Source organism: Macrosteles quadrilineatus, unplaced genomic scaffold (genome assembly GCF_028750875.1).
Source record: "Macrosteles quadrilineatus isolate MER2022 unplaced genomic scaffold, UCM_ALF_1.0 Scaffold_9__3_contigs__length_116548681, whole genome shotgun sequence".
Classification (NCBI taxonomy): domain Eukaryota; kingdom Metazoa; phylum Arthropoda; class Insecta; order Hemiptera; family Cicadellidae; genus Macrosteles; species Macrosteles quadrilineatus.
Window position 1 is genome coordinate 113,338,389 of NW_026542602.1, and position 128,459 is coordinate 113,466,847.

The window sequence follows — 128,459 nt, forward strand, 5'->3', positions numbered from 1 at the left end:
GGTTCACTTACTCTACAGATCATTGTGCCAATGAACTGTAGAGTAAGTGAGCCGTCTTCTATTTGTGTAATAGTTATCATGAAATAGGCTCGTATAGTATACGAGCCTACTCCTGTAATTTATTTAAATTCAGTATTTTGGCTCGTATACTATACGAGCTTATTCCTGAATTATTCAAGAATTCATACGCTTGGCTCATAGGCACTATGATCTGTAGAGTAAGTGAACCCTCTTAATTTATTTGATATTTTTGATCGGCTCGTATAGTATACGAGCCTGTAGTGCAAGTGAACCTTCAATATTATTTACGAAGCTCGTATAGACTATGATTTGTAGAGTAAGTGAGCCATGTGTTTTAAGAATTACATATTTGGAGGCTCATTGTGTCAATGATTCGTAGAGTAAGTGAACCCTAACCGCCGGGACCTCTTGGACCGAAGTGTCCCGCGCTCTGCTCTAAACACTAGACCATGCTGGTGGAGAATATGGACAAAAGGGAGAAATGATGAATGTGAAAGAAGAATTACATATATATATCTAGCAACAAGAAACAATGAAAGCAACTTCATGCTAGGCCTATAGAGATGAGTTTAGTTCCAGCCTTATCACTTTAGATAAAATCCATTTGTGATTGCAGTATTTGAACCCGGGACTTCCACTCCCACTAGACCAGGTTAATCATCCCCTATGATACTACTAGTACAGTATAACATATGCCCCTGGTCAAAGTACATGTCAAAGTAAATACTAAAGAGTACTGTGTTGTGTATTGTAAGTTTATATACTGTATTGAAATAAATAGTTAAATAAGTGTAAGTTTAAAAAAATGAGCCTTATTTTGTCACTAGTTTATTTACATTAATTGAATCACATTTAAAAAAATAACAGATGATTAAATTATTAAATGCATAGCATTTGAAACATAGAGATACAACAAGTACCTACCATCCTATGGTACACAAATCAATTCCTCTACTAGATCACTATTCACTGTGTGCCTGTTACCATAGTAACCAAGTTATTCAAACTTCACATGTGTTTTACCTTTCATTGGTGATAAGACTCAAATGTCAAAATGCCTATAGTTCTCAAGAATTTTTCTTGGAATCAAAGTGATAGTCTAGTTTTCATCCATGTACCATTAAAAGGAGTAGGTCTCAAAAATATTGATATATTTACTGCTGATAGATATCTAAAGGTAAGTTATAAGGCAAGTTATGAAAATTTGTACTAGTTTTAGTTACATTCAGTGAAGGAAAATATGCAAATTTGAAATGTTGACCCACCCAACTATTCAATACTTAGCAGAGTACCTGGGGGTTGGCTTGGCTTTGCGTTTGCAATGGGAGAGGAATTAAACCATGGTTTAAGACAATTTGGTTTTTTTTTATTTACGCTATGCTAGTAAAGCACATCTACCCATAGCCATAACGTTCTACCACTTGTACCTAGACAATATTAAAATACCCTCGTCGCAGCAAACCTGCAGACTAAGCGAATTTCAACTTGTCTGATTACATATTTATTAAAATATTTCCATAAATAAGACATATTTATTACCAACTTAAATAACATTAGATTTTACAAGTTTTTAGGTTTGCTGCTACGGGGAAGGTAAACAGTGTTTTTTGACCAAACGTCAATAGTATAGGATGAAATAAATAAATTTGCAAAATTTGATCAACATATCAAGTAAACTACAACAGTTTTTATTTTCTCCATAAGAATAACATGGGAATTTTAAATTTGCACTTTTTTGAATATTCTCTGTAACCACTAGGCACATATACCCAGCATAACCCAGACACATTGACATTACCCATATAAAGAATTAGGCATATAAAGAACTCGACATATAAAGAATTAGGCACATAGTCTCTCAATATCGCTCCCAGTTACCACAATGGAAAATATTGTTTAACTACACACGCCCCTATAAGAGTTAAATACTCATTAAACTACTCTGTATAAAACTTATTTAATGTATAGTGTTGTATTCAGCTCTAAATGTAAAATATGTTTCATAACCACTAGATACACTCTCCTCCTCATTTGTTTGAAATCTGCCTATGGAAACCCATTGTGGAGGCTGAATCCAGTTGCAGCATTACTAATGGGGAAGCAATATTTAGTCTTGTTAAGCAAACAGCAGAAACATGGCCATGTATTGCTGCAGACATATCACGGCAAGAAGCAGTCAAAGTTAAACAAGAAGCAATAGAAGTGGCGCAGGCTAGGGCTGAGGAACGCCGCAAAGAGATTGCAGGTAGGCTAAAAATGTTTTCTTTATCTTTTTAAATGAGGATAGTCACAAAACGAAACACATTTTTTTCAGTTAGTTTATATTTTGTAAATTGGAGATTATATGAGGTTTATATGACATACAAAATAAAATACAACTTCTTTAAACCTTTAAATTTGTATCATAATAGTAGCACACATTTTAATTAATATACTGTATAATAAATTGTGTATAGAAAATAACAGGATAGTTTAAATTTTCAAATGGATGAAAAACAAAATACCGTACTACATTTCTAACTAGTAACTATAGACAGCAATGATATTTTATCCAAATTTCATGAAAATGGGACAACAATTACTCAAGTTATCACATTCACAGATTTGTATACAGTATATAAATTTGAACGAATAGTGTTTTTGGCTTCTAGGGACATCAAAATGAAAATGTAAATCAATCCCAGAGGCCTAGGTCTTACCATGCCACCTACAGTAATACTACTACTAATAGACTGGGACGGGTGGCGTCGTCCTGTAATCCAGCTACTTGGAGGTCACGGATTGTGGATATTTATAGGCATGCACTGTGGATGGGATACTCCCTGGTGTGGATTAACGTCCGCACTAGTGAGTACTACTACTATCCGCAGTACTATCCTGATAATTAGACCAATTCGTATATACCAAGGAAAAAACGTGGTTCGGATTCCACTATAAACTGTAGGTCCCTTAGTTGCCATTAGCTGTTTGGGCTATTAATTAACAGCTGTGTCTAAGGAATGTCGGCCTTAGTCACTAACAAGACTACAAGATCGCGCCACTCATCATACACTCATCTCCATTCACACTTGGCTTAAAATACCTACATAGTATGGTCGCCATTTCATACATAATAAATTGTTAACTACTTTAAATGTTGCAAAATGTTTTAGCTACAAAGGATAAACGCCAAAAAGAAGCAGTTAAAGAACAAATCCGTTTGAACACTGAAGAACGGGAACTAATAGAGAAAACGAGGGAATATGAGAAAACTTCAGCTTTAGCTCAGATGGGTTGGATAAAAAAAAGTGCAGTTCAAATAACAGAGCTTCCTGAAGAAAAACAAAAACATTTTAAGGCTGGTAAGCTATTAAAAGATCTTATACTCTTCTTCAGCCAATTTAAAATCCTTATTTCGCTTTGTATATATGTCTACAAAACAGAATGAACATTACGCTTACTTGTTTCCTTGACTATTTTTTTTTGTTTTTACAAATTAAGTTACTCCATTTAAAGATACATATAGGTATTTTAGAATTAATACACCTTATACATTTACAAGAAGTGTCAGGACCAGTTTAGTGGTAAGCAAAATAAGCAGTCGCGTAGGGTGCCAAGCAAAAGGCCCGACTGCTATAAAATCTCCCACGATCATGGAACATCATGGTCGTAGCCGGCAATTGTCGAAAATAATTAATTTTTGAAAATAAAAATTCTTTTTTTTCCTTCTGAAAATTGTTTTAGTACGAAACGCTGCATGCAACCCCCTTTTGCTTGGGGCCTTAGTGCCTTGTGGGGAATCCGGCTCTGACTACCATATATACTTTTTTACTGGGGGGGGGGGGGGGGCACGGAAATTATTGTTCGCCTGTAAAGAAATGCAGCGGTTAAGCTACGAATTGGTGATTACTTGTCGATTGATTGACTGTTACGACATATGTGGGAAACGATGGCTGAACCTGTGAATTTAATCAGAGGACACAGCTTACCGCAAATCACAGGCCCAAAAAAGAGCCAGCTTTGATGATTACTAACATGAATTAAACCATTTCTACTATGGAAATAACTGATCAAGTGACTGGACACAACGTGGACTATTTATTAATGAAATATTCATATGAACATGTCGACACTTGGAATTAAATTAGACATTGTTAACAACTGAAACAGCAAAGAATAATTACTGATATTTAGAGTGATTTAACATCTAACCACGGTACCTCACATGGCGTTACCCCTATCCCGTCCCGTAGCAGTATGCCATGTTTCTTGTCAGAAGGCTGCGGCACGACAACGGGTGGTTCACTCGACTCACCTGATGTGGCTGCTGCGCACGCACGACCACATTGTCCTACGTTTTACAATGGTCTGGCTTACTCTATTCATCTTCTCGGAAGGACATTTAAGCTGAGCTCTTCACAGGATAAATTTGTTGAACTGGTCCTGTGAAGTGTTTTATTATTTGTATTGTTGGCTGATCATTTAATTGTTAGCCTGATTAAATTATTTAAACACTACAAATGTATAAGTGTATCAACTTGTGTAAAGGTGAAAAAGAAGACAAGAGTATATTCAAAGAGAAGATTTTGCCGGAGCGCAGAACCAGTTATCTCCCAGCACCGAGACAGCCAGCAGAAATTGCTGTTTCATTTACCCCTCGGGTTTTTCCTACACCCTGCCGTGAGTCAAAAATTGCAGAAGAACAAGAGGTAAGTTATGCTAAAATTTTGTTTGTACTTAAACTAATCTATATAAATAATAATAATACCCCCGCCGCAGCAAACCTGCAGACTAAACGAATTTCCATTCGCCTGATTGAATTTACAATAAAATATCTCCTAAACAATATCACATTTATTCCCTATCCATACAAGAACATTCTGTAGATAACCTCTTGAAGTACCACATAAATCAACTGGAAACACTCAATATCAACAGTACCGTGGTGGCCAAGGAAACTCTTAACGATGCTGTTTTGGGTCCAGTGCTACAGGCCTTAAAATCGGGACAATCTGTTGAACAATACGGATTTCACGATAACGAGCTCGCAGTGACGTAGCCAGGGGGGGGGTCCTGGGGGTCCGGACCCCCCCCTTCTGGTCTTAAATATATTATTTTTTGTTAAATTAAATGTAGAATTATATAATCGTACTGTATTGACGTTGGGGTTGATTATTTTCAATGCCAAGAGAGCTAAAAAAGACCGTTTTAGGGTCTATATTTTTTAAAATTTTCCCGGACCCCCCCCCTTCACCCGGACTCCCCGGTCGGTCGACCCCCCCTATTTTGAAATCCTGGCTACGTTACTGCGGAGCTGTCCATTCAAGATGATTGTGTACTGAAGGGCTGGAGAGTCATGATACCTCAATCAATGTGCTTCGAGAACTACATGTAGCTCATTTAATACTTTTTCAATGAAATGGTGACCATACTAATTAGGTATTTTAAGCCAAGTATGAATGGAGTATGGGAGAAGTATGAGTGGCGTGATCTTGTAATCTTGTTAGTGACTAAGGCTGACTTATTCCTTGGACACAGCTGTTAATTAATAGCCCATACAGCTATAATGGCAACTAAGGGACCTACAGTTTATAGTGGAATCCGAACCACATTTTTGCCTTGGTATATACGAATTGGTCTAATTTTCAGGATAGTTCTGTGGATAGTCGTAGTACTCAATCAAGCAGCCGTTAATCCACACCATCGCATCTACAGTGCACGCCTATAAATATCCACAATTCGTAACCTCCTAGTAGCTGGATTACAGGACGACGCCACCCATCCAGTTTTATTTAGGAGAAATAAAAATTAAGGGTTTAGCTCACAGTTTTTGCCGGTGGATAAATATAGACAAGGATATTGAAGAGATGGTACCTGAATGTCAACAATACATTGGAAAATGCAACAACCCGAGAAAAACTATCTATCCATCAGAACAACCTTCTAATCCATGGGAGAGAGTGCACATTGATTTTTTAGGGGCAACAGATGGCCAACAGTACCTGATATTAGTGGATGCCTTTAGTAAGTGGGTGGAGGTGATACATACAAAAACAACTACAAGTCCAAGAATTACGGAAAATCTTCTCGACTCTTGGGTTTCCTCACATCTTAGTTTCAGATAATGGAAGACAGTTAGTTTCTCAAGAGTTCAAAAACTTCATGAATGAATGTGGGATTATTCACAGAACAACGGCACCATACCATCCAAACTCAAACAGCCAGGCTGAAAGAAACGTGCAGACTGTCAAGAAGGCGTTAAAATCCATGGAGGGAGAAAAGGGTACACTGCAAAATTGTGACGCTTGCGTCACAGCGGCGACGCATCAGACGGTAAAGATCAGCTTATCACTGGAGAACTGGGGAGGGGGTAGGAAGCGCAGAGACAGAGTAGTAGTTGTCTCCTGGAGTTTGAGTGTGTAGGCGACCTGGTCAACGCTGGACATGTTATGTTTAATCTACGAACGATAAGTTATCTTAGGTTTAGTTAATTAAATAAGTATGTTCTAATTTTTTTCAGGAAGGCGGGAATCAAGGGGTTTAGGGAACTAGTAACTATTTTAGCTTAATATGTAAATTAAACTTTTGAACACACTCGTACCCAAAAGTATGAGTGGAAGTTTTCATTGTTCTTTTACTTATTAAATTAATTTAAGATCATTATTATTCAACTCAGAATGTCGCTCGCAAGACTAGATTGATTATATTGAGCCTTAACGATCCTATGAGTCCTGTACCGTTACTATAATTTATAGTAAGACGCTTCAAAATAAAATCCAAAGACCTCTAATGCAACTCAGTCAATCCCAAAATTCAACTGGTACATCAGCATATCAAGTGGAAGGAGTGTACAAGCAAACCTCGTGATAATTGTTTCAACATTAGAACCGAACAAATATCAGAAGAAGGTAGTCCAAGTCGGTATAAAAAGGAAATTCAAAGTTGGACATAAAGTGCAAGCGCAGGAATATGTCAATAGTGCGTCCAAGTGGTATCGGGCTATAACTAAAAAGCAAGGACATGTAATGTATGTAGTTCGGCTAGAAGATGGACGAATATTAAGAAGACATGTTGACCAGCTGATTAAATTAGTAAATAAAGGAGGAGGTGTTAACATATGTTTTATTTACATTTTATTTCCAACATGTGTTCAAATTATTATTTTGTTTACTTGTTGAATTGTTTATGTTTACTTACAGATTGTGATTTAATAAAAACTTTCTTTCTATTTTCTTATACAAAATGTGAACTTTTATTAGTAAAATTAGTGGAATCAACAAGTAACAAACATGAATTCACTGGTTAACCTCTACCATAAACAAAAAGAATTAAATATTTACTCTATTTGTCTATGCCTCTACTTACTGTAGTTGACCTATTTATTTTTGTCCAGTGGTTGAGCAAACAAGCAGAGGCTAGACGCAGGACAGGGTTCGTGGCAGAAGATCTGCTACCCGAGGAACGAGATCCACTTTGGCTTTGTGACAAGGCACAGTAAGAAACCAACTTTAAGAGAATAAATGCAATTAAAACATATTTTAACTACAGTAACCTTAAATAGTTTTTGAATTTAAATCTGTGATGAGGGTGTCACAAATAACTTATTATTTTTAATCAGAGCCAACTGCATTTGATTGTTTGTGTTAAATGGTTAGATATTGAAGAGTTTTACATAGTTGCATTATTGTCTACCTATCATTTTTATAAAAACGACTATCATAGTATGAGTAACTTATATATAGGTATCTCATCTTCCTCCACTGCAAGTGCAATAAAAATATTTTTTTTGCATTAGTAAAGTTATAACAATTTTTAAACTTAAATTGCTAAAAATAAAATATAATTTTTTTCAAATTACATTATTTTTTAACTCTATTTACGTTTACTTAGATTGGTGTCAATTGTTTGGGTTAAAAAGTGTATAGAAATTCTGAGAATTGGATTTTTTAGTTTTGCCTCAAAGTTCATCACTAAAGCAATAAAGACTTATCAGATGAAAGTAACAAATCACTTAACTACTGAATAAGTAAATAAATATCATCACACATGGTATTAACGCTTTATCATGGTTTCCACTAGGAGTTTCTACGGTGTAGGCAACTACCTAGGAGCCGTAAGTGCGTACTCTCACGCTCTTACACTCAACAGTCACATGTACGAGATCTACGCTGGACGAGCAAACGCTCAGTTGAAACTTGGCAACTTCAACAAGGCTGTGATAGACTCTTCTAAGGTACTGAGTGTTTAAAAAAAATTTCTGGATAGCTGATAAGTGAAATGTTACGATTCGTTTGGTCTATTGGTCTATTGGTTTTCTCTGGAAACTATGTTGAGCCTTGTTGATTACAATCAAGATTCGATTTGACATGGAACGCAGTGAATGGGTGATCCAGGGCTTATCTCTTCAGAGAACAAATTTTAAAATTCACACAGTTTTAAAAGAAATTTTCTGACATAAACAGATACAGCTTATTGTTTTACTGCTCCTTTTTAGCTAATCACAACAATTGATTGTTAATGATGGTAGGGAAATGGGGGAGTCGTGAGAAATGAGATTCAAAGATTTCTTTCATACCTTAAAGGAGAAACTTTAGTAGGCTGCCAGTAAAAAATGTGTTTTTTTGACATATCAATCATATAGAGCAATATTTCTTATATGACACCAAATGTCTTGTGGGATTTGTCAAAGCATAAGTATACCACATACAAATTGTGCAACATTGTATTAATATGCTGTATATGCCAGTTGCTCGAATTAAAAGACCTTTGGCATTCTACAGATCAGTAGGTTAGTCAACTGGAAACTCTTAACAACAACAAACAGAATTGTGAATTGATTGTGCAGTTTCCACACTTAATGAGCACTTTGCAAATGTAGGCGCTTGAGCTGCTGACTCCCCCAGTGCCAGCCAACGCAGCGTCTAGAGCCAAGTGTCTGCAGTGTCGAGGATCTGCACTCGCAGCGCTCGGTCTGCACTCGGAGGCTGCAGGGGAATTCCATGCTGCACTCAAGCTCACCCCCGACTGTCAGGAGATAAAGCAGGCTTTAGCTGAACTGCAGACTGAAGAGAGCCAAGATGGATGCACGAGGTTTTAATCAAGTGAAAAGTAGTGAACATTATTTTGGTTTCATTGAATGATCAGGTGGATTAAACTGAATTGTTACAAGGTAAATTATATTTCTCAATTATTTTCTTAAAAACTCCTAAGCATATATGTGTATGTGTGTCCATTAGTATGATAACTCGAGCAAAAATGATCTGATTTAGATTAAATTTGGTACAAACGTGTAAACCTAAGTTTATTCAAACAAGTTCATGAACCAGCATAATCAGACTATGGGAACGAGGGTTTATGGTGGGTTTTTTTTTTGGGTAAAAAGCATAAAATTTTACGATTTCTTTCCAAATCATTTTGTAGAGGGAAAAAAGAAATAATTTAGTATATTGAAGCGTATGCCTAACGATTACGAAGATAATTCAAAAATATTTTAATTTTTGTTATTCTTATGGAGAATAAATGAACTGTTTAAGTTTGCTAGTCTATGGATATATTTTTAAATCAAATTTGACAATTTTGTTTATTTCATACTTTATTTCAACATGTCAATAAAAAAAAAAAAAACAAACGTAGCAGCAAACCCAAGCTCACATGTTAGTCACATGTTTTATTTTGACTAATACTTGCTATTAATGATTAATAATTGAAAATGTCATATGGTTAAATAAAATATAATTTTTGTTTACGTTTATCAAAGAGTTATTTTACCATCCAAGAACTTCAACTATTCATTTTGAACATAGGTGCCGAAAACTCTTAGAAATCAAGAAAATGTCAAGTAAAGGAATTGTTACAAGGTCCAAAGCAAAAATATCACTTCTAAAAGCATAAGATGGTGAAGATAGATCCAGTGGCCAGTCAGTTCCTAAGGCTAGCAAAGTCGCGGTGACAATGAATGAAAGTGCGTAGCATTAAACTAAATGGACGCGGCCACACTTAGCGACTCGTGACCACCGGCGACAGAAAAATAAACGCGACCGGGAGCGTTTTTTCATCACAGCGACAAAAACGCTCCCCATGTTATCTTACGGCACCGGCCATACTAGGCGACAAGTCGCTTGCTCACACACCCTTTGCTGCTCTATTTTCATATCTATATTGGACAGTTATGAAATGGCAGTTGTTAAATATGGAAAATATGCTTTTAAAATACCAATATTTTCATCGACAAAATAAGTGTAGACATGTTAACTTGTGTCCTGTATGAGATTTAACTTTTCTGGTTAGGGGTCTGCGGTGCACCGAAAAAGTCGGTACGGTACGGTACAAGCTTAATTACCGTCATCGGTTCGGTACAGCATTTTACACGGTACAAATTCCGGTTCGGTACAGCCTATTATAATAATAAATTACTTTCAGTTTATTATCGTAGTCAACAACGGCAGTTGGTTCCGAGCACATAAAAGTCTTATCAGATGTTTGTTTACGATCTTCATAATTTATTACTAGCGTGATGGTGCAATAAAAAACCCATTAGCAGTCCCAAATCCATTAACATTTTATCACGACAATAATTGTTGTATTGAAGTACTTCCAAGAACTGTTGAGTTTTATCACTTTTATTTCTTTACGACTTTCCCCAATTCTGTTTTATCATAAAAATAATAGTTTTATGATGACTGTTAAATGTTATCTCTAACTTAATCAGTATTTTCGTGAATATTGAATTTGCCGCTGGCCATTGCCTACTGCCATAAAACTGTTTATGGCTACATATTAAACTTGTAACTAATCTACAATCTTATTTTATAAATTAAAATATTTGTTATGGATATTTTATCTTTCTATTGACGACCATGGATATATACAAACTTTTGTCGTGATTTTAATTTCAACATCAAAATACAATATTGCACAATCGTGATATTTTAGGCCATTGACCTTTATTATGCATCCGGTATTGCTGTTTCAGAAGAGAAGCACGTTGATAAATTATAAATTGATATTCCCGTAGTTAAAAAGAATTATTTTATAAACCTATAAAACAAAATATAAAATCTTACATAAAGATAACAATAACGGAAATTGTAAAAAGGGTATAAAGATAACAACGTATTTTATTCTTTCTCTTTGTTCTTCTATTTCTTGGGTTTCCCTTCATCACGCATTCAACAAGTTGCCATGGTTACTAATCACCCATGTCGTTATCAGCTTTTGTGACATAGCTCACAGCAGGGGGTAAAACTTGACGAAAATCGGTAAATTTTTACCTATTATTTAATTACCAATGAATGTACTACTTTATTGGTATTTGGTATTGTATTAATAATCGGTCCAAATGGCAGATTTTTGTCAAATTTTACACCAAATTTATTGAAATTTCAAGGTGAATATTAATAAAACAATTATTACCAAATATTTGTATTCATTTAAAAGATTGATTTGTGGTATTGGGTTCCCCACTGAGTGCAGCCGAGCGGCACTAATGAGGGTCGGACCTTCTTGGGGGTGAACAATAGACGGCTTATCAGACCCTCCCCTCCCCCGTGGTCTGGAGAAAGCATGTAAACAAACTATTGCACAAGCGTGACTTGACATTGAGCTGCTTCAACTATAATTTTGTAAAATGAACTGTGATGTTTCAAAATAAAAAACAATAATTTGGGACCATACTGCTTAACAATAATGGACTGCAATTATTGTTGAACATTCAATCCATTTTTAACAAACTAAGATTATACGATTCAAATACAATTATAAAAATTATCTTGGTATTTTACTTGGGGTAATGAAGTTATGTAGGCTAGTGTAATTCTCGGTTCATCAAGGTTCTACTGAATAATGTTTGGCAGTGAATAAGTGTAGAATGCAATTTATAAATTCAGGGATACACACCTTTTTCACAGTTATAAAGTCTAATTGCCCAACATCAAATCTTACTCTGTGATAATCCAAATTTTAGTTTCAGAAAAAAACTTTGCAAGAATTGTATCCATCTTTATAACTTAACTAGTTTTGAAGCTGATAAAAAAAATGGTCTTTGCCATTACTTCATCATAACCTCCAGTTTTTCATTGTCATCTGCTGTGAACAGCTGTCAAAACTACACTGTCTTCTACTGAATGCTTTTATATGTTTTTAAAATTAAAAACAACTAGACATTGTGTTGGTTGGAAATAATTTACCAGTTTTGTGAAATTATCTTGTCAATAAATGTTTCAAACATGTTTATTCATAAAAACTCTTATCCTATTTTTAAACTGCTTTATCATGGCTATTCAAAGTATCTCAGAGTAAAATAGGTAAAGCCTTTATCTCAACTGTGATTTTTCTTGACACAATCCTCATAGTAGTAAAAGGTTTTGTTTTAATAATATGTGGTACAGTAATTGTTGTTAGAAAACCATGAATGTAGGATACTATCCATTTTCATAGTAATGTCTATACTGTATTAAAGTTCAAAATAATGGTTTAGATACAGTTCTGAGAAGAAAACCGCAAAAATACGGGTAACCGCGTACCGTACCGATTTTGTACCGAGAACCGAGGTACAAAATATTGTACCGTACCGAACCGTACCGACCTTAAATTTTCTGTACCGCAGACCCCTACTTCTGGTACAACAGGAATCCAAAACCTCGTATCTTTTTCAAGTGTCGTGTGTCGTCTTCAATGTCAATAGCTCGCCAAAGCTATGCTCAAACAAACAACAACAAACAACCAAAATCCACTTATTGTAGCTTCGTCAGGTAGACATTTAGTTCACATACACTTGATGAAACATACACGAAGACACATACGGACAAATAAAATACATTTAAGTAGGCCTACCGATTTGTACAACATTGCCGCGACCACGAGCAGGAACAGACTGCGAGGAGGTTCCAGTAGAATTATCTGCTCCTTTGTCTTCCTTATCAGAGTGCGGTGGTCAGCTGATGTAGATATGTTGTTTTTATTTTGGAGCATGGCGTTAAAAATATATCGTAATTTGACTGGAACTGGAGTTTTTTGTTCAGGATTTAATTGTTCAAATCCTGTTTTTTAAGATTTTGGAACTACAGACGAGGTAATAACCTTCACCTTATTCTATTCTAAATAAGTTTCGGGGCTACAACAATGGATTTTAACTACTTTTATATCTAACGTCTTTCATGTGCTGACGAAAGTGGTCTTCATGTGCTGCGGAGTATCAACTGATTGTAAAAACTTAGTTTTCTGTTGACAATTTCATGAGGAGTTCTTTGAATGTTTTTGGTTTTTATTGAGCATAACATTATATTTTTCCATTTACTATTGATTAAATCCACTTTGATGTTTTAATTTAGAAAATATTGTAAGTCAGCAATTTATATCTCATAGTGCCTAACTTATTACAAGGTTATATATAGTAATAAACACATTAAATAATGTAACGCAAAACATATCATCCCAACATTTATTTCTCTGACTGGTTAAAACATAAGTTGATGAAGATGATACATACTTCTACTAGAGTGCAAGTGACCATGTGTACTGTTGTAGCATATTATTCAACTTCTAAGTGATTGTAGAACATTGGTGTAGCTGTAAACAGCACTCAGCACCTGTAAGGAGTAGTAAGTATGTAAAAGTGAGTAGCAAACAATAAACTAAGAACCAGACAAGTACAAACATGCAGTCATAGGCAGCATCCAGGGCAGCTATAATAAATGGGCCCGGTAGACGAGGTTCAGGGGCGCAAGAGGTTTTAGGTTTGTTAGGGGCCATGTAGAGAAAATTTCTCCCTCAAAGTAGGTAGAGAGGGGCGCAACCATCACTCAGGCCAATAGCGCATTACATGCAAACCGTGGTCTGGTCATGTGACAGATTCTTGTAAGTTTAACTATTCAGTATGATTGTGATGATAAAAATTTATTATTTAACTCATATATATAACTAAAAAGAAAATCATAGAAACAAAACAAGAAGGCAGATGGAATATTTAATTTGAAATGGGATCTGTGTTGGGTTAATCTGCTTTCATTTACAATTACAAAATGTTTTCATCACTTTTTTCATTTGGATGAGTTGATTCACATCAATTTACTATCAAACAAATAGTTGAGTATATCAAGCAATAATGCATTTCATAGATCGTACAGTATGCATATAATCTATATGAACCAGCTGTTTCAATGCAGCTTTTCACTCAAAATGAATGTACAGTAATTTAATTACCCTCTTTTAGAGTGTGCTACTATTAAATGTACTGTTCTCTGTTGGTTTTTACTCTGTGATAGTTGATAGGGACTTAACAGATGCTACGGTTTACGATAAGCTTGTGTATAGTATAAGGAATATAAACATATTTTTATTCCAGCACAATCATTTGTCAGTAGTTTGATTAAACTAAGTTAGTAGATAGAAAGAGCTGGTGAGATCACATGACCAGAGCCGTCTTTATAAAATGCGAGGCCTGGGGCAATACATAATTGCGAGGCCTTGTTTAACCAAGCTCACCGGGGGGTCGGGGGGGGGTACGGAGTATCCCCCAGTTGAGGGGGGGTCTGGGGGTCCCCCCCGGAAAATTTTTGTAAAATTAGACTTGTAAAGTCGTCATTTTAAGTACTTTGACGAAAAAAATTAATATTTTACACTCTGAAAATGGGCGTGAATATTATTGCTAATTACACATATTATTGTTCCAATTCCAAAGTGGATATCATAAATAAGAGTGTACACGAAATTCTTTACAATCATTAATAAAAAAAAATTAACACTTCTCCTTTACTGTGGATTATGAATTGAATTAACACTTTGTAAATTAAACAAAGTGGTGGGATGACAATAATTAATAGTAAATGCTTATAGGCTATCTTGTTTATTTATTTTTTTGTCAAGTTAGGTTTATTGTGTTTTCGGCAGTTGGTCTGTGAAGGGTGTTTTAAAGTTAAAAAAAATATTACATAAATAATTGTCAATGAGATACTTGCAAATTTGTCATTTCTTTTACACTCTGTAAATGGCCGTTAATATCATAGCTAATTGCACATATTATTGTTCCAATTCCAAAGTGAATATCATAAATATTGTCCACGAAGTTCTTTACAATAATTAATAAAAAAATTAACACTTCTCTTCACTGTGGATTGTCGTCCCGTCACTTTGTAAATAGTAAATGCTCATAGGCTAACTTGTTTATGTACTTTTTGTCAATATAGGTTTATTGTGTTTTCGTCAGTTGGTCTGTAATGGGGGGTTTAAAGGTAAAAAAATATTACCTATAATTGTCAATGAGTTTTTAATAATAAATTAAAAGAGGTAGTATCATTACAGTGTAATTGATTCACAGTATTACTTTTTACTTTAATGACAAATATTGTTATAGGTTTATGTTTATTGCGAAATGCGAGTAGTTTACAGTCACTCTTATCCACGCTGATTATCCATTCAATCCAATAAACATTTACATCTGTAAATAAATTGAACTTAATTAATCATGCAATAGAACTTTAATGGCACCAGTAAGCGTATGACTCACTCACATTCACCGGGGTGGCTCGGTGGCTGCCGCGAGGCTCGGGTTCCGTCATCTCCGCCGAGCTGTCAAACGTTGTTTGATATTCTTTTGTGTTTTAAATGTCGTTCGTAGGTTTTTAATCGATACAACAATTGATATAGGCTAATTCATAATAAATAAGACATATTTTAGGCACATATATCTGTCTGTCCTTTATTTTTTTTATTTTCATTCCAAAACATTAACTTATTTCTAGCGATAGTAAGGCCTCGCCGGGCAGGCCTCGCTGCGCGAGGCCTTCTCCGGCGCGAGGCCTGGAGCGGCCGCTCCACCCGCTCCACCCTAAGGACGGCGCTGCACATGACCCCAGCAGCTCATGAGATATTTTTGATCTAAAACTCTCAACACAGCTAGTGCAGAAATTGAATATCCATTTCATTGTAATAAGACTCTATCTTTTTTATGAATCACCTTAGTGTATGACTCCAAACTGAGGTTGTAGAGTCTCCCTGAAGTGAGATGGAGAGGTCTGTTTGCAACAGTCTGCATCGTAATGATGGCTCGTTGTATCTCTCGTGGCTGACTCATCCAGTCACACCAGTATAACGTCTCACGCAATCTATCTGACTACAATCAAAAAGAAATCATCAGGTAAATAAAGTAATAATCACTTTCAGTTTTGAATAATTAAGTCACTTTATAGGCCCGTACACACCGGCGCGGGAACGGGAGCGGGAACGATTTTAATTCCAAGAATTTCCCGCGCGGGCAGCGTGTACCATTGCGGGATATGAAACCAATCACACCGGTGCGGTCTGCGGGAAGCGGGCACGAGGCGGGAACGGGAACACTACGGTTTCCCGCGCTTCCCGCAGCATGCAGCGTTTGCAGCGCTTCCCGCGCCAGTATTATTGCGGAAAGAAACTGAACTAATCGGTTTCCACCTGTCTGCTGTGTGGTACAACAACAACAACAACACCATGTCGTGCATAACTGAACATTTGGTTGAAGTTGTATATACGTATCCTGTGTTGTATGACCTCAATCACAAAGACTACAAGAATATTAGGAAGAAGGACAAGATTTGGGAGGACATTGGGAAGACACTAAATACATCTGGTAAGTACAATAGTAGTCGATGTTTTAATGGGTGCTGCATGTATGTGTTCTGTAGTTTATTGAATTTCACCCATATAAACCCATGTTTATACTCAATTTAAAGATTGAATTTATACAAATTGTAAACAAATCAGTTTTAATTAGGCTATCCGTTGTGTCCACAGAATAACCGACATAATCCGACAGATTTCATTTTTTAGCTATCCCTCGCTTTAGGATTAGGTTAGGTTATGTTACGGTAGGCTAGGTAATAGAAGTTTACGCAACGATTGTGTTATTATTTGTGGTATATAAATTGTTTTATAGCACGTGGCAGTACAGTATTTTAAGATAGTGTTAACGACACGAGTAAAAGATTTAAGGTACGAGCCTTGGCGAGTGTCTTTAAAACTTCTACGCGTGTAGTTAACACTATTTACGCGAGTTGCGTACTTAACTTTACCCACGACAGTGTTTTAATTACTGAAATCACTATTCATAATTTTCCAAGAGAGGTTATGTTTTTGTTTATAACCTCTCATTGCCACTGACAGTGATATGCAATGAAACATAGTATCAAATACTAAATGCACCACACAACAATGAAATTGTCATGAACAGCTGATTAGTTACAGTTCGAATCATTACAATTTTACTTCTTCTCTCTCAATTGTAGAACCTCATTGGTCCGTTACCCATGTTGTTAAGTAAAGCTATGGTGTTATGTAAGTTAACGATGCTGTTATGTGAAACTTTTCAAGTCAAAGAACTAAACTGAAACGGCTACTTTCAAAAACGGTCGTAGGTAAAACTAATAACAATAGTTGTAGTTGTGAAAATATTTTATTTTGTATATTTAACTTTAAAAAAGTTATAAACAGACTGCAAAACAAGGTGTTTAACTAAGTCTCCAATCATTCAACTTCAGTCATCCAATCATTCAACTTCACTCCTGCAGTGTTCCTTTATTAAAGAAGTCTACGAACCTCTCGCGTACAATCATTGCATAACGGGAACTGCTCTTGAAATCCGCGCTAAAGCTAGAGAAAGCACCCCCTCGTGGCTCTGGCTCTTCATCGTCTTTTTCAAGGCATGCGAAGAAGTCCTTATCGGAATCCTTTGTTCGTAGAAAGTTGTGTAGCACGCATGTAGCCATCACAACAACCTTAGCAACTTCTACCTTAACCTCCAAAGGCCTGTTGTACAGTCTCCATTTTTGCGACAGAATGCCAAAAGTATTCTCTACTATACCACACGCTCTACAAAGTCTGTAGTTGTACCTCCTCTTTCTTCGATCTTGGCGGGCTTTCCTTTGGGGGAAGGGTTTCATAAGGTTTCGTTTTAAACCGAATGCTTCGTCACCTATTAAACAGTGTGGGGTCCCTTGGCTTTGCCCAGGAAGAGGTTTTTCTCCTGGAATATTTAGTTGGTCTGTTTTAAACTTTTTCCCCATGGCAGATTCGTCAAATATACCTCCATCGCTGTTTTTCCCATATCCTCCCACATCAACGCAGAGGAACTTGTAATCTGGGCCAACTATGCTTAACAGAACAATCGAAAACTTGTATTTGTAACAAAAGTATGTTGAACCAGATTTTCCTGGGCACTTAATAGTCACATGCTTTCCATCTATGCTTCCCACACAATTCGGAAATTGCCAACGATTATAGAAACATGCTGCTGATTGTGCCCATATCTCCTCCGAAGGTTCGGGCAAGTACAGAGGTTGCAATCGCTTTATGATAGCATTGCAAACTTCTTCAATGATGGCGCCTACAGTTGAAAATCCAACTCTGAAACTATGTCCAATAGTTTTGTGCGAATCTCCAGTGGCCAAAAACCTGAAAGAAACATACACATATGTAAACCCACAGTAATATATATAAACGCAGTAAATATTTTAAATACGTTTTAGTTTAGAAACATATTTTGAGGAACCCATAGCGTTTTGGTGTGTAATAAAAGTTATAAAGGGTGTTTCGAAAGTTGACGGCCAAACATAAAAATAAGTTTTTGTTGTTCCAAATAAATAAAAATGTTTCCTCTAACAATTGAAAAGTGTTGAAGACAATGTGTTTACCAATTAAAAAGAAAAACCTTATTTTTAAAGTAGACTTATATGCATATACCAATTTATTTTCTTGAATATAAATTGATAGTAAAACACTTAATTTATCACATACATTGGTAATTTTTACTTGCGTTGTTTCTAAAACTAATAATTTATTTTCAGGTGAACAGTTGAAGAAGAAATGGAGAAATCTTCGAGACTCCTACATGAAACATCTCAAATCCATCAAGCCTACCACTGGTCAGGCCAAGAGGAACTATGTGGCGTGGCCTTGGTCCTCTCAGATGGAGAGATTCAAGCCTTTTCTTGGAATGGCCAAAACTGTCTCAAATATAAGTGCTACTGAAACTCAAGGTACAGATGTAAACAATGAGGTAGTTTTTGAACCTGATGTGGGCAATAACAACCACGACCATATTTCAGCCGATGGTCAATCTCCTGTACGTGAGCCAATTGAAATTAACAGGCCTGATAATGTAGATCTTGCCTCCGAACCCCGTATAAAAAAAAGGAAAACCCAGCCCCCTGGCAACAGCAACAACGTTGACAAAGTGGTACAATATCTAAAGGGGAAAAATAAAATCCAACTTGATGCGACTGACCATTTGATGCTGGGTTATTCCAAAACAATCAAGACTTTCTCGCGCGCAAGACAGGCTCAGATTAAACTACAGATTGCTCAGATAATCAATCTTGGTGAACTGGAGCAATTACGTGAAGAAGATCTTTTAACATCATGTAGCTCTTCAGTAGGAACTCGGCGTGACTTCGATCCAACTTATCCAAATGATGAAGAGCTCGAAGAACAAAGATTCCGTGTTTACAATTCTTTTGGAAATGTTTAACTTCATAAGTACTAACTCTTGTGTTTATAGTTTTCCTTTGTACATGAAAATTTAATTCTTTGGCATATTGGACAGTTACAATGTTAGACCTACTGAATAATTGCAGAATACATTTTTATTTTAAGTATAACATTATCTTGATGTGACAAAATACTGTTTTTATTGTCCCTAACATAAAATTAGTGTTTGCTTTTTGATTTTACTTTGTATTAGAAGTAATTTTGCCTCGAATTTAAAACTTTAATATTTGTAAACAATTACATAACAGTTTACTGGACTGTAAGATTTTTGGTACCATGTAAAGTGCTCGGCAGTTCAGTAGGCAGTTATTCCTTCTATTAAAGTTATCCGGAAGGGGGGGAAACTTTAAACCTATATATAAAAAAGATATTTAAAGAACCTGAAAAAGAAATCAATTTTTATAAAGAAAAATGGGCTGGTGGAGGGGGAAAATGCTAAATATAAGTATAGGTACAAAGACTCCCCAACTTAGCTGCTGACTACTCTACAAAGATAATTAGTAACTGTAGATCTTACCTTAAAGTAATTGCTAGTCGTTCCTCGGCACTAATTGCTTCACGGTTGTTGGTATTTTCTTTTTCAATAAGGTCAACAATCAAACTGAGTAATTCATCAAAACATTCTTGAGTCATTCTAAAATAGATGTAGAACCTTTTAGCATCATTTCTCAATTGGGGCATTAGAGTGTGGTACTCTCCAAATGCTAGCCTTCCTTTATTTATGTCATGCACCCAAAGTTTTTTCGCCTGTTCGTCTTCTAATACAGCAAGCAAAAGTAGGGCTTCTTCTTCATCAGACGATGACATGGTAAGTAAATAAAATAAAAACTAATTACAATATTTCACAAAACTTGACTCGAATCACTGGACTACACACCTTGGCATGGCCACTCACTGCGGTGTACTGGCTCCCGCTTCCCGTCTGGTAGCCGCACCTGTGTGGAAGCACGAGTTCCCGCCACGATCTTCCCGCGCAAAAATCGCATCTAAAATTCCAGGAACTGAACCGTTACCGCTCCCGCGCCGGTGTGTACGGGCCTTAAAGATGAAACGAGTTTGAAGAAGTTTCCTGGCTATGAATCTTACTATCTTATGAGTCTTACTATGATTGTTACAGCACTTGGTAATTGTCTAAAAATTAGGTACAGAGAAAAGGTTAAACACGAGTTAAAAGCGAAATCCATTACTACAAATTTATTTCTTAAACTGAGCAAACTCCTTATGTCAAAGTCATTTCCATATCAAAACTTAAAAAAAACTGTATGGTATAATTTTTAGTTTGATTTTCAAACCATCAAATAGTCATTAAAACCATTAAAAAATGATAAAGGGTGTTGTATAAGCTCAGACTGTTTTCAAAATAAAGTTAGGTACAAAAAAGGAAATGGACTCATTTTTTACAATGTTATGGCAAAGCTAGATTTATTTAAGTCTTTCGTTTTACAGTATCTGATTGCTAAAAACAGTTTTAAAATTACCTCGTTCAGTAGGATTTGGCCACAGAAGTTGTAGAGGGCAGATAAATCAAAGACTCCGGCTATGTGGATACCTCTGTTAACGTACTCTATTGCTGACAAATTTCCGTCCTGCTTAAAATTATAAATTAAAACTGTTGGCCCGAATAATATAATAAGTTACATACCTTTGTCCGTCTTCAGTCTTTAAATAATAGTCTAGAAAAGACTACAGTTTCGGATTAAAGACCCATTTTCAATTCCACATCAAATTAGTCCATAAATCTGATGGAAGTCTTCATCAATACATAAATGCACGGTGACACGTTAAGTTACGGTCTTTGACCCGAAAGTTATTCCTGGACTATAATTTAAAGACGGACAAAGTTATGTAATATATTATATTATTTATAATATAGGCCTATAATAGATAATAACAATAACTTTTTTGCAAAAATGTTTTAAACGTTTAAGTTCTGTCGTGTTTCACTCTCTCTTCATTTTTGTGTGTTATTTTTACATACTTCCAAAATACTTGAAATGGGACCATACAAAATGGCCCTTAAACTTCCAAAGTGAAAAAGTATAATCTTAAAAGGTCGTCTTATGGAGCATAGTAGTGCTGTGAGGAGAGGTGAACTAAAAGGTTTATCGGACGTTTTCAAGTTCAACCATCACCGTGGTCTGGTTCTGCTACCATGTTGGTCTAGTTTAAATTGATTAGAACTTACGGTGTTTGCAATGATAAGCGCTCCAACTGGTACTGCCAGCTGACAGAACATCATCACTAGGAGGTTGAATGTCTGATTGGTCAGTTTTACTAATCTGGATAGTACAGAAAGAGAAATATCAGAAAGGTTTATTTTATCTTGTTGTGAGCAGGTAAACCTAACACCATCTCGGTACAGTAGCATCAAGAATTTTTTTAATATAATGAAAAGACAACTTGAGAAATTTACCTATTTATTGTTTGGATATATTTCAAACATTTATTCATCCATACCAAGTTACTATTTTATATATTTTTTTATAAATGTGATTTTTTCACATTACAAAGTAAAACATAAAACTTGGGAACTACTAAGTACTGGTAATTTGAATGAACTTACTTTATTACTCTGTTGTGACGATCGATAACTTCTTTGAATCTGCTTCTCAGAACAGACAAATACACTCTATCATTTAAAGTCTTTTGGCAGCATTGATTGGAGTCAAAAATCTGATACCGTTCTAAAAATTTGATGTGAAGTTTAGGATTTATTTCGCAAGAATTTTTAGATAGACAAGTTAGACACTGAGGAATTGGGCCAATTGACTCTACCAACTCTTCACCAATCTTCTTCCTACATTGATCCAACAATTGTATATCGATACAGATTATCCTTAGTTTGACTTTCAACTTGAGTACAATAAACACCAGTTGAAGAGACCAGGCAAAAAGCAACAAGGTGTTTAAAACGCACATCATCCCAGAAATAACGGCTGTCACTGTGACTGCCGATACAGTCACAAATGATGCAGGTAGCCAACCAAAGGATAAATGGAAACATTCACCAGATTTCTCTACTTCTTGGATGTCCAGCTTAACCAAATGAGGCAAAGGGAGGCAAGCCCAAATCAAAGAGCCGATAACAATTATGCCGACTGCTATCTGAGAAATACGCTGTACAGTTCTATTGTAATGCCTCAAAACTTTAGCATAGGGAGGTTTTAGCTCAGTTATCTCAACCGGTTCTGATAGGAACTTCAGTAAGGAAAATAGACCTTTTCTATCTTTAACAAGGACTGCGTCCATGAAAATAAACATCAAGGCTGGGAAAAGATCGTGAGATCTAAAAATCATTCGCTGATTGAAACTACTTGAACAGTAAATAGTTGATGACAAAATCAAGATATTTGTTACAAATCTGCAGATGAGTAGTTTAAAATTCAATTTTCCAGTTTTGATATTGATAAAAGTGCCACACTGGAAAATTATGGGAAAAAGCTTGGTGAAAATAGATTGCTCCATCTCAAGTATCTGAAACACCAATGATTGAAGCATAAAATATAAACGTACTCTTTGGGCATTGACAGATTTGTATGTATATTTGTATGTTAAGTGAAAACAAAATCTACATCTAAAACCTCCTACTTGGATATGTAGTATTTAACAGGTTTTTAACGTACTCTATCAAACTTATTCATTAACTTGTTCTTTTAGGAATACTGTATAAACAATTTTTATTGCAGCACAATTTGTCGATGGTTTAATAAAACTAAGTTATATTTTTGATCTAAAACTGTCAACAGCTTTAATGCAGAAATTGAAAATCCATTTCACTTCAGTAGACTTTGTCTTTTTTATGAATCACCTTAGTGTATGACTCCAAACTGAGATTGTAGTCCTCCCTGAAGTGAGGTGGAGAGGTCTGTTTATTACATTATTTTTCTTCCGAAATATGTAGGACCGAATAAAACCAAAAACCGGTATCCTCAAAAAACCATCAGAAGTTTTCTATTACAAAAAAAATTTTTTTTAGTTGTTACTACGCCAAACTGTGGTTAAACGGTTTTCGTTTTACGTTAAAAGTTAGCATAGATAAATTTACTCAGCCAATTAACAGCAGATTTTGACCAAGATAAGCTTATAACAGCAGATAATTCATAGAAAATAAACTTACCATCTCCAAATTTGTCAACGGCAGCTATTGTCACTTTCACATTTTATTTCATGAAAATGTTGTCAGTATATTTTATTAGTTTAAACATGCCACTCTTGTTCAAACAGCAAAATAAATATGTTTTCCACGAACATGGAGTACAGTTTGTAACCAACTACCATATAATAAATGATGCAGTTTTCAATTGTCTTTGTGCAATAATGAGAAAATAGAACGCATCTTAAACTCTTTGAACTTGGTGATTAACTATTTATGTAAGCTTTTCTTCTAAACTGCTGCTTGTTTTAACACATTTATTGAATTTTAAATGAGCAAAAAGTGACGATAGCATCATTCCAACTACAGGTTAGGCCTTATTATCTTGAAAGACGTGTTAAGCATAATGGCTGACCATTATGTTTAGCGATTTTCAATGTTATGGTTTCTTATATCTGTTGTTTTACAAGTTGAATAACTGATCTGCCTAACGATCATGATGATCCCCTTTCTTAGTTATTTATCTCTCCAACTAGCTTCACTGACTTTTTTATCCATAATTCCCAAAATGTTATCAAACATTTGAGAAGTCTGTAAAAAGGCACTAAAACAAGGGTGAAAATAATTAAGAAACCAAACAGTAGGGAAGAGATTTTTTCTTACCTCTATATTTATTTTCACCTCTATACTATTGTTTCTTAATTAAATTCTCCCTTCTTTAGTACCAATGATCTCATCATTGACTAATTGGATACAGAAGTAGACATCCCATTTATATGGACTAGCTGTAGCTAATTTTTCGTAAAAAAAAATGTAGTTGTGTGGGCCAGTCACATAATGCGCTAGTGTCTAAAATTATATTTTCTACCTTATTTTACGTAGTTGACCAAGGTGATGGCTCATAACAGTTGCTCTAGTTCACAATTAGTCATTCCAGTAGTTTCAATTGGTAAAAAAGTTTACGTGTTTTCCTCAGAAATTAGTAATTTCAGGTCAGTGGCTCACATCAACTACAGCAATTTTGAGTAAAAAGCTGGCGACAATATTAACATGGGAATGGTACGTCTACTTATGTACGTATTAAATTTTTGATAACATATTAGATATTATTATTTAGATACAAATTTACTGAGGATGAAGGGTTACTTGGTGGCTAGGCTCTGGGTTTTAATGAAAGTTGCAGTCAAAATACCCAGGACCTAAGGACCCTCTCCATGCCACTGTCTTTTCTTTTTGTACATCTCAACAATTTGATCTCACCACTAGCATTTAGTGGTAAGACTCTCGGTGTTGTCAAAAGTTTTTTTCTTCATCTCTTCCTACACGCTATCCCAATCAACACAAGCTATACCATTCTTTACTAATCCCTTGAAATGAACCTAATAACGTAAGCTTTTACCCTCCCAACTTTTGTAATACTGTACATCACTAACTATAAACATGTATTTTACAAATTGACAATTTAAATGCAACTTGCACATGAAACCAGTAACCAGTTTTCGGATATTACTCTTTATAGTGTTTCATCAATGTTATTCATACAAATGTATTATTTTTTTACTGTATACTCAAGTGTATACTGTCTACTTTGACACATTTATGTTCAAGTTTGTTTGAAAATGATTGAAGTTTGTGGTTTGACACAAAATCGTGAAGTTTAACTTTGTCATATTGTAAATACAGAAAATCTTTAGCACATTTTTTTTTGAAATTTTCAAGCAAAATAATTTTACAAATGTTGTAAAATAAAAATCCTGAACTAAGTTGCTTTCCTCTATAGTGTACCGTACTCAATTTATTTCTAGGTAAAAATAGTAGACTGACTAACAAATTTATAAAATTGTTTATAATAGGCTATTTATAATAATGTTAGGTATGTAATTTCTTATGTTTCATTATCTAGAAAAATTATAGGCTAAATCACAAGTATAATTTGCAAGGTAAAAAATAGCAATGGTGAAGATGAAAAATGTATATTATTAACACATAACAAAACTTAAAATTTTTGAAACTCCAATGTGGTTTTGGGTCTTCTTCTTGTCAACGCCAAATACTTATGGATAGTATGTCACATTGTCCATCTTCTTTTCTTCTTTTTCACTAAACAAATCCAAACTGCATTAGAAATTTAGAAAACCTAAAAAAATTCAACTTATTGAAAAGAAGCCCTTGAAGTATAGGGTGCATCAGAGATTTCTTGGAAGCATTGTCTCCAATGGTAAAATTTTAAAATAAAATAACCTGATGATTCTTGTACTTTTACAAAGACAACTAAACTTCATTTTCTCTATTAGGTAAAATCAAATATTGTACTGGCTTAATACCACACTTTTTAAACCAGTGGTCGTTTAATTACCTGATCTGCTAACTATGTTTAGATTAAAAATAAACTCATCCAGCATACATAATACAAGGTGCGGCAAAAAACCGATCGATTTTCTGCAGCGCTGAGTTGCAATGACTGAATCATTACCTTTAAAAAACGATTTGATCGTAAACGGCTTTCCAATGAGCATACCCCCACCACCCTCAGACGACCTTTCGCTGAACCGTGCGCTGCAGAAAATAGATCGGTTTTTTTGCCACACCATGTACATGACAAATACAACTGACTAAATGGTGGATATAAGCTGAGAGACAAAATTCAAGAAGATGACTAGTGCCATTCATTCAGTGTCAGATTCTGGGTCCCTGTAATAGGGGAAGAGCTTAACAAAGTAGGCTATGGTTAGTGGGAGGGATGGGAGGGTAATCTTAACAGATTATCTACACAACAAATCCACTGATAATTTGTATCGGTTTGCCTATTTTTTGCAAGAAATTGCACACACTCTATTGAAACATATACCTATTATATAATAGTTTTACTACAACAAATAGTTTTATTAAGCATTATTCTTTTATTGACATTTGTATCAGTCGCTGGCAAATATGCAAATTACCAGAGACACTGCGCCACTGGAAATGATAGGCCCTAAATTGACACTAAGTGTAATGCATATTACTTAGATTTAGATTGGTAAAAGTATAAAAGAAAATAGTCCACTACAATGATACACCTATTTGAAGGCAAGTTTACTTTGTAAGTCAGAATGAATACTAATTGCTATTTTGAGTCAGCCACAAAGAGAGTGTTATGAGTTGTAAGGAGGATTAGGAAAGAACATATCCAACCTAAAAAGTCAGGACTCTAGATTAGAAAACTGGTTTGTGTTTATCAAAGAACGTCCCAAGTGTGCATCAGAGGTTCCTTGGAAGCATGAACTCATCAATGATTAGTACAGCATGCAGAGGTTTCATCATTGCACAAAAAGGAGAAACACTTAAAAATTTTCTAGCTATTATTTATAAAAAAACAATCAAAATATTAGTGCGATCATAGCATTTACAGTTTATACCTTTTACTTTTTTCAAGTTATTTCGGTACAGTAAAGATAAGAGAAGTTATTAGACTAAGCATTTTTCTACGATTAATATTTGTTTGCTAAAATCACAACTCACACACAAAACAGATATTACACGTTTCTTAAACCTTGTAGATTAAGTAAAACTTGGTGAAAATAATAGTTTTACAAAACATTAATTTATCATTTTCAGTCACGAGTGAAATTAATTTAGTTCTTTGAAATTATCTAAATTTGGTTCTTAAGATTGACAAGGGAGTAACTTACAACACATTGATTTATCAATTTCAGTCAAGCAAGAAATTATTTTATCATTTAGATAAATTATCTAAACAAATTTGGTTTGTAAGATTAGCTAGGGAACAAATCGTCTAGAGTTTATTCTGTCCAATAAGCTAGGAAGGGTAAGGGTCTAGTACTACAGATCTCCTAACCTCTGCAAAAAAAACTCTGTAAAAAATTGAATTAGCCTATTAAGCTTTTTTGCCCACATAATATTACGGTCAAGTGCCTGGATCTGAGGTGGTCAAAAGGGAATAGGCCTACTACTGAATACCTAATAGACCTAGTTCAATCTGTCTGCATCAGAGGTTCCTTGGAAGCATTGTCTCAACAATGTTTGTTTCAGGATGCCATTTGACATCATCTGCAGAATCAGAAAAAAAATAGGCATAGTATTAAATATATATAGCCTTATATTAATTATGTTATCATGGATAACATGTAATAAGATTATGACCATGATTTTGTGTATCAAGAATTTGTGTATAGGCCTAACAAGGTAGGTTAACCTTACGTGTTTCGTTATGTGATGTTAAGTTGAAGAGATAATATATTCTAGCTAATTTATCGAAGGAATTACTTTGACATCCGTTCTTAAAAACCAACTAATAAAACCATGGTTTAAAAAACCATTCAAACAAAAATATGTTTACCTATGAAGTGAGACTAGTTCTTAAGCCGCATCAGTTAACGTCTCAAAAGGTTGGGTGATAAATAACTAAATCAGAGATGTTACCACTGTGAGATGAAAAAATGCATGCAGAATCCATGGTTTTCATTGGTTTTTGAAGGTATCTAAACCTCTAAAGGTGAGATGTGATCTCAACTTTGGAGGTTAGGATTGACAAGATCATGGCCATGCATCTAACTTCTCCGCTGTGTCTTTGTAAATATTTATGTATAATCAGTGTTTATATTTGTAAAAATTCTATTCAACCGACAATATCTCAAGTAAGAGATGAAACACAAAAAGTTTAGCTTAGCCTAGGACTGACGATAACGCTCCGGCGTAGAAACCTAGGTCTCCACAATAAATCAATTGGATCGTAAGGTAAGCCTTAGATTATAATAATAACATGTTAAGGTTCAATTCTGTAGGCCTACTCATTTAAATATCAAAATCCTAACCAATAGTATATTTAAATAGCCGGTCAATTACTGGTTCACAAATGAAAGTATATAACCAGTGAATGACTGTTTCGGCATTTCGGTCATTAACTGGGTTTGGGTCAATTTTCTTTATTGATATTGATGACTATGTTTTCTGATGGAGTAATCGATTGCTAGTAAACACTAACTCTCATCAGAAATTATGTGGATACACTATAACCAAAGTTTGACTGTGAGTTAAATCTTACGGCCATTTTGTAGATAAAAAGAGATCTTTTACTAGAACCTATATTTTAACAACCCTGATCTGATATAATTATTTTTCACTACAGGGTTTCCAGCTTCGAGAAACTTGAACGGTGAAAAGGAGGTTTAATACAATTTTAAAATTGTTACCTATATAATATGCGGTCATTTACTGGTGCGATGATTTATGTGCAAAAGATGTTATTATTCAAAACTTGTTTTGAACATAGGTTTTACATTAAATTGTATCATCTGGAAGTACAGGGAAATATGGGCGATAGATTTAAACAATTTTGTACAATGTAGCTTAAAAGTAGTACATTTTCCCATGTCATTTACAAGTAAAAAGTCAACTTCAAACCACCATTCACTGGTGCACTCACTCTAGCAGGTAAAAATTGGAAAAATTTTTATAGCCTATGGAGATTTTTTTGTTACAATTACTAGGCCTATGTAGTCTTGGTATATATTAAACTTCATCAGGTAATTTCCTCTTTGTTAATTTAGTAAACATTTGAAAAATCTTCGTAATCCAACCAAGGAAGGGCTTGTGATGATGAACTACAATTAACAGCTGAAGCAAAGGTTGATAGAGCTTTCTCATTATTTTAAGGTTTAGTGTTGCTTTCATTAACACCCGAAGCTGAAACTATCGATAGAATAAAGAAACTAAAAATTGATTACTAATTTCCCTGTCAATCACTTGCAAGCATTCAATAGCTTCTCTTGTCACCGGTAATGTTTAAACGTCGTCTGCATCTAACGATTTTATTTCATCTGACAGTAACCATAGAGTAGCAAATGAAGGAAAAGAGCCAACATTATGGATAACACTCAGATAATAGCCTCCATGTCCACGCAACGTTGTAACAGGTTATGTATGAACCAGCTATATGAAGCTAAGAAAGTAGTTGTTAACATACCCTCCAGGCCTAATTTTCTCGAAAATTTCAGATTGAAAGACAGTAGACTCCCTCTTATCTGGACACCTTTTAACCGGACATCGGTTTACCCGGACTACACTCGGCAGAAATGACATCTCTTTTTAACCGGACTAGATCGGCAGGAAGCGGGCAGTACTGAAACGACTGTTCTCGTGGGAAAGATTTGAGACCAGTGATCACGTGTCTAAATACAATGCTCTCATATATTTAACCCTAGGAGTGGCAGATCGACAGAAAATGTTGATTTCAAAATGTGCCGCTGGAGTGGGGGGCGACAGAATATGTCGATTTATGTAACGTTTTTTTCAGTTGCATGTTAAGCACATTTAAAGTCGGTAAAATGACATAACTCTTATACCAATGGAAAGGATAAGATTCCGAAGTTTCATTTTATTATAAAAATGAACCTTATAACATAAATATATCGATATTATAATGAGTTACATTTAAACGAAAAATACGTGCAAACTCGCGAACACCATGTTTTGTTGCAAAATCGTAAAAGATGAGTCATTTCAAAAATAAATAGCAGACGTCATTTTTGTCTCTAACAAAAGCAAGTGGTACCACTGCAACAATCATGAAGTAAGCTTTTATTCTGTAAAGTATAATGTCATAATACATTCCAACAGCGGATGAAAAATTTTTGTAAATAGCCTATTTTTACGTATTGTTCATGTGGCGGATCGACATAAAATGTCGATTTCAAAATCGCATAAATATAAAATGTGAAAAGTACAAAAACGTTGTTTTATATATGCTCTTGTAGACGAAGGACAGTAGAATTCAATGTTGTTAGGCTGGTCACACAAATAGAAGCTTTTGATTTTTCAACGCTAAAGGAACATTACACTTGTCATCGTCTAACCTAAAATGGCGGCATCGTCGTGAGTTTTTGTCCGATAACAAAGACGAAGTGTGGGTTTTATCCCTAATTTTACAGTGTAATGTTCGTTTTAGTTTATTATTTTGTATTAGGCAAAATATTTATGCATTATTTTGCATAAATATTTATACATGTGTGATCCAAAATAGGATAAAAAGTTAGTGAAGTTTTGTGGGCTATAACAGCTGATCAGTTGTTTTGTTTACATTTTTGCTTTTGTGAAAACCAAATATTCTATTACTTATCTTATTTAGTTATTCTTATATAGAATGATATTACCTATTGGCTTCAAAAAATGTATGGTTTTATCATATTGATTTATTATTAGAGGGCATTTGTGGATCTATCAACGTGTAGGTGTAGAAATTTGACGTTTTCCAATTTTTCCGTATTATTGCTAGTAAATCTATAAAAATAATTCTTTTGTGTATATTATGATACGTCTATGTAGAGGAATAAATTCTGAACAAAATGCATATTTTGAATTGTGCAATAAAAAATTAAGTTACATGTGACACGTGTTTGCTTTTGAAATAAAATTTGAAAAATGTATAAATTTTCTTTTTTTTACTTTTTTCTAAAAATTTACCTCTCTAAAATTGGTTTGTATACCATTTTTGAATTCTACTGACTATTACGAACAAAATGAATATACGGTTCAATAGTTTATCTCTACATACTAAGTTAATTTTATACAGATTTTTAAAGAACTCTCTTACAAATTCACCAAAATGAGCGTGCCACTCCACAAAGCACATATACTGAAAATCGGTCTCGCCACTCCTAGGGTTAAGTTGAATATCACAGTAAACAGTCCGTTTTAGCGAGTTTTTGGGGACGTCGGTTTAACCGGAAAACCAGTTATCCGGACTGGCCTCAGTCCTGAGGAGTCTGGATAAGAGGGAGTCTACTGGAGGTTGTTTCATGTAAGGTTGTGATAAAAATCACTTTCTCAATCAATGTTAATGTAGCGAGAAAGGTGCTTAAATTCCGATATATACAACAAGGCTAGGCCTACCTTAAAAAAAATGTAGTTTCAGTTAACACTACAAACAAAGGGTTATTATATCGATCACGGACATCACACTAAAATTATATTTTTTTCACTATTCTTATGCTAAATAACTTAACATCCTGAATTAAAAAATGATTGTCATTTTCCCAAATGAAGCGAAAAAACTACCTTTTAGCGGAAATGGGTCGTGAGGGTACCGGTACTTAAATTAACCGGTAGAGTGAGCTGAACAAGAAATTCTCAAGATCATGGATAGGCCTATTAACGAAGATACGGCTGGAAAAGCATCATTTTCCCAGGAAAACAATGAAAAATTATATTAGGATACTTCAAAACTCTAATTTTACGCTGATTGGGTTAGGTTATGTTAGCTTAGGTTGGGTTGGGTTAGGTTTAAGTTACCGTAGATTATATTAGGTTAGGTTAGGTTAGGTAAGGTAAGGTTGGGTTATGTGAGAAATGGGTAATTGTTGTAACCTAACCCTATATAACCTAACATAATATAATCTAACCTAACCTTAAGACCTATTTTGGCCATATGGCACTAACTCAATTTCCTGACACTTTTCCGGCTGGCCGTATCTCCGTTAATATCCATCGGATCTTGAAAATAATCTTGTTCAGCTCACGCTACCGGTTAATTTGAGTACCCTCATAACTCAATTTCACAAAAATGTTGTTTTCCGCTTTTCCGGGGAAAATGACAATCATTTTTGAATTCAGGACGTTATTTAGCTTAGGAATAGGTAGGGTAGTAGTGAAAAGAATATAATTTTGGCAAAAGGTCCGTGATCAAAGTAATTACCAAAAAAGTAATGCTCTACTGTAGCATCTCTACATGTAACACGCTTACTTCCCAAGACTGCTGCTAAGTTAGCAAGTCTCAGTATTACCAAAGGGAATGAAGCAGGGGGGAAAACCTAGATGTGACATAAAAAATTACCACAAAAAGGTGTCAAGCAATTTTGAGATTAGGTTCCTTCCACAATGCTACACTACAGTAATTAAGTTAGCCTATAGTTATTCTAAACAATTTCACTGAATTTAAGATAAAACCCCAAAGTACTGGAGTAAGTTTAAGCAAGTTCGCGACTGAATAGAAGTTAAGTTAGATCCCTAATGAGACCCATTTTTGGGTAGTTTCTTAACTGGGCTATGCTAACACCAATTAACTATCAAATTGAAAATATTGATTAACAATGGATATTTTTAAATATATCTACTATAAAATTTAACGGCTGCACTTTACTTTTGGTCCTTCTACACTCATTCGAATGAAAATATCGTTCGATAAATCGATTGTTCGATATATCGGTTGGTTAGTTAGGTAAGGTTAACCTAACATAACTAACCAAACGATAGGATCGAATGAAACAATAAAATAATCGATATTTTCATTCGGTTGTTTGTGTAGGACCTAAAGTAAAGTGCAGCCAATTTAACTATCATAACCTAACCTAACCAACCAAACTTGCTAATGGTGAAAAAATCGCATGAAAGTTTACTAGTCAAATCGATAGTTTCAATTAATATTAGCATAGCCCAGTTAAGAAACTGTACCCCTAGTGGGTAAAATTACAGTAAAGATTAGGCCATATGCAAGAAAATGTACTTACAAAATAAAAAATTATCTTAGTCTTCTGGCTTCACGTTCAGATTCCAATAGGGTTAGGATATCTCCCTCCCTGACTGGACCCTTGACATTCCTAATAATCTGTCGGTTTTGTTCTCCAATAAATTCGACTTTTACTTGCGTACACTGTCCCTGGGAACCTGTACGTCCCAAAACTTTCATTACGCGAGCCAAAACCACGGGTTTATCCATGATAATTGCTTAGAGAAACCACGTGCGAACGAGTTACGTGAGGTCCAGAAAACGGAAAGATGAAGGAAGACGAAAAAGAGGACAACGACAACATTGGCTTTGGCTTGGCGGCAGTGAAGAGAAAACACGTATCGAACATTTTTCCACGATATGAAGCTCGAGACAGACCTCAGAATAAAGCTTGCGTGTAACCATGGATTAAAAATTCTTTACTCAAAGTCACGAATAAAACTAAGACTTTGATTTTTAATACTGAAAGCAGAGTTAGGGTGCTTGGCAGCCCACACCAGCCTCCTTTCACTTCTGAATAGCACCTTTTCGCCTTTGGCTAAAGCATCCACTATCCTCCATCTTTGCAACTCGCCCTTGGAAAGTCGTTTTTCGTTCCTTTCCGGTTTCTGTGAGCTTTTCGTCATCGTCAGATTTCAGTAGACCTTCCTCCTCCATTTGGGTCGGATTGTCTACATTGTTCTCACGAAAACCGGATATCTAAGTCACCTCCCCAGTGACTGGGTTACCCTGGTTCCCAGAAGGCTCCGTTAAGACACTTAATATTAGGCCCCCAGTGGCACAAGCCTCTTGGCACGGATCGCATTACACCTTAGTCTAGGGCCCCACTCACTTGGTTCTGTAGGTGGACCAACATCCAGTGGCAGAAGGTAGCTCTCAGCAGCTAAAAAGTGAGAGTTGGGGTTTAGGTTGTGGCCAATCTGCCGAACCAACCCCGCATGCGAGGTTTGGCCGGAACGGCGCGAAATTTTCACCCACTCACTAAACCCCCATACCTTCCGGTGTCGGTGATGATGTCCCCGTGATTGTAGCCCGCGAAAGACATTCACGATTTAGTCGCGGCCGCGGGTGACAGTGATGTGTCCTCATGATGGAAGCCCGCGGGAGACGTTCAAGAATTAGCTGCTGTTGCGAGTTGTCATTGATGATGTCCCCGTGATTGCGGCCTGTGGGAGACTTTCTTGATTTAGCCGTGGCTGCGGGTGACGGTGATGTATCCTCATGATCGAAGCCCGCGGACGTTCAAGAATTTGCCGCTATCACGAGTGTTGATGATGATGTCCCCGTGATTGCTGCTTCGCGGGAGATGTTCACGGTTTTACTGTGGTCGCGGGGGACGGTGTTGGTGTCATCAAGGTCACAGCTCACGGGATATGATTTCGCCACGGTCGCGAGTGTGTAGGATGATGTCCCTTTGTTGCAGCCCGTGGGGGATTTTTACGATTTTTCCATGGTCATGGATACCTACTGATGGCTTTGACTTGGTTTAGGGGGGATGTCCACGATTTCATCCACGATCACGGGTGTCGATGATGATGTCCCCTTGATGCATAGGAGATATTTGCGATTACTTCCGCGATTGCAATTAAGGAATTTCCACCACAGGAGGAGGGCCGCTCAAGTAATTTGGCCTAGGGCCTCAAGTAACATAAATCCGACACTGTTGCTGCATGGTGTAAACATACGGCTTTATGCTACCAACAGAAGCTGCAGCGGTGTGTCCTATACAGAATCACGGCCGCCTTTGACAGAATACAGCCGCTAAGCTAAGCTCAAATGGACTCAAGAAACATGGACTTTAATTAACCTTTAGAACCAACTACCAATAAAACACAAAAAGCGTTACACGTAAAAATGTTGTTGAAAAAAGTCTGGAGTCTAAATTTAAATGTATGGATTGTCCGGATCTTTATAATATTGGACAAACAGACAGAACCTTTACCCATCGGTACAAAGAACATCGCACCGACCCCAGAGCAGACACACAAAAATCAAAAATCCACCTTTGCCCAACATTAAATTTAACATTAAACATTAAATTATTGGATAAAAATCACACCATATATACAATTGACAAATAACCTGGAAATAATTCGCATTTTTAACAAAGGAAATGAATTGGATTCTTTAGAACAGTTTGAAATCTACAAAAAGCTTCCAAGACAGCCACAATAAAAACCATATTTTAAATGACCAGCTAAATTTCAAATCACACTCTATTTTCAACGTCATAATAACCCTACAACAATAGACAGGAACAGTTTGACCTTTGTAGTCTAATTCGTTAACAGTAGTCATGATTCCAGTAAACCACTCAACACACTAGCTTGTAGCTCTTAAAAACCATTAATCAATACTAACAAATTCGGACAATTTATATTAACACATGGTTTTGCAAGACTTTATCATGGTGTTGTATAAGAATGTAGCAATAATTTTAGGCGTGGAGCTGTTCAGTTTATACCTTAAAATCCTTAAATCCAGCTGATTTTTATCAGATAACTCTAACTTATGGCTAAATTTCTATTTTTGAGTGCAAATAAAAAATCGGTATAAATCAACAACGTCAAACTCAAATAATGTCCTATAATCAATTACTTAATTTTACAAGTACTGTAATGTTGTATTTTTGCTTCTCGTCTGCAGCATAAAACGGCTGTAAGGCCAAAAATTTTGGAGCATGCGCGGAGCCAAAAACGGAGCTGTCAAATGAAGTGTCAAATCGAAATCGCACCAAGATTCATGGTGTCTGTCTGGTGTCAATTTAATTTCCTAATTAGGCTGTAGGCTCTGAGTAGTTCATCTTTAAACCTTTTACTACTGTCCAGAAATATATTTCGATTTGTTATATTGAAATAACATGATATAATTTTAATGGGTGTAATAAGTTCAATCTGGTTTGAATGAATAGTTTTGATATTGAAGCTGACGACAGTAAATACCTCAACTAGGAATGAACGGTCCACGATCGAGGTAAAGAGTTAAATATTATTATTGTTGCAAGACCTTGTGATTTTAGCTTAGACTTTCTTACAGTTTAATTCATTACGACTATAACAATTGCAAAACCAATCATGTATTTTCTTTGGTAATGAAAAGTTGGTTACTTTTGTGTACATTAGCCCCTTCCCTTACTCTAAGAACTAAGAAGAGACTAGGTCTATGTTATTTTATTTCCATGGTAAAATAAGTTACAAAGCTTTTGGAGCTTCACATTAGAGTTTCTTAATATTTGTACTAGGATCATATATATTAGAATATTTTATACTTTATACTTTTCAATGAAATGGCGACCATACAAAGTAGGTATTTTAAGCCAAGTATGAAGTGTAGGATGAGTGGCACGATCTTGTAGTCTTGTTAGTTACTAAGGCCGACATATTCCTTAGACACAGGTGTTAATTAATAGCCCATACAGGTAATGGCAACTAAGGTACCTACAGTTTTTATAGTGGATACCGAACCACGCTTTTGCCTTGGAGTATACAAATTGGTCTAATTATCAGGATAGTACTGCGGATAGTCGTACTACTCACTCGTGCGGATGTTAATCCACACCAGGGAGTATCGCATCCACAGTGCATGCTTATAAATATCCACAATTCTTGACCTCGCAAGTTGCTGGATTACAGGACGACGCCACTGTCCCAGTCTTGTTATCATGTTCCTGCTATCATCCTTCCAGCGTATTAGCTATTACCACTCATGAATAAGAAGGCCAAACATCAGGCAACATCAGCGAATATGCCAATCCCATTATCTTGGGAAACAGCTTACTAATATTTTATGAATTCTGTAGCAAATGTGGTATTTAATAGTTATTTGTGCAACTAGTGAGAAAAGTGAGCAATTGACTCACTCGAGAGAAATCCTTACTCACGAGCCGTAGGTGAGTAAGGAATGGTTTCTCGAGTGAGGCAATTGTACTTTGAACTCGAGTTGCACATTATACTTTTCCTACAGTTACCATAAATCAAATAAATTGGTGAAGAAACATAACCTATTTTTACACAGAAGTGAACTTTTAATATAAAATTTAATGTGAAGTGACAAATACAACAGTACAACAGCTGACCAGCTGATTTACAGCCAGTGCTGCCAACGTATTTCGCGCGCATACGACGTTGCCTGCATGTTACGCGCTCACTATTTCGTGCCTTCACGTTGCAAATCTGGAGTGAGACAAAGTAATTAGAGTGAGACAATGTTAACATTGTCTCACTGATGAGCGAATTGGTCACTTTGCTTTCTCAAATCAGTGAGAGAACATGTACATTGTTAGGTAACTGTAGGAAAAAACATGTTTTAACGTAAACTAGGCCTACTGGTCTACCAAATTTCAAACCTGAGAGATCCCTGTTGAAAATGATACAGGTAACTATTTGAAATTGAATTATAGGGTCAATGAGGCTAATCAATAGACAATAGACAAATAAATTGCCCAGTGTTATACTAGGTTACTTAGTCTCAACTGTCACACTAACATGTGTAACTTATATACTCAGATTAAACTAATAAGTTGTACAAACAGTTAAGTTTTTCTAGTCGTTTATAATTAATCTTAATCACAGTAAAAAAGGGTTATAAAAATAAATTTAAAAAATATTTTATAAAATGTAAAAATAAAAATGGGGATTGTATTCAAAAAATTAATAGGCCTAAGCTTATGCTTAAACTGACCCAGTGGTAAACACCCAACTATAGTTCGGCCGCTTAGAAAGCGACCTCCTCCCGCATTGGTTTAGCATTAGCGCGCAGGTCGTTTTCTAAGCGGCCGAACTATACCATGATTTGAACACAATATCAATCAAACGTGTTTTGTTTGTAAAGCACTTTCTTCAAAGATTAATTTAGTCAGTGCTGCTTGTATTTCAGCATTGTATCTTGTGTGTGTAAGTGAAAAGCAAGGCAAAACATCTGTTAACTGTTAACACAATATGTCGTCAAGGTCATATTTTCCAACAGATGTTTTTCACCTGGGTTTTATGTCTAGATCAAAATTAAATACTTTCTTCTTATTATCCATATATTTTGAGTAAAAAAAGATAATTTTTATGATTTGCTCACAAACTAAACTTAATAGCCTACTTATTCTACATACTATTCATGTGCTTGGTGTAGGCCCTTCTTGCATTTTCCCTACTATAATATCTTCATCTACTCCAATCTTCCTCATATCCATCTCCATCTCCACCCCTTGGCCAACCCCTATTTAATAGCATACATTTCCATTCAGTATCCTTGTCTCAATTACTTCTTCTTTTTTGTAAAATAAATGGTTACTACTAGGTACCTACCTATTTTAATTCTTCACATCTCTACTCAAATTTTACAGGTTAACAACTCACACTCTTCCTGATACATTGGATTCAATATTTGAATATTTAGGGGTTTCCAACAAGTTCTCTAGTTAGCAAACCCTCTTTTTTGTTAGTGTCTACACCAAGCCATTTTGTATGAAAAAATCACAAACACTATTATTTAGATAATGGGAAACATACCAAACCCCTAAGGCCGGTGCCACACTATCCTGTTTTGCCGGTCCGGTCAAACGGGACACGTTTGGCAGGTGGTATGATTCAAATTCATGGGTTTTAATGGGTGCGATCACATTTTTGCGGTTGCGGTGCTTCGACGGGATCCACCCCATGCTGCTGCAGCGTAATGGGATGACCGGACGACGGGAAAAACGGCGAAACATGCAGTTAAATGAGAGCAGTCACATGAGAGCAGTCACACCATCCCGTTTTTCGGCGCGTTTGTCCCTACTGTTGTGGCTATAAACAGTGCATGAGATGCTCGCCCTCTTCACTCGAAGTATGTTGCGGTAGAGCAGGAAGGTGTGTCATGGCAATGGCAATGCGGTAAAAATGCATCCTGCTAAACGGGATAGTGTGGCACCGGCCTAAAACTTTTTCGATGCTATGGGAATCAAACCTGTCCCTCTCGTACCCTCTCTGTCCAAGAGGCTAACCACAAGGCTAGGCTAAGATCTTGCCAACTCCCCTCTTGGAGCAATTTCATGATTAAAACATAAACGCTTTCAACTCCGCTCTACCATTTTTTGACTAGGCCTATGTGTTCATCAAAGACAATACAGTTTTTATGCTGTGTTGCAGATCAGCGGCACATGGAGATCCCTTGGGGAGATGGGCGGATCATCATTCTCACAGACAGAACTCCACTGTAAGCAAGATGCAATATCACTTCTGGGTCACGAAGCAGACTGTGTCGCGTAAGCTGGGCAAGAAGGAAGATGACTGCATTGTGGCCAGCGATGCTGAACTGGACGCCAAACTGGAGTTGTTTCTCAGCATCCAACTCAGCTGTGCTCAGCTGCTCAAGATACTGGATGAATACCAGAAAAAGAGCAACTGTAAGTAAATCTGTTGAACTAGTTACAATAGATTTTGTTCACTAGGCAAAATATTGTTTTAAGGACTTTATTTGAATGTTAGTAGTCTACACTGCACCATTGCATGTTCACAGTACAGAATGGAACTTCCATAGCCACCTATTTAAAATGGAAGTTTGAACAGTAACTCAAGCTGTCCTGAAAGCGCTCATCATGTAGTGTACTTTAATTTTTTTTTTTTTTTTTTTTGCCATACTAACTAACTTTACCAAAGTCAAAATACCAATCTACAAAAAGCTTAAAGTTACAGAAATAAGTAAGAATGTATTTCAGTGTTTACACAAGGGTGGTGAGGGCAGTTGACATAACCCGAATGACAACAAGCCTGATGTTTCCTGTTATGTGGATATCAGAATTAATGTTATCTTATATATTAAACAAACTTGGTTTCTCTTTGCCGAGTTCGTTTGGCTCTTCTACCCGACTGATTTTCATGATTGAGGTCTCAAATTGAAGCTATGCACACACAGATTTGCCATCAAGCATTGGCATATATTTAACTATATTCCCACTCGGTGTATACGTAAACAAAATTTGCTCCCCATGTATTTCTTTTGGGAATTAAATTTGGTTTCTGTTTTTCGAGTTTGTTTGGCTCTTTTACCCCATTTTTATCATTAAGGTCTCAAATTGAAGACATGCACGCCAAGTTTTCACATCAAGTATTGGCAAATATTCACCTACTGTATTACTCGACCATATCACATAGTTTGATTTATTTATAACGCACAATTATTACTTCAATTTAATATGCATTTCACCAGTTATAATTATATATTCCTATATATTTTAGTCTAAGAACCTTCAGTGAAATACCGGATTTCGTTTGTAAAGCTATTAGTTATTCAAATCGGACGATTTTCAAGCAAACGCAAGGTGAACAACCAACATAAAAATTATTTTTCATAAGGTTTTTCTATGATTAAAAATCAATAGCTCCAGTAGCCTATTTTTAATGTTTTTCCATATGTTTTAGACTCAAAATAGTATCGTGTATAGCGGAGTCGGAGAAAAGTTGTCCTTGAGTGTGTTCGCACCTAAAACTCAAGAACCGTTGCACTTATAGCGTTCAAATTTTGCACAAATAGTTATGACACCAGTGTAAAGACACCATTAAAATTCTAGACGATTCCGCTCAGTAGTAATTATAAAATACTTAAAAAAACATTTTTAAATTTGTCGCATAAGAATAACATTAGGAGCCACCTTCTTCTTCTTTTATTTGTTTACGTTTTGCGACCGACAATTTTGTCGTCTTCTTAAGGCAGAGAGAACGACTTTTACTCTAAGCTCTTTCATTCATGAAGTAAACAGTTTGGCGTCTATGAATATATATCATTATAATTTCACAGCTTTCAGAATAATGTTATTTAAGCTAATTAAATTTCACAACTTTTAGAATAATAAATAGAACTTGACAATATTAGTCGGCAGTTATATACCGTTTATGTTCAGTATTAAAATTCACCTTTAAATTAAAAGTATATAGGTATGTATGTATTTAGAACAAAGCAGCTTTTTATATTATTCAATTTAATGTTGGCATTGAATATTAAATATTCAAAGATGTTGGTATATTTTTATACTAAAATGCTATGTGAAGGGGGGCAGGTCCCGACGTCGAGAGTGGTAAAGGAAGCGGAAAGGTGAGCAGTGAAAAGAAAGGAGTACGGAAACCCTTTATGACTGTTAAATTAATGTATCTGTAATACTTAAATGCTATGGAAAGATAGGGAAACAGGTCTACGATGTAGGAAGTAGTGAAGGAAATAGTGAAGGAAGTAGTCAAGGCGAGCGCTGCGGAGTGTGGGGGGCCTTTATGACAGTTCGAATAATGTATCTGCAATTCTAAAAATGCTAAGGGAAGGGAGAGAAACAGGTCCACGACGTAGGAAGCGGTAAAGGAAGTAGTCAAGGCGAGCAGTCCGGAGTGTTGAAACTCTTTGTGGCAGTTATATTAATATACCTGCAATACTAAAATGCTATAGGAAGGGAAGGAAACAGGTCTAGGACGTAGGAACCGGTGATGGAAGTAGTCAAGGCGAGCAGTCCGGAGTGTATAAACTCTTTGCGACAGTTAGATTAATATACCTGCAATACTAAAATGCTATAGGAAGGGAGGGAAACAGGTGTACGACGTAGGAAGTAGTAATGGAAGTAGCCGAGGCGAGCATTCTGGAGTGTAGAAACCCTTTGTGACAGTTAGATTAGTGTAACTGCAATTCTAAAATGCTATGGGGAGGGAGGGAAACAGGCCCATGACGTAGGAAGTTGTAATGGAAGTAGTCGAGGCAAGCATTCTGAAGTGGGTAATTTCTTTGTGACAGTAAGATTAATGTAACTGCGATATTAAAATGCTATAGGAAGGGAGGGTAACAGGTCCACGACGTAGGAAGCGGTAAAGGAAGTAGTCGAGGCGAGCAGTCCGGAGTGTAGAAACCCTTTGTGGCAGTTAGATTAATATACCTGCAATACTAAAATGCTATAGGAAGGGAGGGAAACAGGTCCACGACGTAGGAAGTAGTAATGGAAGTAGCCGAGGCGAGCATTCTGGAGTGTAGAAACCCTTTGTGACAGTTAGATTAGTGTAACTGCAATTCTAAAATGCTATGGGAAGGGAGGGAAACAAGTCCACGGCGTAGGAAGTGGTAATGGAAGTAGTCGAGGCAAGCATTCTGGAGTGTAGAAACCCTTTGTGACGGTTAGATTAATGTAACTGCAATATTAAAATGCTATAGGAAAGGAGGGAAACAGGTCCACAACGTAGGAAGTGGTAATGGAAGTAGACGAGGCGAGCATTCTTGAGTGTAGAAACCCTTTGTGACAGATTAGTGTAACTGCAATTCTAAAATGCTATGGGAAGGGAGGGAAACAGGTCCACGACGTAGGGAGCGGTGATGGAAGTAGTCGAGGCGAGCAGTCCGGAGTGTAGAAACCCTTTGTTACAGTTAGATTAATATACCTGCAATACTAAAATGCTATAGGAAGGGAGGAAAACAGGTCCACGACGTAGGAAGTGGTAGTTGAGGCGAGCATTCTGGAGTGTAAAAACCCTTTGTGACAGTTAGATTAATGTAACTGCAATTCTAAAATGCTATGGGAAGGGAGGGAATCAGGTCCACGACGTAGGAAGCGGTGAAGGATATAGTCAAGGTGAGCAGTCTGGAGTGTGGGAACCCTTTGTGAAAGTTAAATTAATCTATTTGAAATTCTAAAATGTTATAGGAAGGGAGGGAAACAGGTCCACAACGTAGGAAGCGGTGAAGGATGTAGTCAAGGTGAACAGTTCAGAGTGTGGGAACCCTTTGTGAAAGTTAAATTTATCTATTTGAAATTCTAAAATGCTATAGGAAGGGAGGGAAACAGGTCTACGACGTAGGAAGTGGTGAAGGAAGTAGTCGAGGCGAGCATACTGGAGTGTAGAAACCCTTTGTGATAATTAAAATAATGTACAGTATCTGCAATTCTAAAAATGCTATGGGAAGGGAGGGAAACAGGTCCACGACGTAGGAAGTGGTGAAGGGAGTAGTCGAGGTGAGGAGTCTGGAGTATGGGAACCCTTTGAGACAGTTAGATCAATGTATCTGCAATAATAAAATGCTATGAGAAGAGAGGGAAACAGGTCCACGACGTAGGAAGTGGTGAAGGAAGTAGTCAAGGTGAACAGTCCAGAGTGTGGGAACTCTTTGTGATTTACTCTTTGTGATGGGAACTCTTTGACAGTTAGATTAATGTATCTGCAATAATAAAATGCTATGAGAAGAGAGGGAAACAGGAAATACATTACGTATATTACCAATGACTTTGGTTAATTAATAGACGAGAAGTTAGGATTGTTGTTGACTGAGATTTGGTTTTTTTAAGAGGTTGACAGCCTCTTTTAACCTTGCATTAGCCCGTCCACATAGACTAAGCGCCCGTGCGTGGATCGTTTACAGCAAAGCAAGGGGTGAGCCGGTACAGGACAAAAGTGAACTGTACTGATAAAATTTAGTGGCAGTGACCAGGATCCGAACCCACGACTTCGCTGCCTTGGGCCCGAAGTCCGCGACGCTACCGACTGAGCCACCGACTCACCATTATTTGCCCCGACTCATGGGTTGATTTGCCCATACAAATAACATTATTGTGTTTACCAGTGACACCGGTAAGTAGGCTAGGTGTGGGTGGACTCTTTCATTATTGCGCTCATGTTCACTCATCCCGTTACGCGCAGAATAAGCGTACTACTAGTTAGTTAATTATTGGCTTTAAATTGAGCTATTTATAGTTTGAATCAGTTAAGCTCAAGCATAGACTAACCAACACAAGTAGACTTCTCATCCCATTGTAAATTTTGAAGCACGTTTTTTTGTCTAGTTCATTTACGTGACACTGGGCGCTAGTGTCGACGAAACTTTGTTTCTATTATTTTAGGGTTAATTTCTTGATTTGTGCTTTACTGTTTGGTTATATAACTAGGGGACAAGTTATTGTTTATGATTAGATCGTATTATTTGGTTAAACGAGGTTTTAAATGGCTGTAATAACGGGAAACAAATTGTAAACAAAACATACATAAACCGTACAGAACTAACAATAAAATTGTCTTCAGCTGTTCCATAAGGATGAGAAATCTACTAAGGGAGTATGTTTTATCTATGGCTCAAGATACTGTATTGCTCAAGAAAAAACATAAATTTGAATATTTCTCGGATATTATATTTATTTTAACGCTGCGGAGCAGCATGGGTCCTCTAGTTTAAATAGAAAATAAATCTTAAAATTTAAGGGAATATTTTAGTCCTGATAAAGTAAATGGGAATTTTCTTAGTGTGCAGGTTTGAAGGTACATACCCCATGTAATTTGTGAACTTCACATATTGTATTTTTTTAGCCTTAGCCTATGAAGAAAATTCAATGGGTCGGTTTTTAAAAGAATCAGCAAAACTTGATGATAAAACAGAAGCTGGAAAAATGATGGCTGTTGTTGGGAAAACCCTCTCAACAACCGGACAACAACGACTTGCCTTCCAGGACCCTCTGAGAGCTTTGCAAAAGGTAATTTGGTGTAATAAATATTTTTGTGTGTAGGTTGAGATTTAGTGTTTGCTATTATTCATGCCTGTGTTATTTTCTGAAGATTTGAGATGCACAAATAGTTAAAAAAAAGCAAGAGGTGTGAACCTTTCAAAGTAACCTACTTTTCTCGCATCAAAGATTGGGATTCTAAAATATAACGTCTTTCCTAAAATTAAAATTAAAAGAACTACAGTAAAGTATAAAAATTATTATCAAGTGTGCTCATTAAGTTGTAAAATTGTTGTAGCCATAAAAAAGAGAGTAGTGTCTGGTCTGGAATGATGAGTGGTGGTATTAGTATCATGAAAGCGAATGAAATAAGGCCCAGTTTCATGTTGAATGTACCATTCCTGCCTGTGCATATTCGTCAGCTGCAACTATATCCATATATTCATTCATTTAAGTAAGTGTTATAGGTGTGTAACTCATTTAACTAATTCAATTTTATAAATATTTTTGCTTTTGCTTACGGTAGTATAACCAAAGTATTTTTTCATGTAGAAAGTGGAGTCGTTCCAAGCCCATGCCATTGCAGACACGTTCCATACAATCCAGGAGATGGAGAAGACAAGGACCAAGTACCGAGCGGTCCTTAACTGGATGAAGGATGTCTCCAAACAACTTGATCCTGAAAACCTCAGTCTCATGGACAAGCACAGGAAGGTGAAAAACTCATCAGTTTTTTTTCTTTTTTTTCTTATTTTTTTCAGAAAATTGAACCTTTTGAATCTAAAAATGAAAGTTTTAGTTTCTGCATTTAATTTTAACTTCTCTTATACAGAGATTACTTTATGATCCATACACATTGAATGAGACCAACCCCTGGACTGTTGTGAGTAGCATAATCTTTTGGTTCTAAAATGTTGAGACAAAACTGGGTTGCAAATATTGACCATTGCTCTTACCACAGATGTATTCAGTTCCAACCAACAGGAGAGCGTCAGCTTTGCAATGCACTTCATTTCAGAGTTTTTAGACAGGTAAACAGACAATATAACTTTATGTAGCCTTCTGATTTATGTAATTTTATTTAGCTTTTATGATGTTAACAAAATAATATGTTATGTTTCCCAGGTTCAAGATCATGTGAAACAAAGTCGAGCAGAGTTTGAGCGACAAAAACTTGACTGCTTACAAAAGGTATTTTATTTTAAACTCTACAAATTTGGTTAGTAAAATGACAATATGTAGCCTAAATATTGAAAATCAACTAACTAATGTGTATTGCTTTAAATTGAGCGTAATCAAGGTATACTTCTTGTACTACCAGTGGCGGCTAAAGGGGGGGGGGGGCCAAGCCCCCCTTTATATGAAAACAGTAATATTAAATTACCTAAGACAAGTTGAGTCCGCTCTCCGCGTTCCTCTCTCCGCTCTCCACTTCCACGCCTAGGAAAACCCGGCTTTTATCAATAAAATGATTTGAAGTCACTAATAAGACTACAAGATCGCGCCACTCATTCTACACTCATCTCCATTCATACTTGGCTTAAAATACCTACATTCGTATGGTCGCCATTTCAAAGTAAAGTATTAAAATATTAATTAAATTTTTTTTAAAGTGTGGAACTAGGTGACGTGTTTGCCTTTACTGAAACTGTGCTTTATTGTACACAATTTTGGTTAAATGCTCAATTTCATGGTTAACCTGAACTGGACGGGAGTGTTGCACGACGTCCAAGTGCCACGACGTCCAATAATATTTTTCCAGTGCCACGACGTCCAAAACATAACTTTTGAGTTGTTGCATGACGTCCAAGTGCCACGACGTCCAAAAGTACAGTAACTGCCAAAAATATAGTCTTTCTACAAGCTTTGGACGTCGTGGCACTTGGACGTCGTGAAACAGCGCACTATATAATTGTAAAGACGTATCATTTGCACCACGTCCAAAGCCTCTGCCAGTTGCACGACGTCCAAGTGCCACGACGTCCAATCAATATTTGACTGTTGCACGACGTCCAAGTGCCACGACGTCCAAAGTGCCTGCACACTGTGAACACTGTTTGCCGACCTCAGTGCATACAGTTCGCATTGCAATTATTGAAGGCAACTAGTCCTAGTCAACTGTTTGAAAGTTGTCAACCGCTTCGTCTTCGATTAATGTTTAAATTATTCAATATTCAATAGTTCTAATTGAACTAATTATTGCATTAGCTTAATTTTTTTATATGTAAAATAAATACTATGTCACCGTAAAATGTAATGATGCAGTATTTCTGTTGTTATGATTGCATCATTGATTTCTACAAAATATCAATGCTATGTCATAGAAACGAAATAAATAAATGACTACCTACACTATTCACTATATACTATAATACAATAAATTAATCACTAGCCCAAAAGTAAATATGGTTGGTTTAATGTGAGTAGTGGTAGAATTCTAAGTACTGCAGTAGAATAGAATTGTCATACTATATCAATTGGTAGCAAATTTACTCGTAAGATAAAATGGTACTTTCCTGTTAAAGGGAACATTCATTATTATCGATGATTTTCAATCGATATATCGATATTTTTCTTTCCCTTTACGATCCATTACAAATTGACAACTTTCTTGTTTAGGCTAAAATCAAGTCTATTATGGATTAAAACTGTTCTAAGCTAACCTAACATAACCAACCAAACTTGCTGAACTATTTTAAAAATTCCGTTTGATTACAGAAAAGGCATGGTGGGAATATTAAACGGAATTTTTACAGCAAGTTTGGTTAGTTTTATTAGGTTGGTTTGGAATGGTTTCATTTCAATATTTTTTTTATACTGAACAATATTTATTTATCGTAGTTGTCAGCTGATAGGTTTCAAATCGTTAATATCGATATATCGATTGAAAATCATCGATAATAATGAATGTTCCCTTTAACAGGAAAGTACCGATAAAATGTATGCACAGTTTTATAACAGCTGTAAGACTTCCCATTTAAGTACCGGTATCATTGAAATTGTATAACTTCCATTGAACAGAAATGAGATAAGTGGATATTGATACACAGATATATGAATTTTCATACACTTATAATATGACGAATTCAAAAAAGTTTTATCCGTCAAATGTGCTAAATATTATGTAAACTATCAACTTTTTAAGCTATAATGATGTTACTACAATGGTTAAAAATGTTTCCTGTGAAACAGTGGGAATAATTCGTTTTAAAAGAAATCATTCATCATGGATATAGGAAATAATTAAGATTCTATAATCATTGCCCTATCAACCTAGGCCCTTTTCCTGAGTGTTATGAGGTTTATGTTTTGATTTATTTTTGTGTAAACCGTAATATAATCCCCCTGCCACAGCAAATCTGTAGACTGAATTTCCATTTGCCTGATTATATAATTTCACTAAAATATGTTAGAAAATTGCCCTTTTTCCATATTTATTTATATTTTCATTTTCCTATTTTACCTATTTGTCGGTATGGAACTATTGTGATAGCTTTTTGTTTACAGTGCAAACCATGGATGTATGGATGGATGGATGTTTGTGACAAGCAAACGCGAAAAATACTAAACCGACAAGGTTGAAATTTGGTATGATGATAGATGACATCCCCGATTAACATATTCTTACCTCAAAAATTCTTTCAGTCTCCACCCCGGTGGCTCTGGCTCTGGACTTTCTCTAGTTAACCTTATGAGAATTCATATTTAAAAAAATTAAAGAATTTTGTCAGCCGTTTCAACTGTACAAGTTGGTTCTATGATATTAAACAGCATTAAAAAGTTATAAGGCTTGCCAAACAGGGTGCAGCACTATTATGTTGTTTGTTTGCATTAATGACCTCAGCTAATTTGAACCAACTAGCAAAAAAAAGATGTGGTACACAATGAGAACTTTACTTTTTCCATGGTCTAGGTGCAAGAACATCAGGACTATGGTAGATGTGTGCTACACAATAGGATACCGTATAAATTAAGAGACCAGTTTTTTTTTTTTTTTAATCGTGTCCTCTTCCATTACTGCAATAAGCATTTATACTTATATGTCAACCCCGTACGAAGGACGGGTACTCTGCTAGTAACACAATAATACAAATACAGTATACTAATACAATAATACTGTAGGTATCCGTAGTCTGTGACCATAGGTTCATCTGAACTGTCAATCAATTCTGAGAAATTCACAGTTGTAAATTCTTACTAGTCTTTTTCTAGGTTCACGTCGCACTCGCAATTAGTTCGCATGTTTTATGTAGGAAAACAGGTATGCCCTAAGTCATAGCATTTGTAGGTTAAGTATAATAATAACAAACATGCTTATCGTAGGTTTGTAGGCATACTTGTTCAAGAATATGCCGTAGTAGGTTTTGTTTATAAATTTTATGTTTTAATTCTTGTCTAATGACGATATTGATTTGTATTAGTGCGAAAATGTTAATTTATTTGTCAAGGGCATGAGCGGCCCTCTAGTCTATGTATGTTACATGAAGCACAACATGAAAAGGAATAAATTAAAGGAAGGTAAAAAACGGATCAGTTGCTGAAGGTCTAAATCTCGGAAGGTCTAATCAGACCTTCGACACACATTTTGCAGTTTGTACTTGATGCTGAGGATCCCATGAATCCTGTACAAAATAAAACAAATGTTTCATTCAAACTACAATTTTATTACTTTTCCGAGAACCAGCCTTTATCAGGACTTCCGCTCCCACGCTAGTTGGCAACGTCAACTGTGCTATATGAAAACAATAAATCTTGAGTAAATATACTGTAATGTTGAATTTTGAGGTTGTGGTGTTCCTTCGTAAACACATTCAATTATAATCTAGGAATATGTAAATTTATTGTTATACGTTAACTTTATTGATATTCGATTCGCTACAGTACTATTAAACCTATAACATTTTCAATTCATGTGCGTTGTATTTTAGAGTTGGGGAAACAAAAGAACCCTGTGTGCAACTTATTTATATGATACTAGCTGTTGTACCCGTGCTTTGCAATGGGAAGAGGACACAAAATAGAGACATTTTAATCTTTATCTCTTGTATATAATAGTTACACATCCGCCAACGCTTTTAGAAACAAAATTCAACTTTTATGGCCTTAATAGAAACGTTTAAGTTATGAATTTTAAATCTGGTAAGTAGTGGATACCACCATTTTGGTTTTGATTATTAGCGAATTTCCCTATAGGGAAGTAGCTATTACCGTAGGTGGCACGGTAAGACCTAGACCCGGGACCGATTTACTTTTTCATTTTGATGTCCCCAGAGGCCAAAAAAACCATTCGTTCAAATTTTTATTTATGTATATATATATATACTAGCTGACCCGGCGAACTTCGTATCACCTAAGTTATAGGTTTCCCCTAAGACAGACCGATGGAAAGAAAGTACCGTTACGTTTAATTTTCAAGATGATCTCGTTCGCATCGCTCAAACACGTCCTGGTTGAAGTTCGTTCGCTACGCTCACTCACCTTTGGGTTGGAGCTCGTTCGCTACGCTCACTCACCTTTAAGTTGGAGCTCGTTCGCTGCGCTCACTTGCCTTCAGGTTAGCTCGTTCGCTACGCTAACTCGCCTCCAGGTTAAAGTTCGTTCGCTACGCTCACTCACCTTTTGGTTGCAAATTAGCTGTTGTCATAAATGTAAAAGAAATAATAGTGCTGCACCCTGTTGGTAATCCTTGTAACTTTAATGCTATTGAACATCATAGAACAGAACCAACTTGTTTAATTGAAACAGCTGTTAAGATTCATTAATTCCATTTCTCATAAGAATAACATGGGAAACTCCAGAGCCACTGGGGCGGAGCCCTTTTAATAATTTCGAAACGGGAAATAGTTTACGTCCGATTCGCATACCTACAGAATTTACACACCAAATTTCATAACGATCGGTGAAGTCGTTCCGGAGGAGTTTGCAGACAAACACTGTGACACGAGAATTTTATATATTAGATATACGTCCGTGAACGCGATAACTTGAGTAATTTTTGTCCGATTTTGATGAAATTTGGTTAAAATGTGTAAAGCGGGATAAACTTGAATGAGTTCGCGAACCAGCATGATCGGGCCATGGGAACGGGGCTTTACGGGGGGTTTTATGGGGTAAAAATTGGTTTTTTCTCACTTTTGACCCTCAAAACACAAAATTTTCCAATTTCTCTTTAGACCCTTTTAAAGAGCTTAAAAAAACAAATAATTTAGTATATAAAAGTATTTTTGTTCGGTTATAAGTAACGGATAAAATTAAAAAAATTGTAAATTTAAAATTCCTATGTTATTCTTATGGAGAATATTATTGTCAAATGTAGTTTGCTTGTTTATGGATATATTTTGATTAAACTGTGCAAATTTATTTATTTTGTACTAAGCTATCAATATTTTACTAAAAAACACACTTTATTAGTTTCCTTGTAGCAGCAAACCTAGGTACTCGTTAAACCTAATGTTATTAAAATATATTTAATTGAAAATCAATTCATACAAATGGAAATTCGCTTAGTCGGCAGGTTTGCTGCGGCAAGGGTATTTTAAATCTTGTGTAGGCTGATATGAGAAAAACTGACCAAATCTTCGAGTAAAACTTTGAGATAGCCTACATGATTTACCAGATTTACCTTCATCTCCCTTAATTACACATCTTTTAATTTATTATTGACATTTTCAATTTCAATTTTGAAGTTGCAAAAATACTAATTATTAAATTTAAATATCTTTATATTAAACTCTTCTTTATATTAAATCACAAATCCTTTCATCTTCAGTTTTTCACTCACAATAAATAATTAGCAAAACTAAGTCAGCTGTTATAAACTTTACAAATATTGCTGTGCCTTATCAATTCAGTCTTTTGAAATGTTAAAGAAACTACAGTATATCTATATAGGTACTATAAAAATTTAAAAAAAATAATTTAGCATTAAAGACAGCAGACAAAACTAATATGACTATCAAAGCATCAAGGACTAAAAAATGTAATATCAAATACAGTGTTTCATTGCATCTCTGATTCTACTCTACAAAAATATCAACAAACAACTTAATATACAAACCAGTTCTTTTAATCAGTTTCATCGTCCATTGCCTTTACATTTTCACACTTACCATTAAGAAAACATAGTAACAGATATTTCATTGATTTTAGAAACAAAAGAACACTGTGTACTGCTTAGTTTTATGATATTTTCCTTGGTTTAATTTAATCAGTGGTGTGACAAAACACAAATAATAAATGTATCAAATAAAGTAAATGTGAACTGAAAGCTACGTTAAGATAAAATAAGAGTATTTTGTACTACCATTTGATAATTAAATATAGTTACACATATACAACAGATTTTAGAAAACAAAAATCAACGTACAATTTAGTTTTTGATGATATTCTTTAGTTTAATTTAAGCATGGGTTTAGCAAAACACAATAACTTAATTTACCTAAATATACATATAAAAAACCATGTGATGTGCTGATGTGCAAGTTATGTTAAGTTAATCTAACACACGTGAAGCAGTTAAAATTTATTTAAAGTAGGCTAGCCTCTAAATTCATACAAAACATCTATACATTGTAATTTTCATACTGTTTTCATGAAAACATATCAATAACATTATTTTCACTTAAGATTATTAACTTAAGACGCTTTAAAAATTCCAAAGCAGAGTCGGAGTTGATACAGCAACGGTTATAAAATCTTTTTTTTCATCATTGACATAGTCTTAGAATAAATAATTCATGATAAAAGGTTAGATTAAAATAAACCTACCTCATAGTTATGGAAAATATTATATTTAATTTCTTTGTATCAGCTGTCTGAAATTGTGAAATATGCAGTTTAACAGTTCTTCTTGTTTATATTTAAATGTCAAAGCAAATGTAAACAAACATTGTTGGTGTTCTCATCACAGCCATGGAGACCGATCAATATTTACTTTTAAAATGTTCACCTCAGAACTTTTAAAGCCAAAGGGGCAAAGCCTACGGTCAGTATCGAAATGTGAATAGTCCTATAATGGTCCTTGCTATTGTAGCTATATTTTTGTAAAATTTAAGCCCAGTTGATTCAGTAGTTTTTGCACCTATTAGTAATACGCATACAGACAGACACCATTAGATTTTTATATAATAGTATAGACTAGCTATGTGCCCGTTCTACGCACGGGGATCTTAAAGTAGTCAGTTGAAACCTTCTTATATTAAGAAAAGCAGTTGGTTTGCATATTTTCAGATATGCTGGCAAAACTATTATATAGCCTATAAACCTTCGCAAATACAGTATCTGACAGTTTCAAGCCAAAACAAATCTATGAGGCATAGCCCTAAGGCATATAGTTGAAAGTTACTTCCCACAATAGTTAAAGGCATTTAAAGTACTACCTCAACCTTACCATTTAACACTTTATTCGGGTTGACATTTTCATTATCAAGGTGCTCTTGTCCTTTTCGTGACACTGAGAAATAAGGACATAAATGCGTTACCAACAGACATACACACAAAAATACAGAACTTAATTAGGGAATTTGCTACGTTTTAAGCATAACAAAGTACATATAAAATTAGAATTTGAAATCTTTGTCAATGTCATCAAATTTTATCATAACAATTTATATTTGCTTGGACCGAAGATGACCCGAAATGCTGTCGAAATGACGGCTTACTTTATAAAATGAAGTACTATAGACAATTTAGATTGGTAATGGTAATTTAACCTATAATAAAAATTACCAAAATAGGCCACGAACTATTGATACATAAACAACGTAAATCGTAAACAATTCATGATGGTTTGCTAAACAAATGTTTTACTTAAATGAGTTATCATTTTCTTAGCATAAACTAACATTTTGGAAACCAGACAGAAAAAAAAGCAAAACTTATACAGTTAAGACACCAATTAAATTGAATAAGGCTGTAATACCACTGTAAAAATAAGGTGCAACACCAACGATAACTAATTTGTAAATTACAGTGATGTGTTGGTACGTAACAATGATTCTTGCTGCTACCAACGGTTCTAAGGAAAAAAACCAGTACCAAAAACCAACGTTTACAGTTTACAGAATTACGTCCGACAAATTAAATGCGTTAATCAAGTCCCAAGGTTATTGATTTCTTGGTTTTGGATTTTCTCGTGAAAAGTTATCGGCAATCAAAATTATTTCCCATTAATTGCTTTATTCGTAAACAACTTTTAATGTAAACTTATTCAGTTTGAAAAAAAAACAACCTTATAAAAACAACTGTTTGTTATTTAATAGATTACGCAAGCCTATTCTCTAAACAATGATTGGTATATCTTTTAACATTAGAATGAAATGTGACAAAAATCACGCAATGCTGGGTTTTTGGACGTTTGTAATTTTATTTCTTAAGTAGGGAGGCCGTGTATTCTAGGGAAAAGTACCGGTAACAAGGATCGTCGTCGAAAAGGTTGTTATGAATAATTGGGTAGGCGTAAGTACCCAAGAGATGGGCTATGGGCCTATTGGCTGTATGGTCCAGTGATTGCATCATACGGTGAGTAGGAACAGAAAGTGACACATTGGAAAAGCGAGTTTAGCATCATCCATAAACCGTAAACCTCTGTTACAATCACCCACTGCAGTTGTGATTTTTTACTTTATACTTTACACTTTACACTTTACACAACCACCGTTGAAGCGCCGTCAATGAGTTAGTAAGGTATTGGCGACGATCATTAATAAATTCAAGTTTCCCAGCCCTATAAAACACTGATTCGAGGTTATCAAAACTCAAGAACAATTTTATACACAAAGAATCTCTGGTTCCTAACCTGGATGATGTTATTAAATTTCATTTATGGTTACACTATATTATTCCACTTGCGATTAATTAAATCCGTTATGTAAGACAACGATTTTAATCTCACTTGGATAAATGGGCTTTGCCTTCAAAACGTGATCGGAAATGGTTGTGGTATTTGTAAACATATCAGTGACAGCGAGAAAAAATAATCTTGATCCGAACAGCTGTTCGTTATTTCATAGATCATTATGTGATAAAAATTGGACGAAAACTTGACAAAAATCGCACAATACTGCATTTTTTAAAGTCCGTAATATTATTTACTAAGTAGTGAGGCCATATTTTAATGGCTAAAGACACTCTCGCCAATCCAGTGAATACATTAAAATGACTTGGATCTTGATAGGTACTCTTGTTTTCCTGGAGAAGATTGCGTAAAATGCCATCTTGAGTGTTACAGAAAGACAGACAGAAATTTAGATGAGACTTGTTTCGGCTTCTTTAATGTATAAAACGTAAAAATAACTTACAAATGAATGATTCTGAGCAATGTACAGACAAAACTCCAAATTTATTTATATAGATTCTCATTGGTTCCAATTTAATAAGTGGTGTAGCAAAACACAAACACAAAATTTATTGAAATGAAATTAAGTCAATGTTAAGTGAATACTATTAATAAACATATTTGCGACATAAAGACATTTAATTGAAGCCTAAAAAACAGTTTGAAAAAGGCTTTCTATTCTTTATACTAGTAAAAATTAATGAGGGTATAAAAAATAGTTTTCAAAGATCATGTTGATCAATGTACATTCATCTAGTCTTGAAAAAATAAGTATTTAAAAGCTTACTCCAAACATAATGAAGTTGATCGGTTGTTAACAAAATGTTATCATTTTTCAAACCATGTAAACCTTATAGTTTTCCAACTGTTGCCTTGTTTATTTTTTCTTTTTATGTTTTTTTTTACTTTATGATGTTTCAATTAATGGTTCAAATATTCATAGTATATATATTTCTGAACAAGAACATATACCCATGTATATATAACTAATAAACGTTCCATAAGCATTTTACACGAGAGAACACTATTCGGCAAGTAGCCGGTCATTGTAACCGGTCATCATGAAGGAGCTTGAACGTCGTGCAACAGCGCTGAGCTATATTGGACGTCGTGCAACAGTCAAATATTTATTGGACAACGTGGCACTTGGACGTCGTGCAACTGGCAGCGACTTTGGACGTCGTGCAAATGTAACTTTTTTACAATTCTATAGTGCGCTGTTTCACGACGTCCAAGTGTCACGACGTCCAAAGCTTGTAGAAAGACTATACTTTTGGCAGTTACTGTACTTTTGGACGTCGTGGCACTTGGACGTCGTGCAACAACTCAAAAATTATGTTTTGGACGTCGTGGCACTGAATAAATATTATTGGACGTCGTGGCACTTGGACGTCGTGCAATGCATCCAACTGGACTACTAGTTATAGTGTAGGCCTGGGATAAATTGTTGCCATCAAAGGCTTTCAGCTAGGCCTAAGTGAAGATGTGACCTGGTTCATAGCCCATCTCAAGCTGTTGGGATCTATTAATTTATCAGGTAAGGAATTTCCCTCCACATAATAATGTTAACCTTTAAACTGATGTTACAGGTAGACCTACTGGCAGCAGCGAGATGTAACATGTTCTCACGAGAACTCATCCAGTACGAGAACACTCTCAAGACCTTTGCTACCAAATGTGTGACAATGTTTAACAATATCAGTACTACATTCCCTAGTGAGTCAAGTCTCTGTAGTTTATTGATTCAATTAAACCTATGATTAGTTTGTCCCTTACCTAATGAAAAAAACTACAGCTAACATCAAACATACACAAAAACAGCAAACATGATGTTGGTGTATGGTTTAAGGTTTATCTTGACCTAAAAGCTACTGTAGTGCACTTGAAATGCCTACTGGTAAGCCCAACACTTTAACTTAGCAGTTCCATGCTATCCTGCCAGGTTGTAGGACATGTCAGATACAATTTTCATCTGTTTTAGGGTTATGCTCTCTTAAATAGTTGTAATTGAAGATTTGATATATTACTCATGATGGCTGATTTATCAGCCAGGGCATAAAGGGTTGAAAATTTTATAGTAATTGTGAGTATATTAATTAAAATTTTAATTTTATTACACGTTATCTACACAAATTCAATAGATCACTAGAGGACTCTGTGCTGCTCCACATTGTTGAAATATGATTTTTTATTGAGTAATAAATTATCTTTGACTTAACTGATTCAAATGATCAATATCTCAAATAAAAGCCTTTATTTTTTAGAGTATTTGGTTGAGTAATACAGTAGATAAATGAATGATGATTATGACGGCAAATCAGTGGATGCATACCTTTAATTTAAGACCAAAGTTATGAAAATTGGTCGAGTAGAAGAGCCAAACAAACTGGGAAAAGAAAAACCCAAATTTAACTCCCATAAAAAATGTACAAGGAGGAAGTTGCTTTTGTGCATAGCTCAAAATATGCATCAGATAAATGAATGCTTGATGGCAAATCTGTGTTTGCAGCATACCTTCAATTTAAGGCCAACATTAAGAAAATCGGTTGGATCGAAGAGGTAAACCGACTCAGAAAAGAAAAAAATAGGCCTATTTTTAGATATATAGATATTATTATATTCACTACAAAAGGGCATGGGTCTAAACCTGTTTAGCGTTAGTATTTGTAAATATGAGAGGCAGTTCCTTGTTCCCCACTCTTTTATTGAATGATTTTCGCTGCCAATGATTTGTAGTAGCTGTTGTTATTTTGACTTCATTTGCCATTATTTCAACGCCTTTGACAAATATGCTTATTGACAGTACTTGTATCCATCTTTTTCAGGTCATCCCCAGTACAAATTTTCAGACGTTAAAGAACTAGTAGAGGAAGAGAAACCAGCAAAGATAGAGACAGATGAAAATGACGACACGTATGTATTATGCTTTACTTGTTACTTTCTTCATAACAGTAATTACTGTTGACAGTGTTTGTTGAAATAAATCACAAATATAAAGCCGTGTGGTTTTAAATTAAGTATTAAGGTAGCAATATTATGGATTTGATAGTAGGTTATGTACCATTTATACATTTTTATGTCATCTAGTGATGAAATCGGAACTGTTTAGGTTCTCCTGAAATGTCTCCAATCACGTGTTTGTTCTTAAGTTACTTATAATCTCACTCAAATCAAATATAAAAGTTTATAACTAAATTACAGTGGCTTGTAAAATATTTTTTAATGTATGCTAACTGCTGGCCTATAGATGTGAACATAGATTTAGTTAACTGATGGACTGAAGGTAAGGATTTGTTTGGGACAATAAAGAGAGATAAATGTTAAAAATAGACATTACCTTATAATGCCAATGTAAAAAAAGAAAAGACTTAATTATGATAGCTATTAACTACAAATGGTAAAAGTCAATAAAGTGGTGGTATATCCTTTAGATTGAATTTCAGATTAGATAAATACAAATTGTGAACAACATTGGTTTTTTGTAGATTACTATCGTTAGACGAGTCTGAGGCAGACACAGTGGTGAGGAAAGTAGAAGAAGTCGAAGGAAGTAAAGAAGAAGTAAGAAAATCAGAATCAAGTGAAAATGGAGAGGGAGTCCTCTTGGCGGATCTTCTAACAGACGCTCTCCCTGACAACCAGCTTTTGCCGAGTCAGCTGTTAGCCCAACTGTCGACTGAATCTCCATTTTCATCTCAGTTTCCTCCCCCAGGTAACAGCTAGATAACGTTGACTGTAAAGCCTTGTACTCTAAAAGTGTTTTTGCCGACCTATGCCACCGTGGCTAAATGACATGTAGTTTTTTTTTGTTAATGTCACAGGCATTTTCTAGTTACAAAAAAAGCCTGTCTAGCTTTGGGTCACTTGCACAAGCACAAGCTGTTTATATCATAAATGGTAAAGACCAGGAAGGTTGTTAAACCTGTGGGGTCAACTGGTAGGCTCAGCACGTTTTTCTTGGCCTGTCAATTATTGAGCTGGCCCCAGTGTTAGCCAATTAAGATTTTTAAAGCCACTTCAAAACCATAACATATTGCTGGTTCGGCTATGCACTATATTTGTAACTCTCTCGCACCACCCATAGCTGTGAGAAGTGAGTTTGCTAATAAAGAGATGGTTATTCATCATTTGAGAGAACCAGAATGTTAGTAAAAACTAATAAGGGTAAGTCAATAACAAAAACTGTGATGAAAACACTTTTAATGTAGACTTAATACACTAAAAATTTGTGAAAGCTCTTATGTACTGGAGATATTACAGCACCATAATGCCTTTGGATGTAAATAAAATTGTATACATCAAACAGTTTCCTTCAGATGACTTCAACAACACATTTTGTGATATCCTCAAGTATCCATTTGTATTTTTTCAACAATTGATCAATGTTTGTGTGGTGGTCACATCTTGTGTGTTTTACGCAGTGGTGATTGTAGGACCTTGTAAAGGGGGTGTGGCTAACGGGGTGTTTACACACCAACATACCTGGAGGAGGTCTGAAGGTCCTCCGGAACATTAGCTGTTTTAAAGCCGTTTGGGGACTTTTTAAAGCCTTTTTAATGTCTAGAACTGTGTCCAAAAACCTCCTATAGGGGCTATAGGATTTAGCCCCTATAGGCCCCCCCCCCCCCCTTGGAACCGCCACTGTCTTTGAAGCATATCATGACAATTATCTTTTCTGCATATGTACATCTATCTCCAGCTGAAGGGAATGAACTCTGAAAATTTAAAAACTGTTTCTTGTGGGTCAAAAATAACTAACATCCTTTTACACCACACGTTTTTAGAAGAGTTGTCAGCTTCATTGATGTAGGATACTGAAATTACTAAATTATTTTAAAATGTGTATTATATTAAAAGAATAATAGAGGCCAATCGTTAGTTTTGTTGGTAAATAAGTTTAGGCTATCCTAAAACATATCAACGCCAACCCATCAATGGTGAAGCCGCAGTAAAGCTTGTTTGTTTAAATATAAGGTTTTAACTTAAATAATTATGTATTTATTTTGTTAGGGCTACTGACAAGATTGTTGTTTTTACAGCTCCATCAAACCAGCCTCTTCTCATGTCAAGTTTGTCTAACAATAACCAACCTAAGATGCCTATCAGGAGTCTGGATCAAGTAAGCTAATAATGATATGCAATAATATCTATTTTCTAGACATAGTAAAACCTTTAATGTAATCACACATTTTTGTAATTTTTGTAATGTAATCACACATTTATCTCATATGAAAGTATTTGTAAAGAATCTTTAACCTCTGACTACAGATACGCTACAGTAAGCATGCATTATATATATATTCCTATTTTAAAACAAAAGCCTGTTTAAGAAGACTTAGATCAATCAAACTATCGGCAATAAAATTGAGTAAGCAACTACTGTACTTGAAGCTGTGAAATAACATGTTCTTTATTTTACTCCTAAACTTGACATTGACTTAGTCATAGTCATAGTATGCTTAGACTTGAAGCATAGACTGATTACAGTCCTAATTCCTACCCAATCTCTGAGAAAGATTTTGTAACCAGTCTCATCTTAGATTTACCATACTATACATTTATCATCCTTATAGAAGCTTGTTCTACAATGGAAACAAAACTTGGGTTGATATTATGCTATCCACTATCCAGGGATGATTAGATTATTCTCAATTATTTGTGTACAGGCACAGAAAACATACTACTATAACCCAGAATGCCAACCGCATGGTAAAAAGCAAGTGTTTTGAGAGAGCTTTGCCTGTCAATTCGTAGGCAGGGCCACCAGCGTTGCTATGCTGAGCGCTGCCTACGGATTGACAGGCAAAGCTCTCTCAAAACACTTAATGCTTTTTAACAGAAAATCTGTACATAGGTCCACACAACTTTCGATTAACAGGGGAGTGCCCCAGGGCTCAGTCATGGGCCCATTTTTGTTCATCCTTTTCACCAATGATTTACCAGATTTTATTAGGAATGACAATTGTGAAACAATAATGTACGCTGATGACACAACTCTTCTATATTTATGCATGACTTACCACAAGAATTACACTCCAACATCTTATCCTCAACAGACAAAGCACTGCAGTACTGCCTTCAAAATGACCTGGCCATTAATCCATCAAAAACAACCCAGTTAAACTTCAGCCGAAAACATGAACAAATCCAAGAAATTCCTGAAATAACCGTTGAAAAAAACTCAAAACTGCTGGGCCTGACAATTGATGAAGACCTCTCCTGGAACGACCACATACACAACCTGACCAAAAAACTTGCATCTGGTGTCCATGTAATAAAGAGGATGAAATGGATAGGAGGTCTGGAAACAGCTAAGACAGCATACTATGCTGTAATAGAATCGCATATAAGGTATTGCTTAATATCTTGGGGAGGAACATCAGAAGCAAACCTCAACAAAGTGTTGGTACTCCAGAAAAAAGCTGTCAGGGCACTCTCCAGCCTTGAGCGCTTAGACAGCTGCAGGGAAGCATTTAAATCCCTTAAGCTCCTAACAGTGACAGCACTCTACATCCATGGAGTTGTCCTGTACACAAAAAAACTTAACCTTCCCAGAAATGAGAATTTTCACTCCTACCACACCAGAAAAGCAGCCGACTACAACCTTCCGATCCACCACACTACACAATACAGCAGAAAACCCTCTTATATTGGCCGAAAAATCATCAACTCTCTTCCAAACAACCTCAAGAACGCAACAGGAAACCAATTCAAACAGCAACTCTGGGACTGGCTTGTGGACCGACCGGTGTACTCCCTTAAGGAATTTTTTGACCAATTATGAACTTTCAACACAAAAGAAAATGTAAACTGTTAAAACAATCTAAATGTTAAAACAATGTAAATGTTAAACATTCTGAATCTTTCTGACGCCATTGTATTTCTTAAAGAAATCACAAATAAAGAAAATTATCTATTGTCTATTGTCTAACATGCGGTTGGCATTCTGGGTTATAGTAGTATGTTTTCTGTGGTACAGGTTGTGATCTATGTGATAAAATTGTATTGACTCATGATACCAGAGCCATTATGTGAAATGGGATGGAGTCAACAGCGTGAGTGGACAAGCGTGATTTACGTAATCAAGTTTAAATTGAAGCCATGGTTGCAAACCACTCTCACGCCGAGCTTGATCGGACATCCGCCGGACAAAAATTAGCGCCAACGGACATCACGCCAGACAGATCACGCTGGCGTGATCTTGGAAACCCTAGCTACAAGTTCAGTTGAGCTTTGACATCTAAGCATTTCTAGTCTGTGTGCAAGATTTTAAGTACCAAATGTAAAGGAAATCGAAAAGCCAGGAATCACACTTAAATTTTCCCGAGACCTTGAACTATGTGTGTGGTTTTGTATGGGTCCAGGAAATTTGTAATAGTAGATTTTACTTTACATTGTTAATCACAACTATGAAGAGACTAATGGAATCCAGCTAGAACTGTAGTGGTTGAAGTAAAGATCACCCACCGGTCTCAGATTTTAACCAGCCTATGTGACCACGATGGGAGCTCAATGGAGACCTTAATTTACAAAATTCCTTGTAATTAAAGTTATTTGTTCACTTTTCAAACCACTAATAAATCAGTTTCCTTTTTGAAAAGGAAGTGTTGGCCTGAACATTTTGAATGTGGAAAACATGGAGTTGTCCTTGAACTTTATTCTCTGCTTGATTCACACCCAAATAAATTTTTACCAAAACTCATTACTTTGATAGGCTACTCATTTAGTTCAATTATTTACACAAGATATTTGCAGGTCCCCAACAAACCTTGGCTGGATTTGTTTGCTGAGTTGGACCCACTCTCCGACCCAGATGCCATCGACAAGAAGACAGACGCTCAGGACAGAAACTGCTAACCTTACCAAAGTCAAATATTACAATTTATTTCACATTTATATGTCATTGCTTACGGTATTGTATAGAGAAAGTATTAAATTTTGTTTATCGTTTCGCTTTTGTGCTAAAAATGTCTATAATTATACTTGTACTTAACTTTGATTGTGTACAAAAGGTTGATATACAAATCTTGTATACTTTTGGGATGAAAAGTTGTAATTAATGCAAGGGAAATATTTTGAATTGTTAGTATTATAAAATTTTTTTAAATAGAGGTTTCTCTCCTTGAATTTGGTTTTCAAACATTCCATCCAGTGAAATATTGTTTTAAATTTACTTATGACAATAATACTGAGGAGTTAAGTGCAATCAATTGAAATAGTTTTGTCGTTAATAATGGTGTTTATTGTTAGTATGATTTTTAATACACAGAGTGATTGATATAAGTGTGCCAGCTGTTTTATTCTAAAGTTATATAAGATATCAAAAAATGTTAAAATGTAACTGCCTTGGATTTTTTATTTTTTTTTATTTGGTCAAGTTGAAAAAAATAATTTAACATTTTTCCAATATGTCCGATGACTTTGATTTGTCTTATGAAAGACCTATATTTTCTGAATTTTTATGAAGTAAATGCCATTTGCAATTTTAAGACTTATTTACTTTTAGCATTTTCTCTCTAAACTTGCTCGAATAGGAGCTACATGGTGCAGAATGTACTGTACACCGCAAGTCATTTTTCTTAGTTTTAACACACTGTAACTTCTAAATGAGTAGCTTTATAGAACAAATGCCAAGAATAAAAACGTTTTTAAATGGCATTTACTTTCTAAAAAAAATCAAAATTGAAGGCCATGTTGGAAAAATGGCAGCTAAATTTTTTTTCAACTTGACTAACATTAAAAAAATAAAAAACCCAAGGCAGTTACAATTTAATTTTTTTTTATCTCTTATAACGTTTAAATAAAATGGCTGGCACACTTATATCAATCACCCTGAATGTGCAGATCATGCAAATAAACCTTTCCTGCAAGTTATGTTAAGACAGTAAACATAATGGTATGCGAGGTCACCTTATTAATCATTTGTTAGTCATTATTTAATGTATCTATATTTAAAATGTCTGCCACTGCTTACCTAAACACTTTCAAATTCTAGAAGATGTTCTTAATACAAGAATAATTGCTTTTGTTTCATTTGATTAACTCACACTGAAGGTTTGTTTGCATCAATTGTGTTTGTGCTGCACACATGTTGTGTTTTAAACACTGTCTTGTTCAATGTGTTTTTAAATAGTATACAAAATTTAAATCTTAACTTTTCGATGCAAAATTGTAACGAAAACGTATTGGCTAATGTACTTATAGTTTGTTTCATACAATCATTATTTGGGTGTAATATTACAGTGAAGTCCCGCAAACTCGGCACTCGATAACCCGACAGTCTGGATAATGCGGCCATCACCTGGCTCAGAAAATTAGGGATTTTTTGATTCCGAGTTAAACATAGACTCAAGCCAGCTCAAGTCAAATCATTCGCAACTCGTACCAAGGATTTGTTGTAGGCATATCTGATGAATTAATACTGACTTGTAATATAAATATAAATAAAAAAGGCGGTTAAAAAGCCTATACATTTTTTTCTTATTTTTAACCCTATTTTCCGATAACCCGGCATTTCACAAACTCGGCACCCTTCCAGTCCACATTATGCCGAGTTTGCGGGATTCTACTGTAAATGAATTGTAATATATTATTACATAGCTGGAGTAATATGGAAGATATCTGTAGAGCAGATTTACTACTTTAATAATTACTTCATTCCAAAGACATTAACCATAAGAGAGTTATTATATCATTGAGTATATAACGTTATTGTAGGTGTAAGATATGTTTTCTTTACTGTGGACAGAAAGGCCTAAATATGAAGGATCCTATTCTAATTTGTGGTCATAGTAAACAATTCCTCGAAGCCCTATGTATTCTCTAAATTAGAGATTGAAATATTTGCTGGATTAATAAATGTGGTAAATTTCAAAGCATTGTTCAATAAGGTGGGAGATGATACATAAATCTAGATAGACTAAAAAGGTAAAGGCTGTTTCACTCACAACTTTTCCTATTACCTTTTCCCCTTTTAAGGTAAAAACAATTCAATTAATAAAACAATTCTCCTATACTTTTTTTCTGTTATTGAAGAGATTACTGCAGACATTCCTCGCTCTTAAAAACACTATTCCACAATCATATCATTAACATAAATCATTCTTTATCTCCAAATATGAACTTACCCCAGGAACAAAACAACTTCTATACGGAACTGACTTCCATGTTAGTGTATGTACTTATATTGCAGACACCCAATACTCAAACTTTAAATTGTTCTTCTGTTCTCTTTACCTTGTAAAACCACTAACATACTCAAGAAATCATCCAAGTTCACTAAGTCGGTACTGAAGTATATCATTAAGAAAAGCCTGTGTGGCCTTTTTAAGTCTATCTAGAAGCATTCAACGTGTTAAGGCAAAAACTTGTTTGTCTGGAGTTTCATTTCATCGATACAGTTTTTAATTAAAACTGATATTAATAATATCTGTGTAACAATTTTGGTCATTGTCTCCAGTTTGACATGTAAATATCCTTATAAGTATCTACTTAAGGGTAACTATTTAATTCTCTAGTAATATTTTTGATTTTTAGTAATATGGTAGGTTAGTATTTGTTTATAGCAAATATATATTAAGGTGCGTTTCCTTTTAAGCTAGGTAATTTAATTGCTGAATCGGTTGTTTACACTAGCTATTGTATTTTCTTAAAAAAATGTAAATCGAAAACAAAGAACATATAAAGTTATGGATCTGATAATTATTCTAGACCAATTTAAGCACTAGGAATTTCAAATATGATTTAGTATGATCAAAAAGCATTAAACCTAAAGAAATTATAAGACCTAAAAACTTGTGTGTTTCATGACTACGTATGGTGTTCATTTAACTTTTTTCAAAGTTAAGCACTTGCTATTTAGTACTTTTGGGGGATTTCCTTCGCATCACTTTTAGTGTAAATTCTTGGTTACTTTTAAACTTAATTACCTCAAAGATACTCTCAAACCAAAAATCACCACACCAGATTGCCTTTTGATTAGGTAGCCTCTACCAAATTAAATCCAAAATATATTTATTACCTTTTAATTTATATTAGTTTTTATTTTGAATAGTATTTATATTGTCACAAATTGTAAATGAATAAAGTATTTCATTAATTTATTATATGTAATGATTTCCTGTTAAATACTTACTTCTTGCTTATCTACAAGTTTGAATGAATTTCATTTTTAAGATTTTAATGTTGGCGAATTTAAATTGACAGCAGAGTTTTTCCAAAAATGTTTTATCAGGGATACCCCCTTCCTTTGTAACTTTGTGTCTGTCATCTTCGTATTAGGTGAAACAATATCTTAAACCTAACAAGGGAAAATTAGTACACGCAACTCAGGGTAAAACGGGTCGATGTCTACTTGTACCGGCGTCTAGTTGTACCTGCTGCATTTTGGTGACAGGCGTCTAGTTGTACCTGCTGCATTTTGGTGACAGGCGTCTAGTTGTACCTCGTCCAAAGCTGTAGGTACAACTTGATGATGGTGCGGACGTCTAGTTGTACCTCTTAAAAATCTGCAGGTACAACTAGTCGGGTACACCACCGTCTACTTGTACCTCATACGTCTGCGTCTATGTATACCAACGACTAGTTGTACCTACGACTACTTGTACCTACGACTAGTTGTACCTACGCCTACTTGTACCTACGACTAGTTGTACCTACGCCTACTTGTACCTACGACTAGTTGTACCTACGTCTAGTTTTACCTACGGCTAGTTGTATCTCCCCTTCAACTTGTCACCAGTTTAAGGGATTTATTTCATTTCTTTAAAAATCATACAATCTTACAAAAATTTTTTATAAACAACTTGCTACAAAAGCCAGGAATAAATTCAGAGTTTACAAAAACAAGTAATTGAGTATAATGAAGTGTTTTTGTATGGTATTAGTCACGGAGAATATTACAACAAGTTCAAATTAAAAATTTATATGTTATTCTTATGGATAAAAACTGGCGTAGTTTGGTTGTTGATACATATACTTTGACAAATAAGTTTATTTCACACTTAACTACTAAATTTTCTCAAAAACACATCTTAATTACCTTCTACGCAAACGTAATGAAAGCTCACTATTGAAATACCATTGAAAAATTAACCCAGATATGACTTTTTTTGCGCGCTTAGTTCTTAGTAAAACTAATCTTGGTTTAGTTGCAGACTACATAGCCAGTGTACACATACCTAGCTCAGTATCAAATTTAGTTTATATAGTTTAACTAGCTTCTCTAGTTTGTTTGAAATGGAAAAAATTCCAATCACGTGTATTATTTACTGTGTATGTTAAATAGAGAAGTATGTACATTGCATATTTATTGTCCAGAGTTTTCAACCACTGGACCTCAACTTCATTGTTCATTGTTCACTGGGAAATCCATTGTAAACTATAAGAGATGCACTCTAATCAATGCAAATACTATAAGGTTATGTGAAAAAATATTTAAAGGAATCAGCAAAAATAGTAATACATAATTGCTAGGCAGCGGTCTATTGCAATTCATTAAGGATATACTGCTTGTATATTTAATAATATATATAAATGTTTTAATTAAATAAGCGATTTTCGGTACTAGGGCTGGAAAATTTTAATTACAACTATAGCTGCCATTTCGACCCTGGACAGCAATGCGTAGCTTTCAGCCTCCAATTAACGTCTGTAAAACTACTAAAACATCGTAGTGCGGTGAAAAATATTTGCCAATCATACTCAATTGACTCAGAACACTGCAGTTTATGATTTAATTAAGGGTAATATCAAAAAGTACTCGTGCAGTAATCAATTTAACAGGGTAATAAATTGAAGGATAGATACAACTAGACTGTAAGGACGCAAAATACGCGTAGGTACAACTAGACGTAGGGACCACTAGTCGTAGGGACAACTGGTCACATCCGTACAAGCTAGGTGATACTACTTGTCGGTGGGATACACGTCTAGTTGTACCTACGTCTAGTTGTACCTCCTAAAAATCTGCAGGTACAACTAGTCGGGTGTACCACCGTCTAGTCTACTTGTACCTACGACTAGTTGTCCCTAGGCCTCGAGGTACAAGTAGACGTAGGTACAACTAGACGGCGGGACAACGAGACGCGGTCCCGGGAAAACTTCAAAATCCCACCCTGTAAAATGTTTAAAATATCTCCTTAGACACATTCTTTCTGACATTAGCTTGCCAATGCCATTAACCCTTATTAATGGCAAGCGGTGGGAGAACCTATGGTATTTTATGAGTAAAATTACAAAAGTTGCAATAACTCTTGTTCCGTAATTTTGAAAGCAATGGGGGTTAAGCCAATGTGTTTAGAATTTTTAGAACTACAAAATACTAAATTTAAATCTAAAGTTCGTTCAAGCTTTTTTTAAATCTTTTTTATATTGAATCGTTATAAATAATAATTACTTTCCAAAAAATGTTCACTGCAAACTAACATTTTTGGGATCGAAAACATCAGCTCTCTTACGCTTCTATACCCACACATTTCTCAAACTTTGATTTTTTGGAAAAACGTGATACACTATATATTTTGCTGTATTAGAGCGATTCCTACAAGTTGTAACACTGCAGCCCACAATGGTGTAAAATAATTTAAAACTACTAACAGGGTAGGAGGGGGTAGGGGTGACTTATTTTTTTTTTAAACAACAACCCCTATTGAGTGACCCCTCATTTTGAAGGGCTTATAAAAAAAAACACAATGACGCAAACCCGAGGTGGATATCTCACCCCTAGCCAAAATGGCAGGTATGCCAAAACTTGAATCACTGTATGTGAAAAAGCACCAATTTGACAAATATGGAAACAAATCTGTATTTTAAAAATCGAAATAGATAGAAACATTCTGTTTGTGGAATTGATTGTTAACATAGATTCCGCAATTTTTTACATCAACAATATTTTTAAACCCCTTTAACAGGGTAGGAGGTGGGGGTGATTTATTTTTTTGATAACAAACCCTATTGAGTGACCCCTCATTTTTAAGGGTTTGTCAAATGAAATACAATGACGCAGGCCCGAGGTAGATATTTCATCCCTAGCCTAAATGGTGGGTATTCCAAAATTTGTTTTATGTGAAAAAGCACCCATTTTGGAATACCTGCCAATAAATCAAATATAATCAAAAAATAAAACAAAAATAAAATAAATCAAAGATGGAATCAAACATATACACTTGTGAATTAAATCAGAACGATAATCAAATTATAAAACCTATAGTGTACCACCAGGGGCCGCAATTTTACCCCTGGACTTTTACCCCTTCATGAGGTTAGCTCAAATACGGCCCGGATTTTTACCCCTTTGCCAGATATAGAAATTAGTGAGAATAATTCATTTTCTTCAAAATGAATTGTTTTTACACGTATACCGGTGATAAATTGTTTAAGAAATGTTCACCCAATTATCATTCAAATGGGCTACTCAGTTTGTTTACATAAATATTAACTAATAGTTGTCCCCAAAAGTCAAATCCTGAAATTTGAATATCAAAATTAAACAGCAAACCCTGTTTACTTATAGTTGAGATTACAAATAAATTACAATAGGCTACTTAAAATGTGTACTATTCAAATATAAATAAAATTAGAGTTTTGTCTGTACATTGCTTAGAATAATGAACTTTTTGGTTATTTTTACATTTCATAGGTCAGAGAAACCGAATCAAACCTTATCTCAATTTCTGTCTGTCTGTCTGTCTGTCTGTCTATCTGTCATTCTCTTGGTAACGCTAAAATACGCACTTTATTACAACTACTCCTCAATAACTATAGCACTGTCCCGCCTGAAACTTATTTTCCAAATACTATACATATATGAGATGGTTTTAGACGTATTTCATCGAATATGAGACAGTTAGATATTTAACAGTAAACCCTTGAAAATCAAGTTTTTGTCGATTTTTGACGTGGAATTTCTGGAAGCCCATGTTAACCTTATGAGAAATGAAATTATTGAATCTTAACAGCTGTTTCAATTAAACAAGTTGGTTCTGTTCTGTGATGTTCAATAGCATTAAAGTTACAAGGATTACCAACAGGGTGCAGCACTAGCACTATTATTTCTTTTACATTTATGACAACAGCTAATTTGCAACCTGGAGGCGAGTGAGCGTAGCGAACGAGCTAACCTGAAGGCAAGTGAGCGTAGCGAACGAGCTAACCTGAAGGAAAGTGAGCGCAGCGAACGAGCTCCAACATACAGGTGAGTGAGCGTAGCGAACGAACTTCAACCAGGACGTGATTGAGCCATGCAAACGAGATCAGATAGTAAAAATAAAAGTAAGCCTACCGTTATAGGATCGACCGGCAGACACAGAGGTAATTTAACCTTTTATTGATTGTCATACCGATCCGGAACAACAAAAAACAACATAAAATGAAGCTATGTATAATAGTTTGGCCAGCATATCTTAAAATATGCAAACCAACTGCTGTTCGTTATATAAGAAGGTTTCAACTGAATATTATAAGATCCCCGTGCGTAGAACGGGTACACAGCTAGTCAAAAATAAAATCAGAAAATTAAATGATTTCGCTAATTTATATACCTGCACAGGGGGTGTAAAATTCCGGGGGTAAAAACCACCAACTGTTGTATAATAGTTGTACATCTACAGTTGTATAAGCGCTAGTTATATGGACATTGGGGTAAAATTCAGGTTTTTTTGCCAATCTAATTTATCACGCTCTGTCTATTTTCATTAAACTCCCAAATCCACGGGGGTAAAATTCTGCCCGAGAACAAACTTTAGAGCGTTCAGATGACTACGTCATAGTGACGTCTGCTCTGCTCAGAGGGTAAAATTCGAAGGGGATAACATTCTGGCGACCCTGATGTGACGGCAGATGGCAAAAACTGGTTTGAATCTAATGGCCTCCTTTTGAACACCAGTAAAACCCAACAAACTCTCTTCCATACTTATAATAAGGTGTTAAGTGTGGAATGGAGTGAGATTATCTATGCATTTTTGTTCATCTTAGCTGTTTGTTTAGCCAGGATCATTTATTTAAAGCCCAATGGTCAAAGACAACTGGGTCCAGTTTTGAATCTTAAAAAATACTGACTTGTCTCAGGAAGGCAATCGCCTTTAAATTATTAAGTGAGCGCTATAACCAGTCAGCTACCCAGCCTTGGTACTTCATTGTATTAGATCAGTGGTCAGTTCAGTTCTCAATGGTGACCAAAGGTTTACCAAAAAGCTTTGTAGATCAATCAAGTATGAGGAAGGGGTGGGGGGGGGGTGAATTAAAACAGTCTTATTTTAATTTCCGTTTAATTTCTTTAAATGACTAAATTGGTGATAACATTGACCGCAATTTGTTTTTTTCAGTCGGAACTGACATTTTCGTTAGTAGTACGCTTAAACTTTTTCACATTAATTTAAATAAATAAAAAATAACAACACAGTACATGCAGTAGATAACTGAAATTCAGTCGACTGTGAGTCTCAGTCACATAAATAAATACTACCATAAAATTTTACTGCATGTTCTAGACAAAAAAGATAAAATCACAATGGAAACATGTCGTATTTTACATTAAGGAATAACCTCTTCCGTTCTATCATACACTTTATACAGTTATAAAAAACGGTTTCATCTCATTAAACCATAAACAAAATAATAAATTGTGTCTAGAGCGTGCGCCATCCGTATCACCCATTTTATTTATTTTACATAAATTAAATATAATATACATCGAATTACCGTACAAGCGATATCACCTCGAAGTCCGGCCACTTCCGTAGTCGCTGGGGCCGGACCTCGATGTCGGGAACCACAAATATTATCACAAAGTGTCCCACTTGCGGCAACTGAGAGCGGACGGTCGTACGCTTACATTTGTACTTAGTCGAAGGCAAATTTGAAATCCTCGGACCGCTAGGAATGTTTACTTTGGTGTCTTTTTATAGGCTTTGAGCTAAAATATGCGTGTTAATTTTAAATTAAAAGTAATTTCATAAATGTGAGAAAAACAAAAGGTAATACAGACACATTTGTCACTCAACCCGGCTACAATAAATTTATGACTGTAACACAGAGTTTGAGAATCGTTTGGGTTTAAACAAAAGTAATACAAACAACGATAGTTGGGTGGCTAAGAAGTAATGATTGTCGTGATCCGTAGTCCGGCGTGGCACACGACCGTCCGCATCTCTCAGGCCGAGACTCATCACTCACACAGTTCTGAGAGTTCTCCACAACACAATCTTCTAAAATAAATAACGAGAGCGGTCCATAAGTCAGTCCAGCCACTGTGATGTCCATCTTGTCCCCACCGCCCGCGCCCGCGACTCTTCCATAAAAGGCACTTTTAGAAAGCTAGGAAAACCAAGTGTTGGAGCTAAAAGATTGATTCTAAACTAATAAACGATACTAGGCCGCTGGCGTTGGGCGGTGCGTCCTTCCCTTAAACAATACAGATAATAACAACTGAATAAATTCTATATTAAACACTGCATATATATAATTATGGATATTATACTGAAAGACTCTGAATAATGGGCAATGGTTGTGTGCCAATGAAAAGTTGTTTTAATATACGAGGTTAATTTTAAAGTAGAGAACCAATACAAGACAAAATGTTTTTAGAACTAGGACTTATGATGCACAGTTAAAAAGTCAAAATAACAAAAGAAAACTTTTGATTGAAAATAAAATAGCGTGGGAAAGAAGGCGAGTCTCCTTTTCAAACCAGGATAGAAGATGAGCTACAAATCTGTATACCCGTAAATGTGTGATTTCAGTTACTACTTTACTGGAATAGTTGCTTGTTCAAGGAAACATCTATTTCCTAAGAGAAAAATTCTCTGACACATCCACTACCCACCTATCCAGAGCTGTATCCTGAACTACTATGCTGGAATAAATAATATATTTATATATAATATTGATATAAATCCTATTCTCGAGCCTATGGTGAAAATATTGTTAAACCAATGTTGAAGATATTGCACGGTGAGGGAGGAAGCAGAAGTGCAGTGTAAAGAATTACCGGTATGCAGCCTCGTTGCCGTCCGAAACTAATAAAAAATTAACTCAATAGTAAATATACAAGGTTATTGAGGCTACATATCGATACTTGTAAAATAAATCATACTTTGCAAAGTGCTAAATATTTATGTAACAAGCTATTGGAAGAACTGAAAGCTCAGACAGCAACGAACAAATTGATTGGAATCACAATTTAGTCCAGATTGAGGTCAGTTTGTCTTTGGTTTAACAAAATAGAACCAGCTATTTTGAACACAGAAATTAAGTCACTTGTCTTAACACAATGTTGACGCTTGAATGCATTTTTTGGTCAATTAAATAAACAAATGATAAAAATACAGACTATAAAGCACAGCACGAACTGAGTCGACTACGGCCTTTTTAAAATGTTAAGATACACGTAATCAAATGAGACGCCGCGCACTACACCGGTCCAGCTTGCCCTTTACAGAGCAATTCGGTTTCGGCGTCGGACGGTCCTAGGAGCGACTGAGGCCTTCCGCCGAATCGGCAAACTGAAAATGAATTGACGATTTTGATAATCCTGTTTATGAAACTTGGAATGTGGTGGTCTTAATGAATCTTATATCACTAAAAAACTCCACCAGTTGTAGAATGTTTAAATTGTAAAATTTTTCAATTGTTTACCACCTAAATTGGACGTTCGTGTAACAACCTTACTCCATGTCTCCATGTAAGTTTTTTGTTACTTTTTAAGATATGCAATTTGGTATACAAAATGTTTTGTGTACACTGACAGCAACACTAGAATGGTGAACTCGAGGTTGTGACGTTTTTCCGCCTGGTGTCGAATGGAGAAGACCAGTGCAGTAAACCGCTGGAGCCAGGTACGTAAGGCCGAGTTGTAGTCGACTCAGTGCGTACCGTGCTTTAAGATATATAGTTTAAAAGTCTAAATGTAAAAACCTAATCAAAGCTGTATTTTTTAGGATTAGGATCATACATTTTCTTAAATTTATTCCTGAGTAAAAACCTTGGATCTTTATCAACCATTGTATCACACTGTAAAACGTTTTAAACTGAATGCCGTTCCACAAATTCCAATTAACTGAATAATACTTAAATACACCAAACAATCAACATTGTACAAAGTAGAAATAGAAACAAATAAAAATTCCACAATTAATTAATGAAATAAAAATAAATAACAGACGGCAACCCTTGATTATCATCATATAGCCTATCACAGACACACTTCTATGGACAAATGATCAGCCTAACTTTAACAATTGAACTAAGTGTAAAATAGGCTAAGGCATTGTCCACTGCAAAATGTTCCTACTTAAACATTGAAATTAGCTTCTAACAGTATTATCAATAAATCTACATTAAGTTTATGTGTAGTATTATGCATATTAGGATTGATTCTATTTGTATATACATCTGTATAACAATTCTTCCCTTTTATAGTGACATAACAAATATTAAAAGAGATTTTGACTACAATATACAGTTTATAATAAATGAATAAACTACGAATAAACATAAATGATAACATTCATAGAATGAATCACACAAGAAGAAGACTAGTGAATCAGCCAAGTATATATTTGTTTTAAAATATAGATATTTTGTCAGAATAATCTGTTAGGATATTGACTTTCTATGTCTGTTACATACTTTTACTTTACATCTTTTAGAGAAGTGGCTCTTCAACCATGAATTTGACAATGGAAACAAGAAGAATGGAAGTGGAGAACCTATTAGAAGCCTATGTCTTTCACTCCAATGAGTGCTTAATATATTTATGATTTTGATTGTGAAAGTAAAAGTACAATTTGACATTGGTCAGGTAACAGTGGTTTAGTCATATAGACAAATATTTCAGGACTAAATTAAGAAAGTGTTGAATGTTATACCAATTTGAATGTATCCATTCATTATACACTATACAATAATACAATAAAATATAAAACTAGCACAACAGTTACTGGTAAATATAAAGGACAACAACTGTTTCAAATAACTAAATCAAATAAAATAATCAATTACAATTATAATACTGAAAAAAGTACAGATAATATAGTAAATCCAATAGAATGGATTTGGTATCGTTGAACACCTTCAGTGGTAACAACTTAAACAACATCCTCGGTTTGTTCATTATCAATTTCTAACCTCAACATTTTCATTTGAAAACCACTATACACATTATTATGTAGGCACATTCATTCAAATGGAGACATTTTGCAGTGGAATGGACAGTTCAAATCTCCATTGATGTTTGTAAAGACGCAAAATTAGGTTACTATTCTATCTTAGTTACCTTGTCTGAACTGGGTTAACATTATTTCTGTCTGTTAACTCCAATCAATAATTAATTTTTTTTAGTAGGATCAGCTAGATTTGATTGCTAGAAATGTATTGTAAGTGGAATAAAAAGTACAGAAGATAGTAGCGTGTGGTACAGAGCTGTTATGGCCGAATATTTTCAGGGTTAAAAATATTGTCTACTGTTTAGGCAGGAGTAAATCCTCCACAAATAGGAATAAAATAAAAACTAAAATGTATAATACTGATAATATAGATTTAAGCAGAGGTGTATATCCTCTGCAATACAGGTTATACAATTTAATTTCACTCAGAAACAAGATTTGACCTGAGACCTAACGTTGCAGCTACAAACATCAGGAGTGAGTTTCATACCAGTTGTACATTATCCTAATTAATCTATCAACTCTGAGTCGTAACAATTGAGCTAAAAACAGCATTTGCAAACTATTCATAAACATTTCCGTTGCCAGTGTTTTTACGTCGCTCTGACAAGATTCAGCAAATCTGGTGAAAAATTATACCTACAATTCGATAATGTTTTTCTAGTTTTTAGATTTCAATTTAACAAAAAATTACTTTTAAGAATTCTGTGCACAAAGTAGACTGCCCGAAAAAATAAATCTGCTACGAAACTAAACACAACATCCAAAAGGCTAGCCAAGAATTACAAAGATGGAATGGATCGTTCGCCAGCGGATGATAGAGAGAAGGCGAGGTGGCCTAGAGAGGCGATGGCGAGGGGCGAGGTGGAGGCTTGGGGGCGGGGGGATGTGGTGGGTCCGCGACGGAACTGTTGGATAACCTCTGTCGTGTGGGAACTATCACAGCCGGTAAGTGTGGTGGTGGAGGGTACCTGAAAACACAAAACACAGGTCAACATTCTAGCCTGTACGTACATAACTGTTCAATGGATTTAAAATTTTTGTATATTAATTTGTATAATTGTATAATAATTTCTTTTAAGGAAGTCTCACACAAAATTAATTATTAGGTGTATTAAATATTTAGTAAATAGAAATTTTCCACATGTACTTTAGTACTACAATGCTTTTTTGTACTAAGTTATTGGGTGTATTCATATTGCTAACCTAGAGCAGAGAAGCAAGATACCAACAGTGCGCCTATAGCTCTTGGTATGTTGGGGCGGAAATGTACTCGTACCGAGCTAGGAAGAGCCTGAACGGCGATGGCCATATAGCATTTTGTACAGCAGTTGTAGCGCACAGGTCCTTCCTGCAGCGTAAGTGCTGTAGTACGTGATGGCAAGGGAGAAAGGAGAGCGGAAGGCGATAACAAATAGTATTTGCTATAGACACAACTTAAGTGTAGGACTACCATTGAACGTATCCTCTGTATCTTACTTCTCTGTCTAGTGGTTAGTGTCTCGGACTTTGACATCCCTTTGGAGTAAATTTGGAGTTGTCAACAATAAAAATTAACGGAGGGAAGAATTTGATTCCCGGTACATCCACAAAACTTTAATGGGTTTGGACCACTTTCCCATAATAACATTTAATCTCACGTTGACTTCAGTTAAAATTCCACTGGCATAGAAATACAAAAACTGGAAGTGTGAAACAATGGTTTTGATTCATGGGTCAACATCCTACAAATGATAGTAGTGATTTTCTAATGGTGGATGTAGCACATACTTTTAAAATTGTTACCACTGAGCGTAAAATGGTTTTAGAAACAGAAATGAATCAGTTTAGTTCTAAAAACTCATGCGGTCATGAGAAAGTCAACTGAATGTTAAAAATACCCCCGTCGCAGCAAACCAGCTGATCAAGCAAATTTCCATTTGCCTGTGATGATCTCCATATGGCCATTGTAAATAGTCACAATATTACTGAGATAACAATGTTACAGTCAGATTAAATGAGGAGTTGGACTTGCCAAGGTTGGATAAGTGGGTTACTGACTGTATATGTTTTTTATAGCTCTACAAGATGGTTTGGAAAGAAACTGCAACATTTTATATTTTGAGTGTTAAAAATTGGGAAACCCCATTTTCACCCCATAAAACCCCGTTCTCATAGTCCGAACATGCTGATAGTAAACTCGTTAAATAAATGTAGGTTTACAAGTTTTTGTGGTAGTCGACATAAATAACTTACATAATGATATATACATGAATTTGGACGGATGATGTTTTTGGCCTCTGGCAACATCAGAACGATAAAGCAAAGAGGTCCTGGTTTAGGTATTACCAAAAGGGGTAAAAAACCCCTGGTTAGTGGTCCACCCCACATTAGTAGTGTTTACATTGTCTTAGCAATAGCTTATCCCCTATATGGGAAATTAGCTAAAAACAATAGTAATAATACTGTACCATAGATAAAAGGAGTATTACTAGCAAACTGTATGTGACAAAGTTACATAGAACAAACAATGATTAAATTGCACTCCAAAACAGATTTGACTCAAAGCAATAATAATGGACCAGAGGGTAAAAGCATCAAAACAACTGCTGGCATCTGTGACCCAAGGTCATATACAATGTTGTAATGCAACTCCAGTCACTTGACAATAAGTGATGGAGAAATATGGACAATGTGTTTAACCCTTTGACCACAATGTAATGTTGCTATGGTTGCAACTTGAAGTAAAATTAATTGTCAAAAGGAACTTGTCATGTGGTCAGTTATTAACTGTCAGAAATAGCAAAATCTAGGCTACAATGCAATAGTATTGATTAAAACAGTTGAACAGTGGATTGTCGATTGTATGGTTTTCAATCAATAAATCCGTGAACATTTAGAGTAAAGAGATAACGTAATACAATTTTTGCACCCTTCTGAAAGTCTTCATTTATGTTAACCCATTATATTTTAACCCCCCCCCCCTCCAATCGTGCGGAAATGGGACAGGTGGCAATAATAATAACGTTTCTAATAAGTTTATTTTGAACTAATCATGTATTGTGCACAACACAGAGGTCGGCCCCCAAAGTATTCTTCATACCGGTGATGATTATCCACCCCCCCCCCCCAAATCACGGAAAGGGGCCTAAGACTAACGGGGCGTAAGATATTGTTACAGTAACTCCCCCTTTCTTTAAAGAAGATTGTAACTTTATTGCTCTACTAATTAAACTAAAGTTAGTTTTACAGTAAATGTGCCTTAGCTAACTTCAATCATTAGAGCACAAACCCACATGGAGAATGCAACATGTCAAGACTTGTTTGTTGTCTATGAAATACTTTGCTACTGCCAAGTTATGATTTGTATTTGTTGCAGAACAAATTCCCTGACATAATCCTGTCCCCAGTGGCATTTTTTTTTTATTACGGCTAAGATAAAGAGGGGGCCTGGGGGCAGAGCCACCATAGCGAGCCAAAGGCGAGTATCTCTTCTACACTGGAGCAAGGTTTTACTTCTCTCGAATTAACAATACTCAAGATAGTTACAAGTTCAATTCCTGATACACCCGTCCATATGGGTTTGGACCACTTTCCAAAAAAGTGTTGAGCATTATTCTCTTTCATATTCTCTAAAAATATTCCAACAGTGTAGCAAGAAAAAAGAATAGTGTAGGCTTGCATATAGCATAAATAACTATAGCCAACAAGCCCACATTACAAAATCGGCTTTGAATATGTCCATAAAATGAGTTCCTGCTGCATTTGTATCTTTCTTTGTGAACACAATTAATTGTTTGCAGGAAGAGATAAAAAAGAGATATTCTATATCTTCAATTACGAAAATAAGTTTCTCCTAGGCATCTGGATAATGGAGACTGGAGAGATTGCATTATTATCAAGCCCACTATTTGTATAGGCCTTTCTCACCTACTAGACATGGAGTGGCATCTGACGACACCGTGACTCCACTCGCTAGATGTGTGGGAGGAGGAGCCTAGAGACAAAAGCCCCGCGGAACTCGACCGATAAGGTGGCGGACTCTCACCGTCAAACACCGTCCGGTTCGGAGGCGCTCGGATACATTTCTGGTAGATTTCGCTCTCCTGCAATCACACAATGTTGTTTAGTTAATTCATTCAAGTGTAGACAAGGATATTTAGGTACAAAAGCCAATTGGGGTGTCGACACGATGAAATATTGTGTTTTGCGTCTCTTTTTGTGTCTTCAATGTGCACTATAGCTTACCCGGACCTTTTCCCACTTAATCTAGCTGGTATCACCCCTTTTGTTAAGGTGTTATACTAGATTAACTTACTCCATTACAAGATAATGTATAATTTCATTTAAATATACTAAACTTAGCCTAGTATAATGATTTAAGTAAAATGTTGTAATGTATCTATTAACTTCTAAAATGACTTTTCAGGCAAGCGATATAGCTGGTTAATTCATAAACCAGTACGTGATGGGGTTTGTTTTGACTGCAAATTTAGGTGTGACATAACATTGATGTAAATTACGCTTGTAAAGGCGTTCTAAACTCAAATAAAAAATAAAAAAAAAACTGTTAAATATACAAGTTTTAATAACATTTTTTTGAAATTGATTATGGTTTTTTATTTTAAGTGGTCATAATTTTGCTTACTATTCATTTCAAATGCAATACCTTGAAAATGAAATACAAAGGAAAATACATTTGGTGTCCAGGCATAGAGAACTTAAATAACATAACATAACTGAAAAAGACACTCCCTCTGGATAAGCTACAGGTTGAAATGGTATCCTTATACATACATGTCTCAATATAGAAATATCCAACCACCAGTCTCCCTCACAATACATAACAAGTATTTTCAGATGCTTCCTTAGGTCAGTTAAAACAAGACTGGGCTGGGGTGATCTGTTCGAACTACACTTTACTTTGTGCATATCTTCCTGACAAACTCTCACAAAGGTGGCTGAGGCCATTGTCACTTCACATAAACATTTGGCATCCGTGCAAAGTGTGCTTTGACCCTGGTTTATTCTCAATTTATTATTTGATCATTTGGCCGCTACTGCTAACTAAATGCTACGTCCCGAGGCTGCAAAGTTGTGCAAATTGATGCTGATTAGCATTTTTCATCGCAACAGAGTTGCAAAGTTTGCCAGATCAATTGTTTGAAAACATTTATTGTTTCTCCTTGTTGTCGATTGCTATAGAGAGACTACTCCATGACTGGCAGTAGGTGATTTATTAATGACAAAACCCTATTAAATTGATTTGCAAAATTTTACATTTTTCTAAGCTAAAAGATACCAACAATTTTATAGAGGTTGGTAGGCTACTCGTAATTTAGATTATAAATACAAATTGAGATGAGGACAGTATTGGGGAAATTTTAATCTGAAAAGATGAGTGCAGAATGGAGCGAGATGCCTCGTATCCTAACCTGGTACAAAACCTAATTCAGTGTAATAAGTTTGGTGTAATGAAAGTATGATGTCAGAAAACAAAACACTTTTTGAGCACAACAGAAAGCTCAGAACTTGAAAATATCATATCTTAGTTTAAATTTCAACTTTATGTACTGTATTTTTAAGTAATTATTGATGATTTATTGTTTTAACAATTGGCTTTTGTACAGGAGATTTGATGTTGGAGTCCTTAGACTCAAATATAACAAATAAATAAATAATAATAACAGTTATAATGTCTTTGAATTTTCACAAAATTATCGAAATAATGAAATAATATAAGATCTTAAAGAAACAAATGCAAAATGTTCAAACTAATATTCAAATAGAAAATTTAAACCAGCAATTAAACAACAAAAGTATTAAACTCGGCAATAAACCAAAATGGAAGACATTAATTCTTCTTCATCCTAGTTTTGAACATCATGCCATAAACTCCAGATTATGATGCCATAATCAAAGTAATGGAACTCTACAGAAACTGTTCACTTAAACCAGTGATCATAAATCTGAGTCTGCAGCTAAGTAAATTAAATTGGAATAATTAGGAAAAATATCAACTAAAACAGTTGAAATCTGTGGCCAGGCTGCATGAGTGCTCAAGGGTATAAAAATAATGTAATTACTGAGCGTTTATCATGGAGGATTATTGGATGACATAAAGTTGCACTCTCAGGTCGTTATAATGACTTAGTGCACTGCAAATAAACTGGCTTAACTCTGTGAAATAAGTGTGGCTGCCATTGTGAATATTCTTACTATTTTGCATTTCAACCTGAGAGGTAAAATTTGCTGGGTTAGAAAATTTTACGTATCTCTTACACTTATATAAGTCATAAATCTCTTACACTTTTTCTCTCTAATCTCTATACCTTTATATATCTACTAATATAATTAAAATAATAGGATGTCATAAAAGTTTTTTTACCTGTGTCATAGTTGTTCCTTGGTAGGTTTAATCCATAAAGTAGTCGATAAATATTATCAAATAACTTCTTGATCAGCATTGTACGTGTTATTAAATTTACAGAAAGTAAATAAAAGAAACGTCTTATAACACTTAAAACATATATTTACGCTTATACTGTTACTCACAAGACAGTATATACAAAAAAGATGGTAAGTGGTAATAGATTTCGATTGGACACTCCAATCATCGTCAGACCCAAAAGGGGAACCCATCTTTTTTGTATTTTAAATTAAGTAAATTTTACTGTCTTGTGAGTAACAGTATAAGCGTAAATATATGTTTATGTGTTATAAGACATTTCTTATTTTACTTTCCATAAGTATTATCGCCAAAGAAAATTTCTGAATTCCATTGAGAAATGCTAGAGAGTGAATATTCTATACTGTATATAATTTGTGACTTTAAATATACTGAATTGGCAAAGTATGGTTTGTAAATAGAGAAAACCTCAGTGGGTACACAAAACTACATTTAGCGAATTTCTCATAGGAAATAAGCTGTTACTGAGTACTCATGGTAAGACCTGGACACGGACCGATACGGACAGATTTAATTTTTTGTTTTGATGTCCCTAGAGACCAAAAAACACCACCCGTTCAAATTCATAATATGTTATGTATATATGTGTGTGTGTGTGTGTGTGTGTGTATCCGTTAGCTCGAGCAAAAATGATCTGATTTTGATGAAATTTGGTATAAATGTGTAAGCCTATATTTATTCAGACGAGTTTGCAAACCAGCATGATTGGACAATGTGAACGAGGGTTTAGAGGGGGTTTTATGGGGTAAGAATTGGTTGTTCCCATTTTTTTACCCCAAAAAATCAAATTTAGCAACTTATAAGAAATAAGATATTTATTTTCCCATTTTTTACGTTACACTACTAGTCATGGCATGATACTAAGGATGAGAAACATACTTATAAAAGAATAACTGTTATGTTATATAAAACAAAATTTGATTTTAAAGTTAATTACAGTAGCCACATACCTACATGTTCAAACTAAATTTTTACTTTAGGAAAAACTTCTTTCCAAACCATTTTCTAGAGCTTAAAAAGGCAAATAATTTAGTACGGTATATGAAGTGCTATTGCCTAAAGGTTGAGGAGAAAATTCCAATTGTAAATTTAAAATTCCCATGTATGGAGAATAAGTAAATTGTTGTAGTTTGCTTGTTTATGAACATATTTTGATGAAATTTTGAAAATACATTCATTTCACACTAAACTTTTTTATTAAAAAAAAAAAAACTTTTACCCTCCCTCTGTTGCAGCAAACCTAAGTACTCGTAAACTAATGCTATTTAAATAGGGAATAAATGTGATATTTTTAAGGATTCATTTTAATGAGATCCAATTAGGCAAATGAAAACTCGCTTAGTCTGCAGGTTTGCTGAGGCGGGGGTATTTTATTTATACTGAAGGTTAGGTTAAGGTGGTAGGTTAGGTTTTAATACTATAAAGACATGTTAAAAGAAACTAACAAACGTTCCCAGGCTCGATTTGGGGGGGAACACAGCGGAATGGAGTTCCATTACCTCTCTATCGGAAAGATAAAAATATTGGCATAAAAAGGTACTGTACTAGGTTATAGTTCCGGCACCTGATTTTTTACAAATCGAGCACTGAAGGTTCCTTTATATATAATCATGCATTCAATTTTAAAATGTATACTAACTTAATATATTAAGTCTGCAGAACTTCAACAATTTATGTAGTCTTTTCAGAATATTACGAGCGCAAAGATTGGTAAAAGTTCATACTAGATATGTGTTAAATCTGTGATAATAGTTTCTCATTATATTGTATCTGCTGTACGCATCCAACCCTACATCAAATACAATAGGTATATGTTTATTAGCAAAGGAACGGAAATGTTTCATGGAAACCAATAACATAAATACCAGGTGGAAAAGTTGTTACGAGACTGAGAATATGAACAGAGTAGACATATTGAAATAAATGGCGGCAGTAAAACTCATCTTGAATAACACATAGCAAGTTGACAAATAGAAAGAGCGAACGCAACACTGTTGCTTCTAAGTATATTTAGACCTGCAGTTTGGAACGGGGATATAAATCCACTATAACAAGGCCAATTAGAATTCTTCAACCCGATCATTCGAGAGAGAAGTGTTATAATTTTTGTCTTCTGGAATTAGAGAAGAATAAAACGGACATGATGCCAGCCAAGGAGCATCTGGTAGCCACAAACCGACGGCGTTGTCACTATAAAGTAACTACACGATGTAATCTGACAATGCAACCCACGTGGTCAGATCTTGGCCCTTGCTCTGCTCAGTGCTCAGTCTAAAATACCATCAAATGCATTCCTTTAGCACAACCACCTCAAACACTGCACTTTGGTCAATAATTTTGCATTGCGATTGCAACAATGTTACAACTCTTAGTTTGAGGAATCACTGCGTTTTATTCCTTTATGTGGCATGGTAAGACCTATTTCTAGTACCGATATAAATTTACTTTGCCAACTTTTTAAGAAAGCCAAACTGTTAGGATGACTTATTGGAAGCTGTAGCGTCTTTCATAAAAATAGGACTTAAGACTGTAAAGGAAGTCTGTGAGTGGCTCATTCAACTAAATTCTTCTTAACTAAAAAAATTGCAACATCTGGTTCATATAGATGGAATGTCTTATTTCACTATCCAAGCTCAATTGTAGCACTCATCTTAACCGTAGAGTTATTAACAGCCTCCAATACAGATCAATTGCTTGTTTAAAAGAATTAATTCCTTATCCATGATTTACCATTGTTGAAGTTCTGTGACAAACCTGTTCCCTTTTTGTGTGGTATAACAATTTACTTTTCATTTTAATTGAGTGAGTTTTCATTTGTGGTGAGTCAGTAGCACGGCGGACTAAGAATCCACAGCGATGTTATGGGTTGGCGTCCTGCATATTATTGAACTTGATCAGTGCAATTGGTTCTTGCACTTTACCCGCTCACCACTCGTTTTGCTTACGGCCCAAGTGGATGTGACGTACCTGTTCCGAGTCACGTATATGCAGCCTAGTCGAGCTGCCGTAAGGTATCTCCTCGCCATCTGGCAGTGATATGCTAGGAGGCAGGTCCAGTTCTAGGTCTGTGTGTACAGAGTGCAGCCGGATCTGTCGGTCCCGCTGCGCTCCTAGGTCCCTCTCCATTCCCGCCTGCACCGCCAACATCTGCAATAAAATATAAGGGATTAATTCAGGACCTTCCTACTACAATCTTTAGCAATTTTAATTATTTAATCTATGTTTTGCGTGTATAAAGAATTTTGAAGTCTCGAATCACTCTTCTACCTATATCCCCTATACACTGAAAATAACTTAAATAATTGGCTGTATGTTGTTTCAAAAATTCAATTAATTAGGTTTCAGTTTTCAATGTGATGAATTTCAATTTCAAATTGACCTATCAATATACTGTTTATAAATGATTGACGAGCTACTTCAATTGCTTTGACCGCATATAACTAATGAAGATATACTCATGAGAAATGTACAACATAAAATATCCCACATTATATTTAACAAGTTCTATTGATTTGTCTGTATCGAACATTTTACACCTATAAACCGAAATGCACAAGAACAAACTATAAAAAACCACTACAAATGCTTGAAAATGAGCTCCAACCGCGCGGACAATCCGTATCGTGTGGCCACTCTCATAAGACTACGTGTGTCATCCCCTCCAACGCGGCTTATGATCGCGCGGACAATCCGCGACATGGCGCGGACAATCCGCCCAGGCGGCTTAGGATCGCCCCGTGTGGCCACTCTCATTTGATTCAATGTGTTGTCGGACCACGCGGATCATCCGCGTGGTCCGTCCGCGCGGATGATCCGCGTCGTGTGGCCCCGGCCTTTGGACTCGGTTGTCCATTTGAGTTCGGGTTTGCGCCATATTGTATTCTAATAATAAAGACTTTTTATTTGATATGCAAATCAACCTATGCTTACATTTAAGATTTTCTTCTGACTCCTAGCGGGCCCCCCTGAGGAAGTAGCGCATCATTGAATATGTGATAAAATAGATTTTTATATTCCGTAACTTTGTACAGTACAAAGTTTTGTAGCTCTATTTTAAATATTTCAAAAAAATATTTAACCGACCCGGGACTTTTAGACACTCTGTATAACAGTTCCTTTTATTTCTAAACATACTTAGGGGAACACATCAAGTTTGTCGAGTAGGTAGTTTTTCCAACAGTATCTCTCCTTAAGGTTGTAAATTAGACTAAGGGTTTAAAGTTAAAACCAGGTCTTGTAACATAATTTCACACTGCACAACACAACCAATGCTCAAGATAGGCCTACTCAAAATATCTAAAAGAAAATATAATTGCATTCTTGCATAAAGTAGGTCTAGTAATACAAGTAAATGTATTTTTCTTTAAAACAATACCAAAGAACAACATTTCTTATCAGATGGATCTAAATAAACAGAAGTGATTCACTTTGATATTTCAAAATAAATAAATCTAAAAAAAAACTGGATAAATTATAAACCTCTCAAAATAGTTGGATCATAAATTAGTCAGATCAACAGAGTGGTTGACAAGATTGTTAGTTAAATCAGGAACAAAGCAAAAGCTTATAAAACAATCCTAAAATGAAAAGGTCTGGTGGAGACAAGGGCAAGAATTCTGACATATGATAAATTTACTTTACGCCACACTACATTATTTTGACGAACTTCCCACGCAAGGATTTAGTCCAGAAAACAGCTGTTTGCCGCCAGCTTATTCAAATGGGGTTTCATTGCGTAATACTGTTCTGCAATGAGTTTTACCGGACACCAATCAGCTGATTATACTGTATTTGCGTGGCAATGATTTGGTTATAAACAAAAACATAACCTCTCTTAGAGGTTATGACTAGTGATGTTTAGTCCTTTAGTTGGTGGAAATATATAAGGATCTGTACAAATTAAGTAGTATGGCGTAAACTATCGTACGTAACTCGTCCAAAATGTGTGTACCGGACTCGTATGGTAATCCCGTACTCGACTTCGTCTCGCACGGGAACGACCACACTCGTCCGGTAAACACTTATTTTCAGGACTAGTAACGTAATATAGGTACTATTGTGGGCCACAGGATGTTTCAACTTGGCCAGCAAATTGTTTTCTTTAAAATAATTTAAATATTTTGTTACATATACTCATTGTTCCAAAAATAGCAAGATTAATTAGCAATACAATAACTGGTAGTGGCATGTTACTGTGAATATTTTTAAAATCAACATTATGCCTATTGCATTTCTTTGAATAAAATCAATAGTCGTAGTAAAATTTTCATGATGGTCCTGAAAGATTCCAAATATATTCTATAGTAAAAATTAAGAGATTTAAACGTTGAAATTAGCTGCAACACATATGAACATTATAATATAAAATCCCAAAAAAAATTACAAATAATATAAGTCAATTCTTTCTGACTAATTGAAAAGATAGTAATTTAAAGGTTGAAAAGGGAAGACACAAAACAATTAATTGTATTTGGGGATTGGTTTATTTTATAGTGTATTGTACTGTGCAAACGAATATACAGGATATGGCTAAAAAGTAACTTGCACCCCCCTTAATTTATAAACCCTTTAAGATATTTGAAATCGCTTTGCGACAACCTTCTTAGACATGAGGGGTTACAATAATTTTGGTTATGTTAGAAAATATTTCCCTTAGGGGTAGCGGGGGTAGGGGGTAGCTCAAAATTTTCAAATGACAAGTATAGTTGAGTTTTGTATCATTTTACAGATCTTGACTAAACTAAACAATTGACATAAAGAAAACCAAAATCGGACCAATAATAACAAAATGACGCACTAAAACATTTCAAATCCAAATAACCATGAAAATTAACTTTCACCCCCCTTAACTTTTTAAACTATTTGAGATATTCAAAATTGGTTTGTGGCAACCTGTTAAGATATGAGGGGCTACAATAATGATGGTGAATTAAAAGAAAAAATTAAAGTTGGGGTGGGGTGTAGCTCAAAATTTTCAAATAGGAAGTATGCAATTCAATTCAATTCAATTCAATTCATTTATTTCCACGGTAACACCATTTTTACAAGAGGTACAATAAGTAGTAGCTATCAAACTCAAATTTAACAACAAATAAAGGCTATTCTGAATAAATTACAATAACAAGAACAAGAAAAACATATCAACAATGAAGATGGAAACCATGATAAATTTTTTAAAGCAATAACAAAACAAGACTTAACAAAACAATAAATACACGGTTTGGAATCCTCTAAGCAAGACTTACATGACAAAAACAGATATAAATACTAAAGTGACAAAAATAAATAGCTGATCGAAGGTTGAACACAGTGCCGTTAACATGATGTAGGCATTAACTACAAATTATTTACAGAGAAGAGGCGACACAGATTGGAGCGGAAAGCAGCCACGCTGGAACGGTGAAAATCCAACACTGCGCCGACCTCGTTGCCGACCCGCAAAAGGCGAGGGATAGTGCTTCGCTGTAAATATACAGTATTGTAGTGCCTCCGCTCAAACGTATCCTTGGATCTTGTGCGGACAGGAACGTGGAATGGTAATCCTCCCAAAAGCTCAGGGCAGTCGATATTTCCACTTACAATCTTCATGAGAAACAGAGCGTCCGAAATTTTCCTCCGATCTTCCAAGCAGCATAGATTAAACTGAGATCTGATGAGATTCACGGGAGCATCAAGGTAGCGATATCCCATTCTGCAGCCAAGGACCCTAATAAAACGAACTTGAACTCTCTCCAGCGAAGATATGAGTCCAGTCTGATATGGAGCCCAGACAGGAGAGTTGTATTCGAGGATGGGACGAACCAGTGCACGAAAAAGCAACACCAAGGCATTAATGGAGAGTCCTCGAGTGAAGCGGAAGAGAAAGCCCAGAGTGGAACTTGATTTGTGGCAAATTTGTTGGATATGCTCTCCTGGATGAAGTGTTGGAGTAGTTATTATGCCAAGATCTTTATACCTCCAAACTCTACGCAGAGGGTCGTCCCCAAGAAAATAGCCATGCTCATGAGTGTTCTGACTGCGAGAAAAGGACATAACGACACATTTAGAGGTGTTCAGACTCATTGAATTGTCAATGCACCAATTCATCACTGCATCTATTGATGACTGAAGACGAGTGAAGTCTTGAGCACTGGAGATCTCTAAGAAAAGTTTTGCATCATCCGCGAACAGAAGGAACTCAGAATCCAAGGTGTCGCCAATGTCATTTATAAATAAGTTGAATAGAAAGGGTCCGAGGTGAGATCCTTGTGGCACTCCAGATGGTACGTGGATGGGGTAAGAGTAAGCAGTCCCACATCTAACTTTTAAAGAGCGTCCCTGAAGGTAGGATCTGATAAACTGAAGCAGAGGTCCAACAAAGCCTAGGCCTTCAAGTTTGGCGAGGAGAAGCTTGTGACTAACCCTGTCGAACGCCTTAGCGAAGTCCAGATAGATGCAGTCGACTTGGTTGCCTCTTGAGAAGGCCGAAGCAATATAGTTTTGGAAAACGACCAAATTGCTTGTAGTAGATCTCCCAGTGCGGAAGCCATGTTGACGAGGCGAGATCAGTGTTTTAAATTCAAAATCGAGGCCATCAAGTACTAAGCTCTCAAATACCTCAAATATGGTTGAGTTTTGTATCATTTTACTGATCTTGAAAAAACTAAACAATTATCACGGATTAAATAGAAATCGGACCACTAATAACAAAATGGCAGTTAACAATTACTTTTAATAACCATTGTCTTAATAATTTTTAGCTACCATTTTATTATTAGTTATCCGATTTGTATTTTCTTTATGTTTATTGTTCTGTTTTGTCAAGACCTGTAAGATGATACCAAACTCTAACATAATTCCTATTTGACAATTTTGAGCTACCGGACCCCACTACCCCTAAGGACAAAAATTTTCAAAATTAACCATCATTATTGTAGCCCCTCATATCTAAACAGGTTCCTGCAAACCAATTTCAAATATCTCAAAAGGTTTAAAAGTTAAGGGGGGTGCAAGTTAATTTTCAGCCATCCCTCATGGTTATTTGGATTTAAAACGTTTTAGGGACCCATTTTGTTATTAGTGGTCCGATTTTGGTTTTCTTTATGTCAATTGTTTAGTTTTGCCAATACCTGTAAAATGACATCAAACTCGACTATACTTGCCGTTTGAACATTTTGAGCTACCGGTACCCCCTTACCCCTAAGAGCAAAATTTGCATAATTAACCATTATTATTGTAGCCCCTCATAACAGGTTGCTGCAAACCGATTTCAAATACCTCAAAAGGTTTAAAAGTTAAGGGGGATGCAAGTTAATTTTTAGCCAACCCTCATGGTTATTTGGATTTGAAACGTTTTAGGGCGCCATTTTGTTATTAATAGTCCAATTTTGGTTTTCTTTATGTAAACTGTTTAGTTTTGCCAAGAACTGTAAAATGATATCAAACTATACTTGCCACTTGAAAATTTTGAGCTACACCCTACCCCTGCTACCCCTTAGGGCAAATTTTTTATAATTAACCATAATTATTGTAGCCCCTCATTTCTAAGAAGGTTGCCACAGACTTGAAAGGTTAGGGGGGGGGGGGGGGACCGGGGGTCAAGTTACTTTTCAGCCACCCTGTATAGTGGGATGAGACAACACATCTTGGCATCTTGTAGTAGTTGGCATTTTATTGTTGTGTAGTGTATTCTATAGTATTGTGTAGATTTATAATGTAGTGGCAGATCACGTTATCTTGTTGTTGGTTATGGTTGGTATTGTATTGTTTTTCGTATTTAATTGTAATGTATAAATTTATTGTATTGTTTGAATTTATATGTAGAGAGAGAAAACAAAATATCTTGGTATCTAGTTGATAGTTAGTATTGTTTTTTTTTAATATTGTATTGCATTGTATAAATGTATATGTAGATTAAGGCCCCTCGCCCATTAGGCGATTTGGGTCGTACAACACTGTTTCGGAACCACAACATTCCAATAGTGAATCTTGGTATCGATGGATGGCTGGTATTGTATTGTAAGGTGTAAATGAATATGTAGGGAGAAAATAACACTGATCATGATATCCACCTTTGGTTTGTAGTTCATGGTTTTGTATTGTAATGTGTAAATGTGTATGTAGAGAGAAGAGACAACCATTATTGGTATCTAGTTGCTCGTTGGTATTGTATCGAGTAACTTTATGTGTAGCGAGAGGAAACAACAACTTTTGGTATCTGGTGGTTCGTTGGATATCGTTTAGTATTGTATTGTGATGAGTAAATGTATATGTTGAGAGAAGAGACAACAAATCATGGTATCTGATGATTGGTTGATATTTTATTTTATCCTTATGTAATGTATTGTATTGTGGAAACGTAAATGTAGTGGGAGGATGTAACACATCTTGGTATGTGGTTGTTGGTTGGTTTTGTATTGTATTGTATGTAATGTGTACTGTGTTTGAAGAAAGAGGAGACAACCAAACTTGGTATCTAGTGTTTGGAGGGTATTTTTTTATTTGAAATATATTGTACTGTCTTGATTTGTGTATAGCAGGAGGAGACAAATGTCTTGGTATCTAGTCGTTGGTTAGTATTGTTTTGTTTTGTATTGTCATGTGTAAATGTATTTGTAGGAAGAGGAGATCAAAATTGTGGTATCTGGTGGTTGGATGGATTTGTATTGTTTAGTATTGTATTGTATTGTATTGTATTGTATTGTATTGTAATGTTTTGTAATCTTTAAATGTCTATGTTGAGAGAAGAGACAGAAACTCTTGGTATCTGATGATTGATTGTTGTATTGTAATGTGCAATTGTGTATGCAGGGAGTCGAGAAAAACCAATCTTGGTAGCCAGTGGTTAGTTGGTATTGTATTTATTGGTATTGTAATGTGTAAATGTATTTGTACAGTGAGAAGACAAAAATTGTGGTTTCTGGTGGTTGGTTTGAATTTGTATTGTTTTGTATTGTGTTGTAATATGTAAAGGTATATTTTGAAAGAAGAGACACCATCTTTTGGTATCTGATGATAGGTTGATATCTTATTGTATTGTAATGTAATGTATTATACTGTATTATACTGTACTATGTAAACGTATATATGTAGTGGGAGGGGACAACACATCTTGGTATCTGGTTGTTGTTTATTGTATTGTATTGTATTGTTTTGTTTTGTATTGTGATGTGTAAATTTGTGTAAAGAGAAAACTAATCTTGGTATCCAGTTAGTTGGTATAGTATCGTTGGTATCTGGTTGTTGTTTATCATATTGTATTGTTTTGTTTTGTATTGTGATGAGTAAAAATTTGTGTTCAAAGAGAAAACTAATCTTGGTATCCAGTTAGTTGGTATAGTAGCCTATTGTTGGTATCTGGTTGTTGTTTATTGTATTGTATTGTTTTGTTTTGTATTGTGATGTGTAAATTTGTGTGCAAAGAGAGAAAACCAATCTTGGTATCAAGTTAATTGGTATAGTATTGTTTTATAAGTGGTTTTTTTTTGTATTGTAGAGAAATACACTTAGTATAATAGCAATCTCTGTTACACTATTAGTTTTATTGTAACAAGTAAATGGGTATTAAATATGGTTGGTTGGTACCGTATTGTTTTATATTGTATTGTATTGCTTATATGTATAATTAGAGAGAGGAGACAACCAATCTTTGTATTTGGTGGTGGGTTGAAATTAAATTGTGAAAATGTATGTGTATTAAAAGGAGACTACAAATCTTGGTATATAGTGTTTGGATAGTACCATTTTGAATTTTAATATATTGTATTGTGTTTTGTTGTATTGTGTTTTGTTGTATTGTGTTTTATTGTATTGTTTTTTGTTGTATTGTGTTGTGTTGTATGGTGTTGTGTTGTACTGTAGGTAATGTGTAAACGTATACATAGAGAGAAGAGTCAAGTAATATTTGTACATGGTGTGGTTGGTATAGGTTTGTATTGTATTGTATTGGTAATATGTACTGTAAATGTAGCGAGGAGACAACTAAACTTAGTATTTGGTGATTGGTTGGTATTGTATTGTGTACATTTAGATGTTGTTAGAAGGGACAAAAAATCTGGGTATCTGGTATTTGGTTGATATTATTTTATATTGTATTGTGTTGTGTTTTGTTGTATTGTACAGTTTAAATGTTTATCCAAAGATAAGAGACAAAAAATCTTGGCATCAGCTGGTTTGTATTGTGTAAATGCACACGCTGAGGAAAAAGACAATAAATCTCGGTGTCAGGTGGTTTGTATTGTGTAAATGCACACGCTGAGGAAAAAGACAATAAATCTTGGTATCGGCTGGTTTGTATTGTGTAAATGCACTTGCTGAAGAAAAAGACAATAAATCTTGGTATCAGCTGGTTTGTATTGTGTAAATGCACACGCTGAGGAAAAAGACAACAAATCTTGGTATCAGCTGGTTTCTATTGTGTAAATTCACACGCTGAGGAAAAAGACAGTTAGCCTAATCTTGGTATCAGCTGTTTTCTATTGTGTAAATGCACACGCTGAGGAAAAAGACAATAAATCTCAGTATCAGGTGGTTTGTATTGTGTAAATGCACATGGTGAGGAAAAAGACAATAAATCTTGGTATCAGCTGGTTTGTAATGTGTAAATTCACACGCTGAGGAAAAGACAACAAATCTCGGTATCAGCTGGTTTGTATTGTGTAAATGCACACGCTGAGGAAAGACAATAAATCTTGGTATCAGCTGGTTTGTATTGTGTAAATGCACACTCTGAGGAAAAAGACAATAAATCTTGGTATCAGCTGGTTTGTATTGTGTAAATGCACATGCTCAGGGAAAAGGCAAAAAGTTTCGGTATCAGGTCGTTGGCTGGTATTGTGTATTGTTAAGTGAATATAGTGTGAATAGAAAAAAACTCTTGGTGGTATCTAGTAGGTATATCTTGTACTGTATGTTAGATGTACTTTATATATTAATTTGGGTGTAAATGCACATGCTGAGGAAAAAGACAACAAATCTTGGAATCAGCTGGTTTGTATTGTGTAAATTCACACACTGAGGAAAAAGACAACAAATGTTGGAATCAGCTGGTTCCTGGTTTGTATTGTGTAAATGCACATTCTGAGGAAAGAGACAATAAATTTCGGTATCAGGTGGTTGGCTGGTATTGTGTATTGTTAAGTGAATATGTATAGTATGAATAGAAAACAACTCTTGGTGGTATCTAGTAGGTATATCTTGTACTGTACGTTAGATGTATTTTAATAAGTAGACGGGGTATACAATAGATCTCGAATTCTTTGTATCTAGTGGTTGGTTGGCGGGTTTGTAGTTAATGAAAGTAATATCAAATCAGAACAGCTGCAGTAAATTATAGATGTAGAGTATATGTATATTTTATTTCACGATGTCATGACACTAACTAAAAAAAAAACAGGACTCGCCTGGCACCCTCCATGACTTGGCATGATTATCTACGCCTGCCTTTTTTATGTATTGCTCTATAGTGTGTGTCTGCTGCAGTGGTGTATACTGTACATGTATACGCAGAGTGAACAGACAGCCGGTGGTATCGGATGGATGGTTGGTATTGGCTAACATTTTGGTTGGCAGAGGCTCGCCTCACGCCGTGTTGGCGTTGGCAAGACTACTGCTGGTGTCACGTGTTTCCCTACTTTCGGCAATACCCTTCGCCTACAAATACCGCCATCTCTTATTTTAACCCGACTTACCGCCACAATTAACTCCGCCATTTGTAGACCGATATATCCGCTTTCATTCTGTTACGGTACCTATTGTCACAAAATGGCTAATTTTTTTGTCAATAACATAGGCTAAATCAATAATGGTTAATCGCGAGAAACTACAGTAGGGCCTACAAGTCAAAGAAATAATAGGAAAGTTTTGCTTGTCGATGCAAATTATAATTTACAGGATCAATGGACTACCCAAATTCTCAAACTTAGCACCACTTAGACAAAAATATATAGAACAAAGGTATTGTGCAAAAATATGTTTAGACCATTGGAATATTACATACCTATGCCTGCAAAATGGATTATGTAGTACCTATCAGTAGTATCGCAAATAAATCACGATTTCGAGGTCATGTAAAAATGTTCTTCCAAAGAGTGAAAGTTCAGAATCCAACCAACAAACATGTACAATTAATGAGCAAGAAATTTCTGAAGCAAATTAAAGATATTTTCTGAGACCCCAAGATATCCATGTCCGAAGACACGAGTGATTGGCGGCTATGTGAGGGGTGAGGAAGGGAGGGGGGCTGACATAGTGAAAACAGAAATACCGCGACGCGCCAAACGACATCGCGGCCGCGGCAAATGAAATAAGATGTGCGAGTGCGACTGCGACTATTTTTTGACGTACTCTCTTCGGCCTTGCGATTGCACGCGCTGCGCTGCGACGTTGCCACTTTGTGCACCTCTGACCACTTGGCAACACCGCACACACTCGCACGCACATACACACGTCGTCCACGCTGTATTTATAGACCAATCTGTTACAATTGCTGACCCCTGTTGTACCCTCGGATCGGATGGTTACCTGCGGAAATTAATGAGACTACATAATTGCGCGTGGGCGATTTTAATATTCAGGCCAAATATGCGTCTGAGATGATGATGCGTCTGACGATGGTCTGATTTCAACTTCAACTTAGGTTCTGTGGGTGAAAACGGTAGCACTAAAAGGGACCAGACAAAACAAATGTCAACATAACATGTAAAAGATATTTTTTACAAATTAAAAGCAATACCATATTTTCAAATTTTGTATAACTGTACCTGTAGCCTATTAGAAAACTGTATATAGCCTACACGTTTCAAAATAAATTGAATTAAGTCCCAAAAGTGTTTGTTGGTTGTATCGGGACCTCCGTTTTTATGTTAAAAACACTTAAAACCTATTCGCAAATGTTTTGTTCTATAACATATAGGTGAGCAATTAGGTATTACTGCATTTTAAGATATGCAAAATAAACTAAACATACCAGATGAAATAATAAAAAGATTTCAATATAAAATCAGAAGATAAAGATGAAACTGTAACCTGTCAAGTTTTATATCAGACAGTTAAAGAGAAAATAGAAGAAAACTATGTGTTGTTCTCGCCAGTGTTAAAATGAAACCCAGTCTGCACTCTACAGCCTCGAATGCAACCAACGGAGCATACGATCTCAAGGCCCTATAGACCCACCCGTACTGTACGTACAGTGTACAATGTACACACCATACAATAGTCGGTCAGTCGGTCTATCGGTAGCCTACATTTTACTATAGTGATGGCACACACAGTGATCGCACTATCTTTGAATTCCTACCCCTACCAGTGATCGCAAACACAGTGATCGCACTATCGTTGAATTCCTACCAGTAATCAAAAACACAGTGATCGCACTATCGTTGAATTCCTACCAGTAATCAAAAACACAGTGATCGCACTATCGTTGAATTCCTACCAGTAATGGCAAGCACAGTGATCGCACTATCGTTGAATTCCTAACAGTGATCGCACTATCGTTGAATTCCTACCAGTAATCGCAAACATAGTGATCGCACTATCTTTGAATTCCTACCATTAATCGCAAACACAGTGATCGCACTATCGTTGAATTCCTACCAGTAATCGCAAACACAGTGATCGCACTATCGTTGAATTCCTACCATTAATCGCAAACACAGTGATCGCACTATCGTTGAATTTTACTAAAGTGAACTCATCAACCTATCTTTAAATTAACAAGTACAGTAATCACAAACATTATTACGTCGGTAGTTCCACTTTTATCCGTCCGTAGACTAATTACTTTCCTTCAGGCGAGAACAATGACGGCGTAAGTCTTGACCTGTTTACATAGCACAAGGGTTGAAGGGATCAAAAGAAGCCGAAGGAAGAATAGATCAAAGAGGGCTGCTGAGTGTAAGTAGTAAGTAGTGTCCTCAGCGGAGCTCACTCGAGCATAATTAGTGGGGAAAGCCTCGACAATGTTAAGCCCTTCTAAACTATGCATTACCACTAGACACTGGGTTACGTTCCATGTTTGATCTTCACTCCTGCTTTATAGCACCAGGCTTAGCGTGGTCTCTTTACATGTAGGCCTACGTGTATGAATATCAAGCTTTTGTGTGTTTTACTTGTTTTGTGCTGGGATTGTTTGGAGTTTGTCGATGTAGAAGGCGATATGTTTTGACTTAATACAGTAAATATGATAGTGTATGGTGTAAATTAGAGGTTTTAACATTTGACAACGGAATATAAGAGTCCACCTAATGTTATACAGCAATACTTAACCATGCCAGTTGAGCAAATGATCGGTTAGTGTCAATTTCTCTAATGCAGAGAAATGTCTCACCACCCTGAGAGATCTATACTTTTTGGGGTTCCATATAGGCGAACCTACAGTCACGAAATTATCATACATTAAGTTAGTGGCGATTGACAGAATCGACCAACAGCACAGGAGTGTCTCCTGAATAGGAGTCCTACGCTCCTCTATCTCGCCGGAGGCAAAACGTAACATTAGGTAGTCCTATTAAAGTATTGTGCAATACAATTAATTCTCAAATTTTGAATATTCCTCACAAGAAGGCAACCACGGCAAAAATTACCCAACGAAAATAGGCATGCAATTCACACATACAACGCCTCAAATTTAACAGTATTTTACGAAACTACAAATCGATCGAAGGGGAAAAGAGAACCCTCGCATAAAGACGGTGACACACTATCGATCTTTTCCCCGAACAAGACCCCGAACCGAGCAGGGAGAAGGGAGAAGGGAGGTCGAAGGGAGGATGTTCGATAGTGTGTCACGGGTCCGTACACCGATCAAGACGCCGAACAAGACATCAGGCCGAGCAGGGAGACGAGCGCTCTCGAGGCGGTTTTTGGCGAAAGATCAAAGAAAAGATCGGTCCGATGTACGGTCCGATGTACGATAGTGTGTCACGGTACATTTTTGCCCCGTACATCGTCGCGAGCGCCGCACCGAGCGGCCGCCTGCGCTAGCATTGATAGTTCTGATTTAATATGGCAATTAAACTCTTTAATTGGTAAAATAAATAAATGTTGGGTAATATGTTGCCGTTATATATTATAATCATTTAAGATGTAATGTTTGTGGTTTGTTTGGTAAAGGTTGAAAGTGTAGAAACCGTTAAATCAATTATATCAATAATATTAAGGTTGAATTAAGTAATTGATGTTGACTTAAATTCTTTCAAAAATAATATAAACATTAATATTATTAAAGGCAATTAAAATGATCATTCTGTAACGTTATTTTAATGAATAAAACCAATAGAAATCAATAGATATAACTAAGCATCCTTTCTAGAATATTTTATTTTTGAGACAAGTCTTCAAAATGCGACTTTTAACAATAATTTTTATGTTATAGAAACTTTTTATAGAAACTTTCAATGCACCCCCCCCCTCCCACTTCCACGGCACTGCCTCCGCGCTCTCACTCGCACACACTCTCTATCTCTCTCCAAACTTCCTTTTGCCGCGCTCGGTAGAATTCGTCTGGTCCTGGTCATGTTCGGGGAAATGTTCGGAGTAAAATTTTGCTGATATTTATCTCCCTTCTCCCTTCTCCCTGCTCGGTTCGGGGTCTTGATCGGGGAAAAGATCGATAGTGTGTCACCGCCTTTAAACGTACAATCTTTCATGCCGGCTACGATAAAAGTAAGGGCGCGTAAAAAATGATGGGATATATTTCGGCGGGTATAAAGGACATGTCTGGTGGGGGGGTTAGGGGGTAGCCCTGCAAGTGTTACGAGTGAAAGTGAAGTGTGGGAGAAGGGGGGAGGGGGCAGACGATATCGATTTTGGCGGGTCGGCCACTGTACCCTGCCCAGACAATACCCGCGCTACGCTTACACCGCTTACATCGCACTTGTCGGCGTTTTACAGAATTTACAAAAATAGAAAAAGGTGCAATGTGAAATCAACCTTTGTAACCTCAAGTATTGTAGATAGGTCTACTTGAGGAAGGTGACACTTCAAAAAGACACACTTCTACACAGTACATACTCAGGTATAACCCTCCTATTTACCAGATAGTTTTCTGGTGATCGTATTGAATTGCTTTGTTTCAATACTCACAGGTTAATATAATTAGAGTATTAATTAATAGCTTATAGAGAAAGGACATCTCGCTCAGATTCGAGCCATCGGCCTTACATTTGACGGTGAACCGTATAACAACCATCGATGTATAATAACTCTACATACATCGAGGAGTTATTATACATCGATGATAACAGCTCAGCTATCTGCACAATTAAAAACAAAATACAAACACACAGATCGTGTACTTTCATCGGTGAGTAAAACCAATAGTTTTCCCCTGCAGAGGCCAAGTGGCGGCAACGGCAAGAACGTGAAGGGTGAGAGGCGAGGTCCCTGATTGGTCGAGAGCTAGTAAAACAGGAGTAATGCTGCGGTAAAATTGGAAACCGAGCACTGCGGCGCGCCACTCCTCGCTTTTTATTTTCCCAATGAACGAAACCCCAAATTGGTATATGGGTTTCCTTTATCCTCTGGAATGAAAAACCCCCACGTGATTATTTCCGTCCCGACCTCTGTAAGGTGATTGGTTCTCAAGGCGGTTTACATCCCTTCGAAAAGTGTACCTGAAATAGTAGTGAAGATTGGATGAATTCGAAATAGGTAAATGTTGACGTAGTTTTTATGTACCGTACCGGGTTTTTTTAAAATAAAAATGTGTAAATAAGCTTGATGTACGTTTACGGTGGTGGAACTCTTAAAATAAAGAATCGATACAAATGGATTGATAAATTAAATCAACAATCAAAACCCCAATATGCATGTATATAGTGAGAGTAGGTACATCCACAATGTCACAAACATCGATATAGACGGTCACAACGAGGCCACGCCAAGTGACACGTCGCAGGCTATAGTGACTATGTTCGCCCGCTAGGACATCAATCCGTCTGCGAGTTTTATTATAACTTTACGACTTAGTAGAGAAGGAGAGCGCCGAAACATGTTTATATGTTTTAATTGCTCGTTTATAAGAAGGCGACAACATCTACCAAAGTTATTCTGGTTTAATACACGCTCGAAACCGTAAACACCTTTGATTTTCAGTTTAATAGCTTTCAAACTGTCTGGAATAGAGATGTTGACGATTTTACCAACATCTGAGAGATAAATCATTTTCTGAATTCCTTAAGCTTTGATTGCAAAACATAAGCTAAAAAAATACCATGCGCTAATTGCGTGATAAGTTATTTATAATTGTATTTTTTTAAATTTCGTAGTGCTTATCTTTGAATATTTAAAATAAATTGGAAATATACTTGCAACGAGCATAAGAATTGTACTTTAGTGGTACTATCTGTTTTGTTTTTACGTACTGCATCCAGTTTGGTTTGTAGGCATAATCAAAGCACACTTTTGCACCTATAATATAACAACGATGTAGAAATCATTTGATTATCGTTATAATCTACATCGATTTTTTATTTTGAACATTCTAATGCTTAATTCGTTTGCATTTCACACAACAGAGAGATGTACTTTACCGGTACTGTTTTTCTTCACAAAAATTAATTTATACGTACAATGCAACTTGACAAGTTGAAAATTTCTGTTTGCTTTCTTCATTCGGAACGCAATTCTAAATTTCAAAAATAACTGGTGTACCAAATTGGAAACAGTCAGTTGAACGTTGAACAAACCGAGACGGTATGTTGGTCCCGTCATCGTCGCGAGAGGCAGAGGTAGCCAAGTTTACGCGCCGAATACGCTGCTGCCGCGATCCACGCGTGCCTTCCCTCGCGTCGCGGCGCTTTTGGCGGGAAACGACGGAGAAAATAAACAATCACATGGCAAGAATACCGGGAGAGAGTACTGAATACTTGAATACGTTAAACAATTGCTTAGACTACAGACTACACAAATTTGTGTCCCTTGAGGTTTAAATTGTCTAATATTATTCAAAAACATTTAAAAACACTGAGAGGTAAAAACTAGTTTTATTGAAACTAGACCAATGTGAACTTGTTAATTGGGCTTTGTAAATGGTTCAAGGTAGCAAGACGATCATTCCATTCATGCAATAGGTACTCATTCTTCATTCATACTTTCACAATACACGCCTTGGTGTGTCGGCGACCTATGAATCTAATGTAGTCTAAATCTATAATTATTGATTTAGAAGTTGGAATAAGATGATGACTCCTTTACATTAACCTATGCTTACCATTGTTAAGACCAACTTTCTGCACGTTCAAATCAACGAATGATTAATTGACTTACCATCTCAAACCCATTTACCATAATCTTTGTTTCGTCTTACCACCGTTCTGTAGACAACGTTTGCAAAAACATATAAATAGTGCTCCAAGATAAAATACGACGAACAAATGTTCTGAAACAATAAAAAAATGTAAGTCACACTATCGTAAGCCAAGTGAGAGAGTTTCTTACGCTCCTTTCAAACTCTACACTAACTTTTGGCTATAACTCAATAAGTGTCGCAAGAAAAACAAGACAAATATCTGGCGAGGAAGGAAAAAGACTCAAGAACGCCAAAGTTGTCAGCATATCAGTGAAAGTTGTCGCGACAGTATCGATCTGAGAGACCAGACAATCCTGTGAAGACGCTGATAACAAAGATCACATGTTTTCTCCCTCTTTACACATTTCCTTGGCATCCATAGTTTCCTTAAAGATCTCTACACTCAAATGCCTATGTGCCATTTCGATGGATCAAGCTACCCACGATGCATATTGCAAACGTAAAGCAACCGACTTGATTGATTTATGTACTTAATGTATTCGCTGTGGTTGTGTATCGGTAAACCTGGACAGTTTTACCGACCATTTCACTTTAGGAGGTGTATGAAGTGGTCTACAAAACGCACAAATGTCCAACGAGTAATTTGTCTTGCAGCGGTTTTGGTGGTGGTTAGATGTGGTTAGATGAAGAACTCTATGAAAGAATTTACTTCGCTGTTATAAAACTGTCATATATGTAAACAAAATGTATACATTATCTATCAGGTAAACCTCTAAGAGATGGGCATTATAATTTATTCAACATTTCGTGTACTAAACATTTAGCATGAAGCATCATGATACTACATAAGCACAGTAGGGCAGAAGAGATCAGTAGGTCTATTTTCAAGAGCCTCTTCTGGACAGCAAGCTTCAAAATGACTGGTAATCATCGAACAAATGGTAAATGTGAAACTACCATCACCTAACATGAAATATATAGATAACACACGAAATAAAATTAAAATAATACCCTTGTACTTGCAATATTCAAGGAGAAGAGTCTCACCACTGGTAGTTCTAAGGGCCGTCGATGTCCTGACATGCACTGCACTGGTCTTCCTTCAGACTGATTCCTTCAACGGCCTTTCCCACCCGCGCGGTCTACAACTACAAGTTGTCGACAAGTTTTTAATCCCAGCCTGTCATTCATCCATCACCGCTATATTGTAGGGGTGCAACGCGCAGTCAGGGGTGGTCAAGGGGTACAAATCGGTTCGGGGTTTGATTTCAAACGGACAATTGTTTCAAAACCTCCGACCAGGGGCGGCGTATTCATATGCGTAAGTTAATGAGGCTCCATTAGGCGTTCGAATAAATATTGGATTTCACCGGAGGGGAAACGGTTGAAGTTCAACTGAAATTTGAAGTCGAAGCGATCCTTTGTGAAATGAAAGCAATGCTATTGCGTGATAGTTGTGAACACTAAGATTTGTTTGAGAATATCCGCGAGATGGGTGTATGGACCACGATGCTGTAGTAGTGTGTGTGTGTGCGTGTACGGCCTTGAGTCAGCCATTAAGCGCACGTGGTCGTGGAATAGCGCGTGTAGATGTGGAAGGCACGACCGAGACTCCTCTATCCCCCGGCCGCGGGCGTTGCGAAATAACCGACCAGCCTAGCCTAGACCACTCTAGCTCATAGCACAGCGCAGTCTTGAGATACAACACGACCACAAACCCACAAGACAACTAGTCCTCGTGTATTCGCTGAGAATCGCCTCTAGACATGAAAAGCACATGAATGTAGAGCTCTAGACATGAATGTTCAGAGAGCTAGTATTTATTGCAAAACAACCAGCCAGACTAGCATTGCCTTTGATCCCTCGGTGTCAAATGTGACAATTCACAAACAAATATGAACTTTACAACTGAAACTTGAAAATTAGCGCGGTATTGAGACACAACACGCCTTAAAGATACAGACACCAACAACCAGCAGAATTTGTTTTCTAACTGAACGATTGATTACTCCATGATGTGCTATATCCTTTTGGATTATCTGAATTTAAAATGTTCAATATATAAACAGCTTTTCAATAGTAACTATTCATTTTTTTTATTTTACCAATTTAAAAACTAACACAACTAAATTGATTTGTTCACCTACTGTGCACCATTTGCAACAAATTATACAAGAATGTAGTGCAAGGTGTCAGGCAGGTCGATAAAACAAAAGGCAAAAATGTTGAAAGATTATTGACATTCTCATAATAGCAAAGTATTATGACATTCCTACAAATCATTTCTCAAGAACATCCAAGCAGAAATAACGTATAGTAACAAATAATTGACAAACCAGATTAAGCAAAAGTTCAGTAAAGCTTTACCAAAGCTCATACAAAAAGTAGAAAACAATTCAAACAAATAATATACTAACCGTTTGTCATGTAATAATCCACAAGAAATAAATCCAGCGGTAAAATAATTCGACTGTTTCATAAATGACAACCACCCGTAACGTTAGGATGCCACTGTCAAATGATCAATGCAACAGCGACAGCCTTATCTTCAGTTAATTGTCTGTTGTTCAAGCAGGAATTGTATATAAGGAGCAATTAAGCACATGTAGATAACAAGAGCATAATAATTCATCCGACAACTATTAGTTATTGCACCCTGTCGGCTGCAATACCTACTTATACCGTTGTAGGTGGTGCGGTAGTTACATTAGTGAACTAGACTGTGTGGACCACGTATCGCTGAATAGTGAATAGGCTGATAGATAGAATAGTTTACCGTATCCCCCTTATTTTGTGCCTCTTAAAGAGTCCTTCTAAAACTATGATGGTTGGTATCGAAAAACATTCTGGTTTTACAACAATACCCTAGGTTTGGTTTTGGTAACAAGTTGGGAGAGAAAAACTGTACCGTACAGTACTTTTCTGTCGGTAGCTTAACCTAATTGTGTTTTTTCTAATACAACACATACGTTTGCAGTTTGTGAGGAGTATTACCATCGTTTTAATGTAGTTGTTAGTGAATTTTGCGAACGTTATTTAAAAAAGATTTTCAATGGGCAAGATTCCGTTTTACTTACATAAAACTTGAATAATTGGACTTTGTCGTCAAGACTTGATTGTAACAAATTAACTTATAGGTATTTAAGACCTACTCTTTGTTAAATATTAATTGCTAAACTACAGGGCCCATGCTGCTCCGCAGCTTGAGAAATATTCAAATTTATGATTTTTGATTGAGTAATACAGTATCTTGAACTTAACTGTTTCAAACGATCGATAGCTCAAATTAAAGCTTATAATTCACTGATGATTTTGAGTCTAAAACATATAAAATGTGTTTTTTGACGATACGTCAATAGTATAGGATGAAATAAATAAATTTGCCAAATTTTATCAACTGGAGCGATTGATTTTTAATTATAGAAAAACCTTACAAAAATAACCTTTATGTGGGTTGTTCGCCTTGCGTTTGCTTGAAAATCGTCCTATTTGAATAACTAATAGGTTAAATAAAATCCGGTATTTCACCGAAGGTTTTTAGACCAAAACATATATTTATAACAGTTATAACTGGTAAAATACATCTTAAATTAAAGTAAGAATTCGAAAATAATCAAATTTATGTTTTTGGTCGAGTAATACAGTAGATAAAGTGTAAGATATGCCGATGCTTGATGTGAAATCTGTGCGTGCATACCTTCAATTTGAGATCCCAATAATGAAAATCGGTCGGGAAGAAGAGCCAAACGACCTTGGAAAAGAGACTAGTTTAATTGATGTAGGCTAATATAGGAAAAATTTAATTAATCGTGTATACGTTTGCATAGCTTCCCACTCAGAATAGCTTTTCAAATCTGACTCCCTTACCAAAATTTTAATAAGAAATAATGTATACTTCAAATTTTACAATGGAGAAGTCTAATTGAAGTATTCAAAGTCATTAGTCAGGTAACATGATGCTGTAGACTTTTCTCAGTGAATAAATACAAGGTTGTTTTGGGAACAGACAACAACGAAGATAGATCTAGATCTGGAGATGGGTAACCAAAAGCTTCGTCTAGAGAGATTAACCTGCTGTCAGAAACTAGACACAGACTACAACTACAAGCAATCCTCCCAGTCGCTGAATTGACATAACACTACATGCAACGACTCTCAGATCTAACTGTGGGTTGATAGATCGGTACAACTGCGACGACCAAGAGTTAACTGATGACCGGGGTCAGGCGAAGGTGGATTGAACCGCCACAAACATGAACTAAAAGTAAAGTTGTCATAGTTGATTAATTATTATAATCAAATACTGACCTCGAATAAATTCCGATGTTTTTAAATTGTCGAAACTGACATTGATCATTGGGATTTATTAAAATAATCATGGCTAAAGAAATAGCTGGTCTTAGAACAAGCTGTCATTTCATTTCTTCCACACTCACCGTTCACCCAGATTCACCTCGATGTGTCTATCTATTGCTATCAAATATCAACCTCGGATCTTTTACCGGCCTCTTGGCCTCTTTAAATTCTATGATCTCAGATACATAGAAATTGTGGTGTTATTCAGTTTGTTTTAGAAAATAAAGACGTATTCTATTTTAACACAACTTTACCTAAGTAATAAGGCCAATAAATCGACAAGTATAATCTGATAAATCGATGTTTATGGTTTCACTAGACTACGAAATTTAACGAATTTTACCATACAATACTACGCAATAAGTCAACGAACACAGCAAATACATTCCATTATGATAGCCAGTTTGACTTGAAGTTATAAATTCTTGTTTTCAGTGCAAAAACGAGTTGACGAACTGAGTCGCACTAATGCAACAGCCAATATTACCTTTAAAATAACCATGACACAATCACAGCTTAGACTTGTAAGAAAGTGTATGGATTATTTGCAAATGAACCTTGCTCTCTGTCTTTTAATATCACCTTTGAATATTAGATTTTCGACGCCGACACACCAGAGCTCTTACTTTGTGACGAAGATGAGCAAATAGTTAGTGTTGATTAAGATTAAGCTGGTAATCTGGTAAGCTGGTTTAATCTTCTGGTAAAAATCTGATCAAGGACAGCTGGGTTAAGTTTGGAAAAACGATTTTGACTTCTCGGGATCGAACCGTAACATTCTAATTACCTGGCAAGCTGTGTATCAACTCTGCCTAGACAATGATCCGTAAAGTGTACTTTTTATTCCATGTTAAAACAGCAAAAATCCTTAAAAGTGGTTAAATTAACCATAAACAATAGGTTATAAAATTAAAGAACTAGAGAGACATTTGCTAAGAATCACTACCTAGGCATATGTTGTACTGTATAATCCCTCCACAAGCCAGTAAGATTCAAAACGGCCAGACGTGAGCCACGTATCAATTGCAAAACACGTAAACTCGTCGATAAATCACCTACATATTTGCTTAATCCTGTTTGTTGCCTCAACGCCAGACATCGTACCTTTACAGGCTCCGGTCTTGAAATATTGCTTTTGCGACCTTTCATGTATTGGAAAATACCACAATGTTCGTACACTGCAGGCTAAACCACACTTCACGAGACTTCGGAGCTTAGTTTTCATTGTAGATTTAGGATTGGTCTTTTGGCAAATTAAGTTTTAGTTGTATAATATTGTGACAGTTATAAATGTTGTAAGGTTTGATGGTGAATTCTAACATCATAACCTATATTATATGTTTGTTGTAGGCCTATTTATTAAGTGCAATTAACCATCAAGCACACTATTTTATCGTAGTATTGGTAGTGTTTACCTTACAATCTATGTATAAAGGGGTTTATAAGAGTTTTTATACGCATCGTCTATTATCTTCCATCAGTTTAAAATCAATAAATATCAGCTCTTATTCTAATTCTGATTCCAATGAGGTCTTGTGGTCTAGAGCGAGGTGCTTCAGTCCCCGAGGTTATGTGTCCGAATACCGCCATTCACGAATTTCTCGTGCCTGTGGTATTGCTGCGACCCACTACCACTACCATAGCCAGGAGTAATGTGTAAAACGGTTCTACACTAGCCTACACTAGCGTCATGTGATGTGAGGGTTGGACATAAATAGAGTATGAAATACAGTAGCCCCGTGCCCTATCTAGGGGTGTCATAATTGCATACTCTATGCGCTCTCAAATGGATCCGTTCTCGCTAAAACGTTGAAAGCGCCGCTGCAACTCTTTCATACCTCAGCTTGTATGGTGGAGTTTTAAAAGAGAGGATAGTTCATGTTCTCGTTTACACAACTGAATAGCGACGGAGATATTGTAAAACAGTTTTATATCAAGGGTGTTTCGTATGAACGTTAACTTTGTCTCAGTTATATTACATCTTAATTATTGTTGTTAGTATGTGTCAAGAGGTCCCCGGTTGCGTCGTTCGTTATGGTTGAAAGTTATACAAGTAAAAATACAACACGAAATAATTGTTTGGAAACCAAATCGCGTTAAATCAAATGACGCAGGACCTGGGGGTAATTTTAAAGACTAGTTACATCCATTGGTTGTAGTACGTGAAAATCAGGGTTGAAATTATACAATTAAACCTTTTAAAGGACTGTACTATACAACCATAAGGTCAACTAAACATAAAAATAATTTATCACGTGTTACTAGCATCCTTAGAAAATTCAACTTTGAAATACGATTCCATCCTGAAACGAATCATCCACACACATGGTAAAGCAAGGCACACTAACTGACCATGTTCTATAACAGCAAAAGCACGATTTACGAAAACATTTAGTTTGGCTCGCTCCTACAGTGGCTATATCACATAACACGTCGTCCGTTATGGCTTAACAAAAACATTGTCTGGATTATAACAATAAATACGACTAATCCCAGCCTAGCGTAACGTATTTTGGCCTAAGTCCGGTGATCTAGGCCGATTTACCGCCCTAGTTTGGCGCGCATTTCTGGCTACACTGTACTTATTGATATTTATGTTTGGGGTGGAACGGTGGAACTCACTATCATCACTACTCTGTGTCTTGTTTCGACCAAAATAATTTTTTACATTATACAAAGGTTATACCATTGACTAACGTACCATTGATTGATACCAAAGACTTTTTGGTGCTGAAGTTGACAACCCATCTTTCTGAACCAGCCTATTTCCAATTTCCTTCCTCATTTTCAGCCTATTTTCTTTTTTAAAAAGAACATATTTTGAACATAGTGATGATTTGATGGAAAATACAGATTTTTATTAGAAACACAATGAGTATTATAGAATTAATCTAAACGTATACCTCATCTAAATCAACATCCCTCCCTGAAAGAGTCCTACTTTATCGACGTCAGTGGAATTTTGTAAGCGAATTTTACACAAGTAAAATCCATCCATTCAAAAACTCAGGCTTTTGTATATGTACAAGAAAAACTTTTCCTTTTTTCGAACAAATTTGTTATCACGAGCAAAAAGTAATTTTTAAGGATGAAAATTAAATGTTGGTTGTTTAAACAATAACATTTGCAAATCTACTTTTTCATCACATAGGAAAAGAACACACTTCAAGTTTGTAGGAGGATATTTTACCATGACAAATAATAGTTTTCTACTCAACCCAATGGAAATTTGGGAATCTATCTTTGTCAATCTATACAAAACTGTTATCACTCCGTTTTATCATCAAGTCCTTTTATCTTTTTACATCTCGATGCGACCCAATAAGCTAGAACGCTTGTGACAGACCGATCAAAGCGTCAGTCTATTGTGTACCTATTCACGTCACCACGTTTGAAATAAAACACCTTTTATAGGCTTCTATAAAATGAAATTCTGTTAATTCCCATCAAAATGCAAACCTTTGTCTTGTGATGGAAAGTTGATTGAACATTAATTCTTGGAATAGCTTATCAACATGTAAAGCTGTACATAATGTTTTTTGATCCTTTTAATAGCTTAATACAGTTTTATTACATGCTGGTAAATGATATTACAGTGTTTAAAAGGATTAATTACAATTAAATGTCGGTAGTGGCTAATTACAAACATTAAATACAAAAGCTGTACATATTAAATTATTTTGTTTGCAAATGTTATATCATGCACATTTAAGACACGGTGAATATAAATCAGTTTTTACTCCACAACTGCTTAATTTAAATGCAATCACAATAATTGACCTAGAACTTCGATTTTTTTACATAGTTCATTAGACAACTTAATGACTGAGTTATCTACATAATATTAGATACCAAAGAGCGTTGAAGTCGAGATTTTGAACCCCGTTTAGAGTTTGTTTGGACACCATCGGAAAAATGATTCTCAAAACCAATAATTAAACACTGAAGAGATATATTATTTTCAATATTAATGATAAAAGGTACAAAAACAAATTGTCAACAAAAAGCAGCAAACCGGCATACAGCACAATTTATTATCTCAGTAAATCATCCTAGTTTAAAAATGCAAATCAGATAACCGGATGGTAGATAGCACATAGCTGATAGTGCATAGTAGATAGCCTGTTGCGTGGCCATGCATGCATGTCTCCGTGCATGCAGCATGCTAGTACATGCCCATGCTGGGGGCGTGTGTGTGCATGCCCGCCGCGCCCGCGATCCGCGCATTTAGATAAATTACCAGATAATCGCGGATGTAACTTTGATAGATAATATCTTCTGTCACGAATATTCCCGATTATTTGCCGTCAGAGTCGTGGTACTGCGATTCCACTTAGTAGTTGTGTTTATGCGATTGTCTGTGGAATACTTCAGTAACAAGTGCGGCGTTACAGCGAGGCTAGAACTGAATTGGAAATGTGTTTATCTGAAGTTGTATATCTGGAAGTTTCTGATAATTATGCTCCATTTCATTTGACCTTAATATATCTTTTAAGTTTCGTCGTATCCATATTGGAAAGGTTCATGGAGTGATTGTTTTGCGAAGTGCCAATTTTCAGAGCTATGTTCGACCAAAAACAAAGAGACTTGCTGTACGAAAAAAACTAATTCATCTGTATGTGATTGCGAGTTTCCCACAGTAATAAAAGATTAGTCAATAGTTTTTAGTCCTAAGTTTGCATTTTCAGATGTAATGTCATGTAATGAAAAAATACATTTCCCTGCGAACTTTACATTATCGTTTAACAATTTGTTAGTAGTTGAATAAGCATGTACGGATTTAGATTTTTATTGAGATATGAATAGTTGAGAATTTATAAATTGTGTACATAGGAAAGGAATGATAAGCTGAATTAATTCAGGTAAAAACTAATTAGGCTAGATGAATCTAATTTAGGTGGGTCTGATAAAATTTAGTCTTGAAAATACACATTTCGTGCAGTGAGCTATACAAAGCCATAAAACATTTAATTGATCTAGTGACAAATTGCAAACTTACAATACTGTCTGGCCCTTGAAAAGTCCCTTGCTAACTGAAGTAACTCTAAAGTTGCACCAGCATTTAACCATCTCTGAAGTGCATGCAATTTATGTTTATGACCGTAACACCACGAGGCGGTCCTTGATAACACCACCTGACCTTGTAGGTGTCTGTGCATTATACAAACTATTCTACCGCTATACAGTATACAACCCACTGAGATAAATATACAACATATAATGCATATAAGGTTACCATTGTGTGAGTTGATCTTGTTTGCATACAAAGAACCTCTTAGTTCTTTCATTTACATTTCCTGGGTGAAAATTCACAACAAACAGGTTATAATTTTAACCGTTGTGAAGTGAATTTCCAAATAGCTTCCTAGTTTGTATACTTAACAGGATTTAACAATTAATTGCATGCCAAACCAAAAGCCAAACAGTCTACCAAATGATTTTTTTAGGCGTCTCCATTAGAACTTATATCAACAAACTGAAACAGAAATATTATATTTTGTTTTCTTCAATACGAAGTTATTGGAGAACGAGTAATTTATTTTTTAATGTCGCACACTAATTATTTTACATCATAGGGGGTTTTCGCGTAAATTATCAGATGCAGTTCTCACTTAAGAAATTTATCTTAATTTGTTGCTTGATAGCTGAAGCTACATTTCAAGGCTCAGGTCTAGGTATTATCATATAATAGCCATGGTGATTCGCGAGATTTGAACCTAAGCCACTAAAACATAAGCCCCTGCATTCATATATACTGTACTATAGACTACTATACAATGAAGTCACTAAGGTGATTTTTATTGTCAAATGTTTGTATTTGACATTGTCTGCAGGTAACAGTTTAAAATGCACATTTCAAACTACAATCCCATTTCTCGTTAATATTCATAGGGGACGCGTGACGGAACCAACGTAACTGTTTATTTCCAGTAAAAAAACTAGCAAAGAACTTGGAAATCTGTAAAGTAGATCGGTGAATTTACATAGATATGAAATAACGCGGCAGCAGACCGCGGCAGGTGATGTTATTTACTGCTGCATATTGATTGTAATTATAGAAGGTGGGCGAGCGCTGTGCATGCATGCATAGGTCATGCGGCGAGCAGTGTTCATGCATGCATAGGTCATGATGCGAGCGTCCGATGCATGATGTGATTCCACAGGACGCGGTCTATTTGTTGTCCCATGATAACATTCTTACACAATTCGTATGCAAACTTGTAACAACATTTTGTAACAGAAATCTAAGGCCACTCTCCAACACTTCTCTGTGAGCTTATAGGATGCCATGTTGACCTGATATTTGACGTGATTGAGAAGTTTGTGTGAGCGGTAGGTCCACTGGGACTTTGACTTGGTACTCTTCAGTCTTGGGTAGTTTAGGGGTACAGTCGACCTGTATCAGCTATTAGTTGTTTTGTGGTTTGGTTATTGGTTTTTGGTTTTAGGTGTGTATAGTGAGTGTTTATACTGTTACTTTGGTAGGTTGGCGAGTTGGGTAGTTTCGCTTACCTTTTGGCAGCTTCTACGCTTCAGGTGAGAGGGTTGGGGGTTGTCAACATAAGAGGATGAACGGGATGGAGTTCAGATGAGTATGTTCTGGTTAGGGATGCTTATGAACAGAAACCACGACGGTTGAGGACACGGAGGGTGCATATACTGTAGACTAATGGTGAGTCTTTTCTTGGAGTGTCGAGTGATGGGGTGATTTAGGAGACTTAAGAGTTGAGTTTAGCTTCGAAGTATTGGCGGGATATCTTCAGGGTCAGGCGGATACTATTGAAATATACGTGGACAAACTAAGATCTGGTCCCAACACCACAAGGGAGTTCAGGATAATAACAGGGTTGAGACTTAAAGTATTGAATGTGATGTGCAAACGGAGGCAGTAGGACAATGTTATTGGAGGATGTGGGATGTGGTCTGTCAGATGAGTGTGTGAGGTCCAGAGGACGGCATCGTCAGCGAACTGACCGAGACCACAATCGGAGGAGATGATGGGAGGTCGCGTATGTACAGAGTGTACAAGGGGAGTCTGATGGCGGTGATATTCTCACAGAAGTATTGACACTAGCTAATGTGGTACTCACGGGTGTGGTTGTAGGTGTAGGGGTCGCGGGGGGGTGACAGGGCCGCGCCGTGCCCTTGTAGTGGCTCACCACACAAGTTATGAGGCCCAGGGTAGTGACAGAAGAATACATATTACAGAAGTATTGGCACTAAGCTAATATGGTACTCACGGGTGTGGTTGTAGGTGTAGGGGTCGCGGGGGGGTGACAGGGCCGCGCCGTGCCCTTGTAGTGGCTCACCACACAAGTTATGAGGCCCAGGGTAGTGACAGAAGAATACATATTACAGAAGTATTGACACTAAGCTAATATGGTACTCACGGGTGTGGTTGTAGGTGTAGGGGTCGCGGGGGGGTGACAGGGCCGCGCCGTGCCCTTGTAGTGGCTCACCACACAAGTTATGAGGCCCAGGGTAGTGACAGAAGAATACATATTACAGAAGTATTGGCACTAAGCTAATGTGGTACTCACGGGTGTGGTTGTAGGTGTAGGGGTCGCGGGGGGGTGACAGGGCCGCGCCGTGCCCTTGTAGTGGCTCACCACACACGTTATGAGGCCCAGGGTAGTTATCAGCAGCACCGCCAGTACAGCGACGCTCCACACTGCAACATCAAAACACACGTAAATCAAACAAATAATGTTAGCATAATTAATCGGAGTTTCAGTAGGCCTACACATTCGCTTGAGCCTCGTCACTCTGGCCAAAATCTGTCGCAGACAACGTCGTCAACAATGTCGGCACGAGTGAAACACTTGAATAAAGTTGTAGGTAACAATGTCGCCGGCAACGCTTTATCGGAAACCGATTCCTAGATCAACACTGTCGCCGACATTTGTGTTGCGGAGTGGAAACAGCGAAATGTCGACAACTGCTCTCGAGATGTTTTTCTTTGGTCTAGCAAGTTTGTTGGTGATAATGTCGCTTACTTCAACAGAGTCGAAAGGAAGCTTTAAAAACTCAAAACTACTTAGGCAACAGTATCACGTATCATAGCATTGTACAAGTACAAGCTAGTTAAACTAAACCTAATATCTTACTTCGGCAAAATTTACACTACTCTAGATTCTAGAACCTCATATTATTGCATTTTCTATAGAAGTTTTTAAGATTGTTACAGGTTTCTGGGGTGTAAAAACAGCGGGATATTTGAAACCCCGAGCTCACGAAAGACAAAGAATATCATCAGCAGATAGAACTACTTATTCTCACCTAGCAATGGAGAGCGGAGAGATGCTTTTACATGTTCACGAACTCTCATTTATGGGGATTACTCTTTGAATTCTGCTCTGTCTTCCGCTCTAGGCTCTAGGCGTGTTTTAATTGCAGACTCTATGCGCGGCTTTCCAATGGAACGGCGGTTATAAAAGCCACGTTAAAAGCTCTGCAATAACACTTTTATGGAGTCCAGACAGCTGTGATGATGTTTCAGAGCAGCGCTAGTTTTCAAGAGCCTTATTCACTGTAATAGTTTTCCCTTGTGCAACATTTTTGTTTTATAATTACATGTTTTTATTACGACTTCTTTAGAAGAAATATAAACATTTAAGAGAATTTACTATTTTTTATACTGACATTTGCAATGAATGTTTCATCTGAAAACAGATTGGCCCACAATATAAAACGAAATCTAATCCATCGTTAATTTTATCAATTGGCCATGAAATAAGAGCTGTTGGCGAACAAAGTATATATTTTTTGAATAAAAATCTCCAGTGAATTAAAAACTGTTTTAACCATCATCTGAGTCCTAAGGTATCTCAGCTAAAATTAAATTCTAAAATAAATGACGATACAGTTCATAATCTACAATACATCTGAATTTTAACATCTGAATTGGTGATGTTTCTTACACCTAAAATGTATTATGATTATATCATGTATAGTAAAATGTAAAAAAAATAAAACCGAAAAAACTAATTTTCTTGTTTACTGTAAAAACAGCAACTGTTTTTGCAACGGGTTTGATTATTGGTCGCTGTCTAGTCTAGACGAGATAACAAAAACCATCGTAATTAATGTTTTTCATCGTCAACGTCAATGCATCGCGTCACCACCCAACCACCAGTCAATAGATTACAGTCGGGGAGAATAATAGATAAGCCTAGTTACATAATCATGTACACTTTATTCTAAAACATTATATAGGAAATAAATAGGTAACACAATATAATTATAAAATATTACTATCGAAAAAATATATCTAGTTTGTAGTGATGTTTGCTAATGTTAATTTTAGTTTCTTAAGGTTTTGAGTTGTTTTATTTAATTGTTTAGTTATTATATCGAACCGTTGACTATTGATAACACTAGGAATCTATCAACCACGTTGTCGCCAGTTGATTATCAAAATGGGCGTAGTTGATAAATTAACATACCGACAGAATGAAACCGATATAGGAAAACTCTTCTCAGTAACGACAAATTACAAATTAGGCATATAATAAAATGTAGACTGTATTTCAATATGTGAGTTGCTCCTTCAATCGAAAAAATAAAAAACTACAGATCGGATGTCTTTTTTCAGTACCGGTGTCGTGCAGTCAATAATCGAACAACATGTAATGTTATTAGGTAGTGTGATTATTATTCAATAACTCTTGGAAATTCTAGTAGGGATTCTTGGAGGTCATATGAGGTAAATGATCACCTCAAACACCATTGGTGGGATGGATCCACTCCATAACCCGGATGGATGCAGCTTTAACTCAGATTGAGAGCTAGATTTGATTTTATAACAATACTGGTACCCAAGTTATCAGCGTAGGCTTCCATAGCCTAGTTATTAGTAAAATATAGATTTTTTACTTTTTGTACTGGAATTTAATTTTGTTACCTAGTATGTTTTTATTGAATTTACAGAGCACTTGGCCATGAATATTATTGTAATTACGTACTGTTGATAACTGGCACCAATGTTATTCGTTATACGTTAGTAAGTGTTATATGCCATTAATTAGATTACAATGCACTATTTTTATGACACTAATACAATAGGGTGCAAATGTTAAGGTTAAGTTGAACGTTGAATGAACGATAAATATCATTGTTTATCAGTTGGTTCCAAGGATGTTTAGTTTTTTAAGTAAGTTTTCAATGTTTAAGACAGGAACATGCAGTACAATATAATACAATAAAGAAGGAACATCCTTTATAGGCTACACAGCTACAAGTTTTGATCAGACGTGAGTATGTCGCCACGTATGTCCTACTTGTACAAAAACAACCAGTAAAGAATACTTGATATGATATTATCAGATTGTTTCTTTTCAATGGTCCAGAAAAACTTGACATGGTGGTGTCGGATTATTTATCATGTTTGAGTGAAGTGAAATATGTCCTACACTACCGTGAATACTCTTAAATGAAATTTATATCTTATATTTTAGAATAAATAAGAACCAACTTAGGACAAATTGAACCACTACCGATGTGCCAGAGTAAAATAACTTAAAGTTCGTTTTCAATCCAATGGTATTTTCCACGTTTTTTGTAAAAGAAAACGTTCTAAGCCACGGTTTTGTTACTAAGTAACATAGATGTTATTAAGGACCTAAACCTAAAATCATTACAGTCCTAATTTTACGATTTATCTAAGGGAATTAAAAATTAAAATAAATCCCGGCGATAGTCCCATATGGATGGGACGTCTACTTTAGCAGCCAAAGCTAATGGTGGGGAATATAAGAATGCAGTTGCAATTCAATCTAAACAACGAGCACAGAACGTATTGGAGTTGAGATGGGATTACTTCATTATCAAAAGACAATGGATCGACAAACCTCATTTCAGGAACATAGTATAAAACTACGATCGCACTATTCCACAGAGTAAGAAGCAGAGACGTGACGTATTATCTCGCGATCTGCATTCCGACACTGTGACGAGAGCGGAATTATACGACGATGTCGCTGCTCACAAAAGCGTTAAATTATCATATAGTATATCACAGTCCGCGGTTACCACAGGCAGACTCTATGTACAACCTTTTAGACATTCCATCTCTATGTTAAATTTGTAGCCAGTTGTTTAACCAAAAATTGTCGTAGTTGATGTGAACCACCCCAGCCACCGACAGATTGTGCTAATCTTAGTCTGTACACAACCTTTTTTAAAGTCAAACTAATAGAATGACTTATTGTGAGCTATAACCTGTTAAGACTCATCAACTTGATCTGCAACAAAAAATTTGGTAGAAAATGGAGTTTTAGTCACTAGCGCATTCTGTGACTGGCTCACACAACTACGTTCTTTTTAAGAAAAAAAAAATAGCTACAGCTGGTCCATATGGATGGGACGTTTACTTCAGTATCCAATAGTCAATGGTACAACCGTCAGCGGTGATAACGTTGTAAAATAAGAATTCAGTTTGTTGAATATTTTCGTAAATAAACGCGATATTTTCGTTGCATCCTCAAGGTCCGATTGGCCCTGGTCGTTGAACTAATGACTAATGGTCTTAGAACAGTCGGGCTTGGTCATTAAGGCGAAGTATCGAGCTGATCATATATCATCAGTAGGGTAAAAATGAGAGAGCTAGCACCACCGTGTTATTAAACGGCTGAGAGAACTGGCACGGGGAGAACGTACATGGGTGAGAGAGCTGGCACGGTGAGAGAGCTGGCACACGGTGTCGAAAGTTTCCGTCGGCGTGTCGGGGTGGACGGTTGAGAGAGCTGGCACCGCGGAGGCTGGCACACGGGAAAGGTGTCGGTGGTGTGTCGTGGTGGACGGACGAGAGAGCTGACACCGTGGAGGGTACAGGTGTGACAAGATGTATTATAAATATTTAAATTAACATTTTGATTTTTAAGGTGGTGATGATTAACTCGCAAACGCTTGTCGCTTTTGTCAATTAGTGTTGAGTGTAGATAGTTTTCCAAATGCGTGGAGTAAATAGAGTGTTTAATTGTTAGCCTGATGTAAGGAATAATGGATAAATAATATGTTTATATAGATTAATTTAAAAACGATTATGGTGGAATCGCAAGCGATTTTATGGCATGCGCTCGTATATCATTTAACGTTGAGGTTGTTTCCACAAATATGTGACATATTTTGTTTGGGAATTTGTGTTCGAAACTTATATTTTAAAAACTACCATGTGATTAAAAAAATATATATATAAAATATTAGTTTCATCTGTTTAAAAAATCTTAGGACTGACATATGTTGTATTTTAAAATAAGTTAAACAATTTACAGATTGTATAGTATTTAGATAAGCGCTTAATGGATTTGCATCGTGGCTTATCGTGACGTTGCAGAAAACATGCGATAGTGATAACTGCGAGTGCATCATCAATTCATTTGAGTCAAACAACAGATAAGATGTCTAATTTATATACCAATTATTTGTTTACAATCTGAAGCAAGTCTTTATACTGATATCGATACGAGGTAGGTTGTGTAGGTCATGTTTCAGGTTGACGAGCGGTTATCGTCTCGGGCTTCGACGCCACGGGACCGGGTTCGGGACTGACGAAGGTAAGTATATTAGGATAATTTATTTTTACTATATTTAATTGTAATTTATATATGTAATAAAAGAAATGTTTTTGAGTTTAGTATATATTTATTCACAATAAGCAGTAGTACTACAGTATAAAAAATGTCTATTATATATCATGTTAAACAATATTATCTTTTTGAATCCAGGAGTTTTTGGACGAAGGAAAACCAAGCCATTTTACAAACACTTTATCATCCTTCTTCTTGAGAATCTTTTCGACTAAGTAAACGTCTTTATGTTTAACCTTAGTTAGCTCTTCTTGATAGAATCCTCCGGCAATGGGTTGGTTCTCGGCATCTACCAACTTGTAAGTGACGGGTTCTGTCGGAACTACTTGCGTGATGCGAAATATTTCTGTGGAATAATTCGGAGTATATCCCTTGGCGAATTCCCCTTTATATTTGCTAATGCGGACGTAGTCGTTAATTTCAAACTTAGGTATCATTCGTAGTTTGGGTTGTTTATATGAATAAATGGTCTTTAGTAATTCCATTTCATTCTTCTTTGATACGTCACACGGCTTCATTTTTATAGTCGAATGTTTCTTTGTATTGTAGAAGTCCATTAGTTGGTCTAGTATGTCGATCCAATTGTAAGTACCATTAATTGTAAATTTTTTCCACATAAAATTTTTTAACGTGCGATTAAATCTTTCTGCCACGCTCGACTTTAAAATGCTGTAGGTAGAATAGTGGTTAATTTTATAATCACCCATCAACTTTTTAAACTCGGAATTGTAGAATTCTGTTCCTAAATCGGATTGTAAATTTTTTGGAACCCTTCCCTGTTTTAATATGTTTTCCATTGCAAAAGTAACCTCTTTACTGGTTTTAGTTTTGAGAGGTCTTGACCAAGCATATTTTGAAAAAACGTCAATTACTGTGATTATATACTTGAATCCCTTATTGACCTTGTAATATTTTGTCATATCAATTAAATCACACTGCCAAAGGTCGTCAAACCCTTTCACAACTACCTTTCGTCGAGGAAAATTCTTTCTTACCGACTTATGTAACTCGTTAGCAATATCTTCTTTTATACCCATAATATTAGTTACTCTATAACTCCTTTATCTCTGAGCTCTGATATTATATTTATAACTTCGTTATTGTGACTAGTATTACCTGAAATCTCTGATAATTTCAATAATCGCAGCCTGTCCACAATTTCATTTATATTATCATAATGCACATAGTCTGGAGCACATGGATAAGTATCCAATTTTAAATAGGGAGTTTTTAACCCACTCCCTTTCTTAAAAATATTTTTTATATAGTTTCTGTATTTAAATGTATTTGTAGCTTGAACCTTCTCTCCATCAGAATGTCTCACTAAATGAGCATTTGTAAGCAGTAATATATCTTTAAAAGAATTCAGATCATCTTTAGTGATAAGTGTCTTATTTGGTTTCTTCTTAAACATAAGTTCCAACAAACCAATTGTTGGTTTAAATTTTTGACCTTTTATTTTAATGAAACTATCAGATGGATCGTAGTTAATTTTACTATTTCCAATCATCCATTCATCATTATCACCTAAATATACACCATACGTATGATCCATTTCATTTTTACTATCGTTAATAGATTTATTGATATAATCGTTAAAATTTTCTTCGTTTTCATCATGTTCACTATTGGAATCCGATTCTTCTGATAATGATTCATTGGTTTGAATTTGTGAAGGTTTGCTTTCATTCATAACTTTAAGTGATGACGACGGAGTTTGTTCACTATCAAGAATTGATGAATTCTTGTCACTCTTTTTTTTTCTTTTTCTCTTCAATATTTTTTACTATTTCACTAATAGGATCGACGATAGGTTTAAATTTCTTTTTGAATATTTCTTCTTCATCCACAATACCTCGTTTCAGTGCTAAATATTTTTTTCTTACCGTATTACTTGTTTTGATTAACTCCTTTTTAACATCCATTTCCTTTCGAAGTTGGATGAAGACTGTGTGGTATCACATACAATATTACCTTATAAAAAATTTATCGAACCCATTGCGATATCTACCATTGTTCAGATCACTTTCTTTATCGATTACGAAAAATCCAAATTTTTTATTCCAACAAATTTGACACATATCTACAAATTCCGTAAATGTTAAGTCGGGATTAATATGATTGTTATAAACATGTTTAAGATTATTATTATCCTGTTTAAAAACAATTATCATATTAGCATTATCTCTAATTAACTGCTTCGGAATTCTGGAATAAGATTGACAAAGATAAAAACAATCCACGTCTTTGTGTCGACCCATACTAAAAAATGCACTTACGTTGTTTTGCTTATCACATATTATATCATCAAACACAAACACCGAGTGTTTCTTAGCCTCAGAAGGTTGAATTACTTCTTCATTTTCAGAGAATTTATAATAACCAATTCCTTTTACATTTTTTAAAACGTTTTCCAAAAACTGGTATTTTGGTTGATATAAGGACTTTGAGTAAACATATATGTTTTCAAATTTTAATCCATTAGGATCTGTAATTAGGCTTAACATCACAGCAGTTTTCCCACAAGATGATGGTCCTGTAATTAAACATCTGATTTGATTTGGAAGGAGCCCACTATGTCTTCGTCTATTATCAACCGGTTTTAAATCAAAACTTTCAATGTTTAATTTTTGTTTTTGATTAATCACCTTCATTATTATGAGATAACCTTCTCTTACCACGTTCTATGCAGAAATGAGATTGATCGGCATTCTTAAATTCTTATGTAATCTTATAAGTAGTACACAAGGGAATATAAATAATAAACGAAAAAATATAAATGAAAACTATTTTATTTCCACATGGTTCTATTTTCCATCCTATGATATAAAGATTTCATTTTTTCTACAGCAAGTTTTACTGACTTAATTTTTGAACTATTAAAGCTTTTTGAAAACAGATCACCGATACGCTTATCTTTCTCCTCGTCTGTGCAGTCTGAAAATAATGATGTAAACCCCTCAATGTCTTGCCCAGAAGATCGATGGATCAGATACATCAAAGTGTAGTATCCACTGTAGTCTGATGATTCACTCTGTATTCGATGTCGATTGTAACTCCATTTTTCAGTAGCATTTTGAATGAAGAGAAATATTTTGTAAGGTGGAGGTAAACCGAAACTATCAAAATATTCACCCCGATGAAATTCGTCAATGTAAACGGCTACCCATCGGTCTCCAGTATTGAATATATATGATGAGGGATAGTTGATGTATGAAGGTATTCTACCTTCAGCGTGAAATATTCCGTTAAAATGTTGAACGATTTGTGGATTACTTTGAATAAAAAGCTCTAATTCGATTGCGTACATCTTGCACAATTTTCTTTTCTCTGAGGTTTTCCGTCGATGTGATCTGTACCCGCACCTGAGGAGTTGTAATGTTCATAGCAGTAAATTATATCCTTTAGCTTATCTTTTTTGTGATCTGGGAGAAGGTCCCACACGTGCCATAGGTCACTCGGGGACACGTGATGTACAAAATACTCTTTCGGTAGGTAAGATATTTCTTGTATTTTTAAATTGGCTAAAGTTCTGTTACCGTATTTATCAAGCGTATTGAATTTATCAATAATTTCTCCAATCTTGTCAACTGTTTTGTCTTCGATCTCCAATAATGTGGATTTCTTTTCAACCTTGTTTATATACCAGTGTAACAACAGTCTAACATTTTCACTTGCACATTGATCAGTCGTTCGAGAATGGTAAAAACACTTTCTAAAGCTCATCTGTTTTCTCAGATCGTTGATTCTTGGACAACAAATTTCATCCATATCCCGCACGGACACAGTTTTATTCGATAAAGTATTTTCAATAAAAATCTTTTTTTCCATACCTTTGACTAATACAACATCGTAAGATCCTAATATCCTGTTAAAAATATTCTTCATTTCGAAATATGGAGTGTAACCGTCATTCCAGTCAATTCCATGACAGAATTGCTTAACCCATGTTGCAACCTTTTGTTGTGTTTCAGGTAACGCTGTATATGGAAAAGGTGGTTTGAAAATAATCGATTGCACTTTACTACCTGAAGTTGTGAGAAAAGCTGCTTCCTTCACGATGAACTCATTTTTTAGTCCACGGAACCCTTGGATATCACATACGACTGTTCTGTTCGACATCTTGTTAGCAACTGGAATAAAAATTGTGAATTATCACGTTACAACTTGTTTAATCTCAACCTACTAACCCTTGACCTTGTTCCTGACCTTTTGTTTTCCTTTTTTCACCTCATACTAACTTTTTTACCAAACTTGTCATCGGGTTGTATTCAACGACACGATCGTGTAATATTAAACAATATGCTGTAGTTTTAGCTGCGATTGTACTTTTCGATTCAAACTCTAATCTTATATCCACTGGTCCTGATTTTATGGATTCGTTTTGTCTGGAACAATCGATTACAATTAACGGAGCATGTGTTACAAATTCACTATATGTGAATAGGGGTTCGCCCTTTTTAAAATAGTAGTTTTCTTGAAATTTTACATACATTTCATAAAGAATCGCTAGCTGATTCTTGGACTGATCAAGGTTCATATCGTCATACGGGTAACACTCTGAATTCAAATAAAGTTTTACATTTGAAACGTCACATATATCAAATTCGCTGACATTTTTTTTGATATTGTTTGATCTGTCCGTTTGAAATGCTAATACAACATATCGTGGTTTTTCCAACTGAGTTGATGTTTTTACATTCCATGTCTGTCTATTTGATTGTGGTAATAAAGGATATTCATAAAGCTCCCATGTTCTAAAATTGATGAAAATTGATTGATTTTTTTCAATAACTTTGAGTAAAGATAGTTTTTCTTGATCTGATGGGAATACGTAGGGAACTCTCCATTGAATTTTCTTGATGTTAATGTCCATCGTTGGCTCGATACTTGTACTTGTACCTGCAGCTCCTGTTTCAGTCTTAACCTCACCAAGCATAGCATTTAGGTCAGTTCTTGATCTTATAAGTATAAGTTCCTGTTTAACGTTTAATATAATTTTATTATAATCCTCAGCGAACCCAATTAAAATCTTAAGAGGAATGCAGACATTAAAATAGAAAGTACCTTTATTTGTACTGTCTTCTTTGAGAGTCAATAAACTACCTTTTTCACTCGTCCAGCCTGCATTAGTTAACATTTTAATGTCACTATCATTAAAAGACAGATAACCTTTCATTGTACTTGTAATTCCAACGTTTTTCACCCTATCTATTTCAACTCCACCGATTTCGTATCGTATTTCATCAAATAAATAAGCATATCCGTTATTAATGAATTTTGTATTTGTTGATTTAACCACCCCCTCGATGTAGAGAGTACTGTTGCAGGGATACGTATAGATATCTTGATGTTGGATTGGTATTCTAATTTCATCATTATTGTTGAATGAAGAATTAGCATATGGTTGATGTGCGTGTACTTCTATTTTATTTATCGATTCGTCAAAGTAAATTTGCTCTCTTACTTGTAATATACTACCAGCCATGTTTAATTTTTAAGCCTAATGATACTAAAAAGTCTCTATTACTCTTAGAAAGAGAACCTCTCTTCACGGTGTCCGGTGTAGAAATGTTCACGGTTTTCAAATACGGTATGTTCTTAACTGGGGTGAAGATCATAGGCATGATTACAAACGTTTAAGATGTAATGTTACTGTGATGGTTTCTTCACGGAAATTGATAGGTTTACCATTTTGATCAGTTATTTTAAGGGATATGTTATCAATCGTCCTTGTGTTGATTGGAAGATAGATTATATTGGCGGGAGTTTCAACTATTTTAAATCCTGGTGGAACAGTGGGAAAGAATGTATGTATCACATGACTTGGATTACTATTTACAAACGAAGACGTAATTATATTACACTCCACGTTTATAGTATTGACTTTTAAGACGTTTACCGTTCCATCCGACACATGAGTGAAAAACTTGTTTAATTTTCTATTTTTGAAACCTAATAAAGGACCTATTGAGTCTGAAGGAGTGAAGTCGATGTCTTTGGAACACTTTATCTCACTTTTTAACGTATTATTGTTTGGTTGAATTGTTATCAGTACATCATGATTAATGGGATACGCATTTTTGTATGATAAGCTAGTATCGATGTCAGTTTCTGTTTCACCTCTCTTATCTCCAAGAACCTTTCGTAAATACTTTTGCAAATCTTTAACTTCATATGATCCAGTAGGTATTTCTATACCCACCTCTTCATTTTTATCGGTAAGATAATAAAACATATTACACCCTTCCTCAACATTTGGAATTGAATTAAATGTTTCAAAATTGATGAACCCTAACACGTAATCTCGATCATTTTCTAGTTCAATTTTGGGGAATATTTCACAGCTTAAGAGTGAACTATTTCCCGAAATTACAAATAGGTGAGACATGTTGCTTGTACGATGGTCAAATAATGACTGAGATAGTTATTGGAGAATATTTTAATTACAATCAGACAGAAATTTCAAACACAACTGTCCACATATTTCAGTGTTAAAATTTTGATCCCTAACATAGTTATACAAAATAATACAGTTTTTTAAATAATGTATAACTTCCATTGGTGGTTTGAGGTTCCCAAAACTGTCGTAATACTTTGCATGTGATCCATCTTTACGTAAAGCGACCCAATGAGTCCCGGGCCCATCATCATCGTCTAAGTTTATGATTATCGCTTCTTTATTCCATGGATGCAAAGGCAGTTTATCCTTAGAGAATACTCCTCTAAAGTAAGGTATTTTCAATCGTTTAGCATACCTTTCCAAATCCAGATTGGTTAGTGCGTTTGATCTAAAAAAATACCCATCCCTTGTTTGTATGGTCTCAAATACAATCCTTTTCCTGTTTTAATCTTAACGTCACTTACATTTTCCTTTCTTGCTCTGTTAACTTCGTTTATGGCTTTATACACTGAGGTAGCTCCGCCGGCCAGACTTCCGATGGCAGACAGTCCGGCAAATAATGGCAACAGGAACGGTAACGCTCCTCCAGATTTGGGTATGGGTATGATTCTAGGTTTTTTTATTTGATCCTTTTTACCACCCCTCATCGCATTTCTTGCAGCTTTCAACGCTGCAGGAACCAATACCTTAAGTTCTTTGCTTTTACTCTTTTTAAGTTCGTTTTTAGCCGCCAGTATAGCATCCTTGAGGTGTTTCTTCTGTGTATTTCCATTCTTACTGTCATGTTTCGGACTCCTTTTCTGCCTTTTCTTTGTAACACTTTCTGACTTCGATTTCTTCATACCAGCACCGAGTTTAAGTTTTGCTTTCATAGCGTTCGTTACTAAAAAAGCGTTTACCTTTTCACCGAGTTTAGCGTCCGGAGCCGATACTCTCGTCCACGCCCTATCGGCCAGCAGCCTGTCAGCTTTGTGTCTACTCGTTAAATCCTTGTTCTGAGCGTATGCTATATCGTGTTCCTTGCAGTAACTATCAAGTGGATTGATCCCTTTGTCGCCCCTTGCCAGACGTTTCTCCAATTTAGTACCAGCCCCACAAAATTGGTATCCACCCAACAGATGTGCCTCAAAAGGTAGGTTATCAATAAGCTTATTAATTAGACCTCCACCTCGTTTGAAGCTCAGAACCATACTGATGACCAGTCCTACTTGCTATTCAACTTACCTACCCTATCCCAAAAGTCGTCTTTATCATCATCTTCTGTTGATTTACTTTCTTTCAAGGTTTTTATTTCAGACCTAAGATAAGCTTAAGTCATTTATCATTGCACTCATGACATCTGATATGGGCTTACCTTCTCTATTTCGGGACCTTGCAGTCAACGAAGAAGCTGGATAAAAAACCTTAAGCTTTTCATCAATACGTGACATATCAGAGTTTATCCTGTTTTTGAAAGCATCTAATTGTTTACGAGTCACAGGTGAATTTTCATTCTCGCTCGCTTTGACAACCAATTGAATATTATACTTTTTTAAATCTATGACACCATTCATATCAGGTTTAATATAATCCTTTATCATTTCCCTCAGTACCACTTCAACTAAAGTTGTATTGTTGCTTCGTACTGTTTCATCTACATATTCTTTGTTTGCAACATCATGTCTTTCAATTGGCTTTTTGACATTTGTTATTATTGAATTATTGATATTTACTTCACTTTTGTCATCAATGTATAAATACTTCTGCATGAGTGTTCTTGCCTGACCTAAAGTAATGGGAGAATAATTATTTATGGCTTCATTTATATTAATTATAAACTTTTTAAAGTTTAATTCTCCTTTTTCTGGTTTAATGAAGGATTCCACCGTCTTGCTAATTATTTGATTTACCCTAACTAATTCTTTATCTAGATAAAGTTTATTTATTGCATCAGAGTCATCGGTTGGATCTTTTTCAATTTTAAAAAAGCTCAATCGTTTATTCTTCATATTAATTTCATCATTGATACCAAAAGTCACACATTTTAAATTAATCTGTGAATTAACATAATTTTCGATGTATTGTTTAGAAACTACATCCGTTAACTCGGTAGGATCTCCAATATTGTTAATTCTCATTCTTTTAGCATTAAAATTGCCATTTTCATACATTAAAGTATTGCTTTTGAAATAATCGAGAGATATTGCATCTTTTCCATCTACAGGGTTTGATATATTTTTAATATTATGATTTTCGCAATCAATAATAAATTTCTTTCTATCAAACTTAATAGTATCTCGTAGTTCTTTGTCCATACTATTTTGAAAGTACCTCTTATTAACAACATCCATGTCTGATTCAGGATCATTGACATTAACAATTTTTCTCTTTCTTAAATTAACTTGTTTATCCTCTAACAATAGACATTTTGATGAAATATAATTTAAAGTAACGGCATCACTAGAATCGACAGCTTCCCCTACGTTTGTTAACCTTTTGTTTTCAATATTAAAATTTTGTTTATCAGTTAGCTTGAAACCTATTCCTGAAGGTCCTACTACAACGTTTTCTTTGGAAGTAAAACCTATATAACCTCCAAACTTGTCGATACTTGTTTCATCGTCTTGAAAGTCAAACATCAAATGATGCTATTCTCTTATTTTGATTGATATAACTATGTTTTTATTCATGACGTAATATTTAATTGTGTATAAATATATATTTATATCAGATAAATGAAAGGGAGATAAATTAATCTGAAACAAGGTAGGTAATAAATAACACTGAACACAGATTGTATGTCAAAATAATTTATATTTATTTACAAACATATCAAAATTACAAATATACATAACAAATGTCAAATATAATTGTTACACTTACAAAATTATGAAAAAAAATCTATGTATTAATTTGAAGATTCAATGGTTACAGTAATTAAAAACATAAACAATCAAACTAAATAGATAAGTTAAGTTTACAGTTTTTTTCATTACAGTCATAATACTTTCTATTATTCCACTATTTACATAAATTTACTGTAAAGCTCAAATTACTTGATTTATTTGTAACTAGATAATGTCCCTTCTTACAATGACAGACACATGATTGTCAACAATTATTTCCTCTAATTTACAGTCCGGATCATCGTGATCTTCGGAACCACCGTTTAAGACCCAACACACCCTAGCAACCTTTATTAGGACAAGATCTGCGATGTGACTACAGTAATTAATGCTGAACGGCTCGTTTCCATGATTTATTAGGTTAACCCTGACTACGTCTGTATGGTTGGAGTCAATAGACGCTGGAGAGTCTAAAACTGTCACCCCGAAAGTTTCCGCTTGCCATGCTACCGGTCGAATTTGTCCTTCATAACCTTCAGGTATTCTAATTTTTATACCCGCAGATATGGTTTTTCTTTCTCCAGGATTTAAGGTTATAGTGTAAATACAGGAAGGGAAAAATGCGTGCAGAGGTATAGCAACCCGACCCATGTTCTCGTATTCAGGCATATTAAGGAAGCCCTCGTCAACAGAAAGTTGTTCGTACCTGACCGGTACAGTTTCCAAAAAAACATTATCTGAAAAGTAAAAAACTAAATTAACTTACATACAAATCTAACAAATAATTTGAGCTTAACAAGAATCATTGGTCATTTTAGCTTTTTTTGCAATCAGTTCTTTGTGTAAATCAATTTTCCTTTTTTTATTCTCAATTAGTTTGTAATGGCCATATGCCATGGTATGGATATTATCATTTAATACAAATCTTTTATCATCATGAGACGATAACGCTAGTTTTCGTACTTTCGTTGTGTATACATCATGTTTCCTACTCCTAATTATATTCATTTCTTTGTACTGGTTTTGATTACAAAACAAAGCTCTCTCGTAGTCCTGAAAAGTTATTTCATTTTTAACAACACTTTTCTTTACACCCTTAGCACGTTTCTTACAATCATAATTCTTACTAAGAGTAGTATATAGCTTTGTCCTAAGACCAATGAATTTCTTTAGGGGAACTGATAAAGTTTCATCTTTCATAACACCAAGTCTTTTCTTATTATCGAGAGAGAAACAAGCGTGTGTTATTGGGTACTCACTAGTGTCAAAGTAATGTATATTCTCCTTGATTTGCTCATATACGTCAACTGAGTTTACATTTATAAGGTAACTATCCGTATCTGTATATAATAGTTCTACATTTCCTTGACCAAATACACGAGGAAAAATATCATAAAAATATCTATACATTACGATTTTGCTTAGTTCAAGAATAGCCATACCTACTGCAATGGGTTTGTTAAAATTTACTTTAGTTTTATTTAGATGAACTGCTATCAGTTTTTCTGTAAATATAGTTCTATCACGAAAATTAGGCTTAGCAATAAGCTTATCGAGCCTTTTAGTGCTACAAACTATTTCCATATTCATTCTGTTTCTTACGTTTTCCATACATTTGCCATAAACCGAATTGTTCATGAGTTTGAAAAACTCCTTTTCAAACTCATTTTGCGCATTTTTTCTAAATGTTGTGTTTTTTTCGATGTATCCATACAACCACTTAGACTGAACAAATTTCATACCTCTATGGATTTTAACCAAAACCAATCCATGCTCTACGGCCTGTTTTAACGCTTGGCTGTGAATTATGTAATTACGTTTAGGTTCTAAAGTTGTTAACAATTTTGAATGTTTACTACCTGGTGGTACTTTTCTTTGGGCGCAAAATGGTAAGTCGTTGTGTTGTTCATGTAGATGTGCCGGATAATCTAGATCTACCTCAAGTATAAACCCTACTTCATCATTTTCACCAATATCATTAATTTTATTTTTTACTTCATCAATTTCAACAGGGGTTAACCATTTAAAGTCCTTTAACGGTAAACTTTCTCCCATTGCAGCCCCATAAAGGTTATTT

The 128,459-nt window shown here is 35.6% G+C and overlaps 5 protein-coding genes across 6 annotated transcripts; 2 read left to right on the forward strand and 3 right to left on the reverse strand.

Annotated features, from left to right (window-relative positions):
- Positions 1-1,068: 1,068 nt before the first annotated feature.
- Positions 1,069-9,163, forward strand: LOC129003742 (dynein axonemal assembly factor 4-like). Its single transcript, XM_054432037.1, has 7 exons — positions 1,069-1,198; positions 2,035-2,266; positions 3,174-3,362; positions 4,549-4,709; positions 7,394-7,494; positions 8,080-8,233; positions 8,879-9,163. The coding sequence occupies exons 1-7, from the start codon at positions 1,076-1,078 to the stop codon at positions 9,095-9,097; spliced, it is 1,179 nt and encodes a 392-aa protein (XP_054288012.1). The 5' UTR covers positions 1,069-1,075; the 3' UTR covers positions 9,098-9,163.
- Positions 9,164-13,465: 4,302 nt separating this feature from the next.
- LOC129004466 (uncharacterized) lies at positions 13,466-22,153 on the reverse strand. Its single transcript, XM_054433061.1, has 5 exons — positions 22,079-22,153; positions 21,701-21,794; positions 20,994-21,101; positions 15,953-16,108; positions 13,466-13,586 (listed from the first exon to the last, which is right to left on the reverse strand). The coding sequence occupies exons 2-5, from the start codon at positions 21,752-21,754 to the stop codon at positions 13,533-13,535; spliced, it is 372 nt and encodes a 123-aa protein (XP_054289036.1). The 5' UTR covers positions 21,755-21,794; positions 22,079-22,153; the 3' UTR covers positions 13,466-13,532.
- A 3,412-nt stretch (positions 22,154-25,565) lies between these two features.
- Positions 25,566-33,403, reverse strand: LOC129003157 (40S ribosomal protein S28). Of its 2 annotated transcripts, none has more exons than XM_054431415.1 (2): positions 33,112-33,403; positions 25,566-25,745 (listed from the first exon to the last, which is right to left on the reverse strand). In XM_054431415.1, exon 1 carries the CDS (start codon positions 33,318-33,320, stop codon positions 33,123-33,125), a length of 198 nt encoding a protein of 65 aa, XP_054287390.1. In that variant the 5' UTR covers positions 33,321-33,403; the 3' UTR covers positions 25,566-25,745; positions 33,112-33,122. The 2 variants fall into 2 exon arrangements, with proteins under 2 accessions (XP_054287390.1, XP_054287389.1); XM_054431414.1 differs by having other exon boundaries at positions 25,566-25,708; positions 33,112-33,399.
- A 2,435-nt stretch (positions 33,404-35,838) lies between these two features.
- LOC129003925 (islet cell autoantigen 1-like protein) lies at positions 35,839-65,472 on the forward strand. Its single transcript, XM_054432267.1, has 10 exons — positions 35,839-36,083; positions 39,230-39,486; positions 44,402-44,565; positions 45,088-45,249; positions 45,661-45,726; positions 55,960-56,086; positions 57,196-57,283; positions 57,856-58,082; positions 59,410-59,489; positions 62,126-65,472. The coding sequence occupies exons 1-10, from the start codon at positions 36,064-36,066 to the stop codon at positions 62,225-62,227; spliced, it is 1,293 nt and encodes a 430-aa protein (XP_054288242.1). The 5' UTR covers positions 35,839-36,063; the 3' UTR covers positions 62,228-65,472.
- A 5,146-nt stretch (positions 65,473-70,618) lies between these two features.
- LOC129003743 (protein TMEPAI-like) lies at positions 70,619-111,769 on the reverse strand. The gene is made up of 4 exons (XM_054432039.1): positions 111,659-111,769; positions 83,948-84,127; positions 78,442-78,617; positions 70,619-75,503 (listed from the first exon to the last, which is right to left on the reverse strand). The coding sequence occupies exons 1-4, from the start codon at positions 111,767-111,769 to the stop codon at positions 75,371-75,373; spliced, it is 600 nt and encodes a 199-aa protein (XP_054288014.1). The 3' UTR covers positions 70,619-75,370.
- Positions 111,770-128,459: the final 16,690 nt, after the last annotated feature.

Excerpts from the sequence above, each read along its gene's own strand:
- LOC129003742 (XM_054432037.1), top strand. The coding sequence starts at position 1,076 with ATGCCTATAGTTCTCAAGAATTTTTCTTGGAATCAAAGTGATAGTCTA. Across the intron at positions 4,710-7,393 it reads AAATTGCAGAAGAACAAGAG|TGGTTGAGCAAACAAGCAGA; the intron begins GTAAGTTATGCT and ends ATTTTTGTCCAG. Across the intron at positions 8,234-8,878 it reads CTGTGATAGACTCTTCTAAG|GCGCTTGAGCTGCTGACTCC; the intron begins GTACTGAGTGTT and ends TTGCAAATGTAG.
- LOC129004466 (XM_054433061.1), bottom strand. The coding sequence starts at position 21,754 with ATGATGTTCTGTCAGCTGGCAGTACCAGTTGGAGCGCTTATCATTGCA. Across the intron at positions 21,102-21,700 it reads CGCTTATCATTGCAAACACC|GACGGAAATTTGTCAGCAAT; the intron begins GTAAGTTCTAAT and ends AATTTTAAGCAG. Across the intron at positions 16,109-20,993 it reads GCCAAATCCTACTGAACGAG|TCAGATAGATTGCGTGAGAC; the intron begins GTAATTTTAAAA and ends TTTTGATTGTAG.
- LOC129003157 (XM_054431415.1), bottom strand. The coding sequence starts at position 33,320 with ATGGATAAACCCGTGGTTTTGGCTCGCGTAATGAAAGTTTTGGGACGT.
- LOC129003925 (XM_054432267.1), top strand. The coding sequence starts at position 36,064 with ATGAACGGTCCACGATCGAG. Across the intron at positions 56,087-57,195 it reads TATCAGTACTACATTCCCTA|GTCATCCCCAGTACAAATTT; the intron begins GTGAGTCAAGTC and ends CATCTTTTTCAG. Across the intron at positions 57,284-57,855 it reads ACAGATGAAAATGACGACAC|ATTACTATCGTTAGACGAGT; the intron begins GTATGTATTATG and ends GGTTTTTTGTAG.
- LOC129003743 (XM_054432039.1), bottom strand. The coding sequence starts at position 111,769 with ATGTATTCTTCTGTCACTACCCTGGGCCTCATAACTTGTGTGGTGAGC. Across the intron at positions 78,618-83,947 it reads ATATACGTGACTCGGAACAG|GAGAGCGAAATCTACCAGAA; the intron begins GTACGTCACATC and ends GTGTGATTGCAG. Across the intron at positions 75,504-78,441 it reads TGCCACTCCATGTCTAGTAG|GTACCCTCCACCACCACACT; the intron begins GTGAGAAAGGCC and ends TTGTGTTTTCAG.